We start from the raw sequence: 144,179 nt of genomic DNA, 5'->3' as shown, positions 1-144,179 counted from the left end.
CTGGTTTGATGTGGATGGGCACAAGGGGATGAGGAGGAGGAGGAGATGGAGAGTCATGCTGATGTCGACATAGATGTCTTGCCTGTTGGTACTCTGGCACACATGGCTGACTTCATGTGAGGCTGCCTTCTCATCTCTCATTCCTGTGGTGGAGGGGGCAAGTAAAATGTTGCAATACCAGAAGGTCCTTGTTGAGAAATTGCTCTAAACATTTACATCTGACAATGCAGGCGGCAGAGTCCGTACTTCCTTTGGCAACCGAGGAAGGGAGACAAGGTGAACACACAGGCATGGGATCCAGCCGGTTCTCTCCGGTTCTGCCGAACCGTTTGTTAAAATTACAGGCGGTTCGCAGGACCGGTGAGAAGCAGGGATCCCGACCCGGTCCTGCAGCTGCGCCTGCACCAGTGGCGTAGCTATAGGGGTGGGGGCGGAGCGGAAGCCGAGAGGAGAGGCCCTGTGTGACGCGCACTGTGCAGGGCAGCTGGGCAGGCGAAGTGAGGAGGGGCCGGGGGAGCGGCTTCAGTTGAGGTGCGACGCAGGACTTAGTCACGTACCTCACTGTGACCTCCTGCGGCGGATCTCGCGAGATGACGCGATGACGCGGCGCGGGAAGGCACAGTGAGCGAGGCATTGGAGACCGCCTGTACCAGGATGCCACAAGCTGTGAAGGAGAGAGAGGTAAGTATTAATTATTTCTCCTAAGCAGGTGCCTACTCCACCTTCCCCTCATCCTGACCCAATGTTTAGATTCTTTTAGCCAAACAAGAGTTATGGATGGGGTTGATGACAATATTTAAGGTGGCCACACACAGGGAAACACATCTATTTTGCCCACAGAGTAAGAGCAGCTTTTTTAAGCGGTACTCCACTATGTAATGGCCCCCTCTTTATTATTAATATAATGGCCCCCTCTTTATTATTAATGTAATGGCCCCCTCTTTATTATTAATGTAATGGCCCCCTCTTTGTTATTAATGTAATGGCCCCCTCTTTGTTATTAAAGTGGGGGCCATTATATTAATAATAAAGAGGGGGCCATTATATTAATAATAAAGAGGGGGCCATTATATTAATAATAAAGTGGGGGCCATTATATTAATAATAAAGTGGGGGCCATTATATTAATAATAAAGTGGGGGCCATTACATTAAAAATAAAGAGTGGGCCATTATAATAATAATAAAGAGGGGGCCGTTACAGTAATAACAAAGAGGGGGCCGTTACAGTAATAACAAAGAGGGGGCCGTTACAGTAATAGCAAAGAGGGGGCCATTATATTAATAAAAAAGAGGGGGTCATTATATTAATAATAAAGAGTGGGCCATTATAATAATAATAAAGAGGGGGCCATTACAGTAATAACAAAGAGGGGGCCTAAGGCTTTTTAAAAGTTGAGTGGTATGTGTGTAGTGTATATATAGTGTATTTGTGTGTAGTGTATATATGGTGTATGTAAATATGTCGTAACTGTGTTGCATATATATGGTGTATGTATATATGTGTCATGACTCGTGACGCGCTGCGTATCCACCGCTGAGTAGGGAACCTGTTGTTAAAAATTTGAATCCCACCCCTGTGAACACACATCAGTTCCAACAAACGCAGGGGAACACTGTCCAAGGCATGGGACACTTTTATGACACCTCACCAGCAACCTCACGCTGAAGCGCGGCCGAGTGGCTCACGGAGGGACAAGTTTTGGAAGATGGTGAAAGAATACATAGCAGACCGTGCAGCATCCTGAATGATCCCTAAATGCCTTACAACTACTGGGCGTCCAAGCTGGACACGTGGACCGAACTTGCGCTGTATGCCTTGGAGGTGCTGGCCTGACCTGCCGCCAGCGTATCGTCTGAGCGTGTATTTAGTGCTGCTGGTGGCATTATAACAGATAAGTGTATCCGCTTGTCCACTGGCAATGCTGACAGGTTGACTCAGATAAAAATTAACAAGTCCTGGATTGCCCCTGACTTATCCACTCTACCAGAGGAACGCTGAGCTAATGAGGAACAAACACACAATTTAAATGTATGCTTTACAATGTACTCAATCCACAAGATTTAGATGCACCCTTTTCACCTCCAAAAAATAATATATGTTTGAATCTTGTTTTCTTATCCTCCTCCTCCTGTTCCACATGGTATATATGCCCTCAGTACAATGTTTTATGGGGTTTGCTCACCTTCAGGCCCTCACCTCCAATGTTTCATACGGTCTGCTTACCTGTAGGCCCTCACTAGAATGTTTTATGGGGCTCGCTCACCTTCAGGCCCTCACCGCCAATGTTTCATACGGTCTGCTCTCCTGTAAAACATTAGGTGTGAGGACCTGCTGCTGAGCTGCCATCTAAAACATTAGGGGTGAGGGTCTGCTGCTGATCTGACCATCTAAATCATTAGGGGAAAGGGCCTGCTGCTGATCTGACCATCTACAAAATTAGGGGTGAGGGTCTGCTGCTCAGCTGACCATCTAAAAAATTAGCGGTGACGGTCTGCTGCTCAGCTGACCCTTAAATCATTAGGAGCGAGGGCAGCCTAATAAGCAAGTTGATATGATGGAGGAGGAGGATGAGAAAAGGAAGATTGAACCATATACCCTTTTTTGTGGTTGAAGGGGTGCATGGGAATACAGTGTATTCAATACACCATAAAAGCCACATTTAAAGTGCTTTTATGTTCAGCAACTTTTCTCTGGTGCAGTAGAGAAGTCAGGGGCAATCCAAGCCCTGTTCATTTTGATAAGAGTTAACCTGTCAGCATTTTCAATTGACAGGCAGATGCGCTTATCAGTTATTATGCCCCCAGCAGCACTAAATGCCCGCTCTGACAAAATGCTGGTGGCAGGGCAGGCCAGCACCTCCAAGGCGTAGAGTGCCAGTTCGTGCCACGTGTCCAGCTTGGACACCCAATAGTTGTAAGGCACAGTGGGTCTTCTACGTACTCCGTCACCATCTTCCCAAAATGTTCTCTCCTTGTGACACTAGGCCGCGCATCAGGGTGAGGGTGCTGGTGGGGTGTCATGAAACTGTCCCAGGCCTTGGAAAGTGTTGCTTTGCTTCTGTTGGAACTGCTGTGTGTTCCCCTCATCTACCCTCCTCGGTTGGCCAGGGAACTACGTGCTCTGCCGCCAGCGTTGTCAGCTGGAAATTATTGGAGCAATTTTTCCACAAGGACCTTCTGGTATTGCACCATTTTGCTAGTCCTCTCCACCACAAGAATGAGAGATGAGAAGTTATTTTTGTAGCGCTGGTCGAGAAGGTTGAACAACCAGTTATTTGTGTTATCTAAAATGCGTATAACGCGAGGGTCACAGGAAAGGCAACATAACATAAAGTAAGCCATGTGTGTCAGAAGGTCCTCATCAGGAGGATATTATAGAGTAATTCACGTCACTCAGGATTTAATGTGAATAAAGTAAACAGTTTTATTTGAAATGCCACTGGTAATTGTCAGTTATATAGGCTAACGTTTCGGTCCTCCCGGACCTTGTTCACTGCCTGTTAATTAGAATAACACCAAATCAATGTATGACAAACAATGCGTAAAAAGAAAATTAACCATATGTAGGCAAATCTATAGATATATACATATATATATATACACAATATACACAGTATACTATACTATATTGAAGTCTGCAAGTGTAGATCAATATTTATTCTGATCATGGAGTAGTCATCACAGAAATAGCTCTACAAATTACACAAACCAAAGCATGGAAGGACATTTAGTCAGGAAATAATAATCAGACATCAAAGAAAATCAAAACTTGTCAAAGATACATTGGCAAAACATGGCTTCTATACAGCAGTGGAAAACAGGAAAACATCAAATAATGGACCGTTACAGAAAACCACTATATATATATATATATATATATATATATATATATATATAAAGAATACAATGGGTTAAATCAGCCAAGATTGATAGATCTATCTATGTGCCACACTCCATATAGTATATCCATTGGCTATCGTTCCATTTAAATATAAGATATCCCAGCAATTCCAGACAATGGAGTATTAGGCACATATATAGAGAGAATCCATAAAGTACAATACATAAGAATATCAGCATTACGTACATACCTCCAAGCAGTCCTGACTATTGGCGCTGGGTGACCTGTGCACGTCCGGCATTTATGCAGAGCCTGATCTCGCGATGTTATGAAAGACATCATCAACAGGATATCCGCATGCGCAATTGAAATTACGGAAGTCCGGTTATTCGTAGCATTCAAATATATTTTCATTAAAAATCACAACATCTAAATCAAAAGATCGGAAAGTCCGAAAATCGGAAACTCCGATCAAAGAATCGGAATGTCCGATCTATGGTAGGAGAAAATTATAAATAATCGTGTAAAATATTGGTAAATCCATGTATATACTATTAGTTCAATGTAATCAAAATTAGCACGATATAATCTAAATAAACATCGTAGGTCAGGCTTCATGCAAAAATCCACAAGCAAAGTAAAGAATATTAACAAATAAATGAAAATTATGAAAATAATATTTTAAATGGTTAAGTATATTAGTATGTTAGTTTAATAAGATTATATCAGTATATTAATCCACTAGATTATCAGACATGGACAAGACACCACAATTATATAAAGAATCCTACCTGTATATAAAGTCATTTTGTCTGTAAATGCCATAAATGAAAACGAAAGAAAGCACTATTATAATGTCATTGTATATAAAACTCAAAATCACGATTCAATCCCAATGGAGACAATGTCCTTAGTTCATGTATCCAAAAGGATTAACGTTTTTGGAGTAAGAGTTTTTGATTTCCCCCTCGACGTGATAGAGGGATATGTTCAATAATTTGAAAACGTAATTGACAGATATGGTGACCGGCTTGAATAAAGTGATGGTGTATAGGGAGCTCCAACTTATTACAGCGTATATCGGATTTATGTTTGCTAATGCGGTCTCGCACACACTTTGAGGTTTCCCCAACGTATGCGAGGCCGCACGGGCACGTAATAAGATAGATGACAAACGAAGTAGCGCATGTGAAGAAACCTTTTATATTGTATAACTTGCCCATATGTGGATGTGTAAAAGTATTCCCTTTCATGACATGAGTACATTGTACGCAATTTAAGCAAGGGAAGGTACCCAAATTTTGGACTGGATAGTACAGTCTGTCTTGGTGACTTTCTCTCAGAACCAATGTCTGCTTTTATTAAGGTATCAATTAAGATTTCTTGGACGCTTATAGCACATTCTAATGGGATTATTGAATTCCTTTATATCTGGGTAAAATTTACCTAGTAACGGCTAGTTTTTTTTGTTTAATATGTTGAATCTTCGGTACAAAAGGGTGATATGTCACCACTAATGGAAGTCTAGGTACAGATTGCTGTGATCGTGACAATCTCAATTCGTGATTGCCTTGAATGGTCAGTTTAATCTCTTTTTCTAGGAGGCCTTGTGGATAACCACGCGCTTCAAACTTGTCAGACATTTCCATCAGTCGTTGATATTTCACTATAGGGTCACTTACGATTCTCGATACCCTAGCGAACTGTGACCGAGGTAATGATGTTTTTGTATTCTTAGGATGACAACTAGAATATAGAAGTAACGTATTACGATCCGTCGGTTTAGTATAGATGTCTATCTTGAGGGAACCAGTGGAATCCTTGATCACCGAGGTGTCAAAGAAATTGATTGTGGTTTCATCACTATGGGCAGTAAACTGTAGGTCTTCAATCACATGGTTGATGTGTGTATAAAAATTATGAAAAGATTCCCTATATCCTGTCCAAATACAAAAAACGTTGTCAATAAATCTACGCCATGTTAATGCATAGGCTCGAAATAATGGATGTGAGTATATATGATCCTCCTCAAACTGAGCCATGAAGAGGTTGGCATATGGGGGGGCCACATTTGCCCCCATTTCCGTACCCTTCTTCTGGATATAGTAAAGATCCCCAAGCATAAAAAAATAAATTTGTAGGACAAACTGCAGTAGTCCAATACAAAAGGCCTGTTGAGTATTAGTAAGAGTCGTGGTCACAAGTGATGTACGTACAGCCTGTATCCCCCCCATCATGAGAGATGGAGGTGTACAGGCTTTTGACATCAAGAGTGACCAAAAGTGCATCAGAGGGAATTGTGCCTAAGGAGAGAATAATCTCTAGAAAATGTGATGTATCCAATAGATATGATTTTGTTTTACGTACTAATGGAGTAAGTATTTGTTTCTAAATAAATCTATAATGGTGCCAAAAGTGAATCTGTGGATGCCACTATTGGACGTCCAGGTGGTTGTTGGAGATTCTTATGTATTTTAGGCAACACGTATATAACCGGCATAATTGGGTGATCATTGTGCAGAAATCTATATGTTGCTTTATCAATTGTACCAATCCCTAGATGGTAATCAAGGAATAACTCTATTTCTTTTTTTATACAAAAAGTGGGGTTATTATACGTAAGCTCAGAAGTATCTGTATCAGCCAGTTGTCTCTTAATTTCTTGTTTATAGTAAGATGTATCCATAACTACTATATCACCCCCTTTGTCGGCTGGTTTAATTGTAATTGTCTTGTCACTTCTAAGTGACTGTAGTGCCAGATATTCAGTATTTGGGAGATTTGAGTGAGATGGATATCGGCCCCTCTTAAAGGAGTCAATATTCGCCTGAACCTCATTATTGACCAAATTAATAAAGGCCTCAACAGCATGAGATAATTTGGGGGGCATAAAATTACTTTTATTCCTCAAACCTAAATGGGCTATGGACAAAGGATTAGACCTTAGAGGTAGCTCAGACCTATCAACACAATCATCCTTAACCGCTTCCGGACCGCCTAATGCAGGATCGCGTTCCGGAGGCGGCAGCGCTGCGCACAGTCACGCATATACGCGTCATCTCGCGAGACGCAAGATGACGCGCTTAGCCGGCCCGCGCATGCGCATCGCGGGCCGGCAAAAGTTAGAAGGGGGTCACGTCACCAGCCTGCCAGCCAATGATCGTTGCTGGCAGGCTGGCAACTTTTAAAATATCAAATCAGAAGCCAGTTAACACATCATATTAGTAAATATGATGTGTTAAATGGCTTCCCTGCTCCTCTGCTGGTCCTTTTGGTCGGTTGGTTCCAGCAGAGGAGCAGGCTTCACAGTGAGTAGCACCAAACAGTGAAAAAAGTGATCAGTGTAAACTGTCACTTTTTTTTTCCACTGGTATTGACTGTTAGGTTTTAGGGATAGTTTAGGCCCCTTGGTTAGGTAGTTTAGCGATTGGTTAGCGCCCAGCCCACCGCACCACAGTCACTTATTCGCTGATTAGCGTATTGCTAATCAGCATTTGTACTTTTATAGTATCTGTAAGTGATCAAAACTGATTACCGTCAGATCTATAATAGTATTAGTGTCACCTTAGTTCGCCCTCCACCCAAAACGCAGTGTTTGCCCGATCAGGCCTGATCGGTCGCCCACACGTGTGTTCGCCCACGCCCGCCCCGCCGCAGTGACAAAAAAATATTTTTTTTTGGATTACTGCACATTCACTTTGCAAGCGCTGCGGCGATAAAAAAATCAGTTTTGATATTTTTTATCAACCGCAGCAGCCTCCGGTACTTCGCTAGCCTCCCATTTGTAAGACAGGCTTGCTTTTTTTCTTGGGTTGTCTCTGGGAATACCCCTAAATTTAGTTGCCCAAATGTCAAACAGGGGGTATTCTTCTGAAGAGGCTTACAGGCTTCTGACCCAGTCGGATGAGGAATGGGAACCCTCATCTGACGAATCTAGCGGGTCAGAATATGAACCTGTAGAAAGCAGTGGCAGTCTGACTCAAAGTTCAAACGAGGAGGTTGAGGTCCCTGATACCACCAGGCATACCCGGCCCCGTGTTGCTAGACCACAGGTTGCGCAGGATCCGCTTCAAGGGCAGCAGAGTGGGGTTGGCGCTGTCGGATTACGTGGTGAGGCATACACCAGCAGCGCAGCCCTCCCTGGACCTAGTACCAGCACTGCCGTACAACATGGTGAAGTGGCGAGCACCAGAAGGGCAGTTGAAGCTGATACGGTGGCACGTGCATTAGTTACCCCATCGCAGCCACCGCAAAGACGGGCCCGTAGACCCCCTAGAATCCCTGAGGAGCTGGCAAATCCTGATTGGCAGCCCCCAACTTCAGCCGCACCATTAGTTCCCCCTTTCACCGCCCAGTCTGGAGTTCGGGTTGAGACAGCTCAGATCGGTTCGGCCCTGGGATTTTTTGAGTTGTTCTTGACTGCGGAGCTCTTGGACTTAGTTGTGGCAGAAACAAACCGGTATGCCACACAATTTATATCCGCCAACCCGGGAAGCTTTTATGCCCAGCCTTTCCGGTGGAAACCAGTCCAAGTTTCCAAATTAAAAAAAATTCTGGGCCTTCTCCTCAACATGGGTCTAACCAAAAATGCATGAATTGCGGTCATATTGGTCCACAAACCCAATTCATCACATGCCTATGTTCTCTGCTGCCATGTCCAGGGCACGATTTGAGGCCACCCTGCGTTTCCTGCACTTTAGTGATAACACCACCTCCCGTCCCAGAGGCCACCCAGCTTTTGACCGGTTCCACAAAATTCGGCTCCTCATAGACCACTTCAACCAGAAATTTGCAGATTTGTATACCCCTGAGCAAAACATCTGCGTAGACGAGTCCCTAATACATTTTACCGGGAGCCTTGGCTTCAAACAATACATCCCAAGCAAGCGCGCCCGGTATGGGGTCAAATTGTATAAGCTCTGTGAAAGGGCCACAGGCTATACCCACAAATTCCGGATCTATGAGGGAAAAGATCAGACCCTGGAGCCGGTCGGTTGCCCTGACTACCTGGGGAGCAGTGGGAAGACAGTCTGGGACTTGGTGTCACCCTTATTTGGCAAGGGGTACCATCTTTATGTGGACAATTTCTACACAAGTGTGGGCCTCTTCAGGCATTTGTTTCTAGAACAGATTGGCTGCTGTGGCACTGGGAGAACTAGTCGCGCGGGCTTCACCCAACGGCTCGTTACCACCCGTCTTGCAAGGGGGGAGAGGGCTGCCTTGTGTAACGAAGAACTGCTCGCTGTGAAATGGAGAGACAAGCGTGACGTTTACATGCTCTCCTCCATTCACGCAGACACGACAATCCAAATTGAGCGAGCAACCAGAGTCATTGAAAAGCCCCTCTCGGTCCACTGACTATAATTTGCTCATGGGAGGGGTGGACTTCAATGACCAGATGTTGTCTCCGTATTTAGTTTCCCGACGTACCAGACGCTGGTATAAGAAGGTGTCTGTATATTTGATTCAATTGATTCAACTGTATATTTTGATTATAATAGTTTTGTTCTCTACAGTAAGGCTGGGAGAACAGGATCCTTCCTCAAATTTCAGGAAGAGATCATCGAGAACCTCCTGTACCCAGGAGATTCCGTGGCCCCATCCACCAGTGTAGTTAGCCGTCTACACGAGTGTTGTTCCTGGTACCTCAACCCAACCGTCACCCCGAAAAAGATGTCGTGTCTGTAGCAGGAGTGGAATAAGGCATGACACCCGCTATTTCTGTCCTGACTGCCCTGACCACCCTGCCCTATGCTTTGGAGAGTGTTTCCGGAAGTACCACACACAGGTACACTTAGCATAGGGATCACATCTCACCAGGACAGGCACACAGGGCTATTAGGGCCCATTCACACACAAAGCTGCTGCAAACCTCTCCTTTCACCTGGGACAAAGTGCATAATGTACTTCGCCACATCTTTGGGCGATTTGCGCTTTGCACATTGTCCCATGGGGAAGGAGAGGTTTGTCCTATAAAGGTAAAAAAACAAAACAAAAAAAAACACCAGTAAGCAAAAAAGTTAACGTTTAGTTTCAAAAGTTAAATAAAGTTTATATGTTCTGTTCTAAAGTTATTATAAAGTTAATAAAATTTATTGCGTTGCGGCCTGGTTTTTTCTTTCTTGTTTAGTTTTTTTTACCTTCCAGGTGGACCAACCGATCGACTAGCTGCAGCATTGATGTGCATTCTGACAGAAGCATTGTGCTGCTGTCAGATTACACACAAGTCGGTGTATGCGGCGCTGCAAGACAAGATTTCTCCTCTGCTGTTAAAAGATACGTTTGCCGAGGCATATGAGCTGAGGAGGTGGCAGTGTTCATATGCTTTGGCAAACACTTTGTATATAAAAAAATATATATATAATCCCGGCAATGATTTATTCATCCACATCGATTGATGTGAATGGAGAAATCGTGTTTGCCAGGGCATATGAGCTAAGTGGGTATGGATGTTGGGCGGAGCTCCTATGTCCTGGCAGACGCCTTTCCCCTCCTTTTTTTTTTTTGGCAGAGATTTTTTCATCCACATTGATCGATGCGAATGAAGAAATCTGTGCCGTTCATTTTTTCTTTCAGCCCAGAGGCTGATCGGAAAAAAAAAAATCTCATTACCCGTATGCTCAATATAAGGAGAATAGCAGAAACTCCTAATACTGGCCATACATGTAATGATTGTGGAGACCCTCAAATGCCAGGGCAGTACAAACACCCGACAAATAACACCATTTTGGAAAGAAGACACCCCAAGGTATTCGCTGAGGGGCATATTGAGTCCATGAAAGATTGACATTTTGGTCTCAAGTTAGCGGAAAGGGAGATTTTGTGAGAAAAAACAAAAAATAATCAATTTCCGCTAACTTGTGCCAATTTCTTTTTATCCTATGAACTCGGCATGCCCCTCATTGAATACCTCGGGTGTCTTCTTTCCAAAATGGGGTCACATGTGGGGTATTTATACTGCCCTGGCTTTTTAGGGGCCCTAAAGTGTGAGAAGAAGTCTGGGATCCAAATGTCTAAAAATGCCCTCCTAAAAGGAATTTGGGCCCCTTTGCGCCCCTAGGCTTCAAAAAAGTGTCACACATGTGGTATCGCCGTACTCAGGAGAAGTTGAGGAATGTGTTTTGGGGTGTCATTTTACATATACCCATGCTGGGTGAGAGAAATATCTTGGTCAAATCCCAACTTTGTATAAAAAAATTGGAAAAGTTGACTTTTGCTGAGATATTTATCTCACCCAGCATGGGTATATGCAAAATGACACCCCAAAACACATTCCCCAACTTCTCCTGAGTACGGCGATACCACATGTGTGACACTTTTTTGCAGCCTAGGGGCGCAAAGGGGCCCACATTCCAAAGAGCACCTTTCGGATTTCACAGGGCATTTTTTACAGATTTTGATTTCAAACTACTTCTCACGCATCTGGGCCCCTAAAATGCCAGGGCAGTATAACTACTCCACAAGTGACCCCATTTTGGAAAGAAGACACCCGAAGGTATTCCGTGAGGGGCATAGCAAGTTCCTAGAATTTTTTTATTTTTTGTCACAAGTTAGCGGAAAATGATGATTTTTTTTTTTCTTACAAACTCTCAAATTCCACTAACTTGTGACAAAAAATAAAAACTTCCATGAACTCACTATGCCCATTATGAAATACCTTGGGGTGTCTTCTTTCAAAAATGGGGTCACTTGTGGGGTAGTTATACTGCCCTGGCATTTTAGGGGCCCAGATGCGTGAGAAGTAGTTTGAAATCAAAATGTGTAAAAAATGGCCTGTGAAATCAGAAAGGTGCTCTTTAGAATGTGGGCCCCTTTGCCCACCTAGGCTGCAAAAAAAGTCACACATGTGGTAAGGCCGTACTCAGGAGAAGTTGGGGAATGTGTTTTGGGGTGTCATTTTACATATACCCATGCTGGGTGAGAGAAATATCTCGGCAAAAGACAACTTTTCCCATTTTTTTATACAAAGTTGGCATTTGACCAAGATATTTCTCTCACCCAGCATGGGTATATGTAAAATGACACCCCAAAACACATTCCCCAACTTCTCCTGAGTACGGCGATACCAGATGTGTGACACTTTTTTGCAGCCTAGGTGGGCAAATGGGCCCACATTCCAAAGAGCACCTTTTGGATTTCACAGGCCATTTTTTACAGATTTTGATTTCAAACTACTTCTCACACATCTGGGCCCCTAAAATGCCAGGGCAGTATAACTACGCCACAAGTGACCCCATTTTGGAAAGAAGACACCCCAAGGTATTTCATGATGGGCGTAGTGAGTTCATGGAAGTTTTTATTTTTTGTCACAAGTTAGTGGAATATGAGAGTTTGTAAGAAAAAAAAATCATCATTTTCCGCTAACTTGTGACAAAAAATAAAAAGTTATATGAACTCACTATGCCCATCAGCGAATACCTTAGGGTATCTACTTTCCAAAATGGGGTCATTTGTGGGGTTTTTCTACTGTCTGGGCATTGTAGAACCTCAGGAAACATGACAGGTGCTCAGAAAGTCAGAGCTGCTTCAAAAAGTGGAAATTCACATTTTTGTACCATAATTTGTAAACGCTATAACTTTTACCCAAACCATTTTTTTTTGCCCAAACATTTTTTTTTATCAAAGACATGTAGAACAATAAATTTTAATTAAAATTTAATTTGGATTAATAACAAAAAAGTTAAAATGTCAGCAACAATGAAACACCACCAAATGAAAGCTCTATTAGTGAGAAGAAAAGGAAGTAAAAATCATTTGGGTGGTAAGTTGCATGACCGAGCAATAAACGGTGAAAGTAGTATAGTGTAGAAGTGTAAGGAGTGTCGTCCCCTGCGTATCCTTAAGGTCATCGTCTGGTTCTGTTGCCCCGCCGGGGAAAAAAACAATATGGTCTGCGACGTGGGGACCTGTCGCTCCCAGATGAAGAAGAGGCATAGTCCCCAAAATGGTTGATAGCTTTGTGATTCGGATTCTTGCCATTGCCAGCGATAAATACGGTTCAGTTGATAATCTTCAGTATCACAAGTAAATTTAGCCAGTTTAGTTTGCTCGATATAGTTTCTGTAGTCCTCCAGAGTTTTCTCAGTTTTCTTCTTTAAATCATTCCACTCCTGAGTGGAGGTGGTGGAAACAAGCTGTGACTCAATTGTTGTTATTTTATCACGAATGTTAGAAATGGACTTCTGTAGGTACTCAATACTCAGAACAATAATGTCCATTGAACATTTATTTAATATGGTTTCAAATTTATTGCAATATTCCTTGTTGGATGGAAACAATTTAGGGCTTAGATGTACCCTTAAACCCCTCGGTATTCTCCCAGTCTTGCAATATTCTGCCAGTGTAACACAATGCAGTTCAGATGCAATTAATCTTTTTGATTCACGTTCCCAATCGCGTGTATGAAATTCACTATAGGAGATATGGAGGAACTCACTAGGAGTAGTTATCTGTGAGACAATCCCATCAGCATCCTCATCAGGAGGATGAATCTCAATCTCCTCATCCTCTTCCTCCTCTTCAGCCCATCTACGCTGAACAGATGGAATAAACCTGCTATGGGTACTACCCTCTGTAGCGTCAACTGTCTCCTGCTCCTCCTCCTCATCATCATCATCCAAATCATGCTGAGAAGATGAACGGAGGGTGGTCTGGATATCACCCTGTGTACTATCTTCCCCCATTTCCACCTCTTTCACATGCAAAGCGTCCGCCTTGCAGTGAGCATTTTAGTAGACACAGAAGGCGGATGGTTACACTGATAATAGTCGCATCGCCGCTCACCATCTGTGTTGATTCCTTAAAGTTGCGTAAAACCTCACAGAGGTCAGACATCCATGCCCATTCTTCACTTGTGAAGAGCCGAAGCTGACTGCAAAGGCAAAGACCATGTTGCAGCTGGTATTGGAGTTCCAGTGCGTGCTCACATCGCAGAACAGTTGGTGAGCTGGCAATTGCTGGCGCTGCCGCGGCATTGCCAGACCGGTGGCAGCTGTAGATGACTTTCGGAAATGGGCACACATGCGGCGCATCTTCACCAGTAGCTCAGGCAAATTGGGGTAGGTTTTGAGAAACTGCTGAACCACTAAGTTGAACATGTGGGATAGGCATTGTATGTGTGTGAGTTGCCGGGCTCCAAAGCCACCACCAAGTTACGGCAATTATCAGACTCAACCATGCCTGGTTGTAGAGTGGCGAGATCCAAAGCTCAGTCTGGTCCCTTATACCCTGCAACAGCTCTGTGGCGGTGCGCTGTTTGTCACCTAAGCAAATAAGTTTCAGCACAGCCTGTTGCTGCTTCCCCACTGCAGTGCTACACTGCTTCCAGCTACTGACTGATGGCTGAATGGTGCTGCAAGAAGAGAATTCAGAGGTGGAAGTGGAGCAGGAGGTGGAGGAGGAGAAGGGGGGTGGCAGCCACTTATGTAGGTGGTGGCAGAAATCTTAATGGAAGTAGGGCCCACAATCCTTGGCGTCGGGATCACCTGTGATATCCCAGGGTATGACTCGCTCCAGGCATCCACAACGTTCATCCTGTGTGCCGTCAGGGAAATGTAGCGTCCCTAGCCACAAGCAATTGTCCATGTGTCAGTCATTTAGTGGACCTTCCCAATAACTGCATTGGTCAGGGCACGGGTGATGTTACGGGACACATGCTGGTGTAAGGCGGATACAGCACACTGGGAACAATAGTGGCAGCTGGGGACTGAATAATGAGGGACGGCCACCGCCATCAAGCTGCGGAAAGCCTCAGTGTCCACAAGCCTAAATGGCAACATTTCTAGGGCCAGCAATTTGGAAAGGTGTGCATTTAGTGCTATGGCCTGTGGGTGGGTGGCTGGGTATTTGAGCTTTTGTTCAAAGGCCTGGGGTATGGACATCTGTACGCTGCGCTGAGCTGGGACACAGAAATGGATGTGGTAGATGATGGTGCTTGCGAAAGTCCAGGTGCAGCATGGGAGGCATCCGGGCCTGCGTCTTGGACAGTCGATTGGCCAGCACGTAACACAGGGGAAGAGAAGGCAGTGGTGTGACCCGCATACACTGATTGTGGACCCATGCATTTTGTCCATCTATTAGGGTGCTTTGATGCAATGTGGCGGATCATACTGGTGGTGGTGAGGTTGCTAGTGTTCACACCCCGACTCATTTTGGTACAGCACAGGTTGCAAATGACAATTTTTTTATCGTCCACACTTTCCTCAAAAAGCGCCAGAAAGCGGAACACTTACCCCTTGGCAACCGTGATTGCAGCAAGGGGGTGCTCCGGAGAACAGTTGCGGACCTGTTTGGTGTGGCCCGCCTTCCCATTTTGCCACCTCACTGCTTCTTCCTACCTGTTGCGGTGCTGCGGATACCTCCCCCTCTGTGCTGCTTTCCTCGCTCAGCTTGCCACCTTCCCAGGTTGGGTCAGTGATTATATCGTCCACCACCTCCTCTTCTACTTCCTCACCCTGGTCATCCTTCTGACTTGTTGACCTAACAAGAACCTCACTTATTGACAAATGTGTCTCATCATGAACCTATTGAGACACTAATTGCGGTTGACTTATTGGCAACTGTGTCTTATCTTTATTATCCACATCGTGAAACACTTATTGCCGTTCCCCAACGTCATCTTTTTCTGACTGTGGATGCTCAAGAGTTTGGGAATCAGGGCACAAGATCTCCTCATGTCCCTCTTCAAGTGGGCTTGGCGAGAGGGCCAAATCAAGAAATGGCGATGAAAAGAGCTCCTTAGAATATCCGAGTGCGGAATCACTTGTTTGCCAAAACTATCCATGGTGGGAGGAAGGAGGTTCAGACCAGACTCTTGGCTACTGAGACTGGACTTTGTGGAAGACAGGGTGGTGCTTAACCGTCTTGAAGCATTATCTGCTGTAATCCAACTGACCACCTGGTCACACTTGTGTGACGTCGAGAGTGGTGTCCTGCGCCGCCCTGCAAACTGGAAGAAGAAGCTAGGTATCTTGGATGAGTGTGTTTCTTGTGCTCTGGCAGTAGGCACAGTTTCACCACGGCCTCTGCGTGCACCATCAGCAGCACGGCCACTTCCCCGTCCCTTACTGCTCTTCTTGCGCATACTAAATTGTATATATGCTTGCAAGTATGTCACATGTACAGTAGCGCAGATTTTGTAAGTGTATGCGCAAATAAATTAGACTAAATGTCACTGATATTGAGGAAGGGCAAAATTTATACAGAAGATGTAGCACAGGTACTATCGCTGCCATCAGCAGAAAAAAATTTGAGTGAATGTCACTGATATTTAGGATGGGCAATCATTATACAGAAGATGTAGCACAGGTAATGTTGCTGCCACCAGCAGCGAAAAAATTAGACTGAATATCACTGACATTTAGGATGGGCAAACGCTTGTCACCGCCAGTTCTGCGAGAAGCTCTGGCAGACGTTCTTCTCTACCTCTTGTATGATGTTCTTTGTTTTGGTTTCACTTTCTTATCTCCTTTCCTTCTGCCAGGTGTCACTTATTTAGACATAATAGTCTTCCTTTATATTCCCTCCCATACTGCCTCACTTTGCGGTTTATACTACTTCCTGGATGAAGTGTTCACTGCTGGAGGCTGCGTATGCTGTTTGTTTAGATAAGTCCTTTTACTTTATTGTGTTTGCTTGCTGGCTTGATTCTAGGTGACCCTAATTCCCTCCGTATTAAGTGCAGGGAGCCGGTGGTCGTGTCCCCTCACTATTATAGGGTTTTCAGGTGTCACACAGGCTTAGGTATGTGGGCATGCAATCGTCTACCATCGAGACCCTTATATGTGCATAGCAGTCAGGGAGAGCTCTTAGGGTTTTATAGGGCTCACCTATAAGCTTTTTAGTTTGGGATCAACCCAATCGCTCATTTATTTATAGGTTCCAGCTATCTGCAAATCTCATCCATGACAACGCTATACAGGAGATGTAGCACAGGTAATGTTTCTACCGGCAGCAGCTAAAAAATTACACTGAATGTCACTGATATTTTGGATCTACTAAAGTTATACTGAAGATGTAGCGCAGGTAATGTCGCTGTCATCCACTGCCAAAGAATTGCGCTGAATTTCAGCGTGGGTTGCGCTAATAATATATATGGCAGCCAGATAAAGCAATAGTCCTTAAAAGGACTTTTGGGTCTTTAATACCGTTCACCAGTAAAACCTGCCTAACAAACAAACCAATTCCTGTTCCTACACTATCTTTCCCTTCTGCTGCAGCTCTCCCTGACTGAGACTGAGCTGAACCACATGGCATCGGGTGCTATATAGCACCCGATGACCCATTCCGGCCAGCCAATCACTGTAATGCCAGTAGGGCTACATGGCCACGGCATTACAGTAAGCGGCAGTACCTCCGCTGCTATGTGCCGAGCATCGCGATGCTTGAGTAAAAACAGTGTTCTGCCTAGCATGCTTGTTCAACACTATTTGCCACTAATACATGCCACAAAAGGCTTTAGAACAGATAACTGCACACCAGAACGCAAATATATTTTTATTTTGCCACTAATACACGCCACAAAAGGCTTTCGAACATATAACTGCACCGCTGAAAGGCAAATATATTTTATTCTATTTCCACTAATACACCCCACAGAAGGCTTTAGAACAGATAATGGCACCGCTGAACGTTATACTGAAGATGTAGCGCAGGTAATGTCGCTGTCATCCACGGCCAAAGAATTGCGCTGAATTTCAGCGTGGGTTGCGCTAATAATATATATGGCAGCCAGATAAAGCAATAGTCCTTAAAAGGACTTTTGGGTCTTTAATACCGTTCACCAGTAAAACCTGCCTAACAAACAAACCAATTCCTGTTCCTACACTATCTGTCCCTTCTGCTGCAGCTCTCCCTGACTGAGGCTGAGCTGAACCACATGGCATCGGGTGCTATATAGCACCCGATGACCCATTCCGGCCAGCCAATCACTGTAATGCCAGTAGGGCTACATGGCCACGGCATTACAGTAAGCGGCAGTACCTCCGCTGCTATGTGCCGAGCATCGCGATGCTTGAGTAAAAAAAGTGTTCTGCCTAGCATGCTCGTTCAACAATATTTGCCACTAATACATGCCACAAAAGGCTTTAGAACAGATAACTGCACACCAGAACGCAAATATATTTTTATTTTGCCACTAATACACGCCACAAAAGGCTTTAGAACATATAACTGCACCGCTGAAAGGCAAATATATTTTATTCTATTTCCACTAATACACCCCACAGAAGGCTTTAGAACAGATAATGGCACCGCTGAACGGCAAATCAATTTTTTTCTTTTCCCACTAAAACACGCCACAAAAGGATTTATAATATATAACTGCACGGCTGAATGGCAAATATATTTAAATTTTGCAACTAATACATGCCACAAAAGGCTTTAGAACAGAAAACTGCACCCCTGAACGGCAAATATATATTTTTTTCTTTTTCCACAAATACACGCCACAAAAGGCTTTTTTAATATATAACTGCACGGCTGAATGGCAAATATATTTTTATTTTGCCACTAATTCACGCCACAAAAGGCTTTAGAACAGATAACTGCACCGCTGACCAGCAAATATATATATTTTTTTCCACTAATACATGCCACAAAAGGCTTTAGAGCATATAACTGCACCACTGAACGGCAAATATGTTTTTTCTTTTTCCACTACTACACTCCACAAAAGTCTTTATAACATATCACTGTACCCCTGAACGGCAAATATATTTTTATTTTTAAACTGATACATGCCACAAAAGGCTTTAGAACAGATAACTGTACTGTTGACCAGCAAATAGCATATAGCACCCGATGACGCGTTCTGGATAGCCAATCACTGTAATGCCAGTAGCCAACATGGCCACAGCATTACAGGGAGTGCCAGTACCTCCACTGCTATTGGTGTAGCAGCCAATAAACGTGCAGGGAGGAGACTCGAGCATCACGCTCAAGCACACGCGGTGTTCTCCAGAACACCGCAATGTTCCGAGCATCGCAATGCTTGAGTAAAAAAGTGTTCTGCCTAGCATGCTCGTCCAACACTATTTGCCACAAATACATGCCACAAAAGGCTTTAGAATGGATAACTGCACCCCTAAACGGCAAATATATTTTTTCTTTTTCCACAAATACATGCCACAAAAGGCTTTATAATATATAACTGCACGGCTAAATGGCAAATATATTTTTATTTTGCCACTAATACACGCCACAAAAGGCTTTAGAACAGAAAACTGCACCACTGAACTGCAAAACACTTTATCTTTTTCCACTAATACACTCAACAAAAGGCTTTATAACATATCACTGCACCCCTGAACGGCAAATATTGTTTTTTTATTTTTAAACTGATACATGCCACAAAAGACTTTAGAACAGATAACGGTACCGCTGACCAGCAAATATCTTTTTACTTTTTCTACTAATAGATGACACAAAAGGCTTTATAACATATAACTGTGCCGCTGAATGGCAAATATATTTTTATTTTGCCACTAATACACGCCACAAAAGGCTTTAGAACAGATAACTGCACCACTGAACGGCAAATATATATTTTCTTTAGCCACTAACACACGCCACAAAAGGCTTTAGAACAGAAAACTGCACCGCTGACCAGCAAATATATTTTTTCTTTTTCCACTAAGACATGCCACAAAAGGCTTTAGAGCATATAACTACACTGCTGAACGGCAAATAATTTTTTTCTTTTTCAACTAATACACACCACAAAAGGCTTTAGAACATATAACTGCACCGCTTAATGGTAAATTAACTTTTATTTTGCCACTAATACACGCCACAAAAGGCTTTAGAACAGATAACTGCACTGCTAAACGGCAAATATATATTTTTATTTTTCTACTAATATATGCCACAAAAGGGTTTATAACATATAACTGAGCCGCTGAATGGTAAATATATTTTTATTTTGCCACTAATACACTGCAGAAAAGGCTTTAGAACAGATAACTGCACCTCTGAACGGCAAATATATATTTTTCTTTTTCTACTAATACACGCAAATTTTTTATTTTAGGCCACAGAAGTACAGGCCCCAAACATTAGGCATTTACCGGACAGAAAACATCAAGTGATTACGTGGCAGGAGGTATATTAGACCGTCATTGGATATCAATTTTACTGGCCTTGTTGTTTAGAGGAGCAATAGAGGGAAAGGTGGAGATCAATTGATTACCTGCAGTGATGCATATATCTCATGTTAAAGAGAATAGGAATATTTACCTCTCACAACACTTCTGCAGATTCTGTAGTGTGGATCCGGTAACGTTTACTGACTGTAATATTGGGAAAGATGGGTGATTTTAATCATTTTTAATTTTTTATTGCTATTTTTAGTCCCATTAGGGACTAAAGGGATAACTCCTTCTATTGATTCAGGCCTGCTTTTTTTTTCCAGGCCTCTTTCCTCTCAGATATTTATGTGTTCTCTTAACTTCCTGAGGCACTTCCCCTTCCTGATTCAACAGTGACATATAATACATATATTACATGCCGAAAAAACCCTGGTGCCTGATTAACTAAAAGGAATCTGTTGCCAAATTAATTGTGTTCTCACCAGGCATAAACTGGTAACATCCCCTTAACAAAACGCTATGTCACTTTATTTTATTGTCCCAACCATTTTATTTAAATCCTGTATTGAACAGCTCCAGCATTTGCTGATGAGTCCTGACATTCATAAACTCCTGGCTCTCCCTGCCTCCTGCAGCTGATTAGTCAGTAGCTGGTGGGCAGGAAGAGATAGGAGATTATAAATATCAGGACTCATCAGCATGTGCTGGAGCTATTAGGACTTATCATTTAAGACAACATAAAACTGGTGACAGATTCCCTTTAATGGAGTCCCTCGAGTTATGCTGTGGTCTCTCTGATTTCGATCTGAGACATAGCTCTACGTGCAGCATTATACATCCCTTCAAATTGCTTCCAACACAAATATGAACACAGTTTGAATTTGTTCTATCCATCCACAATTATGACTCTGGCCATTTGATAATATATCACATTCTAATGCAGGTTTGTGAGGAAAGAATTGCTTGACCATCAAATGCCAGATTGAAAAATGTAACTACAAAGGAAGAAAGATAGATAGATAGATAGATAGATAGATAGATAGATAGATAGATAGGGATGGGGATACCTCTTACTTTTTGGTGAAGGTCAGGGATATAGAAATACTCACTGGAGCTACATTGGTGTCCTTGGATATAGTGAGTCTTTACACAAGCATTAGACATGAACTTTGCCTTAAAGCGGTCAAACAGTCCCTGTCAGAAACAGAATTTACACCAGAATGTCAGGACTTTCTTCATGCCATTTTGACAAATAACAATTTTTTATTTGGGGATGATTTCTTTTTGCAAATGTGGGGAACAGCATTGGGGTCAAATGTGGTGCCCAATTATGCCAATGTGACCATTGCCTTCCTGGAGGAGATGTATGTCTATGTGTCCCACCACTTTAGCCATGTGCTGAGGTGGTGGCGATACATAGACGACATATTCTTCATTTGGACACAGACAGAATTGGAATTATTGGAATTTTTTTTCTTTTTTAAATTCCATTGACGATGGCATCCAATTCATAATACAGTACTCAAGGAAAGAGCCAGAGTTTTTAGACACCAAAATTACCTTAAGGAATGGAGTGTTGAAAACCAATATGTGTGTTAAGCCAATGGATAGGAACACATTACTGCATTTTACAAGTGTGCATCCCAGATCCATAATTAAATCTTGAGAGAAAAATGAATTGTAAGTAATTCAGAACAACTTAATCAAACATTAGAGTGAATGAAAGGATTTTTAGAAGAACGAGGTTACCCAAGAGTAATTCTAAATGCACAAATAAACAAAATAGGGATAACCTCCTGATACCTAAAAACACTACCAAAAGAAAGATCAATAGAATCCCACTAGTAACAACATATACTCAAGATAACTACTGTGTGAGAAACATTGTTAATAAATATTGGCCTATTTTAAAATGTGGCCTAGACAAAGTAGATTAATTTAAAATCTCTCATGTCTTATAGACAATCTACTAACTTAAAAGACAAATTGGTCCACGCAGATATATGCCCACTCAAAACTTTTCTTAAACCTCCAAAGATGGAATGCTACCCATGTCGGAAGTGTATCAACTGTATATATGTTTACAAAGGTGGAGTGTTTACACATCCGGTAACGAACAAGGAATACAAAATTAAATTGTATGTGACATGCGATAATACACATGTTATATATGTGTTATGTGCCCTTGCTCGTTACTATATGTGGGACAAACTACATTAGTCTTCAAAACCCGTTTCAATCAGCACAGATGCACCATCCGCAAGAACTGGATGGATCTACCGACATCCAAACACTTTATAGGGGCAGGCCATTGAAAAAGATATCAAATGGATGATCATTGACCACATTCCGATTTCACGTAAAGGCGGCAATAGATTATCTGCCCTAAAAAAAGAGGGAAATTCATTGGATCATGAAAATCAATACACTTAAACCATGGGGACTTAACATAGACTTTAGGCCATGGAGTTGTACTTAACTCAGACTCTTCTGCGTGACACTTTTGTTTTGTTTTTTGTCATCTTGTGACTATATGTGGGGTGCAACCTTAATATTAATACATATTTTGTGATCTCTTGCGGAAAGAAATTGGGATTGAACATGAAAAGACAAAGACCAGCGTGGACCCTTGAGACATATGAGGATGTTTTGTATTATCCATCATGGATATACAGTTTGATTTACCATTGAGTCTTTTTCCTTTTCCCCTTTCCAGTAGAGTCCTACTAGTTACATATTGCATCATTATGCCAAGTGATTGGGCATCAGTATAAGATTGAACTTACATCCATCCGACAGGGATACATGGAGGTGTACCAGTGTTCCAGGTTCTGAGATACAGGACACACCATGGTAACCCTGCCAATTTAGTGGAAGGTGGTCTTTTGGGATACAGTCTGGTTGTTTCAAATTCGACTTGACACAGTGAACCTACAGTGACTATGACATGGGGATGGTTGTTTCAAATTCGACTTGACACAGTGAACCTACAGTGACTATGACATGGGGATGGGCGGGCACATTTAGATTCTGTGTCTGGGTACAGATACTGAACAACGGATGGGACACATGAACTGATGTGACCAGATGTGGATGACCCCATTCTCTCATTTATATGTATAGAAATCTGCTGCCCAAAATAGACATACTCACATTTATTAAAATGATGTATGTCAAATACATTTGAGTATATGGACTACACTGGGGGGTTAAAAGTAACAGCATTATGTGAATGCTGATATGAATAATTAGACTACTTAAAATATACAATTGATATAATAATTAAGTGGCTTTCTCTGAATGCTCCGGCTAAGTGGATATGAGGGCGGCAGATCATGTGACTTGGACATGTGTAGTCACATGAGTGCTGCGGCAGCGAACTCTGGTGAGGTGGGTCAGGTGATCATGATGTCATTGATCACATGATCCACAGACACATGGCCAGAACTTCACGTGGCGCTTCACGGGGAACGGAGATTACATCATAGATCACACATGTGCATTGGATAAATCACCACGCTGATACCTCATGTGAACCAGGGATCCCGGGTATTATTGTTCAAACAATGATATTTTATTTTTATTTTAACCTACGCCTGTGCACTTTTTATAAGTGTTTATCACCACTTGATTATGAAATTGTTTTTTTTTAGATATATTATTACAATATCCTAACATTTATTTAAATTAACAAATCATGTATTCACATTTAATACTTTGGTACATTATTTGAATCAATGATTTTTTATTGTATCATCACTTTATTTCTCTTTTTTCACATAATTATGTTTATAATTGTTTAAGATGGATCACCCTGTTTATATGCAATATGCACCCATTGTTTGTATCACTGCTTGAGAAAGGTTCCAGTGTGTGGACCGAAGCTTTGTTATTGGTGAATAAACCTACACTTTTTCTTTACTGAAAGAAGTGCTGTGGATTTTTCTGGTTTATACAATTTGAGAGAAAGGATCACTCCAACAGCTGGCACCCTGTCTCAACATAATCTGCTGTGCTGTTCACATGTCTTGGACTTTTCTATAGATGGATAGATAGACAGATAGATATACTTGATTTGTGCACATATTAGTAGACAGGCATTCTGTACTAGAAAATAAAAATAACTTTACTTTGGAGGTTTGCAGCTGGATTAGAATAGTGTACTATAAATCTCTTCCATAACGACTTAAATTTAGAAATCTTGACATATCATTCATAGTGGAAATATAATACATCACGTCCATTCTATGTGATATGACACTATAGAACTTACAAAAAAATAAAATAAATCTACAGTGAAATTGGTACTGAGCTAGCCTATGCAGCTATAGTTCTTGTTAGGAACAATATATCTTGTTTAGAAGTGCAGTGTATATACATATACTAAAATATTCTTGCAGAACTAGAATCTGGTATATCTAAGGAAATATGAGAAAAAAGGTAATGGTAAATTGTGATGAGCGGTAGGGGCTATATTCAAATTTGCAATATTTCACGAATATTTGGGCGAATATTCATCATATATTGGCGAATTTGAGATTATTTCCTTGATTGCAAAAAATCGGCAATGTAATATTGGCATTATGCGCGCAAAATAAAAGCGTGGGTCACTTTTGCTACATTTTCCAAGCTGCTAGAAGTTTCCTGAGACTGGAGTAAAACGGTTGGCACGGCAGAACATTAAAAATGGCTTTATATGCAGTTACAGTGCTCCAATATATTCGCGATTGCGCTAATCTGCAATAATGATGCTAATATTTTGGCTTAATACGTGAAATTTCACATTTTAGCAGGTCTGCATGCAGCAGAACCTATCACACTACCTAACACACTGCACTGCAACAGCTACACTATCAGGATATAACCTACATTACCTATCTGTATTATACAGTACAGACCAAAAGTTTGGACACACCTTCTCATTCAAAGAGTTTTCTTTATTTTCATGACTATGAAAATTGTAGATTCACACTGAAGGCATCAAAACTATGAATTAACACATGTGGAATTATAAACATAAAAAAGTGTGAAACAACTGGAAATATGTCATATTCTTGGTTCTTCAAAGTAGCCACCTTTTGCTTTGATTACTGCTTTGCACACTCTTGATGAGCTGTCTTCCAACAGTCTTGAAGGAGTTCCCAGAGATGCTTAGCACTTGTTGGCCCTTTTGCCTTCACTCTGCGATCCAGCTCACCCCAAACCATCACGATTGGGTTCAGGTCCGGTGACTGTGGAGGCCAGGTCATCTGGCGCAGCACCCATCACTCTCCTTCATGGTCAAATAGCCCTTACACAGCCTGGAGGTGTGTTTGGGGTCATTGTCCTGTTGAAAAATAAATGATGGTCCAACTAAACGCAAATCGGATGGAATAGCATGCTGTGGTAGCCATGCTGGTTCAGTATGCCTTCAATTTTGAATAAATCCCTAACAGTGTCACCAGCAAAGCACCCCCACACCATCACACCTCCTCCTCTATGCTTCACGGTCTGAACCAGGCATGTAGAGTCCATCCGTTCACCTTTTCTGCGTTGCACAAAGACACGGTGGTTGGAACCAAAGATCTCAGATTTGGACTCATAAGACCAAAGCACAGATTTCCACTGGTCTAATGTCCATTCCTTGTGTTCTTTAGCCCAAACAAGTCTCTTCTGCTTGTTGCCTGTCCTTAGCAGTGGTTTCCTAGCAGATATTCTACCATGAAGGCCTGATTCACACAGTCTCCTCTTAACAGTTGTTCTAGAGATGTGTCTGCTGCTAGAACTCTGTGTGGCATTGACCTGGTCTCTAATCTGAGCTGCTGTTAACCTGCAATTTCTGAGGCTGGTGACTCGGATGAACTTATCCTCAGCAGCAGAGGTGACTCTTGGTCTTCCTTTCCTGGGGCAGTCCGCATGAGAGCCAGTTTCTTTATAGCACTTGATGGTTTTTGTGACTGCACTTGGGGACACTTTCAAAGTTTTCCCAATTTTTCGGACTGACTGACCTTCATTTCTTAAAGTAATGATGGCACTCGTTTTTCTTTACTCAGCTGCTTTTTTCTTGTCATAATACAAATTCTAACAGTCTATTCAGTAGGACTATCAGCTGTGTATCTGCCTGGCTTCTCCACAACACAACTGATGGTCCCAACCCCATGTATAAGGCAAGAAATCCCACTTATTAAACCTGACAACGCACACCTGTGAAGTGAAAACCATTTCAGGTGACTACCTCTTGAAGCTCATCAAGAGAATGCCAATAGTGTGCAAAGCAGTAATCAAAGCAAAAGGTGGCTACTTTGAAGAACCTAGAATATGACATATTTTCAGTTGTTTCACACTTTTTTGTTATGTATATAATTCCATATGTGTTAATTCACAGTTTTGATGCCTTCAGTGTGAATTTACAATTTTCATAGTCATGAAAATAAAGAAAACTCTTTGAATGAGAAGGTGTGTCCAAACTTTTGGTCTGTACTGTATATATAAGCTATCTATCTATCTATCTAATGTGGTGTGGAAAGCACAGAGAACAGCAATGACACTGCTATCTCTCTCAGAACTTAAAAAAACTGTAGAAAATGGCTGCTGGGGAGGTTCTTACATAGTAAGGGGTAGGCAACTTTCGTATTGGTTGCTAGGGATGTTGCTAAGGTCAGACAAAGACATTGCAGCCTTCTCATTGGCCCACAAGCAAGAAGGCTGATTTAAATAAAATCTAGAATATTTGAAATTACGAATATATATCACTATATTCTAAATATTCACAAAGTGCCGATATTCGCAATTATTATTTGCGATTTGAATATTTGCGCCCAACACTAATGGTAAATCACATATAGCAAATTCTTGGGATTCCCTATTGAAAGATAATTAAAATGATTATCAAACACTAAGCTTTGAAAATTAATAAGTGTTACATATATAATCTCCTAATACACATACAATTATACGACGGTGATACCACGGGCATTGTCATTATGCCCACTTTATCAACAGCGGGAAGATGGCTGCAACTGTCAAGATTTAGGAATGCTTGGATCCTAACAGTTAACTCAATGCTTAATTTAGTGCTGTAATCAAACCTGATCTGGTACCTAAATGGGGGGCCTCCCTTGCAGTCATGATCACCTAATAGTTGGGGTTGACATCACTATGGGGACAATATGGAACAGACTTTTTGTACAAGCCTGTTAGGTCATATACAGTGCTGTGAAAAAGTATATGCCCCCTTGAAGATGTCCTTTGTTTTAGCACATTTGTCACACTTACTATAAATGTTTCAGATTATCAAACTAATTTGAATATCAAAGATACCAGAGTAAATACAACAAGCAGTTTTCAAATGATGATTTCATTTATTAAGGGAAAAAAGCTATCCCAAACTTCCTGGCCCTATATGAAAATAAATTCCTTTATCTGTTATTAACCATAATTTATGATGACAATTAGTAAAAAATGGACCATTAGAGGACCCTGTTTCTGTTTTTGTAATTTAGTTTTTAACTCCCTGCCTTCCCAGAACCATCATTTCTTTTTTTCCATTCGCATAGTTGTATGGAGTTTTTGTTTTTGTTTTTGTTTTTTTTTGCAGGGAAAAAAATGTATTGTATAGCAGGGAACAGGAAAACATTTCAAATGGAGTGGAATAAATAAAAAAAAAAAACGCAATTCTGCCAGTTATATGGGTTTTGTTTTAATGGTATTCCCTATACCTGTGAAATTGCCCTGCTAACTTCATTCTCCAGGTGAGTATAATTACAGTGATAACAAACATATTGTTTTTCTTGTGTTTTAATACAGAATAAAACTAAAAACATTGTAAAAAATTTATTTTTTCATTTGATCACCATATTCTAACCTTTGATCACCATATTCTATAACTTTTTCCTATTTATGTCTATGGAGCTTTGTGTAGGCTCATTTTTTGCAGGGCGAGCTGTACTTTTTAGTGATGTCACTGTGTGTGACTTTTTGAGTACTTTTTGTTTAATTGTTTTGAGGAGATAAAGTGACTAAAAAAGTTGAATTGACCATTGTGAAATTTTCTTCCGTTACAACCTTTTACCATTTGTAATAAATATTTATATTTTAATAGAATGGGTGTGTGGATGCAGTCATGCCTGTATTTTATAGTTTTTTTTTTGGTATTTTAATTTTGGGGATTGGAACTGTTTTATTTTTTTTATATTTTTTTAAACTTTTTTTAAATCACCCTAGATGACTATAACCAGCAATCATTATATTGCAATTGTATTATGTGATGGATATTAGTTATACCTATTGGGTATATGGTTATTGGAATATACCAGTGATAGGTATCGGAGCCTGCTTGAGGCTCGGGGCTATCACTGGCAAATAATAGCTTCCCCAATCTCAGCCATGGAAGGCTGTTACTTGCGAGGGAGCACCCGGCTCTCACATCTTCACCATTTAGATGCCCTAGTCTCATGTATCTGCGGCATTTGAAAGGGTTTAATGTCTGCGATCAGCTTTCCTATGTAAAGCCCCATGTCCTCCTATACAGTATAACTAAATGTTTCCATATACAGTGAAGTCCGAGTATTTAGCAAACAAGTACTATACATCTGTGTTGGTCCCATGTTCATATGAGCCTGCATTACTGAGAAAAATTATGTTTTAATATATGCAAATAAGCCTTTAGGAGCAACGTGGGTGTTACTGTTGCTTCTAGAGGTTCTGCTCTCTCTGCAACTTCTGTGCCCTTTGCACTTTGATTGACAGGGCCCGGCAATGACAATGTGATCTCGCCTGGCCCTGTCAGGGTCCATTCACATTACTGTTAGGGCTCCGTTTCCTCCCTTTTGCAGAGTCACAGAATGGAAACCCTCGGAAGTGCTTCCATAAGCTCTCGGGTAAGATAAAACATGTCCTATCATTCGCTGTATCTTGCGAATCGCTGAAGCATTCATGTCAGTGGGTCCGCACCACAAGACGGGATTCACACGGCCAGCCCTTACGTTCTGTGAATGGACCCTCAATTAGGCTGGACAGAGCACAGCAGTTGCATAGAAAGCAGAGCCTCTATAAGTAATGGCAACACCCACCTTTCTTCCATATATTAAAGCATAATTTTTCTCAGCAATGCGGACACATATGAACATGGGACAAACACAGATGCCGTCAGCTGCCAAGCGCACATGTAACAGGTCAGCCAGTGTCATAGGTACAAATCTGCTGACAGATGCCATTCAAGCACTCTATGAATGGTGATGAAAAAGTACTGTGATCATGCTGAGCACAATAATAAGCCAATCCATAGACAATGCTCAATACAGCCATGCCACATGTCACAGCATTACAGTACTATGTTTCTTCCTATTTGCTGCTGATTAGGACAAAAATGAATTGATTCTCTGTATTTGTTAAAAACCTCTCCAAAGCCTATGTATAAAGCTCACTTAGAGGCCACATTTTGAACCCAGGTCATATTTTTTCTAATACTATCTGCTAACTAAGCGATGTTGGGTGCAGAAAATTAATTTGTGCCATTCATATTGAACTTGTTCAGTTACCATTGCGTGCCATATACTGTACTACTGTAGTTCATTATAATTTTAATTGTTTATACCATACCAATTCAAGAATAATGCCCCCAAATATTGAATTCTATAGACAATATAACAGAAATAATGTTGAACATCTAACATATAATATACTATTGCTTAAAGGGAACCTGCCATCAGCTTTATGTTGCCCATACTAACGGCAGAATAAAGTAGTGACAGATGAGGTGATTTCAGCGGTCTGTCATTTATAAGTTAAAAGTAAGTGGTTGCCGAGAACCAACATCACAATCATTGCAGATTAGGCCTGGAGAAGAGTCACGACCACCTGAGAAGAGTCCTGGTTATCCATGAATTCCTGCTCTCCCTGCCACCTGCTGATGACTGACAGTCTTCTACCTAGTTTTCTCCCTTTCTCTCTAGGATAGAACTGCCAATTATCAGCATATGGGTGTGAGCAGGAGATTATGAATACCTATGACTCTTCTAGATTTGACTCTTTTCAAGGCCCGGGTTTCAATGATTATGATGCTGGTTCTCAGCAACCACTTACTTTTAGCTCACCAGTGACACACCGCTGAAATCAGCATTTCTGTCACTATTTTATACTGCCTTTCAGTGAGGTTAGCATAAAGTTGATGACAGGTTTGCTTTAATAAAATGTCAAGCATTTTATCATATAATTTTAACACATTTTGGTTATAGGGTTGTAACAAATGCTGACAAAATACACTTTGTTCCACTAAATTGAGAATAGCCATGAAAACACACTAAATCAAATTATATAATTATTTTTCTCTGTTACGTTGTTCTTTGGTGCTTTTTCTGTCCTGTACTGCGGAGTCTTCAGGAAAGTGTGTTTATTGCCATTTGGAAAAGATACTTGCCATCCTTTGTCAAAGAGATTAACAGCTTCATTAGCAAGAAGGATCATTTTGCAAAAGCCATCCCTGTTGGATACATCGATGTTTGGTTGCGTCTAAAAAGACTGTGATAGTCCAATTATTTCCGGATGCTTTTGTCTAGAATTGGGCAACGCAATCACCTTTGTATAGAAACTGATGGAAATAAACTAAGCAAAAGCAAAGCACTGAAAACGAAGAAATGAATGTAATTCTGTATATGTTTTAAATTAAGTTTACAAAGTCTACAGGCACCCACAAAAGTGCATGCAAGTCATATAACAGATGGAGAGGGCATAGAAACACAATGGAAGGCAAAAATCCGATCTTGCTGTTCAGCAATTTTGCCTTCCATTAGTCTGGATATTGTACATTAAGTAGTACAAATCAGCAATTTCTTAAGCTTAATGAGGCATTGAAAATAGCAAGCCTGCGTATAGTGATGGTTTAAACTTTCATTACTCTAGCTAGACAGATCATTACTTTTTGACATGGTCTGATGAGCATATTGCTTATCCAATATGCTTCTTTCTTTGAACCCAATCAAAAGGAGAGGACAAAGCAACAAAACAGGCTTACAGTGCTAGGGCTCACTCATTTCTGGACGATACTGTTAACTGTGCATGTTTGTGCAATATAAAAGAACACAAAAAGCTGCTTAGCTACTATAAAAGAAATACAGTCACTCAGACAGTAAATCTGATTTATTCTTATGCTACAAAATTGCCAATTATTTAATCATAAATTAATTATTTATACATACAAAATTACAAATTAAAGAAAATCATACGTCAGAGCATTGTGGCAGATGTGTACGTATCTGTTAAGCTTGCAAGGTGTGGCATGGAGCTACAAACAGTACCCAGGAGAAGTATCATACTGATCAGAATGGCTCTATGCCTCCAATGTTAACGAGTGATTTCTACAAATTAGGACGCATATTGTGACAAATAAAAACCTGCCATGCCTTTTATTTTATTTACATGGTAGCAATATCCTTCTTCTAATTGAATTCAGATGCAAATGACTCATCCCAGACTGTAGCAATAAGCTATCAGCTTATAACTTATTACTATGCCTAGACAGCTGAGTAATTGAATTTATTTTCTTTTTTTTATAGAGACACATGTGACATCTAATCTCACTCGGTGTAATGTTTCTTTTTATTTAGCTCCCCTTGTTTTATTATCACCCATAAATTCATCTATATGCATAAAAGCTTTTCATATCAGGGCAGAATCAAGTAATGTGTGAGCTTGATATACACATTTGCAGCAGCTAGAAACTGTTAAAAAAGAAACTTCCAGCTGCTAAATGTACGCCACATGGACCCAAATGCTAATTACACTAGCATTTGCTCTTTTTTCAATAGTCTGCCTTCAACAGAGATATTTAGAGTTAAATGAGATGCAACATACAATGAAAGTAATTGCATTTAATTTGGAAATATAGATGGATAACTTTGTACATGAGAACTGCATAATTTCACGTGATAAACATCACATTTCAATTATTTATTTATTGTTTTACATGAATTTACTAATTTTTCCTTAGGAAAGCATCACTATTTTTTCAGAAACCATATATGAATGCTATACATGTATGTACATAGGAATAACTATTTATAATGGGTGAAATGAATCTCAACTGAACTGTATTTGTAATTTGCTCTTTAGTATTAGTTTACTTTATTATTTGTCCTGGTACTTTCTTAATTTATTATAATTTGTTTATTCTCTACCTTCATTCTGAATATTTTCTGCCATCTGACAAAGCAGTACTGAAATATCTGTTGGTGCAAAAAGGAAATGTCCTTTTTAGAGCTCTAAAGTAAGGTAAAAAAATAAATAAAAATAGTGTGGAAGCACCCTAAGAATGATTTCATATACAGCATTTTTTGCTGCTGTTTTTGTATTTGACCCAAAGCAATAATTAGAATCAGCAATAAGTATGAGTCATTACATATTTTACATTTCCCATTCCTTTTGACTCCACTTTTGGCTTTGACTCAACAGCTGCATGACATGGCATTTGTTTCCAAAAAACAATGGAACAGATAACTAAGAATGGTGGTTCATACCAGATTAGTGGAAAATCCATTGGAGTAAGATTCACCAGATGCAGAGGTTTCTTAATGAGTTTGGCACATTTTCTAATAATCTATAAACCACAATATTAAATCTATGCCAACTAGCATAAATTATAGTGAATCGGTTTTTGACAGGCCACATCCTTCTGTCAAGCGCCACCTACTTTCCTTACAACTTTTGAAAAGTTGGGAGAAGTGTAAAAAGTTAAAATTATAGCACAAATATGGCATGCATCATAATTAGCAAATTTTTACACCGTAAAAGTAGCGTAACAACAATGATAAATCTGCCACAATATGTTTGAAAACTTCTAACAGCAGCAAATGCTCTAAAATAAGAAAAATAACTCTGCCACTGTAGTGGTCTCTGCCCATCTATTCTTACTTTTCTTGCAGTGATGCCTTACATGCACTTGACAAAATATTTACTGGATTCAGTTATATCATGTCTTACATGCAGGCATCACTGGTGAAGACAATGACTGGAATTACATACATTCATTATTTTAATATGTGCTATATCTATAATTAACACATGTTCAGTAAAGTTTATAGGTACAGAAATTAGAATTAGATTTCCTTTATTTTTATTTTTAGATTGGAAAAAAAACCACTCACTTAAAAATTGTTACTGCAAAATTTGGCAAATAGTTACAGTATGTCTCAGGCAGATGTGTAAATGATTACAAGTGTTGTAAGAATATACACTGGGTTTTTCCACAAAAGGATGTAAAAGTGCTTCCATAGCAGCTACCCTATAAAAAAATGACTCTCAGTAGCTACTATTGGTAGTGTACCTCATGGTGAGAGCTAGTTGGCTGCTAGACATGCCTCTATCATCCACTCAATGACATTTTGCCCAGTTGACAGATGTTCAGAGGGGGCACATCTTGGACTGCACTAGAAGAGTGATCCAAAGTCATTATAAGTAGATAAAACATAACTTTTAATACTGTTATAGCTAAAACAGATAACCCTTGAGATAAATCAATAATTGAAAAATAACACAAAAATATACAAAAACTTAAATGGTAGGAGCAGAGGTGCATGGTGGCACATCAGAATAAGACCATTTGTCCTACCAGTTCCTTTGTGGGTTCTGTGATTCTTCCATAGTCTCAGGACAATAAATCAACGCTGTCCCTGTGTTAGATGAAGAAATTAAGCAAATGATGGGGTGTGGGGTAAATTATCCCTAAAATCATGGATGAGGAGGTGTGATGGTGTGGGGGTGCTTTGCTGGTGACACTGTTGGGGATTTATTCAAAATTGAAGGCATACTCAACCAGCATGGCTACCACAGCATCTTGCAGCGGCATGCTATTCCATCCGGTTTGCGTTTAGTTGGACCATCATTTATTTTTCAACAGGACAATGACCCCAAACACACCTACAGGCTGTGTAAGGGCTATTTGACCATGAAGGAGAGTGATGGGGTGCTGCGCCAGATGACCTAGCCTCCACAGTCACCGGACCTGAACCTAATCGAGATGGTTTGGGGTGAGCTGGACCGCAGAGTGAAGGCAAAAGGGCCAACAAGTGCTAAGCATCTCTGGGAACTCCTTCAAGACTGTTGGAAGACCATTTCAGGTGACTACCTCTTGAAGCTCATCAAGAGAATGCCAAGAGTGTGCAAAGCAGTAATCAAAGCAATAGGTGGCTACTTTGAAGAACCTAGAATATGACATATTTTCAGTTGTTTCACATTTTTTTGTTATGTATATAATTCCACAGTGTTAATTTATAGTTTTGATGCCTTCAGTGTGAATCTACAATTTTCATAGTCATGAAAATAAAGAAAACTCTTTGAATGAGGTGTGTCCAAACTTTTGGTCTGTACTGTATATATGTGTATATACAGGTCCTTCTAAAAAAATTGGCATATTGTGATAAAGTTCATTATTTTCTGTAATGTACTGATAAACATTAGACTTTCATATATTTTAGATTCATTGCACACCAACTGAAGTAGTTCAAGTCTTTTATTGTTTTAATATTGATGATTTTGGCATACAGCTCATGAAAACCCCAAATTCCTATCTAAAAAAATTAGCATATCATGAAAAGGTTCTCTAAACGAGCTATTAACCTAATCATCTGAATCAACTAATTAACTCTAAACACCTGCAAAAGATTCCTGAGGCTTTTAAAAACTCCCAGCCTGGTTCATTACTCAAAACCGCAATCATGGGTAAGGGCTCTTTCACACTTGCGTTTTTGTCTTCCGGCATAGAGTTCCGTCGTCGGGGCTCTATGCCGGAAGAATCCTGATCAGGATTATCCTAATGCATTCTGAATGGAGTGAAATCCGTTCAGGATGCATCAGGATGTCTTCAGTTCCGGAACGGAACGTTTTTTGGCTGGAGAAAATACCGCAGCATGCTGCGCTTTTTGCTCCGGCCAAAAGTCCTGAAGACTTGCCGCAAGGCCGGATCCGGAATGAATGCCCATTGAAAGGCATTGATCCGGATCCGGCCTTAAGCTAAACGTCGTTTCGGCGCATTGCCGGATCCGACGTTTAGCTTTTTTAGAGTGGTTACCATGGCTGCCGGGACGCTAAAGTCCTGGCAGCCATGGTAAAGTGTAGCGGGGAGCGGGGGAGCAGCATACTTACCGTCCGTGCGGCTCCCGGGGCGCTCCAGAGTGATGTCAGGGCGCCCCACGCACATGGATGACGTGATCACATGGCACGTCATCCATGCGCATGGGGCACTCTGACGTCACTCTGGAGCGCCCCGGGAGCCGCGCGGACTGTAAGTATACCGCTCCCCCGCTCCCCGCTCCTACTATGGCAACCAGGACTTTAATAGCGTCCTGGGTGCCATAGTAACACTGAAAGCATTTTGAAGACGGATCCGTCTTCAAATGCTTTCAATACACTTGTGTTTTTCCGGATCCGGCGTGTAATTCTGGCAAGTGGAGTACACGCCGGATCCGGACAACGCAAGTGTGAAAGAGGCCTAAGACTGCTGACCTGACTGCTGTCCAGAAGGCCATCATTGACACCCTCAAGCAAGAGGGTAAGACACAGAAAGAAATTTCTGAACGAATAGGCTGTTCCCAGAGTGCTGTATCAAGGCACCTCAGTGGGAAGTCTGTGGGAAGGAAAAAGTGTGGCAGAAAACGCTGCACAACGAGAAGAGGTGACCGGACCCTGAGGAAGATTGTGGAGAAGGACCGATTCCAGACCTTGGGGGACCTGCGGAAGCAGTGGACTGAGTCTGAAGTAGAAACATCCAGAGCCACCTTGTACAGGCGTGTGCAGGAAATGGGCTACAGGTGCCGCATTCCCCAGGTCAAGCCACTTTTGAACCAGAAACAGCGGCAGAAGCGCCTGACCTGGGCTACAGAGAAGCAGCACTGGACTGTTGCTCAGTGGTCCAAAGTACTTTTTCGGATGAAAGCAAATTTTGCATATCATTCGGAAATCAAGGTGCCAGAGTCTGGAGGAAGACTGGGGAGAGGGAAATGCCAAAATGCCTGAAGTCCAGTGTCAAGTACCCACAGTCAGTGATGGTCTGGGTGCCATTTCAGCTGCTGGTGTTGGTCCACTGTGTTTTATCAAGGGCAGGGTCAATGCAGCTAGCTATCAGGAGATTTTGGAGCACTTCATGCTTCCATCTGCTGAAAAGCTTTATGGAGATGAAGATTTCATTTTTCAGCACGACCTGGCACCTGCTCACAGTGCCAAAACCACTAGTAAATGGTTTACTGACCATGGTATTACTGTGCTCAATTGGCCTGCCAACTCTCCTGACCTGAACCCCATAGAGAATCTGTGGGATATTGGGAAGAGAAATTTGAGAGACGCAAGACCCAACACTCTGGATGAGCTTAAGGCCGCTATCGAAGCATCCTGGGCCTCCATAACACCTCAGCAGTGCCACAGGCTGATTGCCTCCATGCCACGCCGCATTGAAGCAGTCATTTCTGCAAAAGGATTCCCGACCAAGTATTGAGTGCATAACTGAACATAATTATTTGAAGGTTGACTTTATTTGTATTAAAAACGCTTTTCTTTTATTGGTCGGATGAAATATGCTAATTTTTTTAGATAGGAAATTTGGGTTTTCATGAGCTGTATGCCAAAATCATCAATATTAAAACAATAAATGGCTTGAACTACTTCAGTTGGTGTGTAATGAATCTAAAATATATGAAAGTCTAATGTTTATCAGTACATTACAGAAAATAATGAACTTTATCACAATATGCAAATTTTTTGAGAAGGACCTGTATATATATATATATTAATTAAATATACACCCAAAAAAGCGACCACACTGCTGGCGCCATTCTATCTACAAGAAATATAGACTGTATTCCGGTCTTCCAGTCAACCTATGTGTGCTACACGATCACACCTAGGTGAATTTGGATAAGTAACCAAACATCAGTGATTCAACAAAAGAAACGTATATACCTGTATGTGTCTATGACCATGGAGAGGTCAGTGTGGTTCCCCTAAAGTGCTCAGGGTGCCACTAACCCACATTTAGTCCACAATTTGACAAGGCAATTAAAAGCAATTTAATGACTCACTTCACCAGGGAGGGGTTTTGTGGGATAAAGCTCAAGACACCAACAAAACTTCCTCCCTCGCCTGGGTCGCTTGTAGGTTCTTTGGAAGAAACAGCAGTCCCTCATACAGTACTTCTTGTTAATTCCTTTATTCAAAAGACAGGTATGGCTCAAAGCGTTTCGGGGTTGTTAAAAATCACCTTCCTCAGGTATTCAGTTTGTGGATCCATTGTAACTCTTTCCTCTTTAAAATATTAATTCTGTTACCACCCCTTCTGGTCATGGGAACATGATCTATAATATGACACTTTAGATCATTTTCAGTGTGTTTCAAATCATGAAAATGTTTGGATACGGGTAGATCAAGGAGTTTTTTACATATTGAGTAACAATGATTATTTAAACATGGAAGTCTCACCCACGTACAATAATTTACATGGGCATGAAAGTATGTAAATAACAAAAAGTGTTTACCTTTGCTTATGTAACGACAATTAACACAACACAGACTGGGAAACATCCCAGTCCAGCCTATGTTAATGTGGTTTGTCTAACATTTTTTGTGGAACCCACATCCGTCCTAACCAACTGGTCACACAAACTTTTAGATCTGCGGTATGAGAGTAATTGAGGAGATTTGAACTGGACATTGATTTGGACATTCTTAAGACAACCTCCTAGAATATTCCAATGACATTTAATGTCACAGCTTAAATCTGAGTATGTAGAAACAAATGGTATCCAAAAATCTTCCTATTAGGCTTATTACTAACTAAAGTACTATGTCTATTCATACTGGAGACTTTATCCTTGTGCGACTGTAATAACCTACGTGGATAACCCTGTTGTAAAACATTTTTTATCATCATATTCAAAGTAATATCCAGTGTAACTGGCTCAGATACTATGATATACAAGTGAATGTTTTAAGTAAAGGGCTATTCTTTTCTCCCAATGCACCTGTTAATTGGTTTGATCTGGACTGTGATTTATTTTCCTTTTTTTGTGCTGTTAAATTTAAGGTTTGGTTTTGTGACAAAACTCGGGTTGAACTACCCCAGGAGAATGATTTCACCATGGGGATGTTTAACCTATCTGCTAAAAGTAATTTCAATCCTCTAGTAAATGAACCTGCTATTGAATCCTTTGTATCTGCTGTTTATTCAGACATTGATATACTTAAGTCCACACATTCCAACTCTAGTTTTAAATATCCCAATCTCACCGTAGCTGAAGTGGAAGTGCTCAATCAGATTAAAAATGACAGCAGTCTTACGATTAAACCAACCGATAAGGGTGGAGCTGTAGTCATTATGGACACTCAGAAGTATATTGCGGAAATATTGAGGCAATTGAAGGATTCTAATATATATGGTTCTATTCATATTGATCCTAAGATCCTACATTGCCAGGGTGATTGCACAGATTGTATCTGATGCAATGGTGGCTGGAACTATTGATTCCGACCTTGCGGATTATCTTAAAGTCGCACATCCTATTACGCCTGTAATTTATGTGTTACCTAAAATTCACACATTTCTGGCATTCCATCGTATCTGGTTTGGAATCTATTCTCAGCCACATTGATTTTTTTCTTGATAGAGTGTTATGTAACTTTGCCACAGGTGGGATCTCATACATACAGGATACCTCAGATTTATTTATGTAAATTGCAGAAGATTGATTTAATGTCACTCATATTGGCTTTGTTTGATGTAACTTCTTTATATACTTCCATTGACCATGACAAGGGCATTGAGGCTGTTGCCCACATGTTGGATATGTCTTCCATCTCTCCACAGGCTTGCCAATTCATTATATCTCTTTTAAATGTGAACTTGCGACAAAATTACTTTTTATTTCAGGACAAATATTATGTACAAAACCGTGGCTATGGGGTCTAATGTGGCCCCAACTTATGCTAATATTTTTATGTGATGATTTAGGGAGACTGTCTATGTATCCCACCAATTAACACATGTTTTGAGGTGGTGGAGATACATACAGTAGATTACATTTTCCTCTTGTGGACTGGAACTGAGGTTGAATTATTTGAGTTTCACTGTTTCTTCAATAGTGTAGACAATGCACTACAGCTTACATTGGTAAACTCTACCACAAGTGTACAATTTCTTGACACTGTGGTGGTTTTTGCCAAAGGAAAATTGAGTACACAATTATATACTAAACCCTTTGACAGGAACACCTTTTATGCTACAATAGTTGTCATCTGAGAAAAATTATGAAACATCTTCCTTATTCACAATTTTTGAGGGCCAGTTGCATAGTATCTGAGCCAGTTACACTGGATATTACTTTGAATACGATGATTAATTTTTTTTTTTTTACAACGGGGTTGTTCACATAGGTTATTACAGTCACACAAGGATAAAGTCTCCAGTATGAATAGACATAGTACTTTATTTAGTAATAAGCCTAATAGGAAGATGTCTAGAATACAATTTGTTTCTACATACTCAATTAAGCTGTGACATCAGTAAAATCATTGAATGTCATTGGAATATTCTAGGGGAATGTCCCAGAGTTCAAATCTCCTCCATTACTCTCATATCGCAGATCTAACAGTTTGCGTGACCAGTTGGTTAGGGCCGATGTGGGTTCCACATTTTTTTTTTGACAAACCACATTAACACAGGCTGGACTGGGATGTTTTCCATGTCTGGGTTGTGTTAATTGTCGTTACATAAGCAAAGGCAAAAACACTTCCCTCATCCTATCTCTGGTATTTCATATAAGATACGTTTTTCATTTGACTCTAATTTTGTTATTAATGTACTTTCATGCCCATGTAAATTCTTGTACGTGGGTGAGACTTTCACGGATATAAAAACAGGTTTGAATAATCATCGTATTTGTTACTCAATACGTAAGAAAGCACTTTGATCTACCCGTCTCCAAACATTTTCAGGATTTGAAACACACTGAAAATTATCTAAAGGGTCATATTATAGATCATGTTCCCATGACCAGAAGGGGTGGTAGCAGAATTAATATTTTAAAGAGGAAAGAGTTACAATGGATCCACAAACTGAATACCTTAAATCCATTGGGTCTCAATGTTGATTACAAATTTGGAAATTTATTATGAAGGACAGACTTACCCTCTGTTTCCTTGGGGATTGATTCTTCTCATCTTTGTTTTTTAGGCAGTATATTTAGGACAAATAATTGTGATTTTTGCAAAATAAGTTTTATTTTTATTTTTTTCTGCAGAGAATATGCTGAAGAAGGAGAGGAGGAATATGAATGACTGTGATATCTACCAGATGTTTGTGCAACACCAATTTTTACATTTGTTATAGGATCTGCTATAAGTACCCGGGTTGTGTTACCATTTCTCATGGGTCTTATGTCTTTCAAAATTCTTTTTATTTTTCAAGAAAATAAACATCCACATAGTATAAAATGTTCTACAGTGACACTTAGTAGAAGAGTATACATTCACCATATTGAATTACAAGGTGTGATAACATTTGAACATTATACAGTAAGAAAGATTGCATTAGTTTAAGGGATTTGTTGTATAAGCTTGAATGATTAGGATAACGGATACTGCATAGATACCCTAAAGTTTACTGTATCGAGATGAGGGAATCCAACATTGTTCTAGACCATAATACAATATAAGTCCCTATTAAGTATGATAAGGAGGATGAGGTTAGATTAAGGAAGAGGGAATAACAGAGGGTTATGGATAACTGATGGAATGGGGGGGGAAGGGTCAGGAGTGGGGGGGGGAACAAACAATAGTTTCTCTAGACAATCATATTTGAGTTCTCAAGCAGTTAAAAACCGCTCTGGATCATAGTTTCTTGCATATTAAGTATCTTTCAGCGAGACTCCAAATTCAGGCAGGCCAGACCCTTTTCAATGTTATTTGTCGCAGGTTGGTATATGTGTTATTTGTTAATCCATGCTTATAGCCGTAAATAAGAGCATCTAAATCTATGTCTCTGACTTCCAAGGTCCCCATATTTTTTCAAATTTGGAGTGGCTTCTTAGTTCCCAGTGAGAGAGTTCCTCCAATCTGGCTATGTCATTTACTTTAGCGGACCATTGAAGTCCAGATGGGATGTCCTCGGATTTCCATTTTATTGCAATAAGTAATCTACCAGCAGCTAGTAAAATTCTTATCAAACTCTTTTCTATTTTGGACAAGGAAGTCGGTAAAAGAGAGAGTAAAGCTATTTCAGGAAGATAGGGAAGTCTTTCCTCTGGTAAATGCAAGATCTTCCTAATCTTTAAAAATATATCTTTCCAGAAATTAGTTATCTTAGGACATGACCACCAAATATGGAGGAAGTCTCCTACCTGTGTATTGCATCTCCAGCAATTATTGGAAGTAAGGGCATATATTTTGCTCAGTTTATGAGGTGTCAGGTACCATCTAGTTAGTAGCTTATAAGCATTTTCTTGTATTGTAATGCATCTTGATGTCTGTTTTGGAGCAGATAACAATATGTTAACTTCGGTGTCAGAGAATGTCCGTTTTAAATCACTTTTCCATTCTCTAATGTAATATAAAGCATTAGGTTTGTCCATCAGACTGAGGTGTCTAGTTATTTTAGCAATTATTTTAGTAGGAGATTTAGTCTGGGTTAAGAGTTTCTCATACCATGATAGATCAGAATTTGATCTAGGATGTGCGAGACAGAGCTTGGTTTGTGCCTTTAAGTATTCGTACTGCATCTCATGGGTCTTATGTCAATGCAGGTTGCTTCTTGATGAGGAGATCCCCCACTTATGGTCATTTTTTTTTTACATTTAAGACCTGTGTAAGGAGACCTACAGCAGATGCCCCACTGACATGGGGAAATCTATTTGATCGTTCCGCCTATTGGAGATGTGGAGGCGTTCTAGTAAGCATGCTTCCACTTATCCTTCAGGTCCACCTTGTCATATGCCGTAACAATATGGCCTCTGAGTGCTCCTTAATGAGTCCACGGAGAAGTATGCATTCAGCCAATAAGTAAGATGGCCGTTAGTTTTGTCCCAAGTTTTTCAGAGCATGCGCTGATATTTACCTTTACGAATATGGTGCACGGAATCATTTTGCCCTTATATGCATAAATGATGTTCCAACTAAACGCAAACCGGATGGAATAGCATGTCGCTGCAAGATGCTGTGGTCGCCATGCTGGTTCAGTATGCCTTCAATTTTGAATAAATCCCCAACAGTGTCACCCCCACACCATCACACCTCCTCCTCCATGCTTCACGGTCTGAACCAGGCATGTAGAGTCCATCCGTTCACCTTTTCTGCGTCGCGCAAAGACACGGTGGTTGGAACCAAAGATCTCAAATTTGGACTCATCAGACCAAAGCACAGATTTCCACTGATCTAATGTCCATCCCTTGTGTTCTTTAGCCCAAACAAGTCTCCTCTGCTTGTTGCTTGTCCTTAGCAGTGGTTTCCTAGCAGATATTCTACCATGAAGGCCTGATTCACACAGTCTCCTCTTAACAGTTGTTCTAGAGATGTGTCTGCTGCTAGAACTCTGTGTGGCATTGACCTGGTCTCTAATCTGAGCTGCTGTTAACCTGCGATTTCTGAGGCTGGTGACTCGGATGAACTTATCCTCTGCAGTAGAGGTGACTCTTGGTCTTACTTTCCTGGGGCGGTCCGCATGTGAGCCAGTTTCTTTGCAGCACTTGATGGTTTTTGTGACTGCACTTGGGGACGTTTTCCCAATTTTTCGGACTGACTGACCTTCATTTCTTAAAGTAATGATGGCCACTAGTTTTTCTTTACTTAGCTGCTTTTTTTCTTGCCATAATACAAATTCTAACAGTCTATTCCGTAGGACTATCAGCTGTGTATCCACCTAACTTCTCCACAATGCAACTGATGGTCCCAACCCCATTTATTAGTCAAGAAATCCCACTTATTAAACCTGACAGGGCACACCTGTAAAGTGAAAACCATTTCAGGTGACTACCTCTTGCAAAGCAGTAATCAAAGCAAAAGGTGGCTACTTTGAAGAACCTAGAATATGACATATTTTCAGTTGTTTCACACTTTTTTGTAATGTATATAATTCTATATGTGTTAATTCATAGTTTTGATGCCTTCAGTGTGAATCTACAATTTTCATAGTCATGAAAATAAAGAAAACTCTTTGAATGAGAAGGTGTGTCCAAACTTTTGGTCTGTACTGTATATATATATGAGACTTCTACTGTACTGTACTTCTACTGAGACCTATACAGTAGAAGTCTAATTTTTTTAATTTTTTTATTATTTATTTTTTTATTTTTTTATTTTTATGTTACTGGCTATGCAACCATATAGTGTAGTGGTTAAAGTTCTCAGTTGTGATGCAGAAGCTGTGAGTTCAAATCCTGTCACAACCTTTTTCAGAAACAGAGAATAAACTTAGTTATATATTTAGAATGTATAATATATTATAATATATGTAAATATATTATGGCTAAAACATCATTAGTAGTTTCCCACATATTATGCATTCATATATATATCAGAAGTATGAATATATATATATATATATATATTGTATTTACACATTTATTTTGTGCCATACATCTTTCACAATTATTAAAAACAAATATAAAATATATTAATCTAATTTAACACTGCACGATGTACCGAGCATAGCGATGCTCGAGCCAAACTAGTGCTCGGCCGAGCATGCTCGTTCAACACTACATAGCACCTGTTCTGCAGGGAGATTTTAGGGATAATTTACCCCACACCCTGTTATTTGCTTAATTTCCTCATCTAACACAGGGACAGCATTGATTTATTGTCCTGAGACTATGGAAGAATCACAGAACCCACAAAGGAACTGGTAGGACATATGCGAAAAACTGCCCCACGACTGCCATATGGACTGCCATTTTCTCCCATAATCTATCCACATTTTTGCTGTCAACTGTGTAATCTGTGAATTGTGTGATCTGCACTTCAATACATTGTGTGGTTGTCAGGCCTAGATATAGCGAAAAAAATTAAAATACAGAAAACAGTTTTTATCCCATATCTATCCCCATTTTTGCTGTCAAGAGTGTAATCCGTGAACTGTGTGCTCTGCGCTTCAATACCTTGTGTGGTTGTCAGGCCTAGATTTAGGGGAAAAAATTTAAATACAGAAAACAATTTTTCTCCCCTAATCTATCCACGTTTTTGCTGTCAACGGTGTAATCCGTGAATTGTGTGATCTGTCAGACATAGATATAGGGAAAAATATAAATATAAACTACATCAGAGAACAGTGTCTGTAGCACAGATTCCAATAATATGGGCCTAAAATAGTGTCCATATTCTGTGGTATTTTGTTACATATACAGTATGCCATCCGAAAACTGTTTATTTAGAGCAAATTCCAAAAATCTGGGCCTAATATAGTGTCCATATTCTGTGTGTTTCTGTGACATATACTGTCCTGTCTTTAGCGGACTGTAAAAAAATCTGCACCACATCTAGTGACAAAACCATTAATTTGAATAGTGATGGACGAACAACGGCCGGGACAGTTCGCGATCGAGCAAACGCGATCAAATGTTCACAAACCGCAAGTTTGCGGCTGGCCCCATTCACTTTAAAGGCAGGCGAACCTGGTCATATTTGCAGCCACCAAATACTTACTAGAAGTGCACAAATAGTCCCACAACATGGACAGTGACATACCAGATGCATTATTCGAATTTGCGATCTTCATTCATTATTTTGTTCAATGCGAAATATCGGCAATGTCATTTTTGCCTAGGAGTATGCGCAAAATATGCGCGGCCTACTACAGCAACGGGGTTTCCACCATACCGAAGTTAGATGTGATTGGAAAAGATGGTTAGCAACAATTTTTGGGACGTTGAGGAAGAATTTCTGATCACTGTAAGTAATTTGACATTAAAGCAGTGTATTTGATTACATTTCACATGCATGTTATAACAATCGCTATATATGCAGATCGAGTGTTTAAAAAAAGTGCCACCGCAAAAATCTCTAATGATGCGACTTTTTTTTTCACGGTACACACAACTTCACATTTTATAAGGTTTCATGAGATATTAGTGATTGTTGCACTAAGTATTGTTGTGAGAACTTGCCACTCCACTACAGGCCCTAAAAATTTGTCAATCGGCATTCACCTGACAGCACAAAACTTTGTAGGATTCTGTGGCTGGAGGTACATTAGGTGGTCACAGGATAAAAATGTAACTGTCGGCCAGTGCAGGCCCCAAAAATTTGCCAATATTGATTCACCTGACAGCAAAGAACTTTGGGATTCTGTGGCTGGAGGTACATTAGGCGGTCACAGGATAAATATGTAAATGTCAGCCAGTACAGGCCCCAAAAATTATCTAAATAGGCATTCACCTGAAAGCAAAGAACTTTGGATTCTGTGGCTGGAGGTGCATTAGGCATTCACAGGATAAATATGTAACTGTAGGCCAGTACAGGCTCCAATAATAAGCCAATAGGCATTCATCTGACAGCAAAGAATTTGGGATTCTGTGGCTGGAGGTACATTAGGCGGTCACAGGATAAATATGTAACTGTCGGCTAGTGCAGGCCCAGAAATGAGTGAATAGGCATTCACCTGACAGCAAAGAACTTTGGATTCTGTGGCTGGAGATACATTAGGAGGATAAGGATAAATATGTAACTGTCGGCCAGTACAGGCCCCAAAAATGAGGCATTCAACAGACATAAAAGACCTTTTATGCTGCTGTATTTACCTAAGACAGGGACCATGATTTGTTCTGGGTGGTGGTGGATATTTGTGGGCTGTCATGAGGAATTTAAATCAAACATGATCGACTCGTCACATGTTAAATTTCTCAGAGATCCATGCCTCATTCATTTTTAGAAATGTGAGGTAGTCCACCACTGTCGTGAGCTAGGTGAGTGCACTTATCGGTCACGATCCCCCTTGCTGCGCTTAACATCCTTTCGGACAGAACACTGGACGAGGGGCAAGCTAACAGTTCCATAGCAAATTGTGCAAGCTCTGGCCACAGGTCAAGACTGCACATGCAGTAGTCCAGGGGTCCATCGCTTCTCAAAGCATCCACATTGGCCGTTAACCCGATGTAGTCGGACACCTGTCGGTCTAGGCATTCCCTGAGGCTGGATCCGGAGGACGGCTGTCGATGGATTGGCTGCAAGGATGATCTCATATCCGAAGTGACAAACACATCTTCAAACTGCCCTCTTCTTCCATGCGCTGTTGATCTGGTACCCTCAACTGTTTCTCTGTGAGTGAAAATTCATCTGCTAGCGCCCGCAAAAGCAGAATGCAGCATTTTTTGAAGACAGGCCTGGAAGTGCTGTATTCTGACGGCCCTCTGTGATGGTGGTAACATTTCCACCATTTTGTTTTTTTTACCGGGGATCTAAGTACGTTGCCACCCAGTACTGGTCCTTGCCCTTTATGCTTTTTATACGGGGTCCCTCTTCAAACACTGGAGCATGAAGGCCCCCATTTTCACTGCCTCCTGCTCATCATCCAGGATAATGTTGTCCTCGTTCTCCACCCCCCATCCACGGACAACACCAAGGATCCCAGGAACATTTAAAGCATGCTCTTCTTGCTCCTCCTCTGCCCCGGCAACATCCTCCTCTGACTCCTCTTCAGACTCCTGTTGTTGACTTGTCTCAGATGCACGCTGCAGAAAGAAGGCGTAAGGTACGATGTCACTGATGGCGCCCTGGCTGCGACTGACCAGTTTGGTAATCTCATAAAATGGCCGCAGAAGTCTGCATGTGTCGCACATGAGCAGCCACTGGCACGGTGAAATAAAAAAAAAAGCTTCCCAGAACCTGTCCTGATGCAGAGTTCGTACAGGTAGTCATTAACTGCACGTTTCTGCTGGAGCAGCCTATCAAGCATATACAAGGTGAAGTTCCATCGCCCTGGGCAGTCACAAATCAGATGTATGACAGGCAGGTGTTGTCACTGCTGAATGTCAGATCTTCTAAAAAGGTCAGAGATTTTCCTGGCCTGCCGCAAGACGTCCTGGCAACAAATCGCTGCACGACTAAGATCAGGACGTGTGCCATTTTGCCCTGTTTCAGCGTACTCAGCAGATTGGCACCGTTGTCGCACACCACTTTACCAACTGTCAAATTAAGCGGAGTTAGCCACTGATCTGCCTGTGACCGAAAAGCTGAAAGGAGTGCAGGACCGGTATAGCTCTTGGCTTCCAGGCACAACAGACGCAGCACAACATGGCAACGTCTCACCTGGCACGTCGAATAGGTTCTAGAGATCTTGGGGGGGTGCAGCGGAAGAGGCGGTAGCAGCGGAAAAGGAGGAGTCAGCCGAGGAGGAGAGGGAGGATGGAGTAGGAGGAGGAGAAGAAGAGGCAGGCCTGCATGCAATCCATGGCAGTAACACCAAATCTACATGGGTGCCACGGGTTGCATGCTTGACAGCCGTCAGAAGGTTCACCCAGTGTGCCAGAGATACATTCACTTGCCGCTAAACGTGGTCATATAGCTCTGGGATGCCCTTCTTGGAGAAATATTTCCTTCCAGGGACCTTCCATTGCGGTGTTCCAATGGCCACAAATTTTCTAAAGGCCCCGAAGTCCACCAGTTTATATGGCAGTAGTGGGCAGGCTAGCAGTTCTGACAAACCAGTGGTCAGCCGTTGGGCAAAAGGGTTATCCAGCGTCATCATCTTTTTTCGCTTGAACATTTGGAGCAAGGAAGCCTGCCTTTTGCCCCATGAATGCGATGACGGCACGGTGGAAGGTGGAGTGGAGGATAACTGGGAAGAGAGAGGAGAAGGAGAAGAGGCAGGATGGTGATCGCCAGGAGTGTTGCTTCGTGGGTTCTGACGGTGTTGCTCCTACTGGGCTCGGTGATGGGAGGCCAGGTGTCTTCTTAAGGCGGTCGTCCCTAGGTGAGTGTTGGGCTTACTGCAATTTATGCGTTGACAGCACAGGCTGCAGATGGCAACACTATTGTTAGCAGCCGACACATTAGAAAAAGCCCACATTGCAGAGCCATGTTCCAGCTTCCTGGGAGCGCCAGATGTGACCACGCATGGTGGATGTTTTGTTCCAGATACATTAGCAGTCTGCTTTTTGCCTCCTGTGCACTGTAAGTTCTGCCTGCTTCTTCTCCCTATCTGCTGCTCCATCTCTCCCTCTGAATTCCCCTCCTCATCCTCTCTTGTGGGCACCCATGTGACGTCCATCGACACGTCATCATCGGATTCGTCACCTTCACCACCACTGACATTAGAGATCTCGGAGTAGGCAGCAACAGCGGGGACCACCCTCCTCGGGCTGATCTGGGTACTGTCGTCAGACTGCTGGGTGGCGACCGTTGATACCTCCTCTTCCTGATCCGATGCCAAGAATGGCTGCACATCGGCAAGGTCTTGGAATGTATGGGAGAATAATTCCTCTGACTCGAGTGGAGTGGATATGGTGGTGGTGTCTTTTGTGGTGGACACAACAGAGAGTGAAGAGGGTGCAGATAGAGAGGATGAGGAGGGTGCAGAAGCGGAAGGCTGAGCTAGCCACTCAACCAAGACTGGTGCATCCTTTGACGTAATCGCACGCACCTTCTGCAACTTCCCACTTAGGCTCCGGCCTGGTGCACCTGCCCGACCCCTACCACCCCTGAGGAATGGCCTGCCTCTTCCTCTACCTGTCAATTTCAAAATGACCCTGTGACAAAAGTCCCCATAGAAGAGCAGTATTTGTGGAATAAGGCATATCACACCTCTGCCTCAATCAGTTTTTTTGGGGCTCAACTGGTAAATCACACCAGTAGAAATTATTGGTTCCAATAGTGTTTTTCACTCAGTGTAGATGTGGTAACGCAGCAAAAACGCAGACAAATGCTGCACTACCTAAATGCACTATATAGAACGTATATTATTGGTATAAAAAAAAACCCTGCTTCAATCAGTTTTTTTGGGGGGCAACTGGTAAGGCTACTTTCACACTTGTGTTTGGAGCGGATCCGTCTGGTGTCTGCACAGATGGATCCGCTCCTATAATGCAGACGATGGGATCCGTTCAGAATGGATCCGTCTGCATTATATTTCAGAGAAAATTTGGATGCTGCGCTGGGACATGTGTTATGGACTACACTTAGTCAGACAGATCAGTCCAGACTTTACATTGAAAGTCAATGAGGGACGGATCCGTTTGAAATTGAGCCATATTGTGTCAACTTCAAACGGATCCGTCCCCATTGACTTACATTGTAAGTCTGGACGGATCCGTTTGGCTCCACATGGCCAGGCGGACACCTGAATGCTGCAAGCTGCGTTCAGGTGTCCGCCTGCTGAGAGGAACGGAGGTCAAACAATGCCAGACTGAGGCATTCTGAGTGCCTGATGGATGTGTCATGGGTCAAAGTTCTTCACAATGTAAAAGAATATGGCGGGCACAAATATTGTTATATGTTTGCATGTTCGAATCACGAACACGCAAAGTTCGCCACGAACCAACCGCCGGTGGAGCCGCAAGGCCATCTATGAAGAAGGCGAGCACTAACGGACGGGAAAGTGGGCGTCATGCTGATGGTGCACGCAGAGGCCATGGCCCTGGGTGCAATGAAACTGTGCCTGCTGCCAGTGCACCAGAAAAGGAAAATAAATCCACTGTACCCAGCTTCATGTCCAAGTCGGACCAGTGCGAACAGTTGGTCGGTTGGATTGCTGAAGATAGGGCTTCCAGTCGCTTAAGCACCACCCTCTCTTACACCAAGTCCAGTCTCTGTAGCCAAGAGTCTGGTCAACCGAATACTCTCTCTGATCATCCTTCCTCCCACCATGGAGAGGCTTGCCAAACGAGTGATCCCACACTCAGATATTACGAGCAGCTCTTTCCAGCGCCACTATTACATTTGGCTTTCATGCCCAGCTTGCTTGAAGAGGGACATGAGATATTGTGCCCTGATTCCCAACCTCATGAGCTTTCACAGTCTCAAGAAGATGACGGTGGTGAACGGCAATCATTCGCTCACGAGGTGGATGACGATGAGACACATTTACCAATCACTGAGGTTGTGGTTAGGTCAAGTCAGGAGGATGAGCAGAGTGAGGAAGTGGAAGAGGAGGTAGCTGTCGATGAGGTCACTGACCCAACATGGGAAGGTGAAAAGCAGAGCGAGGACAGCAGTACAGAGGGGAAGGGATCCGCAGCACCACAACAGGCTGAAAGAGGCAGTGGGGTTGCAAAATAAAGAAGTCAGCCCACACCAAACAGGCCCGCAACGGTTACACTGAGAACCCCCATGTGTATATCTACCTTGCCAAAGGGTAGGTATTCCGCAGTATGGTGCTTTTTTGATGAAAGTGCAGACAACAAAAGAGTGGTAGTTTGCAACCTGTGCAGTAGCAAAATGAGCCGGGGCGTGAACACTAGCAACCTCACCACCACCAGCATGATCCGCCACATGACATCCAAGCACTCTAACAAGTGGGGTGAACGCCTGGGTCCACAATCTGGGTCTGCAAGTCACACCACTGCCTCCTCTTCCCCTGTATTATGCACTGCTGGGCAATCCCCTGTCGAAGGCGCAGGCCTGGATACCACTCACCCTGCACCTGGACCTTCGCATGAACCATCAGCAACAACATCCACTTCCCTGTCCCAGCGCAGCATCCAAATGTCCATAACACATTTATTTGAACGCAAGCGCAAATACCCAGCCACCCACAGGCCATTGCACTAAATGTGCAACTTTTGAAATTACTGGCCCTTGAAATGTTGCCATTTAGGCTTGTGAACACTGAGGCCTTCCACAGCCTGATGTCGGCGGCCGTCCCTCGGTAGGCAGTTCCCAGCCGCCACTATTTTTCATGGTGTGCCGTGCCCGCCTTACACCAACATGTGTCCCAGAACATCACCCGTGCCCTGACCAATGCAGTTACTGGGAAGGTCCACTTAACCACGGACACATGGACAAGTGCTAGTGGCCAGGGACGCTACATTTCCCTGACCGCACACTGTGTGAATGTTGTAGAGGCCGGGAGTGAGTCTTACCCTGGGATGGCACAGGTGCTACCCACGTCCAGGATTGTGGGCCCTACGTCCATCAGTGTCTCCGCCAGCAGCTATGTTACTGGCTCCTACCCCCAATTCTCATCCTCCACTTCCACCTCCAGCAGCAGTCAGCCATCAGTCACTAGTTGGAAGCAGTGTAGAGCTGTGGCTGACAAACCAGGCATGGTTGTGTCTGACAATGGCCGTAATTTGGTGACAGCTTTTGAGCTCGGCAACCTGACTTACAGCCCATGCCTAGCCCACATCTTAAACTTAGTGGTTTTAGCGGTTTATAAAAACCTACCCCAATTTGCCAGAGCTATTAGTGAAGGTGCGCCGCGTGTGTGGCCATTTCCCTAAGTCGTCCACAGCTTCAGCCGGTCTGTCAACGCTGCAGCAGCACTTGCGGCTTCCAGCTCAACGACTGTTGTGCGACGTGAGCACACGCTGGAACTCTACATTCCACATGTTGGTCAGGCTTTGTGAGCAGCAGAGAGCAGTTGTGGAATACCAGCTGCAACAAGGTGGTCACCTTTTGAGTCAACTGCCACTATTTACAAGCGATGAGTGGGCATTGATGTCAGACCTCTGTGAGATTTTAAAAAACTTTGATGAATCCACACAGATGGTTAGTGACAATAATGCTATTATCAGCGTAACCATCCCACTGCTGTGTCTACTCAAACGATCGCTGTTCAGAATGAAGGACGATGCTCTGAATGTGGCCGACGATGAAATGGGGGAGGAAATTACACAGAGTGATAGCCAGCCCACCCTCAGTTTGTCTTCTCAGCGCAAATTGGACCATGAAGAGGAGGAGGAGGCGCTGGAGACAGTTGCCTCTGCTACAGAGGGTAGTACCCATTGAAATTAAATTCTATCTGTTCAGCGTGGATGGGCAGAAGAGGAGGAGGAGGATGAGTAGATGGAGAGTCATCCTGATGTCGACATCGATATCTTGCTGGTTGGTATTTTGGCACACATGGCTGACTTTATGTTAGGCTGCCTTTCCAGCGACCCTCGCGTTATCCGCATTTTAGATAACATGGATTACTGGGTGTTCACCCTTCTCGATCCCCGCTACAAAGAGAACTTCTCATCTCTCATTCCTGTGGTGGAGAGGATGAGTAAAACTGTGCAATTATAGAAGGTACTCTTTGAGAGATTGCTCCAAAACTTTCCATCTGACAACGCTGGTGGCATGGCGGCAAAGTACGTACTTCCTTAGGCAACCAAACAAGGAAGACAAGGGGAACACACAGCAGTTCAAAAAAAGGCAGGGCAACACTCTCCAAGGCATGGGACACGTTCATGACACCCCGCCAGCAACCTCACACTGAAGCGCGGCCAATGAGAGAAAAGTTTTGGAAGATGGTAAAGACCGTGTCAACATCCTAAATGATCCCTCAGTGCCTTACAACTACTTAATTTCCAAGCTGGACACGTGGCATGAATTTGCGCTCTACGCCTTGGAGGTGTTGGTCTGCCCTGCCGCCAGCATTTTGTCTGAGCGTGTATTTAGTGCTGCTGGTGGTATTATATCAGATAAGCGTATCCGCTTGTTCACTGGCAATTCTGACAGGTTGACTCAGATAAAAATGAACAAGATCTGGATTGCCCCATGACCTCATGAGGACAGCTGAGCAGATGATGAACATAAAGGCAATTTCAATCTATCATTTATAATGTACTCAATCTACTGTAGTGTATTCCCATGCACCTTTTCCACCACAAAAAAAGAGTATATGGTTGAATCTTGTTTTCTCCTCCTCCTCCTCATCCAGATTGTATATATTCCCTCCACTAATTGTTTTTTAATAGGGTAAACTCACCAGCAGGCCTTTGCCCCTAATGTTTTAGAGGGTCAGCTCAGCAGCAGGCCCTCGCCCCTAATGTTTTAGAGGGTCAGTTCAGCAGCATGCCCTCGCCCCTAATGTTTTAGAGGGTCTTTTCAGCATCAGGCCCTCATCCCTAATGTTTTAGAAAGTCAGATCAGTAGCAGGCCCTCGCCCCTAATGTTTTAGAGGGTCAGCTCAGCAGCAGGCCCTCGCCCCTAATGTTTTAGAAAATCAGTTTAGCAGCAGGCCCTCACCCCTAATGTTTTAGAGGGTCAGCTCAGCAGCAGGCCATCGCCCCTAATGTTTTAGAGGGTCAGCTCAGCAGCAGGCCCTCACCCCTAATGTTTTAGAGGGTCAGTTCAGCAGCAGGCCCTCATCCCTAATGTTTTACAGGGTCAGCTCATCAGCAGGCCCGCACCTAAAATCTTTTACTTGGTCAGATCACCTGCAGGACCACAACTCAAATCTTTTACAGGGTCAGCTCACCTGCATGCCCAAAACCTAAAATCTTTTATAGGGTCAGCTCAGCTGCAGGCCCGCAACTCAATGTGAATGAGGCCCTCCTTTATGTGATATACAGGTTGTATCGGAGTGCTTCTTCCTTGTAATTTATGGCAGCACGTGCACTTTATATACAAGTAAACATACAGGAAAGAATGCTTTCAATCAAATTTTTCTATAATTTTTTTTTATTTGGTTTTGCGCGTAAAACTTTAATTAGATTGTGGGTCTGTTGATCACTTTAAGCCATTTTAAGCTGCATTAGCATCAGCATGGTGATAAAAATGAGTGGCAAGGTGACATGGTGTGGAGATGGCAGCATGAGGAGGCCACAGAGTGGCACAGTGACTGAGTCTGGATAAAAGACTAAGGCAACATATTGTTTAGAAAGATGAAGATGGAAACAATTTGTGGAGCTGTATCACGGTCACCTGCAGATTAATGCAGACCAGGGCCGTAGCTATAGGGGAAGCATGGGAAGCTGCAGCTTTGGGGCCCTGACCCAGAAGGGGCCCAACCAGGAGGAGGAGGACTAAAGGATTTGGTCAGGGCCCCCTCAACAGTATTACACAATGAAATTATATACAGTGACAGTATAGACAGTGTATAAAACTGATGGAACAGCTGCCTGCCCTGGTCTAAGAGAGCGATCTTTACTAGCTAAAGGAATGGGGGCAGCATGAAAGGAAGGGGTTGCTAAAAAATTACTGTGGGATGGAGTCCCATTCAAAAATTTGCTGTGGGGCCCAGTCAATTCTAGCTACGCCACTGATGCAGCCCACAAAAGCAATTTAGCTTTATTGATTACAAAACCTTAATTAAATTGTGAGCCTGGTGATCAGTTTAGGGCCTTTTAAGCAGCATCAGCAGCAGCATGGTGATAAAAATGAGTGGCAAGGTGACATGGTGTGGAGATGGCAACATGAGGAGGCCACATAGTGGCACAATGACTGAGCCTGGATAAAAGACTAAGGCTACAGATTGCTTAGATAGATGCAGATGGAAACAATCTGTGGAGCTGCACGGTCACCTGCAGATTAATGCAGCCATCAAATTCTTGTTGGGTTTGTCGGTTCCACCTCAGCTCAGCAGCAGGCCCGCACCTAAAATCTTTTACTGGTTCAGCTCACCTGTAGGCCCGCAACTCGAATATTTTACTGGGTCAGCTCACATGCAGGCCCTCGCATAGAACTTTTTAGAGGTTCAGCTCAGCTGCAGGCCATTGCATAAAATGTTTTACAGAATCAGCTCACCAGCAGGCCCGAACCTAAAATCTTTTACAGGGTCAGCTCACCTTCAGGCCCGCAATCATGCTGCCTTGCTTTGAAGTAGTAGCCGTAGCCATTTATCAGGCTCCCTCTCCGAAATCGAACAATGTTTCCCCGTTACCGGTGGTCACCATGTTAGGCGCATAAAAGAACATCAAAAGTTGATAGGGAAGATATCCAAATGGATCGTGGACGTCACAGGGACATGATATCAGGCAGAAGTTATCTAGAGTCAACAAAGCGGCATCAGGGCCTTTTCTATATAACATTTCCTCATCAAAAATACCGCAGTGACATTCCCTGTAATTTTGTATTACTCATTCTAATAACAGGGCATCTTAAGAGTCCTGTATTGTTATTTATCGTCACTACCTCCCTGAGTCGGGAGTGGGTAATTGCCACGCGCCTCCTGGGTTTTTTGGAGTGCCAGTTCCTTGTAATTTTTGACAGCCCTTTCACTTAGTGCATAGGCTTTATGAGTGTAGGAGTCCCACCTACCTGAACAATTGTACCACAATGTGAATGAGGTCTTCCTTTATATGCTATACAGGCTGTTTCAGAGTGCCTCTTTTTTGTAATTTTATTACAGCACTTGCACTTTCTATACAATTAAATATACAGGAAAGAATGTTTCCTAACAATTTTTCCTGTAAAATCGATTTTTTTTTTGGGGGGGGGGGGGGGGGTTTGTGCCTATTTTTGTCAGTCTGGAAAAGTGGCGTACAACTCGAACAACATGGTTCCCAACAGCAACCTGGGTGTCCAAGATGCATCCAGACATCATCCCCATTGTGTTCCTGATCCATTTTGGTGGTGTTTCTGTCACTTTCTGACTTTATGCAATGGACCAGGCACCCTTCCCTCTTCAGAGCAGGGGGTGCCTGGTTGTCTCCCATTGACTTCCATTATACTCGGGTGCTCGGCCCAGCACACGAATATAGCAATGTGTTTGGGCCGAACACCCGAATACTTTGGTGCTCGATCATCACTAATGACGTCATCTCGGGTCTTACAAGATTTTGTGCCAGACCTTTAAGCAAGATGGCGGTGGCCGGCCAATCATGAGCAAATGGATCAGGTAAGTATTATTTTTTTTGTTTCATTTTTTCATTTTGCACTCTTATTTATATTAGATGCTGCAATAATTTACAAATGCAGCATCTGAGGGGTACAATGACATTATTAATAACATCAGTGGGTCATTGCACCGACTACTTACAAAGAAATGAGCTTCATGACGTTTGTCACAAAGCGGATTTTTTTGTAAAATCCTGCGACGCAGCCGAATCAAATTTGTTAATATTTTGCTCATTACTAATAGTCATATGAGGGCTTATTTTTATTGACCAAATTGTACTTTCTAATGGCACCACTTAATATTGCATACTATGTAGTTGGAAGTGGGGATGAATTTGGGTGGAACTGGGAAAAACTGCCATTCACATATGCAATAAATATTTTTATTTTTTAATAGTTCAGGCATTTTTGGATGCAGTGATGTCCATGATGTTGATGTTTTTATTGTCTATTTAAAAAAAAAAATTAACTCTACGGAAAGTAGTAGTAGGAAAGTAGTTCAAATATTTTTTTACTTTTTTAAACTTTTTTTAGCTCCCCTAGTAGGCTATAATATTTAATTTTCTGATTGCTTTTAGCTTACACTGTAGTTCAATAGAACTACAATTCAAACTCCAAATCCAAATTTGCTGTTATCCTATGGAACCCTGCCACCTGCAGGCCTCCATGGGAAGTACAGCTCTGATCAGAGAGCAGCGCATCAGAGAGAAAAAAAAATGCTCTCTCATTGCTGCACGGGGAGCTGTTACTGATCTGGAAGTGTGTGCTTCCGGTTTTTCCTCATTTAGATGCATTTAGACGCCTAAAGGGTTAAATGTCTGTGATTGACGTTATCTCTGATCGCAGACATTAGCCCTGGACATCTGCAGTTTGAATTCAGCAGAGACCCGGCGGCTTATTTGAAACCCCTTCTTCTGTCATACATGCACGGCGATGGGTGGAAGGGGTTAATATATAACATATATATATATTAATATATTAAAGGAGTTATCTCACTTCAGCAAATAGCATTTATCATGTAGAGAAAGTTAATACAAGCCACTTACTAATGTATTGTTATTATTCATATTGCCTCCTTTGCTGGTTGGATTCTGTTTACCATCACATTATATATTTCTTGTTTCCATGGTTACGTCCACCCTACAATCCATCAGTGGTGGCTGTGCTTGCACACTATAGGAAAAAAAACACTATTGTATGTGCGCTTCCATGGTCCCGGCCACCAGAGGGGCAGAAGGTTTTTGCTATAGTGTGGAAGCAGGACCACCATTGATGGATTGCAGGGTGGTCATAACCATGGAAATGAGCAGTGTATAATTGTGGAAAAATGAATCAAGCCAGCAAAGGAAATAATATGAGGAATCACAATAGCCTTGTAAGTGTCTTGTATTAACTTTCTCTATATGATAAATGCCACTTGCTGAAGTGAGACAACCACTTTAAGTTTTGAAAAATGTATCAGGTATTGTTTCTGCCTTTTCTAGGTAATTTGGTGGATAATGTGTGTGGATAAAATCTAAAGTAAACTTAAGGGTTTTCTGTATAAAAAGTGGAAGTAATTGAACAATGTCATTCTGCATCTCTGATTAATTGTGCAATGTGGCAAAGAAAGTATGCAAGCAGAAGATGAAAAAGTCAAATAATATTCTTCAAAGGAACTTCTGTCATTTACATGGCAGTAATAATAAGTGTGTCTCCAAGTGAATACTGCACATGATCCCAGCGTGTTTGAGTGTGCAAATTCAAGTTCTAATATACAATTACAAAAAAAAGCATTCTATGCTTTATTACTTCATTAAGGCTACTTTAACATCTGCGCTTTTCTTTCTGATTTTGAGATCCGTCAGCGGATCTAAAAACTGGAGGAAAATGCATCTGTTTGAATAATACAACTGGCTGCATCCGCTCAGAAGGGATCCAATTGTATTATATCCAACATGTCAGATCCGGCATCAAATACCAGTGTGAAAAAAATATATGGATCTGGCAACATTGACTTACATGTTTTTTTTAATGCCAGATCTGACATGTTCACAAAAATGCTGCTTGCAGTAGATTTGTGTCCAGCAGGGAAATGCAACAAAACAGAACAGAATTCATTCTGGTGTACACCGTTCCAGTTTGTTTAGTTCTGTCCCCATTGACAATGAATGGGGATAAAACTGAAGCGTTTTCCAATGGTTTTGAGATCCTCTGCCGGATCTCAAAATCGGAAAGGAAAACTCAGATGTGAAAGTAGCCTTATTTGCCGACTGCACCCTCCATCTATTTCAATAAAGGCCATGAACTTCCTCTGACTTAAAGATAGCTAGATAAGTGGAAACTGAGAAACATGTAGCTTAAATAATTGAAATATTATATCAACATACCCTAAGGTTTGGGCTAAACATTATTAAAGCATAGCATTACAACTCCAATCAAAGTGCAGTTGCAGTGCAAAGAAATACATTGGGGAAATGTATCATAGCTTGGCGGCATACACTGGTAGTGATAGACGAACATCAGACAGGACCGTTCGCGTGCGAATGCACGTTTGCAAGCAAATGTTCGCGAACAGGAAGTTTGCCGCGGGCCCCATAGACTTGAATGGCAGGCGAACTCGAAAAACCTCTAGGTCATATTTGCAGCCACAAAATACTTGCTAGATGTGCACACATAGTCCCACAACATGGACACTGACATACCAGAAGTATTAAGCGAACCTGCGATCTACAAGCATTATTTTTTATATGCGAAATTTCGGCAACGTATTAATCGCAAGAGCACATGTGCAAGGAAGGCGTGGCCTACTACAGCAACTGGTTTGCACTGACAAGAACTTACATGGATGCGATGGTTGGAAACAAGTTCAGTGACGAAGAGCAAAAACTCCGGACGACTGTAAGTAATCTTACATTAAAGTAGTGTATTTGATTAAATTTCACCTGCATGTCTGAACAATCGCTTTATATGCATAAAGTGTTATAAAAAAAATCGCCAGTGCGACCTTCTGCGATTTTATTTTTTTGCAAGTGCACACAACTTCCCATTTTATAAAGGTCTCACTAGATATGAGTGATTGTTGCAATAAGTATTCCTGTGACATCACACCCACTATGTTAGTAGCATATGTGTATGGAAAGCAGAGAAATATCTTTCACATGCACATTGCGTATCCATTGTCATGACGCACACTATATACCACACACAGACACTATATACCGCACACACAGTCTATCGATTATAATTTGTGTCCTATTGGTCAGGAATCAGGAGAAGCTTTCTTTGTCAGACCGCCAGTATTTGCTGGTTCATCTAGAGTTACCGAGGGTGCACCACGGGAAGGCGAACCAGCTGTACACCCCATACCGTACCGTCACTTCACTAGACAGGTACATCTCTGCTTAGATGGACAGTATCTGATAGCTCAGACTCCACCCACATACAGTTGTAATACAATCCCATCTTCTAACTGTAACAGTAAGGCCAGAAGCTCACGACCGTGTTTTTTCACAACTACGGACCGTAAAAACCTGGGCTTCTGTCCTGCAGAGTGGACGAGTGGACGGCGTCATTGGTTGTTATGACGCCGTGTGCTTCTTGACACCACCGCTGTACAGTAATACACTTGTATAGATCATACAAGTGTATCACAGTACAGCGCCGGTGGCCGGAAGCGCTCGTCCACTCTGCAGGATGGCCGAGTTTTTACGGTCCGTAGTTATGAAAAAACACGCCCGTGTGTAGGCGGCCTAAATCTAATATTTCAACTTCAAAGACCTAAATACTTTTTGCAGTTAACTTGAGTAAATTATTTTTAATACTATTATTTTTTTAAATTGGGATTATATGCTTGCATTTTTATCTTTTTATCTTGCAGCGGATGTTGGGATACGATCGCACCCGGTCCCACGCCGAGAAGCAGTGGATAGTGTGTGAGCTGTCATTTGAGCTCTGGCGCGAAACATGTGTCAAACACTGACGTCTGGCCATCATAAAAAAATTGTCAGATATGAAGAGCAGACACCCCCGCTTTATAAAAAGAATCCAGGATGAAAAATGCCCAGGTATCGTTTTATTTTTTTTGTTGCCTCACCATCTGGAATTAACATGGATTGTTTAAAGATTTGCATCATTTAATTTGTAGAACATGCCCACAACCTAGAACTTTTTTAAAATTTGTTAATTGTAAAGCATACAACAAATAGGACAAAATAACAGAAAAGATCAATGTGTATAACTATTAATCCCCCTAAAGTCAATACTTTGTAGAGCCACCTTTTGCAGCAATTACAGCTCCAAGTTGCTTTGAATAAGTCTCTATGAGCTTGCCACATCTTACCACTGAGATTTTTGCCCATTCCTCCTTGCAAAACTGCTCCAGCTCCTTCAAGTTGGATGTTTTACACTTGTGAACAGCAATCCTTAAGTCTGACCACAGATTTTTTTTTATTGGATTGAGATCTGGGCTTTGACTAGGCCATTCCAACACATTTACATGTTTCCCCTTAAACCAGTCAAGGTGTTGCTTTAGCAGTGTGTTTGGGGTCATTGTCCAGCTGGAAGGTGAACCTCCGTCCTAGCCTCAGATCACGCACAGAGTGGTACAGGTTTTTCTCCAGAATATCCCCGTATTTAGCATTATCTATCCCTCAACTCTGACTAGTTTCTCAGTCCCGGCTGCTGAAAAACATCCCCACAGCATGATGCTGCCACCACCATGTTTCATTGTGGTGATGGTGTTCTTTGGGTGATGTGATGTGTTGGCTTTGCACCAGATATAGCATTATCTTTGATTGTCGAAAAGTTCAATTTTAGTCTCATCAGACCAGAGTACCTTCCTCCATACATTTCTCCCACACGCCTTTTTGCAAACTCACAATGTGCCTTTTTGTTTTTAGCTGAAAGTAATGGATTTCTTCTGGCCACTCTGCCATAAAACCCAACTCTATGGAGCATACGGCTTATTGTCGTCCTACGTACAGATACTCAAGTCTCTGCTGTGGAACTCTGCTGCTCCTCCAGGGTTACCTTAGGTCTCTGTGCTGCCTCTCTGATTAATGCCCTCCTTACCCAGTTTTGGTGGGCGGCCGTATCTTGGCAGGTTTGCTGTTGTGCCATGTTCTTTCCATTTGGTTATGGTAGATTTGATGGTGCTCCTGGGGATCATCAAAGATTTGGATATTTTTTATTTATTTTTTAACCTCGCCCTGAGTTGTACTTCTCAACAACATTGTCCCTTACTTGTTTGGAAAGCTCCTTGTTCCTTATGGCAGTGTTTGGTTGGTGATGCCTCTTGCTTAGGTGTTGCAGCCTCTGGGGCCTTTCAAAATAGGTGTGTATATATAATTACAGATCATGTGACACTTAGATTGCACACAGGTGGACATCATTTCACTAATTATGTGACTTCTGAAAGTAATAGGTATAGGTAGCACCAGAGCTGTTTATGGGCTTCCGAACAAAGGGGTTGAACACATACGCACATGACAATTTTTGGTTTCCACAGACACTAGGTTTCTATGCCTCCCTGTGTCTTGTTCCTCAGTGAGGTGTAGAAACCTAGTGTCTGTGGACGATAGATTCAAAGTCATCAATTTATCTTCCTATCAAATCAATGAGAATGAAGTGGCACAAATTTTTCAAAATACAAGATAGGGAAAAATGTGAGGCATTGAAAATAGATGCTAGTGATCTGACAGCAACAAGAACACTGGTGGGATTGATGGAGGAGGGGGAAAGGGACAGAGCAGAGGGCCCCTTTACCACACTAAAACTCAGAACTACACAAATGCCTCCCCCTCTCCCGGATTCACACACATCTATTTTCCACAAGTTAGTTACCAGAGATTTAGAACATATCAGTCCAAGGATAAAAGGTGTTAATAATTTAAGCAGGGAGGAATATCTATCTCTCCAAAAATTAGAAAAGGACAGAAATGTGGTCATAAAGCCCTCAGACAAAGGAGGCAATGTGGTCCTAATGGACCACGTGGTGTATAAAAGAATATGTCTAGACATTAACAGTCATACACGATGTTACAAAATGACCCAGGTCCATCTTTCAACATTGAGTTAAAAAATATCCTGGATGATGGACTAAAACGCAAACTGATTGATCAATCAGAATATGATTTCCTCCTGCCAAGAAACCCCATTCTCCTCCCTACATTTTACTCCTTGCCAAAGATACACAAGGGGACAACACCATTGAAGGGTTGTCCCATTGTGTCAGGGGTAGGGGGACTTGGACAAAATGATGGTATCTATGTGGATAAATTGATCACACCATTTGTGGAGATTTTCCCGTCGTACATCCGATCTGCTCCTCCAAATCAATGGTATATGTATCGATGAGACAATGATTTTTGCCTCCATAGATGTGGAAGCTCTTTACAGCTCAATTCAACATCATCTAGGCCTGAGAGCTGTAGAGAGCTACCTGTCCACTAGCGACAAAAGGCTGTCCCCACACAACACCTTTTTACTGGATCTCCTACAATTCTGTTTAACCAGGAACTATTTTACTTTCAATAACCACTACTACCACCAGCTCAGCGGTACCGCGATGGGAAGTCCCTGTGCGCCATCTTACGCAAATTTACTCCTGGGCTGGTGGGAGGCTAATATCATATGGTCTGAGTCATTAATTCAGTGGCATAAAAGTATAGCTCCATGGTATAGATTCATAGATGATGTGTTCGTACTCTGGAGAGGCACAGAGCGGTCATTCATGGAGTTTGTGAAAATCATTAACATAAATGATTTAGGACTGAAATTCACCTCCGTGTAGGACCGAACGTCACTTCCATTTCTCGATGTTTTGATCGAGAGGGGCCCAGATAATAACATTAGGACATCAGTTTTCCGAAAAACAACCGCGACGAATAGCCTACTCCGTTGGGAGAGTGCACATCCCTACTCCCTACGTAAAGGTATACCAAAGGGTCAATACCTTAGGCTACGTCGCAATTGTTCTAGCATGAAGAAATTCTAACTGCAAGCCAATGATTTAAGAACAAGGTTCAGGGACAGGGGATACCCTGATGGTATCCTCAGGTCTGCGTTTGAATCAGCATGCAGAGCAAAAAGAGAGTCGCTTCTGGTCCCCAAGAAAACAGCAGAGATAGAACAGTCATCAAATAGACAGATCAGAGTCATCGGGACGTATGATAACGCACACGCAGAAATCAGACAGATACTAACCAAATATTGGGACATCCTATGCGTGGATCCAGACCTGAAAGAGGTGATTGGAACATATCCACAGATCACCTTTAGAAAAGGAAGGAGTCTAGGAGACAGGCTGGTTAACAGCCACTTCCAACCCCCACAACCAACGGGGAATTGGCTGTCAAGAAGACCACTGGGCATGTTTAAATGTGGTAAATGTGCGTCCTGTAGCCAAGTTAATTCCATAAAAAAATTTAGGAGCTCACACACAGGAATCGAGTATGACATCCGGGATTTCATAAATTGTGTGACAGTAGGAGTAGTTTACTTGGCACAGTGCACATGCCCTCTAGATTACGTGGGCAAGACCAAAAGGGAGTTTAGACGCTGTATGAGGGATCATTATGATGACATTGCCAAAGAAACAGATAGGACGGTGGCGAGGCACATAAATAAAGTACACAGAGGGGATGCATCATGCCTTAAATTTGTGGGCATCAAACATATCCCCCAACCTAGAAGTGGGGGGATTGGGATAATAAAATCTTGAAGGCAGAATCCAAATGGATTTTCAAGCTAAAAACGGTAACGCCGAATGGCTTCAATGAATATCTCTCCTTCAAGCCATTCCTTCAATGACAACCTTTTTAGCCTGACCACTATGTATGGGAGGGACTCAGTCCTGTCTGGAGTGTCATCTGTAGATAAATCCCCACAAACTAATTCATGGGCTATATTATCCCAGAATATATCAATTCCTGCCTCCACTGTGCAAGGATAATGTCAGCCACATAATAATACCGTTCATAGGCTGGCACATACACATATGTGACATCAACAGCTGTCATTATATATGTTGGTAATTATCGGATCCCTCAGACTGGATCCTTCATACTGATTTCTAGAATTATATATGTTGGTAATTATCAGATCCCTCAGACTGGATCCCTCATACTGATTTGTAGAATTGCTATACAAAAGGGTTCATTTGATTAGACTAAGCCAAAAATAACCTTTCAGTATGACTGGATCCCTCAGACTGGATCTCTCATACTGATTTGCAGAATTGCTATACAAAGGGGTACATCTGACTAGAGTAAGCCAGCAATAACCTTTCAATATGATTGCATGGATGGATAATATTTGTGGGGCAGTTGCATATACTAATCCCACTTAAACATGGATTGTGAGACTACAACATATAGGTTGACTACCTTGAATCACTAGATGAGCTTGAATATGACCGGTGCTGACAGTCCTCTGACAGCGCTGATGTAAATAGGAAGTGGGCGGTAAGGAGAATGATCAGTTGAGCTATATACACAGGATAATCATATACTAAGATCAACTGTTTAGAGCCACTGGATGAGTCCGATCGTCACTAGCGCTGTCACTGCTTTGACAGCGCTGATAAAAACAGGAAGTGAGCTGCAAGTGATTCTGCCCGGGGAAGCGTAGTAAGATCCCCATGGAAACAAGGCCGCCCCTGGTTAAGCATCAATCCCAGTAGGCGGAGCTGGGCTGGTCAGGACGGTTTAGAACTGCCCATTGGCCCTCCTCTGCCTCGCAGGGATTGGCTGAGCGCTGCCTGAGGGGCAGGGCTAGAACTACAAAAGGAGACAGAATCCTTTAGCAAGCTGCCATTGCCATTTTATGTGAAGAAGCTCTGCCACTGCACTGATCGCTCCCTGATGAACCATTGTATTATGAGGAAACACGTCGGATAGAACTTGAAGTCAGCTATTAGAGGAAGGGATATACAGATCAAGCTCAAGATTCCAGTGGCTGGGGGTTCCAGCGGTCCCCCACTAGGGCAATAGACCTGACACCCCTTCTTTCAGCAAAGAGCCATAAGCACAAAAGTGTGTGTGCAAGAATTTTAGTAACACTGTCTCACTCATTTTAAAAGAGATTAATAAAAGCTATGTATTATTTTATCTCACATGGTACACTCAGTTCACGATATAACGTTTATTTGAGACTACTGAGCTAACAGATAGTCTGTCAAGAAAAGACAGTCTATCCTACATCAGATATTTTCTAAATTACATCAAACATCTCAACCTAGCTGTGGTTGTATTGTATATATATATATATTTAAACACACAGCGCAATAGAGATTTTGAATGTAACCAGCTGATTTCGTACAAGTGACGGACTGAACCATCACTGGGTCTGCAGTAGAAGTCTGAGGGCTAGCCTCCTTCTTACGGACTATGGACCCAGGACTATCAAGACCACCACTCTGACCTATTTGCGCTAGAGGGAACTATAAACCATGATTTTTTGGGTTGAGTTTATAGGGCTACATCTTTTTCTATTCCCCATTAAAGTTGCATGGTGTGAATCCATAAACACAATAAGGGTTAACTGTGCACTGAGACTCCCAATGAATGTGTTAGTTTATTTGTCCCTTTGTTCTATTGTGTTAGTGATGGAATTAAGAAGTAGCCGACTCTGGTGTAGAGAAGTAGATCATCCTATGATACACTCAGGAGATAATCCCATCACATGGGTCTCCTTTCTCCCTATTGTTTCATCAAGACACTGTGGAGGGGATTTCTATTTGTATGCTGTTCATTTTTGATTGAGTTATGTGGCATAACGCTGGCAGCCACTGCAATTATATATAGATCCCTCCATATTGGAATTTCTTGATATTTAAAGTTGTTAAGATTTCAGAGTTGTTTCTCTAAAATCTGAACATTCTGTGCTTACAGAAATTCCTATTCCCTCCATTCGGAGAAGGCCATCGGTGGAGGGCGTGGAGGTGGTGGAGGTTGAGGAGGAAGAGGAGGAGGAAGCCGGACCCTCCCAGCCTATTGAGCCACCCCCACAAGATGTGGGAGAAGTTAAAGAGGTGGAGGTGGAAAGTGCTTGACCCTCCAGCACTGCCGCATCTCAGGAGGAGGAAGAGGAGGAGATCACCAGCCCCCGCCAGGAGGGTAAATATGTGTACATAGCAATATGATTATGTTTCCATAACATGTACATAAACATTTAAAGGGAAAAAAATGAGGGGACAACATACACTACAGTAATACAAAAAAAAGTAACACTGGACAATAACTCTTTAATCTACATAAAAACCATTAACTTAACAAATAAATAATATTACAATCTATTGAACTATCACTAACTAACAAACAAAATAAAATGATACTACAGTGAAATATCACTAATTAATAAACTATATAATCATCATAAATATCATTAACTAACATATTGAGATTTAAATCGTCAATGTGTATAAATACGTTAAAAAAAGGTAAAAAATAGAAAAACAGACAAATATTTTGTACTGCCGTGTCCATAACGACCCTCTCTATAAAAATATCATATGACCTAACCCCTCAGGTGAATACTGTAAAAAAAAAAGGCATATGCCCTTTAAAATAGTACCAATCTGTCATTTTGTTTGGCCAAAAATGAGCCCCTACCATTAGACAATCGCCAAATAAAAAAAATTATATGGCTCTCAAACTATGGAGACACTAAAACATGAATTGTTTTTGTTTCAACAATGCTTTTATTGTGTAAAACGGAAATAACTAAAAAATAAGGAAACATATTAGGTCTTGCCGCATCTGTAACAACCAGCTGTATAAAAATATCACACGAAGTAACCCCTCAGGTGGACACCTTTCAAAACAAAAAATAAAAACTCTCAAAAAAGGCATTTTTTTGACAACTTTTATCACAAAAAGGTGTAATAGCAAGTAGGGATGAGCGAACCCGAACTGTATAGGTTTTGGGGTGTCCGTGACACGGACCCGAACCCGGACATTTTAGTAAAAGTCCGGGTTCGGGTTCGGTGTTCGTCGCTTTCTTGGCGCTTTTTGAAAGGCTGCAAAGCAGCCAATCAACAAGCGTCGTACTACTTGCCCCAAGAGACCGTCACAGCCATGCCTTCTATTGGCATGGCTGTGATTGGCAAGAGCACCATGTGACCCAGCCTCTATTTAAGCTGGAGTCACGTAGTGCCGCACGTCACTCTGCTCTGATCAGCATAGGGAGAGGTTGCAGCCGCGACGTTAGGGCGAGATTAGGCAGTGATTAACTCCTCCAAAAGACTTCATTCAGAGATCAATCTGCAGCTGTGGATGATTGAACTGCTGCTATTTAATTGCTCACTGTTTTTAGGCTGCCCAGAGCGTTTTTCAGTCACTTTTTTCTGGGGTGATCGGCGGCCATTTTGTGTCTTGTGGTGCGCCAGCACAAGCTGCCACCAAGTGCATTTAACCCTCAATGGTGTGGTTGTTTTTTGGCTAAATCCTACATCAGGGTTAAGCTGTCACACCAAGTGCATTTAACCAGCAATAGTGTGGTTATTTTTTGGCCATATACTATATCAGGGGCAAGCTGAGCCTGTCACCAAGTGCATTTAACCCTCAATGGTGTGGTTGTTTTTTGGCTAAATCCTACATCAGGGTCAAGCTGTCACACCAAGTGCATTTAACCATCAATAGTCTGGTTATTTTTTGGCCATATACTACATCAGGGGCAAGCTGTCACCAAGTGCATTTAACCCTCAATGGTGTGGTTGTTTTTTGGCTAAATCCAACAACAGGGTCAAGCTGTCACACCAAGTGCATTTAACCATCAATAGTCTGGTTATTTTTTGGCCATATACTACATCAGGGGCAAGCTGAGCCTGTCACCAAGTGCATTTAACCCTCAATAGTGTGGTTGGTAAAGCTGTCACACCAAGTGCATTTAACCATCAATAGTGTGGTTCTTTTTTGGCCATATCCCAGTCTAATTCTGTCAGTAAACGTATACCTGTCACACAGCCCCTAAATATTAGGCCTCAAAATTATATCCAGCTAAATCTGTTGTTACTGCTGTGGCTGGTCAAGTTATTTAGTGTCCGTCAAAGCACTGTTCAGGGTTGAAATACAATTCCCAATTTAGCAAATTCCTAATTTAGTGGTTTCTGCTGTATCAGGCCTTCTTTAAATTTATCCCTAAAAGGGTATATTAGATTCAAGGTGCAGATAGGGTAATTCTCAATAACTTCACACACACGCTACTGTGCATATCCCAGTCTAATTCTGTCAGTAAACCTTTACCTGTCACCCAGCACCTAAATACTAGGCCTCAAATTTATATCCAGCTAAATCTGTCGTTACTGCTGTGGCTGGTCAAGTTATTTAGTGTCCGTCAAAGCACATTTTTTGTTCTGGGTTGAAATACAATTCCCAATTTAGCAATTTCTTAATTTAGTGGTTTCTGCTGTATCAGAGCTATTTTAAATCTATCCCTAAAAGGGTATATCAGATTCAAGGTGCACATAGGGTCATTCTGAATAACTTCACACACACACTACTGTACATTTCCAAGTCTAATTCTGTCAGTAAACCTATACCTGTCACCCAGCTCCTAATTACTAGGCCTCAAATTTATATCCAGCTAAATCTGTCGTTACTGCTGTGGCTGGTCAAGTTATTTAGTGTCCGTCAAAGCACATTTTTTGTTCTGGGTTGAAATACAATTCCCAATTTAGCAATTTCCTAATTTAGTGGTTTCTGCTGTATCAGAGCTATTTTAAATCTATCCCTAAAAGGGTATATCAGATTCAAGGTGCACATAGGGTCATTCTGAATAACTTCACACACACACTACTGTGCATTTCCAAGTCTAATTCTGTCAGTAAACCTATAACTGTCACCCAGCGCCTAAATACTAGGCCTCAAAATTGTATCCAGCTAAATCTGTCGTTACTGCTGTGGCTGGTCAAGTTATTTAGTGTCCGTCAAAGCACATTTTTTGTTCTGGGTTGAAATACAATTCCCAATTTAGCAATTTCCTAATTTAGTGGTTTCTGCTGTATCAGGCCTACTTTAAATTTATCCCTAAAAGGGTATATTAGATTCAAGGTGCAGATAGGGTCATTCTCAATAACTTCACACACACGCTACTGTGCATATCCCAGTCTAATTCTGTCAGTAAACCTATACCTGTCACCCAGCGCCTAAATACTAGGCCTCAAATTTATATCCAGCTATATCTGTCGTTACTGCTGTGGCTGGTCAAGTTATTTAGTGTCCGTCAAAGCACAGTTTTTGTTCTGGGTTGAAATACAATTCCCAATTTAGCAATTTCCTAATTTAGTGGTTTCCGCTGTATCAGAGCTATTTTAAATCTATCCCTAAAAGGGTATATCAGATTCAAGGTGCACATTGGGTCATTCTGAATAACTTCACACACACGCTACTGTGCATTTCCAAGTCTAATTCTGTCAGTAAACCTATACCTGTCACCCAGCGCCTAAATACTAGGCCTCAAATTTATATCCAGCTAAATCTGTCGTTACTGCTGTGGCTGGTCAAGTTATTTAGTGTCCGTCAAAGCACAGTTTTTGTTCTGGGTTGAAATACAATTCCCAATTTAGCAATTTCCTAATTTAGTGGTTTCTGCTGTATCAGGCCTACTTTAAATTTATCCCTAAAAGGGTATATTAGATTCAAGGTGCAGATAGGGTCATTCTCAATAACTTCACACACACGCTACTGTGCATATCCCAGTCTAATTCTGTCAGTAAACCTATACCTGTCACCCAGCGCCTAAATACTAGGCCTCAAATTTATATCCAGCTAAATCTGTCATTACTGCTGTGGCTGGTCAAGTTATTTAGTGTCCGTCAAAGCACAGTTTTTGTTCTTGGTTGAAATACAATTCCCAATTTAGCAATTTCCTAATTTAGTGGTTTCTGCTGTATCAGAGCTATTTTAAATCTATCCCTAAAAGGGTATATCAGATTCAAGGTGCACATTGGGTAATTCTGAATAACTTCACACACACGCTACTGTGCATTTCCAAGTCTAATTCTGTCACTAAACCTATACCTGTCACCCAGCGCCTAAATACTAGGCCTCAAATTTATATCCAGCTAAATCTGTCGTTACTGCTGTGGCTGGTCAAGTTATTTAGTGTCCGTCAAAGCACATTTTTTGTTCTGGGTTGAAATACAATTGCCAATTTAGCAATTTCCTAATTTACTGGTTTCTGCTGTATCAGAGCTATTTTAAATCTATCCCTAAAAGGGTATATCAGATTCAAGGTGCACATTGGGTCATTCTGAATAACTTCACACACACGCTACTGTGCATTTCCAAGTCTAATTCTGTCAGTAAACCTATACCTGTCACCCAGCGCCTAAATACTAGGCCTCAAATTTATATCCAGCTAAATCTGTCGTTACTGCTGTGGCTGGTCAAGTTATTTAGTGTCCGTCAAAGCACATTTTTTGTTCTGGGTTGAAATACAATTGCCAATTTAGCAATTTCCTAATTTAGTGGTTTCTGCTGTATCAGAGCTATTTTAAATCTATCCCTAAAAGGGTATATCAGATTCAAGGTGCACATTGGGTCATTCTGAATAACTTCACGCACACGCTACTGTGCATTTCCAAGTCTAATTCTGTCAGTAAACCTATACCTGTCACCCAGCGCCTAAATAATAGGCCTCAAATCTATAGTCAACTAAATCTGTGGTTACTGCTGTGCCTGTATTAGTGTTATACGGTACCTAAATAGATAGCCAGATAGTGTTAGTTGTCTTTAAAAAAAGGCCCGAATTTGAATTCAATACATTGGGTCAAATAATATTTTTGTTGTTGTGGGGAACGATAACAATGAGGAAAACATCTAGTAAAGGACGCGGACGCGGACATGGTCGTGGTGGTGTTAGTCGACCCTCTGGTGCTGGGAGAGGACGTGGCCATTCTGCCACAGCCACACGTCCTAGTGTACCAACTACCTCAGGTCCCAGTAGCCGCCATAATTTACAGCGATATTTGGTGGGGCCCAATGCCGTTCTAAGGATGGTAAGGCCTGAGCAGGTACAGGCATTAGTCAATTGGGTGGCCGACAGTGGATCCAGCACGTTCACATTATCTCCCACCCAGTCTTCTGCAGAAAGCGCACAGATGGCGCCTGAAAACCAAGCCCATCAGTCTGTCACATCACACCCATGCATACCAGGGAAACTGTCTGAGCCTCAAGTTATGCAGCAGTCTCTTATGCTGTTTGAAGACTCCGCTGGCAGGGTTTCCCAAGGGCATCAACCCAGCCCTTCCCCAGCGGTGGAAGACATAGAATGCACTGATGCACAACCACTTATGTTTCCTGAGGATGAGGACATGGGAATACCACCTCAGCATGTCTCTGATGATGACTAAACACAGGTGCCAACTGCTGCGTCTTTCTGCAGTGTGCAGACTGAACAGGAGGTCAGGGATCAAGACTGGATGGAAGACGATGCAGGGGACGATGAGGTCCTAGACCCCACATGGAATGAAGGTCGTGCCACTGACTTTCACAGTTCGGAGGAAGAGGCAGTGGTGAGACCGAGCCAACAGCGTAGCAAAAGAGGGAGCAGTGGGCAAAAGCAGAACACTTGCCGCCAAGAGACTCCGTCTGCTACTGACCGCCGCCATCTGGGACCGAGCACCCCAAAGGCAGCTTCAAGGAGTTCCCTGGCATGGCACTTCTTCAAACAATGTGCTGACGACAAGACCCGAGTGGTTTGCACGCTGTGCCATCAGAGCCAGAAGCGAGGCATTAACGTTCTGAACCTTAGCACAACCTGCATGACCAGGCACCTGCATGCAAAGCATGAACTGCAGTGGAGTAAACACCTTAAAAACAAGGAAGTCACTCAGGCTCCCCCTGCTACCTCTTCTGCTGCTGCCGCCTCGGCCTCTTCTGCTGCTGCCGCCTCGGCCTCTTCCTCCGCCTCTGGAGGAACGTTGGCACCTGCCGCCCAGCAAACAGGGGATGTACCACCAACACCACCACCTCCGTCACCAAGCACCTCAACCATGTCACACGTGACAGAAAGCGTAAATTCCCACCTTGCCACTCTCGATCCCTGGCCCTGAATGCCAGCATTTCTAAACTACTGGCCTATGAAATGCTGTCATTCAGGCTGGTGGACACAAACAGCTTCAAACAGCTCATGTCGCTTGCTGTCCCACAGTATGTTGTTCCCAGCCGGCACTACTTCTCCAAGAGAGCCGTGCCTTCCCTGCACAACCAAGTATCCGATAAAATCAAGTGTGCACTGCGCAACGCCATCTGTGGCAAGGTCCACCTAACCACAGATACGTGGACCAGTAAGCACGGCCAGGGACGCTATATCTCCCTAACTGCACACTGGGTAAATGTAGTGGCAGCTGGGCCCCAGACGGAGAGCTGTTTGGCGCACGTCCTTCCGCCGCCAAGGATCGCAGGGCAACATTCTTTGCCTCCTGTTGCCACCTCCTCCTACTCAGCTTCCTCCTCCTCTTCTTCCACCTGCTCATCCAGACAGCCACACACCTTCACCACCAACTTCAGCACAGCCCGGGGTAAACGTCAGCAGGCCATTCTGAAACTTATATGTTTGGGGGACAGGCCCCACACCGCACAGGAGTTGTGGCGGGGTATAGAACAACAGACCGACGAGTGGTTGCTGCCGGTGAGCCTCAAGCCCGGCCTGGTGGTGTGCGATAATGGGCGAAATCTCGTTGCAGCTCTGGGACTAGCCGGTTTGACGCACATCCCTTGCTTGTCGCATGTGCTGAATTTGGTGGTGCAGAAGTTCATTCACAACTACCCCGACATGTCAGAGCTGCTGCATAAAGTGCGGGCCGTCTGTTTGCGCTTCCGGCGTTCACATCCTGCCGCTGCTCGCCTGTCTGCGCTACAGCGTAACTTCGGCCTTCCCGCTCACCGCCTCATATGCGACGTGCCCACCAGGTGGAACTCCACCTTGCACAAGCTGGACAGACTGTGCGAGCAGCAGCAGGCCATAGTGGAGTTTCATCTGCAGCACGCACGGGTCAGTCGCACTACGGAACAGCACCACTTCACCACCAATGACTGGGCCTCCATGCGAGACCTGTGTGCCCTGTTGCGCTGTTTCGAGTACTCCACCAACATGGCCAGTGGCGATGACGCCGTTATCAGCGTTACAATACCACTTCTATGTCTCCTTGAGAAAACACTTAGGGCGATGATGGAAGATGAGGTGGCCCAGGAGGAGGAGGAGGAAGAGGGGTCATTTTTAGCACTTTCAGGCCAGTCTCTTCGAAGTGACTCAGAGGGAGGTTTTTTGCAACAGCAGAGGCCAGGTACAAATGTGGCCAGCCAGGGCCCACTACTGGAGGACGAGGAGGACGAGGATGAGGAGGAGGTGGAGGAGGATGAGGATGAAGCATGGTCACAGCGGGGTGGCACCCAACGCAGCTCGGGCCCATCACTGGTGCGTGACTGGTGCGTGACTGGTGCGTGGCAGCTTGTCCTTACCCCTGGGCAGCCTGGCACACATGAGCGACTACATGCTGCAGTGCCTGCGCAACGACAGCAGAGTTGCCCACATTTTAACGTGTGCGGACTACTGGGTTGCCACCCTGCTGGATCCACGCTACAAAGACAATGTGCCCACCTTACTTCCTTCACTGGACCGTGATAGGAAGATGCGCGAGTACAAGCGCACATTGGTAGACGCGCTACTGAGAGCATTCCCAAATGTCACAGGGGAACAAGTGGAAGCCCAAGGGCAAGGCAGTGGAGGAGCAAGAGGTCGCCAAGGCAGCTGTGTCACGGCCAGCTCCTCTGAGGGCAGGGTTAGCATGGCAGAGATGTGGAAAAGTTTTGTCAACACGCCACAGCTAACTGCACCACCACCTGATACGCAACGTGTTAGCAGGAGGCAACATTTCACTAACATGGTGGAACAGTACGTGTGCACACCCCTCCACGTACTGACTGATGGTTCGGCCCCATTCAACTTCTGGGTCTCTAAATTGTCCACGTGGCCAGAGCTAGCCTTTTATGCCTTTGAGGTGCTGGCCTGCCCGGCGGCCAGCGTTTTGTCTGAACGCGTATTCAGCACGGCAGGAGGCGTCATTACAGACAAACGCAGCCGCCTGTCTACAGCCAATGTGGACAAGCTGACGTTCATAAAAATGAACCAGGCATGGATCCCACAGGACCTGTCCATCCCTTGTGCAGATTAGACATTAACTACCTCCCCTTAACCATATATTATTGTACTCCAGGGCACTTCCTCATTCAATCCTCTTTTTATTTTCATTTTACCATTATATTGCGGGGCAACCCAAAGTTGAATGAACATCTCCTCTGTCTGGGTGCCGGGGCCTAAATATATGCCAATGGACTGTTCCAATGTTGGCTGACGTGAAGCCTGATTCTCTGCTATGACATGCAGACTGATTCTCTGCTGACATGAAGCCAGATTCTCTCTTACGGGACCTCTCTCCTCTGGCTGGGTGCCTGGGCCTAAATATATGCCAATGGACTGTTCCAATGTTGGGTGACGTGAAGCCTGATTCTCTGCTATGACATGCAGACTGATTCTCTGCTGACATGAAGCCAGATTCTCTGTTACTGGACCTCTCTCCTCTGCCTGGGTGCTGGGCCTAAATATATGACAATGGACTGTTGCAGTGGTGGCTGACGTGAAGCCTGATTCTCTGCTATGACATGCAGACTGATTCTCTGCTGACATGAAGCCAGATCCTCTGTTACGGGACCTCTCTCCTCTGCCTGGGTGCTGGGCCTAAATATATGACAATGGACTGTTCCAATGTTGGCTGACGTGAAGCCTGATTCTCTGCTATGACATGCAGACTGATTCTCTGCTGACATGAAGCCAGATTCTCTGTTACGGGACCTCTCTCCTCTGCCTGGGTGCTGGGCCTAAATATATGACAATGGACTGTTACAGTGGTGGCTGACGTGAAGCCTGATTCTCTGCTATGACATGCAGACTGATTCTCTGCTGACATGAAGTCAGATTCTCTGTTACGGGACCTCTTTCCTCTGCCTGGGTGCCTGGGCCTAAATATATGCCAATGGACTGTTGCAGTGGTGGCTGACGTGAAGCCTGATTCTCTGCTATAGGACCTCTCTCCAATTTATATTGGTTAATTTTTATTTATTTTATTTTAATTTTTATTCATTTCCCTATCCACATTTGTTTGCAGGGGATTTACCTACATATTGCTGCCTTTTGCAGCCTTCTAGCTCTTTCCTGGGCTGTTTTACAGCCTTTTTAGTGACAAAAAGTTCGGGTCCCCATTGACTTCAATGGGGTTCGGGTTCGGGACGAAGTTCGGATCGGGTTCGGATCCCGAACCCGAACATTTCCGGGAAGTTCATCCGAACTTCTCGAACCCGAACATCCAGGTGTCCGCTCAACTCTAATAGCAAGCGATCAAAAAGTCATATGCACCACAAAATACCACAAATCAAAATGTCATCTCATCCAGACCAAAAATGAGCCCCTACATAAGACAGTGGCCCCCCAAAAAAAATATGGCTTTCAGAGTATGGAGACATACTTGTTTATGTAAAACTGAACCAAACAACCTAAAAAGTAGCCATATTTTTTATTGTCACCTCCGTAACAACCTGCTCTATAAAAATAGTCCATCATCTAACCTTAATGACGTTTCGACTTAAGAAAGTCTTTATCAAGCAGTACAATAGTGTATGTTATCATCCTTAAATCCCTTAACGCCCAGCGCCATACATTCCCAGCGCAACTGGACGTAACTTAACGCCCAGCGCCGTACATGTAGGAGGCATTAATATCTATTATAAAAGTAGAGACATTGAAATTTGGAAATTTGGACATTTTTCAAAATTTTGGGTTAATTTGGTATTTGTTTATAAATATATATGAAATATTTTGACTCAATTTTACCGTTGTCATGAAGTACAATATGTAGCAAGAAAACAATGTCATAATGGCCAACAGTAATGAAGATATTAAAGGCCACTGTGGCAAAAATGCTGAACGAGCACCTCCAGGATATGCAGGCCATTCAGGAGCGGATGAAGACCATGGAGGAGAGGCACCGCCAGGCCATGGAGTTTGCAGGAGATGCTCCTGCTATTGGAAATGTTGCCTTAAAAGTTTTTTAGTTTTTTTCTAATATGTTATATAAAAAGTTTATACAGTTATACCGTGTATTTTGTATTTTGTAATATTGCTGTTTTATTGTAACGGGGTAGTATAAGTCCTACACATAGCTCGGCTAAATCTGCCAGAACTGAGAGCAGCCGGTAAATACATATCAAATACATATGTTTAATGATCCATTCACACATCCGTTATGGTTTTTCGGATCCGCAAATTGTGGATCCGAAAAACACGGACAACACCCATGTGCGTTCCGCATTTTGTGGACCGTACATGGCCACAACCATAATATAAATGCCTATTGTTAGTTAATGTTCTATTTTTTGCCAGAGCCACGGTGCGGACCCATTCATTTTCAAATTTCAGCAAAATTGCTGAATGGAGGCGGACCCATTTTACGGACGTGTGAATGAAATTCACACATCTGTAAAATGGGTCCGCCTCCGTTCCGCAATTTAGCGGAACGGTTGCAGACCAATTAATTTTCAATTACAGTCAGCAAAATTAGGCCTTCACAGGATAAATATGTGTCGGCCAGTACAGGCCCCAAAAATTAGCCAATAGGTGTCCACCTGACAGCAAAGAACTATGTATTCTGTGGCTGGAGGTACATTAGACGTTCACAGGATAAATATGTAAGTGTCCGTCAGTGCAGGCCCCAAAAATTAGCCAATAGGCGTTCACCTGACAGAAAAGAACTTTGTATTCTGTGGCTGGAGGTACATTAGCCGTTCACAGGATAAATATGTAAGTGTCAGTGAGTAAAGGCCCCAAAAATTAGCCAATAGGCATTCACCGGACAGCAAAGAACTTTGTATTCTGTGGCTGGAGGTACATTAGACGTTCACAGGATAAATATGTAAGTGTTGGCCAGTACAGGGCCCAAATATTAGCCAATAGGCGTTCACCTGACAGCAAAGAACTTTGTATTCTGTGTCTGGAGGTATATTAGCCATTCACAGGATAAATATGTAAGTGTCGGCCAGTACAGGCCCCAAAAATTAGCCAGCAGATGTTCACCTGACAGCAAAGAACTTTGTATTCTGTGGCTGGAAGTACATTAGCCGTTCACAGGATAAATATAAATGTGTCGGCTAGTACAGGCCCCAAAAATTAGGCATTCAACGGACATAAAAGGCCTTTTATGGCACTTTATTTACCTAAGACAGGGACCATGATTTGTTCTGGGTGGTGGCGGATATTTGTGGACTGTCATGAGGAATTTCAATCAAACATGGTCGACTCGTCACATGTGTTGAATTCCTCCGAGATCCGTGCCTAATTCATTTTTTGAAATGTAAGGTAGTCCACACTGTCGTGAGCTAGGCGAGTGCGCTTATCGGTCACGATCCCCCCTGCTGCACTGAACGTCCTTTCGGACAGGACACTGGACGAGGGGCAAGCCAACAGTTTGATGGCAAATTGTGCCAGCTCTGACCACAGGTCAAGCCTGCCCACCCTGTAGTCCAGGGGTTCATCGCTTCTCAGAACGTTCACATCAGCCGTTAACCCAATGTAGTCGGAAACCTGTCGGTCTAGGCGTGCCCTGAGGCTGGATCTGGAGGACAGCTGTCGATGGGTTAGCTGCAAGAATAATCTCATATCCGAAGTGACCAACACATCTTCAAACCGCCCTCTTCTTCCGTGCGCTGTTGATTGGTACCCACAACTGTTTCTCTGTGAGTGGAAATTCCTTTGCCAGCGCCGGCAAAAGCAGAATGCAGCATTTCTCGAAGACAGTCCTGGAAGTGCTGTATTCTGACAGCCCTCTGTGATGGTGGTAACATTTCCGCCATTTTTTGTTTGTACCGGGGGTCTAAGTACGTTGCCACCCAGTAGTGGTCCTTGCCCTTTATAATTTTTATACGGGGGTCCCTCTTAAAAAACTGGAGCATGAAGGCCCCCATTTGCACTAATCTGGAAGCGGTGTAGTGGCCTGGCTCCTGCTCATCATCCAGGATAATGTCGTTCTTGTTCTCCTCTCCCCATCCACGGAGAACACCAAGGATCCAAGAAAGGTTTAAAGCATGCTCTTTTTGTTCCCCCCCCCCCCACATCATCCTCCTCTGACTCCTCTCCAGACTCCTGTTGTTGACTTGTCTCAGATGGAGTAGCCCCCCCCCCCCCCGGGAATTCATCCAGCATTGCGACTTCCTTATCTTCCAGCTCCTGCTCCCCGACGGCTTGATCAATGACACGACGCAATGCACGCTCCAGAAAGAAGACGTAAGGTACGATGTCACTGATGGCGCCCTGGCTGCGACTGACCAGTTTGGTGATCATAAGTCTGCATGTGTCGCACATGAGCAGCCACTGGCGCGGTGGAAAAAAAACAAGCTCCCCAGAACCTGTCCTGCTGCAGAGTTCGTACAGGTAGTCATTAACTGCACGGTTCTGCTGGAGCAGCCTATAAAGAATATACAAGGTGGAGTTCCATCGCGTCGGGCAGTCACAAATCAGACATTTGACGGGCAGGTTGTTTCGCCGCTGAATAAAGGCGAGCCATGGACGTGTAAGATCTTCTGAAATGGCCAGAGATTTTCCTGGCCTGCCGCAAGCCGTCCTGGACCCTGGGGTATTTGGCAATAAAACGCTGCATGACTAATTTCAGGACGTGTGCCATGCACGGCACGTGTGTCATTTTGCCCTGTTTCAGCACGCTCAACAGATTGGCACCGTTGTCGCACACCACTTTACCAACTGTCAAATTGAGCGGGGTTAGCCACTGATCTGCCTGTGAACGCAAAGATGAAAGGAGTGCAGGACCTGTGTGGCTCCTGGCTTCCAGAACACAACAGACGCAGCACAGCATGGCAACGTCTCACCTGGCATGTCAAATAGGTTCTGGGGAATTGGATCTTGGGGGAACCAGCGAAAGATACGGTAGCAGCGGAAAAGGAGGAGTCAGCCGAGTAGGAAAGGGAGGATGGAGTAGGAGGAGGAGAAGAAGAGGCAGGCCTGCATGCAATCCATGGCGGTAACACCAAATCTACACGGGTGGCACGGGTTGAATGCTTGACGGCCATCAGAAGGTACACCCAGTGGGCAGTAAATGTTATGAACATTTCCTGCCCGTGTTTGTAGACCACGTGTCTGTGGTCAGATGTTTCTTGGCACCAACACTGTGTGCCAGAGATACATTCACTTGCCGCTGAACGTGGCCATATATCTCTGGGATGCCCTTCTGAGAGAAATATTTCCTTCCTGGGACCTTCCATTGCGCTGTTCCATTGGCCACAAATTTTCTAAAGGCCTCCGAGTCCACCAATTTATATGGCAGTAGTTGGCGGACTAGCAGTTCCGACAAGCCAGCGGTCAGCCGTTGGGAAAGAGGGTTATCCGGCATCATCTTTTTACGCTTGAACATTTGGGCCATGGAAGCCTGCCTTTTTCTAGATAAACGCGAGGACAGCACAGTGGAAGGTGGAGTGGAGGACAATTGGGAGGAGAAGGAGAAGAGGCTGGACGGTGAGCGCATGGAGTGTGGCTTTGTGGGTTCTGACAGCGTTGCTCCCACTGGGCTGGGTGATGGGAGGCCTGGTGCCTTCTTAGGGCAGTCGTCCCTAGGTGAGTGTTTGGCAGTGGACACATTTAAAAAAGCCAACACTGCGGAGCCATGATACATTTGCAATCTGTTTTTTTCCTCCTGTGCAATGTAAGTTCTGCCTGCTTCTCCTCCCTATCTGCTGCTCCCTCTCTCCCTCTGAACTCCACTCCTCTTTCTCTCTTGTGGGCACCCACCTGACGTCCATCAACACGTCATCATCGACGTCACCTTCCCCACCACTAACATTAGAGATCTCGGAGTAGGCAGCAACAACGGGGACCAACCTCCTTGGGCTGATCTAGGTACTGTCGTCAGACTGCTGAGTGGTGGCCATTGATACCTCCTCTTCCTGATCTGATGCCAAGAATGGCTGCACATCGGAAATGTCTTGGAATGGATCGGAAAATAATTTCTGTGACTCGAGTGGAGGGGATATGATGGTGGTGGTGTCTTTGGGGGTGCACACAGCAGAGTGAAGAGGGTGCAGATAGAGAAGATGAGGAGGGTGCAGAAGCAGAAGGCTGAGTGAGCCATTCAACCAAGTCTGGTGCGTCCTTTGAAGTAATCGCACACACCTTCTGTAACTTCCCACTTAGGCTCTGGCCTGGTGCTCCTGCCAGACCCTACGACCCCTGCTGAAGGGCCTGCCTTTTCCTCTGCCTGTCATTTTTTAAATGACCCTGTGACAAAAGTCTCTATAGAAGAGCAGTATTTGTGGAAGAAGGTATATAACACCCCGCTTCAATCAGCTGTTTTGGGGGGCGACTGGTTTATCACACCAGAAATGCTGCAGTACCCAAATACACTAAAAAAAAATATATTGGTATATAACACGCCGCTTCAATCAGCTGTTTTGGGGGGCGACTGGTATATCACGCCAGTTATAATAAAAATGTTTCCAGTACCGCTTGTCACTGTGTGTAGCAGAGGGAACGTAGCAAAACAGCAAACAAATGCTGCAGTACTCAAATACACTATAAAGAAAGTATATTATTGGTATATAACACCCCACTTCTATCATTTTTTTGGTGGGCCAACTGGTATATCACACCAGTTATAATTTTTATTTTTTTTATTGCGTTTGTCACTCTGTGTAGCTGCAGAATCGCTGCAGAACCGCTCACCACTGCTGCACAATACAAAGCCACTATAATATGCTTTCTATGTTACTAAGTACTCACCTGTTTTCTTTCCTGTTTCTTTCACAGCCCTGGTCCTCCTGCTGATGACATCAGCTTGGTTGCAGCATTGATGTTCCATGCACAGGTCACCACGGCAGACAATCACTGGCCTCATGTGTGCACAGGGTGTATCTGATGAGGCCAGTGATTGGCTGCAGCAGTGACCTGTGTGCACAGAACGTCAGAGCAGTAGTGAGGACCAGAGCGCATTGCAGGAAGTAGCAGAGAATAAAATGGGGGGGGGGGGGGTACACATTTATTTCTTATTTTAGGCAGTTCAAAGTGGTTGCCCAAATTTTTATTTATATTTATATTTTAACAACACCAAAAAAACTGTCATCAATTATTTGAAATTAATGTTCGTATTATTATTTTTTTATTATAGTTCACTCCCAATATTAGGCTGTCAACATTTGGTGATTACCATGTTAGTAGTTCAAAAATATGCACATTGATGCCTTTCAATGACAATCATGGTCACTTATTCATGGAAGTCCTCTTTTACTAGATTTTCACTTGCAAAGAACATGATCCTTGGGCATCAGTTCCTTTTACAGATACAGTATATGACCCCAACAGATTAACCCCTCCACTCCATTGATGTTCAGGCATACCCTCACACAACCCTATTTTCTATTGTTTGTGCTGGTTCTTCTGTGCTGCTTTGACACATCTCTTCCTGTTTTCTTTATAATTGTGTAAAGTTGAAACATAATTTTTTATTTAAAAACTCTTAATATTATTTGATCTGGTATTGGCATATAAATAATGAAATTTATAATAAAACATTTTTATTTGCTTTCACCACTATATAGCATGCTATTACTGTAATTGCATTTTATACTGTACCCTTGCAGTAGCAGCCCATGAGATTATTATTATTTTTTTCATAAACCATCACCATATTAATTTATTTTATTATTCACATGCATAGCAATAAGAACAGCACTGCTTGCATGAATAATCATATATGCAATTTTACCTTGTTACTTCAAGGGAAAAAACTTTGTAAATTACTCAATGCCAAATTAAAGGCTCATTCTTTTAAGAATAAGGTGCAGCTTCAACAGTAAAAAAAAAGGCGATTTAAATGAGATTTCACGGACTTCAATTCCCACAGGGGTTTCAAGCCATCAAATTTGATGACCATTAACAGTCTTTAAAAACGTCCAATGTAAAAATATCCTTTGAGTTTTAAAAGCAGAGAGAATCAATTTTATAGAAGACATTTTGATGTGAGTTGGAGTTGTTTCAAATCAATTTTCCACCAAGCAATGAAACTCATAGCGCTTCATTTGCATATTCTGAATTTCTCTTTTTTTCCGAAACCCATCAATTGTGACATTTTTCAACATTAACATAAAAGAAATTAAACTGCTACTTGAATAGTTTTTTCTTAATAAAATGAAAGCCCTATAGAACTACAGGAAGAGGATGGTTAAGCTACAAATTAGCCTGAAAAGAAAGTGTCTTAGAACAAAACCTTTAAAATCTCCTTAAAAGTCTCAAACACAACTTACAGTTTCTTTCCAGTGTAATCTATGTTCACTATAAAACACATGAGCACAGGTTTGCAATAGCAAATAAACAGTTAACACTGGGGATACATAGTATTCTGGATATATAAAAAGTTTACAATAAACACAAAGAAACTGAAAAAATAGTAACAATGGCTGTGGATGCATGAAGAATTTGAATGATCCAGCCCTACTGAAGTTACAGACAAAAATACAAAAAATAGGGCTGAAATGCCCATGGCTTTGATAAAGTAGCCATTGGGTCAGTTATTTGGTCACTTTTTTAAATCAGTTATTGTGAGCCAAAACCAATATTGCCTACCCAGAGATAAGGTACAATAGAAAGATCTTCACTAGAGTTGAGCGAACACCTGGATGTTCGGGTTCGAGAAGTTCGGCCGAACATCCCGGAAATGTTCGGGTTCGGGATCCGAACCCGATCCGAACTTCGTCCCGAACCCGAACCCCATTGAAGTCAATGGGGACCCGAACTTTTCGGCACTAAAAAGGCTGTAAAACAGCCCAGGAAAGAGCTAGAGGGCTGCAAAAGGCAGCAACATGTAGGTAAATCCCCTGCAAACAAATGTGGATAGGGAAATGAATTAAATTAAAAATTAAATAAATAAAAATTAACCAAAATCAATTGGAGAGAGGTTCCATAGCAGAGAATCTGGCTTCCCGTCACCCACCACTGGAACAGTCCATTCTCAGATATTTAGGCCCCGGCACCCAGGCAGAGGAGAGAGGTCCCGTAACAGAGAATCTGTCTTCATGTCAGCAGAGAATTAGTCTGCATGTCATAGCAGAGAATGAGGCTTCACGTCAGCCACCACTGCAACAGTCCATTGGCATATATTTAGGCCCAGCACCCAGGCAGAGGAGGGAGGTCCCGTAACAGAGAATCTGTCTTCATGTCAGCAGAGAATTAGTCTGCATGTCATAGCAGAGAATGAGGCTTCACGTCACCCACCACTGCAACAGTCCATTGGCATATATTTAGGCCTAGCACACAGGCAGAGCAGAGAGGTCCCGTAACAGACAATCTGGCTTCATGACAGCAGAGAATCAGTCTGCATGTCATAGCAGAGAATGAGGCTTCACGTCACCCACCACTGCAACAGTCCATTGGCATATATTTAGGCCTAGCACACAGGCAGAGCAGAGAGGTCCCGTAACAGACGATCTGGCTTCATGTCAGCAGAGAATCAGTCTGCATGTCATAGCAGAGAATGAGGCTTCACGTCAGCCACCACTGCAACAGTCCATTGGCATATATTTAGGCCCAGCACCCAGGCAGAGGAGGGAGGTCCCGTAACAGAGAATCTGTCTTCATGTCAGCAGAGAATTAGTCTGCATGTCATAGCAGAGAATGAGGCTTCACGTCAGCCACCACTGCAACAGTCCATTGACATATATTTAGGCCCAGCACACACACAGGCAGAGGAGAGAGGTCCCGTAACAGAGAATCTGTCTTCATGTCAGCAGAGAATTAGTCTGCATGTCATAGCAGAGAATCAGGCTTCACGTCACCCACCACTGCAACAGTCCATTGGCATATATTTAGGCCCAGCACCCAGGCAGAGGAGGGAGGTCCCGTAACAGAGAATCTGTCTTCATGTCAGCAGAGAATTAGTCTGCATGTCATAGCAGAGAATGAGGCTTCACGTCACCCACCACTGCAACAGTCCATTGGCATATATTTAGGCCCAGCACCCAGGCAGAGGAGGGAGGTCCCGTAACAGAGAATCTGTCTTCATGTCAGCAGAGAATTAGTCTGCATGTCATAGCAGAGAATGAGGCTTCACGTCAGCCACCACTGCAACAGTCCATTGGCATATATTTAGGCCCAGCACACACACAGGCAGAGGAGAGAGGTCCCGTAACAGAGGATCTGGCTTCATGTCAGCAGAGAATCAGTCTGCATGTCATAGCAGAGAATCAGGCTTCACGTCAGCCACCACTGCAACAGTCCATTGGCATATATTTAGGCCTAGCACACAGGCAGAGGAGAGAGGTCCCGTAACAGACAATCTGGCTTCATGTCAGCAGAGAATCAGTCTGCATGTCATAGCAGAGAATGAGGCTTCACGTCAGCCACCACTGCAACAGTCCATTGTCATAAATTTAGGCCCAGCACCCAGGCAGAGGAGAGAGGTCCCGTAACAGACAATCTGGCTTCATGTCAGCAGAGAATTAGTCTGCATGTCATAGCAGAGAATCAGGCTTCATGTCAGCCACCACTGCAACAGTCCATTGGCATATATTTAGGCCTAGCACACAGGCAGAGGAGAGGTTCATTCAACTTTGGGTAGCATCGCAATATAATGGTAAAATGAAAATAAAAATAGGATTGAATGAGGAAGTGCCCTGGAGTCCAATAATATATGGTTATGGGGAGGTAGTTAATGTCTAATCTGGACAAGGGACGGACAGGTCCTGTGGGATCCATGCCTGGTTCATTTTTATGAACGTCAGCTTGTCCACATTGGCTGTAGACAGGCGGCTGCGTTTGTCTGTAATGACGCCCCCTGCCGTGCTGAATACACGTTCAGACAAAACGCTGGCTGCCGGGCAGGCCAGCACCTCCAAGGCATAAAAGGCTAGCTCTGGCCACGTGGACAATTTAGAGACCCAGAAGTTGAATGGGGCCGAACCATCAGTCAGTACGTGGAGGGGTGTGCACACGTACTGTTCCACCATGTTAGTGAAATGTTGCCTCCTGCTAACACGTTGCGTATCAGGTGGTGGTGCAGTTAGCTGTGGCGTGTTGACAAAAGTTTTCCACATCTCTGCCATGCTAACCCTGCCCTCAGAGGAGCTGGCCGTGACACAGCTGCCTTGGCGACCTCTTGCTCCTCCTCTGCCTTGGCCTTGGGCTTCCACTTGTTCCCCTGTGACATTTGGGAATGCTCTCAGTAGCGCGTCTACCAACGTGCGCTTGTACTCGCGCATCTTCCTATCACGCTCCAGTGCAGGAAGTAAGGTGGGCACATTGTCTTTGTAGCGTGGATCCAGCAGGGTGGCAACCCAGTAGTCCGCACAGGTTAAAATGTGGGCAACTCTGCTGTCGTTGCGCAGGCACTGCAGCATGTAGTCGCTCATGTGTGCCAGGCTGCCCAGGGATAAGGACAAGCTGTCCTCTGTGGGAGGCGTATCGTCATCGTCCTGCCTTTCCCCCCAGCCACGCACCAGTGATGGACCCGAGCTGCGTTGGGTGCCACCCCGCTGTGACCATGCTTCATCCTCATCCTCCTCCACCTCCTCCTCATCCTCGTCCTCCTCGTCCTCCAGTAGTGGGCCCTGGCTGGCCACATTTGTACCTGGCCTCTGCTGTTGCCAAAAACCTCCCTCTGAGTCACTTCGAAGAGACTGGCCTGAAAGTGCTAAAAATGACCCCTCTTCCTCCTCCTCCTCCTCCTCCTCCTGGGCCACATCCTCTTCCATCATCGCCCTAAGTGTTTTCTCAAGGAGACATAGAAGTGGTATTGTAACGCTGATAACGGTGTCATCGCCACTGGCCATGTTGGTGGAGTACTCGAAACAGCGCAACAGGGCACACAGGTCTCGCATGGAGGCCCAGTCATTGGTGGTGAAGTGGTGCTGTTCTGTAGTGCGACTGACCCGTGCGTGCTGCAGCTGAAACTCCACTATGGCCTGCTGCTGCTCGCACAGTCTGTCCAGCATGTGCAAGGTGGAGTTCCACCTGGTGGGCACGTCGCATATGAGGCGGTGAGCGGGAAGGCCGAAGTTACGCTGTAGCGCAGACAGGCGAGCAGCAGCAGGATGTGAACGCCGGAAGCGCGAACAGACGGCCCGCACTTTATGCAGCAGCTCTGACATGTCGGGGTAGTTGTGAATGAACTTCTGCACCACCAAATTCAGCACATGCGCCAAGCAAGGGATGTGCGTCAAATTGGCTAGTCCCAGAGCTGCAACGAGATTTCGCCCATTATCACACACCACCAGGCCGGGCTTGAGGCTCACCGGCAGCAACCACTCGTCGGTCTGTTGTTCTATACCCCGCCACAACTCCTGTGCGGTGTGGGGCCTGTCCCCCAAACATATGAGTTTCAGAATGGCCTGCTGACGTTTACCCCGGGCTGTGCTGAAGTTGGTGGTGAAGGTGTGTGGCTGACTGGATGAGCAGGTGGAAGAAGAGGAGGAGGAAGCCGAGAAGGAGGAGGTAGGCAACAGGAGGCAAAGAATGTTGCCCTGCGATCCTTGGCGGCGGAACGGACGTGCGCCAAACAGCTCTCCGCCTGGGGCCCAGCTGCCACTACATTTACCCAGTGTGCAGTTAGGGAGATATAGCGTCCCTGGCCATGCTTACTGGTCCACGTATCTGTGGTTAGGTGGACCTTGCCACAGATGGCGTTGCGCAGTGCACACTTGATTTTATCGGATACTTGGTTGTGCAGGGAAGGCACGGCTCTCTTGGAGAAGTAGTGCCGGCTGGGAACAACATACTGTGGGACAGCAAGCGACATGAGCTGTTTGAAGCTGTCTGTGTCCACCAGCCTAAATGACAGCATTTCATAGGCCAGTAGTTTAGAAATGCTGGCATTCAGGGCCAGGGATCGAGGGTGGCTAGGTGGGAATTTACGCTTTCTATCAAATGTTTGTGAGATGGAGAGCTGAACGCTGGCGTGTGACATGGTTGAGACGCTTGGTGACGGAGGTGGTGGTGGTGGTGTTGGTGGTACATCCCCTGTTTGCTAGGGCGGCAGGTGCCAACGTTCCTCCAGAGGCGGAGGAAGAGGCCGAGGCGGCAGCAGCAGAATAGGCCGAGGCGGCAGCAGCAGAAGAGGTAGCAGGGGGAGCCTGAGTGACTTCCTTGGTTTTAAGGTGTTTACTCCACTGCAGTTCATGCTTTGCATGCAGGTGCCTGGTCATGCAGGTTGTGCTCAGGTTCAGAACGTTAATGCCTCGCTTCAGGCTCTGATGGCACAGCGTGCAAACCACTCGGGTCTTGTCGTCAGCACATTGTTTGAAGAAGTGCCATGCCAGGGAACTCCTTGAAGCTGCCTTTGGGGTGCTCGGTCCCAGATGGCGGCGGTCAGTAGCAGGCGGAGTCTCTTGGCGGCGGGTGTTCTGCTTTTGCCCACTGCTCCCTCTTTTGCTACGCTGTTGGCTCGGTCTCACCACTGCCTCTTCCTCCGAACTGTGAAAGTCAGTGGCACGACCTTCATTCCATGTGGGGTCTAGGACCTCATCGTCCCCTGCATCGTCTTCCACCCAGTCTTGATCCCTGACCTCCTGTTCAGTCTGCACACTGCAGAAAGACGCAGCAGTTGGCACCTGTGTTTCGTCATCATCAGAGACATGCTGAGGTGGTATTCCCATGTCCTCATCATCAGGAAACATAAGTGGTTGTGCGTCAGTGCATTCTATGTCTTTCACCGCTGGGGAAGGGCTAGGTGGATGCCCTTGGGAAACCCTGCCAGCGGAGTCTTCAAACAGCATAAGAGACTGCTGCATAACTTGAGGCTGAGACAGTTTCCCTGGTATGCATGGGGGTGATGTGACAGACTGATGGGGTTGGTTTTCAGGCGCCATCTGTGCGCTTTCTGCAGAAGACTGGGTGGGAGATAATGTGAACGTGCTGGATCCACTGTCGGCCACCCAATTGACTAATGCCTGTACCTGCTCAGGCCTTACCATCCTTAGAACGGCATTGGGCCCCACCATATATCGCTGTAAATTCTGGCGGCTACTGGGACCTGAGGTAGTTGGTACACTAGGACGTGTGGATGTGGCAGAACGGCCACGTCCTCTCCCAGCACCAGAGGGTCCACTAACACCACCACGACCATGTCCACGTCCGCGTCCCTTACTAGATGTTTTTCTCATTGTTATGGTTCACCACAACAACAAATATATTATTTGGCCCAATGTATTGTATTCAAATTCAGCGGGATATAAATTTGAGGCCTAGTATTTAGGCGCTGGGTGACCGGTATGGATTTAGTGACAGAATTAGACTTGGAAATGCACAGAAGCGTGTGTGTGAAGTTATTCTGAATGACCCTATGTGCACCTTCAATATGATCTACCCTTTTAGGGATAGATTTCAAATAGCTCTGATATAGCAGAAACGACTAAATTATGAAATTGCTAAATTGGGAATTGTATTTCAACCCAGAACAAAAAATGTGCTTTGACGGACACTAAATAACTTTCCCAGCCACAACAGGACAGCGGTAACGAGAGATTTAGCGGGATATAAATTTGAGGCCTAGTATTTAGGCGCTGGGTGACAGGTATGGGTTTAGTGACAGAATTAGATTTGGAAATGCACAGTAGCGGGTGTGTGAAGTTATTCTGAATGACCCTATGTGCACCTTGAATATTATATACCCTTTTAGGGATAGATTTCAAATAGCTCTGATATAGCAGAAACCACTAAATTATGAAATTGCTAAATTGGGAATTGTATTTCAACCCAGAACAAGAAATGTGCTTGAACGGACACTAAATAACTCGCCCAGCTACAGCACTAGGGACAGATTTAGCTGGATATAAATTTGAGGCCTAGTATTTAGGCGCTGGGTTACCGGTATGGATTTAGTGACAGAATTAGACTTGGAAATGCACAGAAGCGTGTGTGTGAAGTTATTCTGAATGACCCTATGTGCACCTTGAATATTATATACCCTTTTAGGGATAGATTTCAAATAGCTCTGATATAGCAGAAACCACTAAATTATGAAATTGCTAAATTGGGAATTGTATTTCAACCCAGAACAAGAAATGTGCTTGAACGGACACTAAATAACTCGCCCAGCTACAGCACTAAGGACAGATTTAGCGGGATATAAATTTGAGGCCTAGTATTTAGGCGCTGGGTGACAGGTATGGGTTTAGTGCCAGAATTAGACTTGGAAATACACAGTAGCGGGTGTGTGTGAAGTTATTCTGAATGACCCAATGTGCACCTTGAATATTATATACCCTTTTAGGGATAGATTTCAAATAGCTCTGATATAGCAGAAACCACTAAATTATGAAATTGCTAAATTGGGAATTGTATTTCAACCCAGAACAAGAAATGTGCTTGAACGGACACTAAATAACTCGCCCAGCTACAGCACTAAGGACAGATTTAGCGGGATATAAATTTGAGGCCTAGTATTTAGGCGCTGGGTGACAGGTATGGGTTTAGTGCCAGAATTAGACTTGGAAATACACAGTAGCGGGTGTGTGTGAAGTTATTCTGAATGACCCAATGTGCACCTTGAATATTATATACCCTTTTAGGGATAGATTTCAAATAGCTCTGATATAGCAGAAACCACTAAATTATGAAATTGCTAAATTGGGAATTGTATTTCAACCCAGAACAAGAAATGTGCTTGAACGGACACTAAATAACTCGCCCAGCTACAGCACTAAGGACAGATTTAGCGGGATATAAATTTGAGGCCTAGTATTTAGGCGCTGGGTGACAGGTATGGGTTTAGTGCCAGAATTAGACTTGGAAATACACAGTAGCGGGTGTGTGTGAAGTTATTCTGAATGACCCAATGTGCACCTTGAATATTATATACCCTTTTAGGGATAGATTTCAAATAGCTCTGATATAGCAGAAACCACTAAATTATGAAATTGCTAAATTGGGAATTGTATTTCAACCCAGAACAAGAAATGTGCTTGAACGGACACTAAATAACTCGCCCAGCTACAGCACTAAGGACAGATTTAGCGGGATATAAATTTGAGGCCTAGTATTTAGGCGCTGGGTGACAGGTATGGGTTTAGTGCCAGAATTAGACTTGGAAATACACAGTAGCGGGTGTGTGTGAAGTTATTCTGAATGACCCAATGTGCACCTTGAATATTATATACCCTTTTAGGGATAGATTTCAAATAGCTCTGATATAGCAGAAACCACTAAATTATGAAATTGCTAAATTGGGAATTGTATTTCAACCCAGAACAAGAAATGTGCTTGAACGGACACTAAATAACTCGCCCAGCTACAGCACTAGGGACAGATTTAGCTGGATATAAATTTGAGGCCTAGTATTTAGGCGCTGCGTGACAGGTATGGGTTTAGTGACAGAATTAGACTTGGAAATACACAGTAGCGGGTGTGTGTGAAGTTATTCTGAATGACCCAATGTGCACCTTGAATATTATATACCCTTTTAGGGATAGATTTCAAATAGCTCTGATATAGCAGAAACCACTAAATTATGAAATTGCTAAATTGGGAATTGTATTTCAACCCAGAACAAGAAATGTGCTTGAACGGACACTAAATAACTCGCCCAGCTACAGCACTAGGGACAGATTTAGCTGGATATAAATTTGAGGCCTAGTATTTAGGCGCTGGGTGACCGGTATGGATTTAGTGACAGAATTAGACTGGGATATGGCCAAAAAATAAACAGACTATTGCTGGTTAAATGCACTTGGTGTGACAGCTTCACCCTGATGTAGGCTTTAGCCAAAAAACAACCACACCATTGAGGGTTAAATGCACTTGGTCGCAGCTTGTGCTGGCGCACCACAAGACACAAAATGGCCGCCGATCACCCCAGAAAAATGTGACTGACAAACGGTCTGTGCAGCCTAAAAACAGTGAGCAATTGAGGATCAGCAGCTCAATGATCCACAGCTGCAGATCGATCAGTTAATCAAGTCCTTTGGAGGAGTTAATCTGCCTAATCTCGCCCTACTGTCGCAGCCGCAACCTCTCCCTACGCTAATCAGAGCAGAGTGACGGGCGGCGCTATGTGACTCCAGCTTAAATAGAGGCTGGGTCACATGGTGCTCTGGCCAATCACAGCCATGCCAATAGTAGGCATGGCTGTGATGGCCTCTTGGGGCAAGTAGTATGACGCTTGTTGATTGGCTGCTTTGCAGCCTTTCAAAAAGCGCCAAGAAAGCGTCACAAAAGCGCGAAGAAAGCGACGAACACCGAACCCGAACCCGGACTTTTACGAAAATGTCCGGGTTCGGGTCCGTGTCACGGACACCCCAAAATTCGGTACGAACCCGAACTATACAGTTCGAGTTCGCTCATCCCTAATCTTCACCTGTTCTGTGTTTTTGACCTGCACCTGGTTTTGGCTCACAATAACTGACCAAATAACTGAAGTGAGAACTCAGCCTTAGGCCTTCTGCACACTACCATTCCGTTTTTTGCGGTCCACAAACCGCAGATCTGCAAAAAACGGAAGCCGCCCGTAACGGGCGGCCCATTGTAGAGTTGCCTATTGTTGTCCACAAAACGGACAAGAATAGGACATGCTATAATTTTTTGCAGGGCCACGGAACGGAGCAACTGATGCGGAAGTGAATGGGTCCGCACCCGAGTCGCAAAAAAAATGCGGCTCGGATGCGGACCACAACAACATTTGTATGCATTAAGCCTTAGGGCTATGTCCATATTGCGGCACAATTGAATGGGTCTGTAATCCGCAAGATACAGAGCGGTGCAGAGCAGAGGCATGGACCCCATGGAAGCACTACAGTCTGCAGCATGGACACAGGGCGCACACGTTCATGTGCATGAGCCCTTAGCCTCTTGGATAAAAACTCCTGATATTTGGTTATTCAATTCAGTTAAATTTTGGAGGAGAGAGAAAGAGAGGGGGAGAGAGAGATTACAACAAAGTTCAAGGGGACCTCAGAGTGTCATATGTAAATATCATACATAGACATAAATATAAAAAGGTTAGTGGGGTCAGAATATGGTGATGCAAAGCAAAAAAATATATTTTTTATTAAAGTATTAAAATAAAATAAAAACGATTACAGCTGTAACCCTACTAACCTGTACAATGAACGGAACAGTTCAGTTTTACTATTTAGGAAATATCATAAAAACAAAACCTATAAAACTATGGTGGAATTAAACATTTTTTTCTAATTGTACTCCATTTGGAATTTTTACATCTTCCCACTACATTGTGTGAAAAATTAAATGATGCAATTAAAAAGTACAACTTATTCTGTGTAGGAAGGCGCAGGGGTCTGTCATTGATGGAAGGTACGTGTCACCGAGGTTCTTGGCCTCAATGAGATAAGAACTGGTAATTTTGTGTGTCAGCGGCAGCTAGTGCTCGCTGACACTGTTCTACTTAGTATGGCTGTAAAGCCAATCCGGGCCGGTTCTTATTGGGAGCAGCCAAAGAGCAGGGTGGGTGGCTGTTCCCCACGTCCAGGCCAGGTTTTGGGCTGGGGTTTAAAAACCCAGCCAGCAGCTCAGCTGGGTGTGGTGTGATTCTCCAACTGATACTGGAGCTGTGGAATCTCTGTGTTTTGGGAGCTGAGGACACCCGCCGAGCTACCAGGCTGAGAGCGGCATGAGAGCATCCTGCTGTGGACTGCCAGGTGATTTGTGGAATCTTGCTGTGTGACTTAACACCAAAACCCTGTAAACTGTTGTTTTTCCTTTTCTGCTTGTTTTGGTGTGAATAAACACTGACATTTTGTTTTTAAACCGTGGTCTTGCCTCTGTGTTGCGTCCGCTTACCCTGCCTACCAGAGCAAATCCCTACAATTGGTGGAGGATAGGGGCAAGCGCAGTGAGGCTGGCGTGAACGCTGCAGTATTTTTGGTTTGCATTTTTGGGCACGGTTGTATGTCATTTATTAAACCAGTTAAATTCAAATCTGTGGGGGGGGCGCATGCGCGCGGCTCACGAGGAGGTCATGCTTCAGTGAGCTCCGCTCCGCACTTCGAGATTACCCTACTTTTAGCGCCTATTAACGGGCTCCATCACGCCTGAAATCTGATGCAGGGGTCCCCGAAGATGACCCGCACAAAGGGGAAAGCAAGAATCCCGGGCACCCCGGTCCCGTCGCAGACCTTGCCGGAGATCTTCCGACAGACCAGGCAGACTGTCATGGCGGACGTGCCAGCGACTCCCGCCAGCCCAGCTTCATCAGATGGCGGTGATCCGCCCCAAGAAACCACAGATACTCGGGTGGGTTCAGATGACTTATACAAGAACATTGCAGCACTTTTTAAAACCGAGTTGTCCCAAGCAGTCTCGGACTTTACGCGCCAAATACAGGACCTCAGTAACAGAGTCTCGGACTTAGAGACAAGAACAGACGACCTGTCTGACGCTCTGGGCCGCGATCGAGAGGACATTGATTCCCACGACAATCAACTGGCAGAGTTGGAGCTTAAAATCGAGGATCTCGAAAACAGGTCCCGGAGGGGAAATCTAAGAGTTAGAGGTCTGCCAGAATCGTTCACCGATTTATCATCCACTCTGTCTGCCCTGTTCACGGCCCTGCTTCCTCAAGCAGAACCACATTTTCTTAAGATGGACCGTGTACCCAGGACCCCGGATATCCCCAGAGATGTAATCCTGAAATTCCACCATCCCGATACTAGGGACAAAGTTCTTGCTGCAGCAAGGGACAATCCGGACCTACCTGGACTCCCGCAGTCAGTCCACCTCTATGCTGACCTAGCGCCCTCCACGCTCCGTAGGCGCAGAGAAATGAGGCCGGTCACACAGGCCTTGCAGAAGGCCAACGTTAGATACAGGTGGGGATTTCCCTTCAACCTATCGTTTCAGCTGAATTCGCGCCCTCATACTATCCGGTCTGTGGCAGAGGGCCTGGAGGCACTGAAGCGGGCTGGGATCCAGTTTGACCATCAGGACTTACCGTCTGCATCACCGAAGCCACAGAGGCCGGCAAGGGTCTGGACAACTGTTCCGTCAGCCTCCGGGGGCCCGACCAGGCTGAGAAATACCTGACTTTTCACCTTTCCTCGACTGGAGAGCGGTAACAGTACTGTTTGTCTACACGGGTCTACTTCGGGGCCTCTGGTTCTATCCCCGTAACCGATGTGTCGGGCCAGTTTTATTATTATAGGGCCTCGAATATGCGGACTTTCATGTTGTCCCTGACATGGGAGGTTGTGAGAGAGGGCTGCTAGCCGTTACTGGGCTATGCTCTCTTTCCTATTTCCCGCCACTCTTTTTCCATAGGTTGGGGCTATGTAGTCCCACTTTCTGTTGCCTGTTCATTCAGGCTGTTATTATGTTCTGTTGTATTGATGTTGTGCTCTTGGGGAATGCTACTAGGATAATCAATGTATGTCTGGAGGTGATTAGGGGGGCCAGGGTGGGGGTGCTTTGGGGTGCAGGCGACGGCTGGCGGCACTACTATAAGGAGTTTGTCATATACCGCCATGATGTGTAAGCTACTAACTTATAATGTGCGGGGTTTCAATTCCCCTAGAAAAAGAAAGACCGCCTTTGCAATTTATCTCAAACACACTCCTGACGTCATCTTTCTTCAGGAGACGCATTTTACACCGTCGTCGCACCCGAAGTACTTTCACCCACAATACTCCAGCTTCCACTCCTCCACTTTTGCATCTAAGTGTAGGGGGGTTGTGACGTTGCTAAGAAATTCATTTTCTTATACTATAACTCAGTCATGTATAGACCATAACGGGAGGTATTTGATTTTAGTTGGAACCCACCAAGAGGAAACTCTCTGTATTGTCAACTCATATGCGCCCACAGATAACCCCACCAGATTTTTTGAAGCGGTCAGTAAAATAATTGAGAAGCTCGCGTTTCAGAAATTAATATGGTGCGGGGACTTTAATTTTACGGTTCATCCAGTTCTGGATCGTTCTGTCCCTCCCACAACACCACGCCCGGCAACTCAGGCAAAACTGATCACTCAGGTTATGCAATCATTGGCGATTGCTGACACGTGGAGGGAACACAATGGCCCCCAAAGGGGGTATACATACTTCTCGCCAGCCCACCAGACCTACACACGCATTGACATGATTTTGGCTTCCACCTCTCTTCTGCCATATATGTCCTACTCCAGACATGTGGTGTCATGGTCGGACCATGATTTGGTTATTGCAGAATTTATGACTCCACATCGTAATGCTACACCCTACCATTGGAGGTTAAATGAATCTCTTCTGACTAACCCAACCATCTTTTCGCAGTTGCAGGAAGACCTTTCAAACTTCTTCTCTGATAATGAGACTTCTGATGTTAACCCTATGATGCTATGGCTGACCCACAAGGCCTTTATGAGGGGTAGGTTGATAAGAGTTGCCTCCAGGAGGAAAAGGGAAAGGACTCAGGCTCAGACAGGATTAGAGGCCAAACTGAACAGATTAGTCTGGGCACACCAAAGGGCCCCCTCCCTATACCTTCTTAGAGCAATAAAGGAAGTTAAACAACAACTGAATATAGTCCTCTCAAACAATACGGAGAAAGCGCTTCGGTGGACTAACTCCTTTTATTATAGGTATGCAAACAAGCCAGACAAGTTGCTGGCTAGCCAGCTTAGAGCCAAACAAAGGACCAATCAGGTTTTCCAAATACGTACGAGGACGGGTCAGACCACCTCAAATCCGGACACCATATATGCGACCTTCCAAAGATTCTATAAATCCCTTTATTCTGCCCCTGTAGGTGACCCCAGCACCAAAATCGATAGTTTCCTGGCTTCCATACGACTCCCTTCACTGACTTCTGAAGCTCAATTGGAGCTTAGTAATCCTATCACCAATGAAGAAGTGACATTTGCCATTAACTCCCTGAAATTGGGTAAGGCTCCAGGCCCAGACGGGTACTCTGCATTGTATTATAAAAAATTTAGCACTGCCATTATTCCCCACATAACAAACTACTGTAACTTTCTAATGCAAGGGGCTGCTCCCCCAGAGGAGTTCCTGAGAGTGTCCATCACGGTTATTCCCAAACCCAATAGAGACCCGTTGCTCCCGTCCAATTACCGGCCAATCTCCCTTCTAAACCTCGACAACAAAATTTTCACCTCCATATTGGCAAATAGACTCAAAAACTTTCTCCCGTCACTGGTCCACAAAGATCAAGTCGGGTTTATACCAAATAGGGAAGCCCCTGATAATATTAGAAAAATTTTAAATATTATACAATCCTCTAACAAATTGAAGACCCCATTAGCACTTCTGGCCTTGGACATTGAAAAGGCCTTTGATACTGTCACCTGGTCCTATCTTTATAAGGTTCTCTCTAAGATGGGTATTAATGGCCCTTTCCTGGCAGCTATCCAAGCCCTCTACTCTAGGCCGGAGGCCTCCCTTAAGCTTCCCACCACGAAGCCCCTCCCCATTGCCATTGAAAGGGGTACTAGGCAAGGTTGTCCCCTTTCCCCAGCTTTATTTGCCCTAGCCATGGAGCCACTGGCTACTCATATCAGGGCCCACCCTGATGTCACGGGTTATACGATTGGGGGATCAGAATGCAAGTTGAGCCTATTTGCGGACGACCTGTTATTAACTATCACTAACCCCATTGTTTCTTTTCCCTCCCTACTGAAGCTCCTGGACACTTTCACCAAAGCCTCAGGCCTGGCGATCAACCAAACCAAATCTGAGCTACTCTTATGCAACACACCTGCCTCCACTAAATCAACATTGCTGGATAGTTTCCCCTTCCAGCACAGACCTCAGCACGTCTCTTATTTGGGGGTCCAGATGCCGAACAGCCTAGACTCTGTCTACAAATTCAATTTCTTACCTATTTACCGTAAGATCCGTCAGGATTTAACGTCGTGGCAGTCTTTACAGACGTCTTGGATAGGCAGAATAAACATTATTAAAATGGTGGTTCTCCCTCGGCTCCTATACCTATTCAGGACCCTACCAATACCAGTCCCTATAGGGGATCTGAGATCCTTACAGAGAGATGTGCTGAGGTTTATTTGGGCAAACAAGCGTCACCGCATATCTAGAGTAACGATGTGTAGACACAGATCGCAGGGGGGCTTATCCGTACCTGACTTTGTAAAATATTATAGGGCAGCGAGATTGGCCCAGATGTTTTTGACACATCTTGATCCGAACATGCATCCTCTTTGGATTGGGATGGAGCTGAACAGTTTTAAACCCTTCAAATGGAAGGCACTGATATGGTCAACCTCTCCCGTCCCTCAGGCTTTACGCAACGCCTCCATATTGTCATATTACTCAATACTGCTGTGGAGGTCGGTCAGATTTAAGTCCGCTCTGCAGAGTAAGCCCTCGCCAATAGAATACCTTGTGGGTAACCCTGCTTTCTTGCCGGGCATTCAATCTTGCAATATGGATTGGTGGGCGAGCAATAATTTGTGTTCACTGCTTAAGTTCCTGTCTAAAGGCAAACTGATTTCCATTACGGATTTTAAGGAACGATTCTCCCCTCCCATTAGAGAATACCTCACCATGAACCAGATTTTTTCCTTTTTTAGGGCGGTTCTTCCATCTGACCGACCTGTAGAGCTTACGCCATTTGAACGTACAATAAACTTCTCGCTATGTAGACAGGGGTTATTATCCAGAATATATGGGGCACTCAACTCGGTACCTCCTGATCATAAACTGCCTTACATGAGAGCTTGGGAGGCGGATATGAGTCGGGAAATTACACCCTCCAAATGGTCAGATTGCTCAATTGTTCTCACGAAGGGTTCATGGCAAATCACATTAGCCGAAACTGCTATAAAAGTGCTTCATAGAACTTACCTGGTTCCTGCACGCCTACACGATATATACCCAGAAGTCTCTCCACTTTGTTTTAGAGGCTGTGGCGAGATGGGTTCTATGATTCACACATGGTGGTCATGCCATGTAGTAAAGAGATTCTGGGATAGGGTGATTCATTTGATTTCCTCAGTCTTAGACTGTAATTGCCCCAAGACAGTGCCCTTCTGTCTGTTGGGTGACAAGCCGCACAAGCTTCCTTATGCCAAATTCAAGCTTGCCCAATTCATTCTTCTGGCGGCGAGGATTAACATTGCCTTTAAATGGCGTTCTGACTCGTTATCCTTCCCGGCTGTCGTAGATAGGGTCAATAAAATATTAATATTCGAAAAGCTGTCGGCTATTCGCACCGATGTGTATGCTGCTTTTGAGAGGGTGTGGGAACCCTGGCTAGCTTCTCCTCATTCTCCAGACCTCAGATATAGTATTTCCCTATAATCTAAGCTTCTGTATGTCAGATTGATATATTCTTACATGTTCTGTCATAACATGCATTGCTTACTGCGCTATGCTCTATGTATAAACCCAAGAGACGTACTTGTAATATGTCACCTGTTATGTGAACTTTTTCATGTAATTGCCTTCCTTTTTTTTTTTATTGTGTAAAAAAACCAGAATAAATGGTTTTTGAAACTAAATTCAAATCTGTGGCTCACGACAAAATGGAGGCTGTTGTGGGGAACCCATGGACACGAACTATGGCTTCCGTCAATTATTGTATGCCAGGAAACTGTGTGCCATGGGTGCTCCGGAGACTCTGAACCACCTGTGCCAGGTGGAGGTGGGGGACACTCCAGTGGAAGCTCTGTTGGACTCAGGGAGTCCAGTGACCCTGGTAAGGGCTTCCCTGGTACATTCCGCTGAGTACACCGGCCGTAAGGTCGTAGTCATGTGGATATACATGGAGACTTAAAAGACTACCCCACTGCTATGGTGTCTCTGTCCACGGTTTCCGGCTGGTGGACCCACGAGGTGGCTATCGCAACCAACCTTCACTATGAACTCATAATAGGGAGAGACTTCCCGGGCTTCCTGGCATTGTGGCCGGCTACGAGAGTGACTGATACCCATGTGACAGGAGTAATCCTAGAAGAGTGGCCCGGCTAAGGGGAGAGACCCAAACCCTGGGAACCTGAGTCCGAAGAGCCAGCGGTAGGAGTGACCGTCACTTCGGTGTAAGAGGGGGAAACAACCCCGCTAAGTGTAATGGTGGGAGACATGGAGGACTTGCTGCCGGGGCCTGAGCTGGCAGACCTCAATGTCTCCGGGGATCATTTTGGTACTGCACAACACCAGGATCCAACCTTATCCCGAGCCTGGGAAAATGTACTAATAATAGATGGTGAACCACAACAACCAGGGGCCAGAGTCAGTGTTCCCCCGTTTTGTGGTTCATCAGGATAGGTTGTATCGGGTAAATCCGCTGTGAGGTGAATCTATTGGTGCCCCAGGCTTATCGCAAACTCGTGTTAGAGTTAGCCCACCAGCATGTTCTCGGGGGTCATCTGGGAATGCAGAAAACACAGGATCGGCTATTACAACGGTTTTACTGGCCCAGTATGTTTAAAGAGGTGGATGAGTTCTGCAAGTCTTGCCGACCTACCAGGCAACTAGCCCCCAGCACCTTTTTTGCAGTCCCCTGGTCCCTTCTCCCGATCATCAAGGTACCGTTTGAGAAAATCGCTATAGACCTAGTAGGCCCAGTACCGAAGTCTGCTAGGGGACACCAACACATCTTGGTTGTCCTTGATTACGCCACTCGGTACCCAAAGGCAGTGCCACTGCGCCATACATCGGCGAGACTTATAGCTAAAGAGCTAATGAAAATGTTCTCCCGAGTGGGGCTACCTAAAGAGGTCCTGACTGACAAGGGAACCCCTTTTATGTCCAAGGTCATGAGGAAACTCTGTAAGTTACTGCGTATTAAACCGTTATGGACGTCCGTGTACCATCCACAAACTGATGGACTGGTTGAAAGGTTTAACAAAACTCTAAAAACCATGGTAAAAAGGGTGGCATCCAAAGATGGAAAGGATTGAGACCTTCTTCTGCCCTATCTCATCTTCTCAGTGCGAGAGGTTCCCCAGGCCTCTACTGGCTTCTCACCCTTCGAATTTCTATATGGCAGACATCCTCGTGGTTTGTTGGACGTAGCCAAAGAGGTGTGGGAACAACAACCCACTCCGCATAAAAGCTTCCTTGAATATGTTACCAAGATGCAACAGCGGATAGAGACAATTTTGCCTCTTGTCAGGGAGCATATGGAGGCCGCTCAGCGAGCCCAGAGTCGTATCTATAATAGTCAGGCCCGTGTCTGGATCTTTAACCCGGGTGATCGGGTTTTGGTTCTGGTGCCGACCGTGGACAGTAAGTTCCTAGCCAGGTGGCAGGGGCCCTACGAGGTACGTGAAAAAATAGGAGACGTAAATTGCAAGGTACACCAGCCGGGGAGGCGAAAGCCGGAGCAGGTTTAACATGTTAATTTACTAAAACCTTGGAAGGATAGGGAAACCTGTACAGAAGACAGCTCGCGACCAGGTTTTCTAGGGGAAGAGGTTCCGGCTCCTCTGTCTGATGCAAGGGCAGCGGTTGCCACAATAAAAATTGCTGACAGCCTCTCCTCTAAACAGGTTCAGGAGACCAGGGAGTTTGTAAGTCGGAACACGGATGTGTTTTTGGACCTCCCTGGACGCACTTCCGTAATCCAACATGACATTGTCACTGAGCCTCAGGCAAAAGTCCGCTTAAAGCCATACTCGGTGAAAAGCCATCTTGGAGGAAGTGCAGCTCATGTAAAGTCATTCCTGTGAATGGTGGGCTATTATATGAGGTTTGTCTCCCATTTTGCCACTTTAGCAGCTCTGTTGACAGGGACAGAAGTCCGTGATAGTCCGCTGGAATGACCAGGCGGAAGGGGCTTTCTCCAATTTGAAGTCGGCCCTGTGTGGGTCCCCGGTTTTGGTGACACCCGACTTCAAGAGGGAATTTGTGGTACAGACCAATGCCTCCGAAGTAGGTCTCGGTACGGTATTGTCTCAGGAAGTCAACAGGGAGGAGCATCCCGTTGTCTTCCTCAGCCGTAAGCTCACTCCAGCGGAGACCTGGTACAGTATGTTGGAGAAAAAGTGCCTGGCCATCAAGTGGGCACTGGAGTCTCACCGCTTAACTGTTGGGGAGGAAGTTCCGTCTAGTGACTGACCACTCCCCTCTCAAGTGGATGAGCCAGGCCAAGGAGAGGAATGCTTGGGTCACCAGGTGGTTCTTGTCTCTGCAAAACTTTAAGTTCACAGTAGAACACAGGGCAGGGCGGTTACAGGGAAACGCGGATGCCCTGTTCCGAGTACACTGTCTGGCGTGTGTTCACCCCATCTCGGTGAGATAAGAACCGGTAATTATGTGTGTCAACGGCAGCTAGTGCTTGCTGACACTGTTGTATTTAGTATAGCTGTAAAGCCAAATCCAGGGCCGGTGCTTTTTGGGAGCAGACAAAGAGCAGGGTGGGTAGCGGTTCCCCACGTCCAGGCCAGGTTTTGGGCTGGGGTTTAAAAACCCAGCCAGCAGCTCAGCTGGGTGTGGTGTGATTCTCAAAGTGATACTGGAGCTGTGGAATCTCAGTGTTTTGGGAGCAGAGAAGACCCGCCACGCTACCAGGCTGAGAGCTGCATGAGAGCAGCCTGCTGTGGACTACCAGGTGATTTGTGGAATCTTGCAGTGTGAATAAACACCAAGACCCTGTAAAGTGTTGTTTTTCCTTTTCTGCTTGTTTTGGTGTGAATAAACACTGAACTTTTGTTTTTCAACCATGGTCTTGCCTCTGTGTTGCGTCTGCTTACCCTGCCTACCAGAGCAAATCCCTACACCTGCAAAAAGCAAGCACTAATAAGGCTATGTGAATGAGAAAAAAATGTTGTGGTTTTGAGAAGGCCAGGAGTAGGGATGAGCAAAGTTTTGAAAAATTCCACTTGGCAACTTTTCCAAAGTTAGCCAAGAAATTTGATTTGTTCCAAATGAATTTGTCACAAATCACTATAAATCAGGTATACCCAGGCCACTCTGCCTTAGGCCTCTTTCACACGAAGGTGGGCGCTCCGGATCCGCAATACACGGACGCCATTCCGTGGGCATTCCGCATCACGAATGCGGAACCATTCACTGGATGTTCGGATTCGACGGGTTAGGCCGAAGTTTACAAAAAAGTTTGGGTTCAGGACCCGAACTTGACCCGAACTTAAACCCCGAACCTCATTGAAGTCAATAGGAGGCGGTGGATGTGGTGGTGTAGGTGGAAGCAGCGTAGGAGGATGAGGAGGTAGCCAACACTGGTTTTTGGTTTTAATTTATTATTATTATTATTTTTGTTTAAATTAGAGTACAGTCCAAAACATTGAGAAATATAACCTGTGATAACCCCCTCCAGCCGTGCTAAACAAACATTTAGACAATACACTGTCTGCAGGGCAGGCCAGCACCTCCAAGGCGTAAAGGGCAAGCTCAGGCCATATGCCCAATTTGTAGACCCAGAAGTTGAAGGGGGCAGACCCATCAGTCAGTACATGTAGGAGTGTGCACACATACTGCTCCACCATGTTGCACGTCTGTGTGATGTCCACGATCCAATTGGATATCTGCTCTATCAACTTTCAATGTTCTTTTCTGCGCCTACAATGTTGATCACGGTTAGCGGCGAATCAGGGTTCCACGCGGAGAGGGAGCGTGAGAAAGGGATACCACCACATCCAAGGGAGGTCAATGGCTGCCATGTGATCGAGCTGAAATGTTAGACAAATTATTAAAGTGGAAGGATCAAATGAAAGGGCCAATTAGAGACAAATTTTACAAATTTAAGTTCCTGTCACCTACAGTATGAAGAGCAGGGATTTTTTTATCGGCAAAAATGGGTTAATGTCACCCACCAATGGAACAGAGGATTTTTAAAAATGTCATGCCCTGTCAACTATGCAGAGAAGGGGTTTATTCACGGCAAAACTGTGTTCATGTCACCCACCAATTGAACAGAGCAATTTTAGAAAAATTAGGTCCCTGTCACCTATGCAGAGCAGGGGTTTGTATACGGCAAAATTGGTAAAATGTCACCTGACATTGTAACAGACGACTTTTTGAAATTTAGGTCCCTGTTACCTATGCAGAGCAGGGCTTTATTCACGGCAAAAATGGTAAAATGTCAGATGAACTTAACAGACTCTTTTGCACGCTGCTCCCTCTTTTGCTGTGCAGGTGCCTCTGTGCGACCACCGCCTCTTCCTCTGAACTAGACAGGTCACTCGCATGACCTTGATTCCGTGTGGGGTATAGTATCTTATCATCCTCCAAATCATCTTCCATCCACTCTTTACCCCTGTCCTCCTTGGCTTTCTGCATACTGCAGAAAGCCACAGCAGTTGGCACATGTGTTTTGTCATCATCAGAGAAGTGCTGCGGTGGTTTTCCAATGTCCTCATCCTGAAACATAAGTGGTTGGCCATCAGTGCACTCAATCTCTTCCACTTCTAGGGCAGGGATATAGGTATGGCCCTGGAAAACCCTACTAGCAGAGTCATCAAAAAGCAGAAGAGACTGCTACATGACTTGGGGCTCAGACTGCTTGGCTGATTTGCAAGGGGGTGAGGTGAATGACTGATGGACATAAGGCTGCAGGTGCCAACTCTGATCTTTCAGCAGGAGACTGGGTAGGAGACAATGCGAAGGAACTGGAGGCACTGTCAGCCACCCAATCTACTATCGCCTGTACTTGTTCTGGCCTCACCATTCGTAGAGCCGCATTTTGGCCCTACCTAATAAAACTGAAGGTTCTGTTGCCTACTTGCACCTGAGGAAGGTGTTTCACTTGTGCATGTAGCTGGCACAGATCGACCACGTCCCCTCCCTGCAACACGAGCTCCACCAGCAGCACCACAACAGGGCCACATCCTTTATTTGACGCTCTCATCATTCTTTGCATTTACCCACCAAACTAACTGATGGTTTCTGTCAGGCGACAATGTAACCGCCAATAGTCAACAATAGGGATGAGCGAACTCGAACTGTATAGTTCGGGTTCGTACCGAATTTTGGGGTGTCCGTGACACGGACCCGAACCCGGACATTTTCGTAAAAGTCCGGGTTCGGGTTCGGTGTTCGTCGCTTTCTTCGCGCTTTTGTGACGCTTTCTTGGCGCTTTTTGAAAGGCTGCAAAGCAGCCAATCAACAAGCGTCATACTACTTGCCCCAAGAGGCCATCACAGCCATGCCTACTATTGGCATGGCTGTGATTGGCCAGAGCACCATGTGACCCAGCCTCTATTTAAGCTGGAGTCACATAGCGCCGCCCGTCACTCTGCTCTGATTAGCGTAGGGAGAGGTTGCGGCTGCGACAGTAGGGCGAGATTAGGCAGATTAACTCCTCCAAAGGACTTGATTAACTGATCGATCTGCAGCTGTGGATCATTGAGCTGCTGATCCTCAATTGCTCACTGTTTTTAGGCTGCCCAGACCGTTTGTCAGTCACATTTTTCTGGGGTGATCGGCGGCCATTTTGTGTCTTGTGGTGCGCCAGCACAAGCTGCGACCAAGTGCATTTAACCCTCAATGGTGTGGTTGTTTTTTGGCTAAAGCCTACATCAGGGTGAAGCTGTCACACCAAGTGCATTTAACCAGCAATAGTCTGTTTATTTTTTGGCCATATACTACATCAGGGGCAAGCTGCGCCTGTCACCAAGTGCATTTAACCCTCAATGGTGCGTTTGTTTTTTGGCTAAAGCCTACATCAGGGTGAAGCTGTCACACCAAGTGCATTTAACCAGCAATAGTCTGTTTATTTTTTGGCCATATACTACATCAGGGGCAAGCTGCGCCCGTCACCAAGTGCATTTAACCCTCAGTAGTGTGGTTGGTCAAGCTATCACACCAAGTGCATTTAACCAGCAATAGTCTGTTCATTTTTTGGCCATATACTAAATCAGGGGCAAGCTGCGCCCGTCACCAAGTGCATTTAACCAGCAATAGTCTGTTCATTTTTTGGCCATATACTACATCAGGGGCAAGCTGCGCCCGTCACCAAGTGCATTTAACCCTCAGTAGTGTGGTTGGTCAAGCTGTGACACCAAGTGCATTTAACCAGCAATAGTCTGTTCATTTTTTGGCCATATACTACATCAGGGGCAAGCTGCGCCCATCACCAAGTGCATTTAACCAGCAATAGTGTGGTTATTTTTTGGCCATATCCCAGTCTAATTCTGTCACTAAATCCATACCGGTCACCCAGCGCCTAAATACTAGGCCTCAAATTTATATCCCGCTAAATCTCTCGTTACCGCTGTCCTGTTGTGGCTGGGAAAGTTATTTAGTGTCCGTCAAAGCACATTTTTTGTTCTGGGTTGAAATACAATTCCCAATTTAGCAATTTAAAAATTTAGTGGTTTCTGCTGTATCATAGCTATTTGAAATCTATCCCTAAAAGGGTATATAATATTCAAGGTGCACATAGGGTCATTCAGAATAACTTCACACACCCGCTACTGTGCATTTCCAAGTCTAATTCTGTCACTAAACCCATACCTGTCACCCAGCGCCTAAATACTAGGCCTCAAATTCATATCCAGCTAAATCTGTCGTTAGTGCTGTAGCTGGGCGAGTTATTTAGTGTCCGTTCAAGCACATTTCTTGTTCTGGGTTGAAATACAATTCCCAATTTAGCAATTTCATAATTTAGTGGTTTCTGCTATATCAGAGCTATTTGAAATCTATCCCTAAAAGGGTAGATCATATTGAAGGTGCACATAGGGACATTCAGAATAACTTCACACACCCGCTACTGTGCATTTCCAAGTCTAATTCTGTCACTAAACCCATACCTGTCACCCAGCGCCTAAATACTAGGCCTCAAATTTATATCCAGCTAAATCTGTCCTTAGTGCTGTAGCTGGGCGAGTTATTTAGTGTCCGTTCAAGCACATTTCTTGTTCTGGGTTGAAATACAATTCCCAATTTAGCAATTTCATAATTTAGTGGTTTCTGCTATATCAGAGCTATTTGAAATCTATCCCTAAAAGGGTATATAATATTCAAGGTGCACATTGGGTCATTCAGAATAACTTCACACACACCCGCTACTGTGTATTTCCAAGTCTAATTCTGTCACTAAACCCATACCTGTCACCCAGCGCCTAAATACTAGGCCTCAAATTCATATCCAGCTAAATCTGTCGTTAGTGCTGTAGCTGGGCGAGTTATTTAGTGTCCGTTCAAGCACATTTCTTGTTCTGGGTTGAAATACAATTCCCAATTTAGCAATTTCATAATTTAGTGGTTTCTGCTATATCAGAGCTATTTGAAATCTATCCCTAAAAGGGTAGATCATATTGAAGGTGCAGATAGGGACATTCAGAATAACTTCACACACCCGCTACTGTGCATTTCCAAGTCTAATTCTGTCACTAAACCCATACCTGTCACCCAGCGCCTAAATACTAGGCCTCAAATTTATATCCAGCTAAATCTGTCCTTAGTGCTGTAGCTGGGCGAGTTATTTAGTGTCCGTTCAAGCACATTTCTTGTTCTGGGTTGAAATACAATTCCCAATTTAGCAATTTCATAATTTAGTGGTTTCTGCTATATCAGAGCTATTTGAAATCTATCCCTAAAAGGGTAGATCATATTGAAGGTGCACATAGGGACATTCAGAATAACTTCACACACCCGCTACTGTGCATTTCCAAGTCTAATTCTGTCACTAAACCCATACCTGTCACCCAGCGCCTAAATACTAGGCCTCAAATTTATATCCAGCTAAATCTGTCCTTAGTGCTGTAGCTGGGCGAGTTATTTAGTGTCCGTTCAAGCACATTTCTTGTTCTGGGTTGAAATACAATTCCCAATTTAGCAATTTCATAATTTAGTGGTTTCTGCTATATCAGAGCTATTTGAAATCTATCCCTAAAAGGGTATATAATATTCAAGGTGCACATTGGGTCATTCAGAATAACTTCACACACACCCGCTACTGTGTATTTCCAAGTCTAATTCTGTCACTAAACCCATACCTGTCACCCAGCGCCTAAATACTAGGCCTCAAATTCATATCCAGCTAAATCTGTCGTTAGTGCTGTAGCTGGGCGAGTTATTTAGTGTCCGTTCAAGCACATTTCTTGTTCTGGGTTGAAATACAATTCCCAATTTAGCAATTTCATAATTTAGTGGTTTCTGCTATATCAGAGCTATTTGAAATCTATCCCTAAAAGGGTAGATCATATTGAAGGTGCAGATAGGGACATTCAGAATAACTTCACACACCCGCTACTGTGCATTTCCAAGTCTAATTCTGTCACTAAACCCATACCTGTCACCCAGCGCCTAAATACTAGGCCTCAAATTTATATCCAGCTAAATCTGTCCTTAGTGCTGTAGCTGGGCGAGTTATTTAGTGTCCGTTCAAGCACATTTCTTGTTCTGGGTTGAAATACAATTCCCAATTTAGCAATTTCATAATTTAGTGGTTTCTGCTATATCAGAGCTATTTGAAATCTATCCCTAAAAGGGTATATAATATTCAAGGTGCACATTGGGTCATTCAGAATAACTTCACACACACCCGCTACTGTGTATTTCTAAGTCTAATTCTGTCACTAAACCCATACCTGTCACCCAGCGCCTAAATACTAGGCCTCAAATTTATATCCTGCTAAATCTCTCGTTAACGCTGTCCTGTTGTGGCTGGGAAGTTATTTAGTGTCCGTCAAAGCACATTTTTTGTTCTGGGTTGAAATACAATTCCCAATTTAGCAATTTCATAATTTAGTGGTTTCTGCTATATCAGAGCTATTTGAAATCTATCCCTAAAAGGGTATATAATATTCAAGGTGCACATTGGGTCATTCAGAATAACTTCACACACACCCGCTACTGTGTATTTCTAAGTCTAATTCTGTCACTAAACCCATACCTGTCACCCAGCGCCTAAATACTAGGCCTCAAATTTATATCCTGCTAAATCTCTCGTTAACGCTGTCCTGTTGTGGCTGGGAAAGTTATTTAGTGTCCGTCAAAGCACATTTTTTGTTCTGGGTTGAAATACAATTCCCAATTTAGCAATTTCATAATTTAGTGGTTTCTGCTATATCAGAGCTATTTGAAATCTATCCCTAAAAGGGTATATAATATTCAAGGTGCACATTGGGTCATTCAGAATAACTTCACACACACCCGCTACTGTGTATTTCTAAGTCTAATTCTGTCACTAAACCCATACCTGTCACCCAGCGCCTAAATACTAGGCCTCAAATTTATATCCAGCTAAATCTGTCCTTAGTGCTGTAGCTGGGCGAGTTATTTAGTGTCCGTTCAAGCACATTTCTTGTTCTGGGTTGAAATACAATTCCCAATTTAGCAATTTCATAATTTAGTGGTTTCTGCTATATCAGAGCTATTTGAAATCTATCCCTAAAAGGGTATATAATATTCAAGGTGCACATTGGGTCATTCAGAATAACTTCACACACACCCGCTACTGTGTATTTCCAAGTCTAATTCTGTCACTAAACCCATACCTGTCACCCAGCGCCTAAATACTAGGCCTCAAATTTATATCCTGCTAAATCTCGTCGTTACGTGCTGTAGCTGGGCGAAGTTATTTAGTGTCCGTCAAAGCACATTTCTTGTTCTGGGTTGAAATACAATTCCCAATTTAGCAATTTCATAATTTAGTGGTTTCTGCTATATCAGAGCTATTTGAAATCTATCCCTAAAAGGGTATATAATATTCAAGGTGCACATAGGGTCATTCAGAATAACTTCACACACACCCGCTACTGTGCATTTCCAAGTCTAATTCTGTCACTAAACCCATACCTGTCACCCAGCGCCTAAATACTAGGCCTCAAATTTATATCCTAGCTAAATCTGCTCGTTAACGCTGTCTGTTAGGCTGGGCGAAGTTATTTAGTGTCCGTCAAAGCACATTTTTGTTCTGGGTTGAAATACAATTCCCAATTTAGCAATTTCATAATTTAGTGGTTTCTGCTATATCAGAGCTATTTGAAATCTATCCCTAAAAGGGTAGATCATATTGAAGGTGCACATAGGGACATTCAGAATAACTTCACACACCCGCTACTGTGCATTTCCAAGTCTAATTCTGTCACTAAACCCATACCTGTCACCCAGCGCCTAAATACTAGGCCTCAAATTTATATCCAGCTAAATCTGTCCTTAGTGCTGTAGCTGGGCGAGTTATTTAGTGTCCGTTCAAGCACATTTCTTGTTCTGGGTTGAAATACAATTCCCAATTTAGCAATTTCATAATTTAGTGGTTTCTGCTATATCAGAGCTATTTGAAATCTATCCCTAAAAGGGTATATAATATTCAAGGTGCACATTGGGTCATTCAGAATAACTTCACACACACCGCTACTGTGTATTTCCAAGTCTAATTCTGTCACTAAACCCATACCTGTCACCCAGCGCCTAAATACTAGGCCTCAAATTCATATCCAGCTAAATCTGTCGTTAGTGCTGTAGCTGGGCGAGTTATTTAGTGTCCGTTCAAGCACATTTCTTGTTCTGGGTTGAAATACAATTCCCAATTTAGCAATTTCATAATTTAGTGGTTTCTGCTATATCAGAGCTATTTGAAATCTATCCCTAAAAGGGTAGATAATATTCAAGGTGCAGATAGGGACATTCAGAATAACTTCACACACACCGCTACTGTGCATTTCCAAGTCTAATTCTGTCACTAAACCCATACCTGTCACCCAGCGCCTAAATACTAGGCCTCAAATTTATATCCAGCTAAATCTGTCCTTAGTGCTGTAGCTGGGCGAGTTATTTAGTGTCCGTTCAAGCACATTTCTTGTTCTGGGTTGAAATACAATTCCCAATTTAGCAATTTCATAATTTAGTGGTTTCTGCTATATCAGAGCTATTTGAAATCTATCCCTAAAAGGGTATATAATATTCAAGGTGCACATTGGGTCATTCAGAATAACTTCACACACACCCGCTACTGTGTATTTCTAAGTCTAATTCTGTCACTAAACCCATACCTGTCACCCAGCGCCTAAATACTAGGCCTCAAATTTATATCCTGCTAAATCTCTCGTTAACGCTGTCCTGTTGTGGCTGGGAAAGTTATTTAGTGTCCGTCAAAGCACATTTTTTGTTCTGGGTTGAAATACAATTCCCAATTTAGCAATTTCATAATTTAGTGGTTTCTGCTATATCAGAGCTATTTGAAATCTATCCCTAAAAGGGTATATAATATTCAAGGTGCACATTGGGTCATTCAGAATAACTTCACACACACCCGCTACTGTGTATTTCTAAGTCTAATTCTGTCACTAAACCCATACCTGTCACCCAGCGCCTAAATACTAGGCCTCAAATTTATATCCTGCTAAATCTCTCGTTAACGCTGTCCTGTTGTGGCTGGGAAAGTTATTTAGTGTCCGTCAAAGCACATTTTTTGTTCTGGGTTGAAATACAATTCCCAATTTAGCAATTTCATAATTTAGTGGTTTCTGCTATATCAGAGCTATTTGAAATCTATCCCTAAAAGGGTATATAATATTCAAGGTGCACATTGGGTCATTCAGAATAACTTCACACACACCCGCTACTGTGTATTTCTAAGTCTAATTCTGTCACTAAACCCATACCTGTCACCCAGCGCCTAAATACTAGGCCTCAAATTTATATCCAGCTAAATCTGTCCTTAGTGCTGTAGCTGGGCGAGTTATTTAGTGTCCGTTCAAGCACATTTCTTGTTCTGGGTTGAAATACAATTCCCAATTTAGCAATTTCATAATTTAGTGGTTTCTGCTATATCAGAGCTATTTGAAATCTATCCCTAAAAGGGTATATAATATTCAAGGTGCACATTGGGTCATTCAGAATAACTTCACACACACCCGCTACTGTGTATTTCCAAGTCTAATTCTGTCACTAAACCCATACCTGTCACCCAGCGCCTAAATACTAGGCCTCAAATTCATATCCAGCTAAATCTGTCGTTAGTGCTGTAGCTGGGCGAGTTATTTAGTGTCCGTTCAAGCACATTTCTTGTTCTGGGTTGAAATACAATTCCCAATTTAGCAATTTCATAATTTAGTGGTTTCTGCTATATCAGAGCTATTTGAAATCTATCCCTAAAAGGGTAGATCATATTGAAGGTGCAGATAGGGACATTCAGAATAACTTCACACACCCGCTACTGTGCATTTCCAAGTCTAATTCTGTCACTAAACCCATACCTGTCACCCAGCGCCTAAATACTAGGCCTCAAATTTATATCCAGCTAAATCTGTCCTTAGTGCTGTAGCTGGGCGAGTTATTTAGTGTCCGTTCAAGCACATTTCTTGTTCTGGGTTGAAATACAATTCCCAATTTAGCAATTTCATAATTTAGTGGTTTCTGCTATATCAGAGCTATTTGAAATCTATCCCTAAAAGGGTAGATCATATTGAAGGTGCACATAGGGACATTCAGAATAACTTCACACAACCCGCTACTGTGCATTTCCAAGTCTAATTCTGTCACTAAACCCATACCTGTCACCCAGCGCCTAAATACTAGGCCTCAAATTTATATCCAGCTAAATCTGTCCTTAGTGCTGTAGCTGGGCGAGTTATTTAGTGTCCGTTCAAGCACATTTCTTGTTCTGGGTTGAAATACAATTCCCAATTTAGCAATTTCATAATTTAGTGGTTTCTGCTATATCAGAGCTATTTGAAATCTATCCCTAAAAGGGTAGATCATATTGAAGGTGCACATAGGGACATTCAGAATAACTTCACACACCCGCTACTGTGCATTTCCAAGTCTAATTCTGTCACTAAACCCATACCTGTCACCCAGCGCCTAAATACTAGGCCTCAAATTTATATCCAGCTAAATCTGTCCTTAGTGCTGTAGCTGGGCGAGTTATTTAGTGTCCGTTCAAGCACATTTCTTGTTCTGGGTTGAAATACAATTCCCAATTTAGCAATTTCATAATTTAGTGGTTTTCTGCTATATCAGAGCTATTTGAAATCTATCCCTAAAAGGGTAGATCATATTGAAGGTGCAGATAGGGACATTCAGAATAACTTCACACACCCGATACTGTGCATTTCCAAGTCATTCTGTTTCACTAAACCCATACCTGTCACCCAGCGCCTAAATACTAGGCCTCAAATTTATATCCAGCTAAATCTGTCCTTAGTGCTGTAGCTGGGCGAGTTATTTAGTGTCCGTTCAAGCACATTTCTTGTTCTGGGTTGAAATACAATTCCCAATTTAGCAATTTCATAATTTAGTGGTTTCTGCTATATCAGAGCTATTTGAAATCTATCCCTAAAAGGGTATATAATATTCAAGGTGCACATTGGGTCATTCAGAATAACTTCACACACACCCGCTACTGTGTATTTCTAAGTCTAATTCTGTCACTAAACCCATACCTGTCACCCAGCGCCTAAATACTAGGCCTCAAATTTATATCCTGCTAAATCTCTCGTTAACGCTGTCCTGTTGTGGCTGGGAAAGTTATTTAGTGTCCGTCAAAGCACATTTTTGTTCTGGGTTGAAATACAATTCCCAATTTAGCAATTTCATAATTTAGTGGTTTCTGCTATATCAGAGCTATTTGAAATCTATCCCTAAAAGGGTATATAATATTCAAGGTGCACATTGGGTCATTCAGAATAACTTCACACACACCCGCTACTGTGTATTTCTAAGTCTAATTCTGTCACTAAACCCATACCTGTCACCCAGCGCCTAAATACTAGGCCTCAAATTTATATCCTGCTAAATCTCTCGTTAACGCTGTCCTGTTGTGGCTGGGAAAGTTATTTAGTGTCCGTCAAAGCACATTTTTTGTTCTGGGTTGAAATACAATTCCCAATTTAGCAATTTCATAATTTAGTGGTTTCTGCTATATCAGAGCTATTTGAAATCTATCCCTAAAAGGGTATATAATATTCAAGGTGCACATTGGGTCATTCAGAATAACTTCACACACACCCGCTACTGTGTATTTCTAAGTCTAATTCTGTCACTAACCCATACCTGTCACCCAGCGCCTAAATACTAGGCCTCAAATTTATATCCAGCTAAATCTGTCCTTAGTGCTGTAGCTGGGGCGAGTTATTTAGTGTCCGTTCAAGCACATTTCTTGTTCTGGGTTGAAATACAATTCCCAATTTAGCAATTTCATAATTTAGTGGTTTCTGCTATATCAGAGCTATTTGAAATCTATCCCTAAAAGGGTATATAATATTCAAGGTGCACATTGGGTCATTCAGAATAACTTCACACACCCGCTACTGTGTATTTCCAAGTCTAATTCTGTCACTAAACCCATACCTGTCACCCAGCGCCTAAATACTAGGCCTCAAATTCATATCCAGCTAAATCTGTCGTTAGTGCTGTAGCTGGGCGAGTTATTTAGTGTCCGTTCAAGCACATTTCTTGTTCTGGGTTGAAATACAATTCCCAATTTAGCAATTTCATAATTTAGTGGTTTCTGCTATATCAGAGCTATTTGAAATCTATCCCTAAAAGGGTAGATCATATTGAAGGTGCAGATAGGGACATTCAGAATAACTTCACACACCCGCTACTGTGCATTTCCAAGTCTAATTCTGTCACTAAACCCATACCTGTCACCCAGCGCCTAAATACTAGGCCTCAAATTTATATCCAGCTAAATCTGTCCTTAGTGCTGTAGCTGGGCGAGTTATTTAGTGTCCGTTCAAGCACATTTCTTGTTCTGGGTTGAAATACAATTCCCAATTTAGCAATTTCATAATTTAGTGGTTTCTGCTATATCAGAGCTATTTGAAATCTATCCCTAAAAGGGTAGATCATATTGAAGGTGCACATAGGGACATTCAGAATAACTTCACACAACCCGCTACTGTGCATTTCCAAGTCTAATTCTGTCACTAAACCCATACCTGTCACCCAGCGCCTAAATACTAGGCCTCAAATTTATATCCAGCTAAATCTGTCCTTAGTGCTGTAGCTGGGCGAGTTATTTAGTGTCCGTTCAAGCACATTTCTTGTTCTGGGTTGAAATACAATTCCCAATTTAGCAATTTCATAATTTAGTGGTTTCTGCTATATCAGAGCTATTGAAATCTATCCCTAAAAGGGTAGATCATATTGAAGGTGCACATAGGGACATTCAGAATAACTTCACACACCCGCTACTGTGCATTTCCAAGTCTAATTCTGTCACTAAACCCATACCTGTCACCCAGCGCCTAAATACTAGGCCTCAAATTTATATCCAGCTAAATCTGTCCTTAGTGCTGTAGCTGGGCGAGTTATTTAGTGTCCGTTCAAGCACATTTCTTGTTCTGGGTTGAAATACAATTCCCAATTTAGCAATTTCATAATTTAGTGGTTTCTGCTATATCAGAGCTATTTGAAATCTATCCCTAAAAGGGTATATAATATTCAAGGTGCACATTGGGTCATTCAGAATAACTTCACACACACCCGCTACTGTGTATTTCCAAGTCTAATTCTGTCACTAAACCCATACCTGTCACCCAGCGCCTAAATACTAGGCCTCAAATTCATATCCAGCTAAATCTGTCGTTAGTGCTGTAGCTGGGCGAGTTATTTAGTGTCCGTTCAAGCACATTTCTTGTTCTGGGTTGAAATACAATTCCCAATTTAGCAATTTCATAATTTAGTGGTTTCTGCTATATCAGAGCTATTTGAAATCTATCCCTAAAAGGGTAGATCATATTGAAGGTGCAGATAGGGACATTCAGAATAACTTCACACACCCGCTACTGTGCATTTCCAAGTCTAATTCTGTCACTAAACCCATACCTGTCACCCAGCGCCTAAATACTAGGCCTCAAATTTATATCCAGCTAAATCTGTCCTTAGTGCTGTAGCTGGGCGAGTTATTTAGTGTCCGTTCAAGCACATTTCTTGTTCTGGGTTGAAATACAATTCCCAATTTAGCAATTTCATAATTTAGTGGTTTCTGCTATATCAGAGCTATTTGAAATCTATCCCTAAAAGGGTATATAATATTCAAGGTGCACATTGGGTCATTCAGAATAACTTCACACACACCCGCTACTGTGTATTTCTAAGTCTAATTCTGTCACTAAACCCATACCTGTCACCCAGCGCCTAAATACTAGGCCTCAAATTTATATCCTGCTAAATCTCTCGTTAACGCTGTCCTGTTGTGGCTGGGAAAGTTATTTAGTGTCCGTCAAAGCACATTTTTTGTTCTGGGTTGAAATACAATTCCCAATTTAGCAATTTCATAATTTAGTGGTTTCTGCTATATCAGAGCTATTTGAAATCTATCCCTAAAAGGGTATATAATATTCAAGGTGCACATTGGGTCATTCAGAATAACTTCACACACACCCGCTACTGTGTATTTCTAAGTCTAATTCTGTCACTAAACCCATACCTGTCACCCAGCGCCTAAATACTAGGCCTCAAATTTATATCCTGCTAAATCTCTCGTTAACGCTGTCCTGTTGTGGCTGGGAAAGTTATTTAGTGTCCGTCAAAGCACATTTTTTGTTCTGGGTTGAAATACAATTCCCAATTTAGCAATTTCATAATTTAGTGGTTTCTGCTATATCAGAGCTATTTGAAATCTATCCCTAAAAGGGTATATAATATTCAAGGTGCACATTGGGTCATTCAGAATAACTTCACACACACCCGCTACTGTGTATTTCTAAGTCTAATTCTGTCACTAAACCCATACCTGTCACCCAGCGCCTAAATACTAGGCCTCAAATTTATATCCTGCTAAATCTCTCATTAACGCTGTCCTGTTGTGGCTGGGAAAGTTATTTAGTGTCCGTCAAAGCACATTTTTTGTTCTGGGTTGAAATACAATTCCCAATTTAGCAATTTCATAATTTAGTGGTTTCTGCTATATCAGAGCTATTTGAAATCTATCCCTAAAAGGGTATATAATATTCAAGGTGCACATTGGGTCATTCAGAATAACTTCACACACACCCGCTACTGTGTATTTTCTAAGTCTAATTCTGTCACTAAACCCATACCTGTCACCCAGCGCCTAAATACTAGGCCTCAAATTTATATCCTGCTAAATCTCTCGTTAACGCTGTCCTGTTGTGGCTGGGAAAGTTATTTAGTGTCCGTCAAAGCACATTTTTTGTTCTGGGTTGAAATACAATTCCCAATTTAGCAATTTCATAATTTAGTGGTTTCTGCTATATCAGAGCTATTTGAAATCTATCCCTAAAAGGGTATATAATATTCAAGGTGCACATTGGGTCATTCAGAATAACTTCACACACACCCGCTACTGTGTATTTCTAAGTCTAATTCTGTCACTAAACCCATACCTGTCACCCAGCGCCTAAATACTAGGCCTCAAATTTATATCCTGCTAAATCTCTCATTAACGCTGTCCTGTTGTGGCTGGGAAAGTTATTTAGTGTCCGTCAAAGCACATTTTTTGTTCTGGGTTGAAATACAATTCCCAATTTAGCAATTTCATAATTTAGTGGTTTCTGCTATATCAGAGCTATTTGAAATCTATCCCTAAAAGGGTATATAATATTCAAGGTGCACATTGGGTCATTCAGAATAACTTCACACACACCCGCTACTGTGTATTTCTAAGTCTAATTCTGTCACTAAACCCATACCTGTCACCCAGCGCCTAAATACTAGGCCTCAAATTTATATCCTGCTAAATCTCTCGTTAACGCTGTCCTGTTGTGGCTGGGAAAGTTATTTAGTGTCCGTCAAAGCACATTTTTTGTTCTGGGTTGAAATACAATTCCCAATTTAGCAATTTCATAATTTAGTGGTTTCTGCTATATCAGAGCTATTTGAAATCTATCCCTAAAAGGGTATATAATATTCAAGGTGCACATTGGGTCATTCAGAATAACTTCACACACACCCGCTACTGTGTATTTCTAAGTCTAATTCTGTCACTAAACCCATACCTGTCACCCAGCGCCTAAATACTAGGCCTCAAATTTATATCCTGCTAAATCTCTCATTAACGCTGTCCTGTTGTGGCTGGGAAAGTTATTTAGTGTCCGTCAAAGCACATTTTTTGTTCTGGGTTGAAATACAATTCCCAATTTAGCAATTTCATAATTTAGTGGTTTCTGCTATATCAGAGCTATTTGAAATCTATCCCTAAAAGGGTATATAATATTCAAGGTGCACATTGGGTCATTCAGAATAACTTCACACACACCCGCTACTGTGTATTTCTAAGTCTAATTCTGTCACTAAACCCATACCTGTCACCCAGCGCCTAAATACTAGGCCTCAAATTTATATCCTGCTAAATCTCTCGTTAACGCTGTCCTGTTGTGGCTGGGAAAGTTATTTAGTGTCCGTCAAAGCACATTTTTTGTTCTGGGTTGAAATACAATTCCCAATTTAGCAATTTCATAATTTAGTGGTTTCTGCTATATCAGAGCTATTTGAAATCTATCCCTATAAGGGTATATAATATTCAAGGTGCACATTGGGTCATTCAGAATAACTTCACACACACACGCTTCTGTGCATTTCCAAGTCTAATTCTGTCACTAAATCCATACCGGTCACCCAGCGCCTAAATACTAGGCCTCAAATTTATATCCTGCTAAATCTCTCGTTAACGCTGTCCTGTTGTTGCTGGGCAAGATATTTAGTGTCCGTCAAAGCACATTTTTTGTTCTGGGTTGAAATACAATTCCCAATTTAGCAATTTCATAATTTAGTGGTTTCTGCTATATCAGAGCTATTTGAAATCTATCCCTAAAAGGGTATATAATATTCAAGGTGCACATTGGGTCATTCAGAATAACTTCACACACACACGCTTCTGTGCATTTCCAAGTCTAATTCTGTCACTAAATCCATACCGGTCACCCAGCGCCTAAATACTAGGCCTCAAATTTATATCCTGCTAAATCTCTCGTTAACGCTGTCCTGTTGTGGCTGGGAAAGTTATTTAGTGTCCGTCAAAGCACATTTTTTGTTCTGGGTTGAAATACAATTCCCAATTTAGCAATTTCATAATTTAGTGGTTTCTGCTATATCAGAGCTATTTGAAATCTATCCCTAAAAGGGTATATAATATTCAAGGTGCACATTGGGTCATTCAGAATAACTTCACACACACACGCTTCTGTGCATTTCCAAGTCTAATTCTGTCACTAAATCCATACCGGTCACCCAGCGCCTAAATACTAGGCCTCAAATTTATATCCTGCTAAATCTCTCGTTAACGCTGTCCTGTTGTGGCTGGGAAAGTTATTTAGTGTCCGTCAAAGCACATTTTTTGTTCTGGGTTGAAATACAATTCCCAATTTAGCAATTTCATAATTTAGTGGTTTCTGCTATATCAGAGCTATTTGAAATCTATCCCTAAAAGGGTATATAATATTCAAGGTGCACATTGGGTCATTCAGAATAACTTCACACACACACGCTTCTGTGCATTTCCAAGTCTAATTCTGTCACTAAATCCATACCGGTCACCCAGCGCCTAAATACTAGGCCTCAAATTTATATCCCGCTGAATTTGAATACAATACATTGGGCCAAATAATATATTTGTTGTTGTGGTGAACCATAACAATGAGAAAAACATCTAGTAAGGGACGCGGACGTGGACATGGTCGTGGTGGTGTTAGTGGACCCTCTGGTGCTGGGAGAGGACGTGGCCGTTCTGCCACATCCACACGTCCTAGTGTACCAACTACCTCAGGTCCCAGTAGCCGCCAGAATTTACAGCGATATATGGTGGGGCCCAATGCCGTTCTAAGGATGGTAAGGCCTGAGCAGGTACAGGCATTAGTCAATTGGGTGGCCGACAGTGGATCCAGCACGTTCACATTATCTCCCACCCAGTCTTCTGCAGAAAGCGCACAGATGGCGCCTGAAAACCAACCCCATCAGTCTGTCACATCACCCCCATGCATACCAGGGAAACTGTCTCAGCCTCAAGTTATGCAGCAGTCTCTTATGCTGTTTGAAGACTCCGCTGGCAGGGTTTCCCAAGGGCATCCACCTAGCCCTTCCCCAGCGGTGAAAGACATAGAATGCACTGACGCACAACCACTTATGTTTCCTGATGATGAGGACATGGGAATACCACCTCAGCATGTCTCTGATGATGACGAAACACAGGTGCCAACTGCTGCGTCTTTCTGCAGTGTGCAGACTGAACAGGAGGTCAGGGATCAAGACTGGGTGGAAGACGATGCAGGGGACGATGAGGTCCTAGACCCCACATGGAATGAAGGTCGTGCCACTGACTTTCACAGTTCGGAGGAAGAGGCAGTGGTGAGACCGAGCCAACAGCGTAGCAAAAGAGGGAGCAGTGGGCAAAAGCAGAACACCCGCCGCCAAGAGACTCCGCCTGCTACTGACCGCCGCCATCTGGGACCGAGCACCCCAAAGGCAGCTTCAAGGAGTTCCCTGGCATGGCACTTCTTCAAACAATGTGCTGACGACAAGACCCGAGTGGTTTGCACGCTGTGCCATCAGAGCCTGAAGCGAGGCATTAACGTTCTGAACCTGAGCACAACCTGCATGACCAGGCACCTGCATGCAAAGCATGAACTGCAGTGGAGTAAACACCTTAAAACCAAGGAAGTCACTCAGGCTCCCCCTGCTACCTCTTCTGCTGCTGCCGCCTCGGCCTATTCTGCTGCTGCCGCCTCGGCCTCTTCCTCCGCCTCTGGAGGAACGTTGGCACCTGCCGCCCAGCAAACAGGGGATGTACCACCAACACCACCACCACCACCTCCGTCACCAAGCGTCTCAACCATGTCACACGCCAGCGTTCAGCTCTCCATCTCACAAACATTTGATAGAAAGCGTAAATTCCCACCTAGCCACCCTCGATCCCTGGCCCTGAATGCCAGCATTTCTAAACTACTGGCCTATGAAATGCTGTCATTTAGGCTGGTGGACACAGACAGCTTCAAACAGCTCATGTCGCTTGCTGTCCCACAGTATGTTGTTCCCAGCCGGCACTACTTCTCCAAGAGAGCCGTGCCTTCCCTGCACAACCAAGTATCCGATAAAATCAAGTGTGCACTGCGCAACGCCATCTGTAGCAAGGTCCACCTAACCACAGATACGTGGACCAGTAAGCACGGCCAGGGACACTATATCTCCCTAACTGCACACTGGGTAAATGTAGTGGCAGCTGGGCCCCAGGCGGAGAGCTGTTTGGCGCACGTCCTTCCGCCGCCAAGGATCGCAGGGCAACATTCTTTGCCTCCTGTTGCCACCTCCTCCTTCTCGGCTTCCTCCTCCTCTTCTTCCACCTGCTCATCCAGTCAGCCACACACCTTCACCACCAACTTCAGCACAGCCCGGGGTAAACGTCAGCAGGCCATTCTGAAACTCATATGTTTGGGGGACAGGCCCCACACCGCACAGGAGTTGTGGCGGGGTATTGAACAACAGACCGACGAGTGGTTGCTGCCGGTGAGCCTCAAGCCCGGCCTGGTGGTGTGTGATAATGGGCGAAATCTCGTTGCAGCTCTGGGACTAGCCAATTTGACGCACATCCCTTGCTTGGCGCATGTGCTGAATTTGGTGGTGCAGAAGTTCATTCACAACTACCCCGACATGTCAGAGCTGCTGCATAAAGTGCGGGCCGTCTGTTCGCGCTTCTGGCGTTCACATCTTGCTGCTGCTCGCCTGTCTGCGATACAGCGTAACTTCGGCCTTCCCGCTCACCGCCTCATATGCGACGTGCCCACCAGGTGGAACTCCACCTTGCACATGCTGGACAGACTGTGCGAGCAGCAGCAGGCCATAGTGGAGTTTCAGCTGCAGCACGCACGGGTCAGTCGCACTACAGAACAGCACCACTTCACCACCAATGACTGGGCCTCCATGCGAGACCTGTGTGCCCTGTTGCGCTGTTTCGAGTACTCCACCAACATGGCCAGTGGCGATGACACCGTTATCAGCGTTACAATACCACTTCTATGTCTCCTTGAGAAAACACTTAGGGCGATGATGGAAGAGGAGGTGGCCCAGGAGGAGGAGGAGGAGGAGGAGGAAGAGGGGTCATTTTTAGCACTTTCAGGCCAGTCTCTTCGAAGTGACTCAGAGGGAGGTTTTTGGCAACAGCAGAGGCCAGGTACAAATGTGGCCAGCCAGGGCCCACTACTGGAGGACGAGGAGGACGAGGATGAGGAGGAGGTGGAGGAGGATGAGGATGAAGCATGGTCACAGCGGGGTGGCACCCAACGCAGCTCGGGTCCATCACTGGTGCGTGGCTGGGGGGAAAGGCAGGACGATGACGATACGCCTCCCACAGAGGACAGCTTGTCCTTATCCCTGGGCAGCCTGGCACACATGAGCGACTACATGCTGCAGTGCCTGCGCAACGACAGCAGAGTTGCCCACATTTTAACCTGTGCGGACTACTGGGTTGCCACCCTGCTGGATCCACGCTTCAAAGACAATGTGCCCACCTTACTTCCTGCACTGGAGCGTGATAGGAAGATGCGCGAGTACAAGCGCACGTTGGTAGACGCGCTACTGAGAGCATTCCCAAATGTCACAGGGGAACAAGTGGAAGCCCAAGGCCAAGGCAGAGGAGGAGCAAGAGGTCGCCAAGGCAGCTGTGTCACGGCCAGCTCCTCTGAGGGCAGGGTTAGCATGGCAGAGATGTGGAAAACTTTTGTCAACACGCCACAGCTAACTGCACCACCACCTGATACGCAACGTGTTAGCAGGAGGCAACATTTCACTAACATGGTGGAACAGTACGTGTGCACACCCCTCCACGTACTGACTGATGGTTCGGCCCCATTCAACTTCTGGGTCTCTAAATTGTCCACGTGGCCAGAGCTAGCCTTTTATGCCTTGGAGGTGCTGGCCTGCCCGGCAGCCAGCGTTTTGTCTGAACGTGTATTCAGCACGGCAGGGGGCGTCATTACAGACAAACGCAGCCGCCTGTCTACAGCCAATGTGGACAAGCTGACGTTCATAAAAATGAACCAGGCATGGATCCCACAGGACCTGTCCGTCCCTTGTCCAGATTAGACATTAACTACCTCCCCATAACCATATATTATTGGACTCCAGGGCACTTCCTCATTCAATCCTATTTTTATTTTCATTTTACCAATATATTGCGAGGCTACCCAAAGTTGAATGAACCTCTCCTCTGCCTGTGTGCTAGGCCTAAATATATGCCAATGGACTGTTGCAGTGGTGGCTGACATGAAGCCTGATTCTCTGCTATGACATGCAGACTAATTCTCTGCTGACATGAAGCCAGATTGTCTGTTACGGGACCTCTCTCCTCTGCCTGGGTGCTGGGCCTAAATTTATGACAATGGACTGTTGCAGTGGTGGCTGACGTGAAGCCTGATTCTCTGCTATGACATGCAGACTGATTCTCTGCTGACATGAAGCCAGATTCTCTGTTACGGGACCTCTCTCCTCTGCCTGTGTGTGTGCTGGGCCTAAATATATGCCAATGGACTGTTGCAGTGGTGGGTGACGTGAAGCCTCATTCTCTGCTATGACATGCAGACTGATTCTCTGCTGACATGAAGCCAGATCGTCTGTTACGGGACCTCTCTGCTCTGCCTGTGTGCTAGGCCTAAATATATGCCAATGGACTGTTGCAGTGGTGGGTGACGTGAAGCCTCATTCTCTGCTATGACATGCAGACTGATTCTCTGCTGTCATGAAGCCAGATTGTCTGTTACGGGACCTCTCTGCTCTGCCTGTGTGCTAGGCCTAAATATATGCCAATGGACTGTTGCAGTGGTGGGTGACGTGAAGCCTCATTCTCTGCTATGACATGCAGACTGATTCTCTGCTGACATGAAGCCAGATTGTCTGTTACGGGACCTCTCTCCTCTGCCTGTGTGCTAGGCCTAAATATATGCCAATGGACTGTTGCAGTGGTGGCTGACGTGAAGCCTCATTCTCTGCTATGACATGCAGACTAATTCTCTGCTGACATGAAGCCAGATTGTCTGTTACGGGACCTCTCTCCTCTGCCTGGGTGCTGGGCCTAAATTTATGACAATGGACTGTTGCAGTGGTGGCTGACGTGAAGCCTGATTCTCTGCTATGACATGCAGACTGATTCTCTGCTGACATGAAGCCAGATCCTCTGTTACGGGACCTCTCTCCTCTGCCTGGGTGCTGGGCCTAAATTTATGACAATGGACTGTTGCAGTGGTGGCTGACGTGAAGCCTGATTCTCTGCTATGACATGCAGACTGATTCTCTGCTGTCATGAAGCCAGATTGTCTGTTACGGGACCTCTCTGCTCTGCCTGTGTGCTAGGCCTAAATATATGCCAATGGACTGTTGCAGTGGTGGCTGACGTGAAGCCTCATTCTCTGCTATGACATGCAGACTGATTCTCTGCTGACATGAAGCCAGATTGTCTGTTACGGGACCTCTCTCCTCTGCCTGTGTGCTAGGCCTAAATATATGCCAATGGACTGTTGCAGTGGTGGCTGACGTGAAGCCTCATTCTCTGCTATGACATGCAGACTAATTCTCTGCTGACATGAAGCCAGATTGTCTGTTACGGGACCTCTCTCCTCTGCCTGGGTGCTGGGCCTAAATTTATGACAATGGACTGTTGCAGTGGTGGCTGACGTGAAGCCTGATTCTCTGCTATGACATGCAGACTGATTCTCTGCTGACATGAAGCCAGATCCTCTGTTACGGGACCTCTCTCCTCTGCCTGTGTGTGTGCTGGGCCTAAATATATGCCAATGGACTGTTGCAGTGGTGGCTGACGTGAAGCCTCATTCTCTGCTATGACATGCAGACTGATTCTCTGCTGACATGAAGCCAGATTCTCTGTTACGGGACCTCTCTCCTCTGCCTGTGTGTGTGCTGGGCCTAAATATATGCCAATGGACTGTTGCAGTGGTGGCTGACGTGAAGCCTCATTCTCTGCTATGACATGCAGACTAATTCTCTGCTGACATGAAGACAGATTCTCTGTTACGGGACCTCCCTCCTCTGCCTGGGTGCTGGGCCTAAATATATGCCAATGGACTGTTGCAGTGGTGGCTGACGTGAAGCCTCATTCTCTGCTATGACATGCAGACTAATTCTCTGCTGACATGAAGACAGATTCTCTGTTACGGGACCTCCCTCCTCTGCCTGGGTGCTGGGCCTAAATATATGCCAATGGACTGTTGCAGTGGTGGCTGACGTGAAGCCTCATTCTCTGCTATGACATGCAGACTGATTCTCTGCTGACATGAAGACAGATTCTCTGTTACGGGACCTCTCTCCTCTGCCTGTGTGTGTGCTGGGCCTAAATATATGCCAATGGACTGTTGCAGTGGTGGCTGACGTGAAGCCTCATTCTCTGCTATGACATGCAGACTGATTCTCTGCTGACATGAAGCCAGATTCTCTGTTACGGGACCTCTCTCCTCTGCCTGTGTGTGTGCTGGGCCTAAATATATGCCAATGGACTGTTGCAGTGGTGGCTGACGTGAAGCCTCATTCTCTGCTATGACATGCAGACTGATTCTCTGCTGACATGAAGCCAGATTCTCTGTTACGGGACCTCTCTCCTCTGCCTGTGTGTGTGCTGGGCCTAAATATATGCCAATGGACTGTTGCAGTGGTGGCTGACGTGAAGCCTCATTCTCTGCTATGACATGCAGACTAATTCTCTGCTGACATGAAGACAGATTCTCTGTTACGGGACCTCTCTCCTCTGCCTGTGTGTGTGCTGGGCCTAAATATATGCCAATGGACTGTTGCAGTGGTGGCTGACGTGAAGCCTCATTCTCTGCTATGACATGCAGACTGATTCTCTGCTGACATGAAGCCAGATTCTCTGTTACGGGACCTCTCTCCTCTGCCTGTGTGTGTGCTGGGCCTAAATATATGCCAATGGACTGTTGCAGTGGTGGCTGACGTGAAGCCTCATTCTCTGCTATGACATGCAGACTGATTCTCTGCTGACATGAAGCCAGATTCTCTGTTACGGGACCTCTCTCCTCTGCCTGTGTGTGTGCTGGGCCTAAATATATGCCAATGGACTGTTGCAGTGGTGGCTGACGTGAAGCCTCATTCTCTGCTATGACATGCAGACTAATTCTCTGCTGACATGAAGACAGATTCTCTGTTACGGGACCTCCCTCCTCTGCCTGGGTGCTGGGCCTAAATATATGCCAATGGACTGTTGCAGTGGTGGCTGACGTGAAGCCTCATTCTCTGCTATGACATGCAGACTAATTCTCTGCTGACATGAAGACAGATTCTCTGTTACGGGACCTCTCTCCTCTGCCTGGGTGCCGGGGCCTAAATATCTGAGAATGGACTGTTCCAGTGGTGGGTGACGGGAAGCCAGATTCTCTGCTATGGAACCTCTCTCCAATTGATTTTGGTTAATTTTTATTTATTTAATTTTTATTTTAATTCATTTCCCTATCCACATTTGTTTGCAGGGGATTTACCTACATGTTGCTGCCTTTTGCAGCCCTCTAGCTCTTTCCTGGGCTGTTTTACAGCCTTTTTAGTGCCGAAAAGTTTGGGTCCCCATTGACTTCAATGGGGTTCGGGTTCGGGACGAAGTTCGGATCGGGTTCGGATCCCGAACCCGAACATTTCCGGGATGTTCGGCCGAACTTCTCGAACCCGAACATCCAGGTGTTCGCTCAACTCTAGTCAACAATTAAGTTCACTGAGAGAAAGGCAGTGCTGGTGTTATAAAGATGAAAAATGTCTTGAGGTCACACAACAGTGTGACAGGCAAATTTTATACAATTACTACATGGTCCCCAAAAATGTTAATTTGTCAACCAACAATGTAACTGCAGTAACAACTGGTTGTATTTGACTGTGACAAATACAACAAAGGCCTCAGATGTAGGTATTCAGTAGGGTTTTGCAAAAGGTTGGTGTTTTTTTTTAAACCAAGAATATAACAGCAGTATTTAAATTTAGTATTTGACTGTCACAAATGCAACAAAGGCCACAAATGTATTATCTTGCCCAAAATGGGTGTTGTTGTTTTTTTATACTAGAATATAACAGCACTATCTAACGCTTGTATTTCACTGTCAGAAATGCAGCAAAGGCCCCACATGTAGGGTATTGCAAAAAATGTGTTTGTTTTTTTTAAACCAGAATATAACTGCAGTATTTCAAGCTTGTATTTCACTGTGACAAGTGCAGCTAAGGCCCCAGATATGGGTATTGCAAAAATGGGTGTTTTGTTTTGCTATATTTTTTTTTAATTGTTTTATTATATCAATGTGTCACCGCCAGGTCTCTGAGAAGTTCTGATAGACGTTCTTCAGTACCTCCTGCATGATGTTCTTTTGTTTTGGTTTCGCTTTGACATCTCTTCTCCCTCTTCCAGCTGTCATCTATTAGCAGTGATTGCCTCTCTTTATATCCGCTCCCATACTGCCTCACTTTGCGGTTTATACTACTTCCTGGATTGTGCTCACTGCTAGAAGTTTGCTACTGCTGGTTTCTCAGATAAGTCTATCCCTTTATTTGTTTTTTCCTGTTGGCTTGATTCTAGGTGACCCTGACTCCCTCCGTTATTAAGTTCAGGGAGACGGTGGTTGTGTCCCCTCACTATTATAGGGTTTTCAGGTGTCACTCAGTCCAGGTACGTGGACATGCAACTTTCTATCACAGAGATCTTTGCATGGGCTGAGCAGTCGGGTAGAGCTATAGGGCTTTAATAGGGCTCACCCTTTTGTTCCTTATTTTGGGATCAAGTCAGTCGGATCTTTATTTGTTACTTCTTGTTTTCTGCAACACCATCCGTGACACAATGCAATGCCAGTTTTGTTGATAATGCATCTTATCAAGAGAGACATTTTACAATTAAAGTAGTAATAGTTTAAGTGTGAAACAGGCATGTCATAGACACATTGCATGGATAACTTGTACAGTAAAACAAGTAAAAATTAGGTAAATCGAACATAAGAACACAGGAATGTAAATTATGTGTACAGTTTGTTAGTTAAATTGTCTATAGGTTTTCCAAAGAGACCAGATGTAGATGAAGGTAATTTTAGTTTTAAGTTCCCAGTGGGAGAGTTCCTCCAAGCGGTAGAATAGATCAACTTTCTTGATCCATTGGTCTATGATAGGGGTCTCAGATGATCTCCACAACGTGGGAATCAAAATGCGAGCGGCAGATATCAGAAAGGAGTGAGCGTCCTCTCCGCGAATACCAAAGGATAAAAGAGCAATCTCAGGAGTACAGGGAAATCTGGATCTGCACACATCGTTGCTTAGGCGGAAAATGGTTTTACACCAGGAGAGTATCAGGGGGCAACTCCACTATATAAGAAAGAATAGGCCTCTGCCTTTTCCACATTTCCCACATTGGTCTGAGATATTAGGATAACAAAGTGATATCATTTCTGGAGTTCTATACCATCTAGAAAGCACCTTATATCCGTTTTCCTGCACCCTGACACAATGTGAAAGTTTATGAGGAATGGTAAAGAGCGTAATCCGTTTTCCTGCACCTGGACACAACGTGAAAGTTTATGAGGAATGGTAAAGAGCTTAGTAATTTCTTGCTGAGAGAATTGTCTTTCCAGGTCTTTCTCCCATAGTCCTATTACTGCTGGTTTGACATCCACAGAGGGGAGGATTAGTTTTTTATACAAGGTGGAGATCAATTTGGAAGGGTATTTAGTGCTAGATAGCAAATTCTCAAACCACTGTAGGGGGATCCGATATTCAATGTTTTAACCCAAAGAGCAATCTATTTTTTTAAGGAAATTAAGGAATACAGCATGTGGGCTGTGGATATTAAGACTATCTCTTAATAAGAGTTTTGGGAGAATGCAACCGTTAGTATCCAATAACTCAGTTATTAATAAAGGGGATGATTTGACTCAAGGGGGACAGGAGTTTCTCACTTCCTTAGGGGCGAGGGATATGATGTCCCTGACTTAAAGTAGGGGCGAGGGTAGGGTCAGGGCTCGATGGTTGGAGGAGAACCACCCTGTCACGGGGTAGCATCACGGGTATAAAGGATAGAGGTGCACCCCCTGAGCTGCCACCCGGTCCCTGCCTACTTGCACCACCCGCCCTAAGTGACGGGGCGCAACTGGGCAACAGTCCCTGACCTGAGTCAGTGCAAGCAGAGAGATAGAGACAGCAGGGAAGCGGACAGACAATGAGAGGTAGCACTCGAGCGGACAGAGAGGTGGAACAAGCAAGATACCACCAAAAACGGAAGGGCGAGGCGGGTCAACTAGCCAGGGTTAGTCCAGGAAGTCACGACAGTACGAGGGAGGAGACAGAGACAGATCCGAGAGCAGACTGAGGTCAAAATCCAGGAGGTCACATCAGTATAAGAGAAGAGGCAAAGACAAAATCCAAAAGCAAGCCGAGGTCAAAATCCGAGAGGTAACATCAAGGTTCAGGGAGCAGGCAGAAGAGGTGTCAGGAAGCAGATCAAGGGTCAAATCCAAAGGTAAGCTAAATAACAATAGTAATACACAGCCTAAGGGACCAAAATCACAGGCAACCTGTAGCCAGCAGGTTGCCTGTATTTATAGTGGGGAGTGAGGGTCATGTGACGTGGCCAGCGTCACATGACCGCCAGACAGACAAGTCGAGCACCGAGTGATCAGCTCGGCGCTCAAGGCAGACCTAGGAGCAGGGAGCCTCCCAGCTAGCAAAGCCGCCCTGGGAACGAGGCCGAACACAGATCCTCACTCCCGAAGCTAAGCAGCAGGTCTGCAGCTGATAGGAGACAGAGTGTGCCTTTGGCACCCCGTTACACACCCCCACACTTTTGAAGTAGTGCGTATAATAGGGATTGGGATAGATGATATGGTGGGGGGTGACTTGTCTGCCAACAAAAGGGCCCTGAAGGTAGAAGGGGAAATACATTTTCCATTGAAAGCCACTGTTTGTGGATAGAGGGTCTGAGCCAATCAACTACTCTACATAAGTGAATAGCTTTCATATATAATTCAGGATCCGGGAGGCCTATTCCACCTAGTGTTCTGGGTTTAGTTAATGTTGAGAAAGAAAATCTGGGTTCCTTTTTCTGCGAAATGAAGTGGGAATTTAAAAATCTAAAGAAAAATCTCAGTATGGCAATTTGGAGAACTTGGAGAAGATAAGTGAGTCTAGGGATAACTAGGGACATCACCAAATTCTTTCTACCAAACCAAGGAAGATCCAGGGAGTCCAACTGAGCAACGATGGCCGCCAAGAGGGGAGTGTAGTTGAGGTGGAATAATTCTGGGAGGTGAGAGGTTAAATTGATGCCCAAATAGATTAGATGACGAGATGACCAATTGAATGGGGAATTTAGTTGAATATCTGATATAAGGTTAGTGGTGAGGCCTAAGTGAAGGATCTGGGATTTTTGTGGGTTTACTTTAAAGTTGGAAAGGGAACCAAATCTTTGCAAGAGGGAGACTATTATGGGCATAGATTTGTTGTGGTTTGTGGTAAGGATCAAAAGATCGTCAGCAAAGGCTGCTAACTTGTATCCCTGTGACTCTATCTTAAGTCTGACAATGCCCTCCTCTTGCCTCAAGGCTTGTAATAAAGTTTCCATTACAAGGATAAATATTAAGGGGGAGAGGGGGTAACCCTGATGTGTTCCATTTTTTATAGAAAAGCGATCTAAAATTAGATTGTTTACTAAAACAGAAGTGGAAGAGTTTGCATACATCGCAAACACTGCTTGAATATATGGAGCAGAGAAGTGAAACATATGCAGAGTATGCTTAATAAAGGACCAGTCTATACGGTTGAATGCTTTTTCGGCATCAGTGCCGAGTAATACAAAAGGTAGTTTTTTGTATGAGGCGAAGAAGAGGGCATCTAGGATCTTGGTAGTCTTATATTTACCTTCGCGACCTTTTCAAATCCTACCTGGTCAGAGTGGATCAAGTTAGGAAGGAAAAATTGAAGTCTAATGGCCAACATTTTAGCAAGAATTTTTAAATCTATATTTAATAAGGATATGGGGCGGTAGTTTGCGCATGATGTAGGATCTTTACCATATTTGGGGATTATTGTAATTAGTGCGTTGGGTATATCAGATGATAAGGGCTGGTTATGTAATGCAAGGTTACAGACAAAGTTAGTGAGGGAGCAGGGAGTCTTGGAAAGAGGGAAAGAGATATAATATATAGTTAGGAAGCCGTCAGGGCCAGGGCACTTGTCTTTGGGGGTAGAGTTGGGAGCATTTTTAAGTTCTGTGAGTGAAAACAGTTTTGCCAAAACATCTTGTTGGGTGTTGGATAGGGTTGGGAGATTTAAATGCGTTAACGCCAGAATCTATAGGTTATCTTCATCTCTTTTCGTTTGTGATCAGTTATACAGGGCTTCATAGAAGAGTCTAAACTGTTCGGCAATAGCTTCCGAGGAAAAGAGTTGATGACCTTGAGGGGATTTAATGGAAGTTATATGTCTCGCGAGTTTTCTACGTCTTATGCGTTGCATCATAAATTTTTATGCTTTATTGACGTGAGCAAAGAATTTATGTTTGGAGGATAAATTCTATTTGGCTGCTTTTGCATTTAAGAGGTTCTTGAGTTCTGTCCTAAGGGCGTAAGATTAGACAAATGTTGGGCTGCTAGGGATCTATTATGAAGGGTTTCTAAAGTGTGGATCTGGTCTAATAAGGAGGAGAGGTGTTTGTCTGATTGTTTCTTTAAGAAGGAGCATTTGCTAATGAAATGACCCCTAATGAACACTTTATGGGCATCCCATAAAATTTGAGGGGAGATGTCTGGTTTGTTGTTGGTGACGAAATATTCATCTAGAAGAGATGAGAAGTGTTTCTTGTGGTCCTCGTTGCTCAGTATGGACTTGTTTTAGTCTCCAAATTGGAGGCTTACCTGGTTCAGATGGTGACCGTAGGGTGCAAAAAATCGGAGAGTGGTCCGAAATAGTAATATTTCCGATCTTCGCCTTAGCACATAGGTGTATTTGGTCTTTGGGAGTAAAAATGTAGTTAATCCTACTATAGGAGTTCCCTGGAGCAGAATAAAAGGAGTAGTCAATGCGAGTGGGATTAAGACATCTACATATGTCAACAAGACCTAAATCATAAAGTCTAGAATTAAGTTTTTCAGATTTCTGGCTGAAAAAGATGATTTTTTGGAGGAAGTGTCAACTAGAGGTTGTAGAGCGACATTAAAGTCGCCTGCTAAGACAAGTGTTCCCTCCTGCATGGATTCTACCAAAGTTAAGACGGATAGTAGCCAGGTAATCTGATTGTTATTTGGAGCATAAATGTTGACAAAGGTATACATCTTATGTCTAATGCGGCCTTTTAAAATAATATATCTGCCCTGCGGGTCTTGTGTATGTGTGGAATACAAAAATGGAACATCTTTCCTAAATCCTACACTCACTCCCCTAGAGGCCGCGCCGTCCTTCACAATGATACCAGTTAGGAAACTTAGAGAAAGATAAGTCTGGGTATTTCCTGTGTTTATAATGGGTTTCTTGGAGAAAAATTATTGAGCATTTTTCTGTCCACAAGAGGGAAATCATTTGTGATCTTTAAGATGGGGATCTATGTCCCTTTACATTGTATGATGTTAATTTGAGATCTGTGGATTTGACCGTATCTGTGGGAAAGGAGTCTTTGTCTGGAATAGTGGAGCATTGTAGCAACCTCCAGGAGAGAGAATGACTGGGCTGCATCTAGCCAATTCATGGAAAAGTGGTACACATGTGTTCCGTAACTAAAGAACCATAAAAAATACATAAAACAAGTTACAATACAGTAGTATAACCTTAATGAAGCAGGTAGCAACATTATTAACATTATGAAGCGTGTAGGCTTCTTATTAGGGGGGTAATTATGGGTTTGACCCTAGGTAAGAGGTCTTGCTAGTTTTGGGACAGGAGAGGATAGGAGAGATAGACTTCAGGAGGGGAATAGTAGAGAGAGGGAGGAGAAAGGAAGTAGCAGGGACATATTAAAGGAGAGACACAGGCATCTTCGAACTATTCTTGACTACTAGAGAAAGGAAATGAATAGATGGTCCCTGTTATCCTTCTAGGAGTCAGGTTGCCGCTGCAATGCTTTGTACGTTGTCTATTCAGAGTGGTTGATTTCTCCCATGGGGTCATCTTAGGGAGATCCGGCAAGGTGGCGATTTCAGACACAGCGTCCCAATCCACAGGGCCGTCTTTAATATTGATTGGACCCTGGCAGGGCCGGTGCTACCATAAGGCAGACCAAGCGGCTGCCTTAGGGCGCACCCTGGGGGAGGGCGGAAAAATGTGACATGGAGGGGGAGAAATGTGACATGGAGGGCTGATTTGACATAGGGGGTGATTTGACATGGAGGGGGAGAAATGTGACATGGGGCATGATGGCTGACATAGGGGCATGAAGGCTTACATGGGGGCATGATGGCTGACATGGGGGGCTGATGGCTGACATGTGGGCTAATGGCTCGCATGATGGTTGACATGGGGGGCTGATGGCTGACATGGGGGTCTGATCTGAGGTCTGATTAACATTGGGGGTCTGATTGGGGCTGTGAGCTGAGGTCTGATTAACATTGGGGGTCTGATTGCTGGTCTGACCTGAGGTGGGCACCCCCCCTCGCAGGTGAGCTGCGAGGGGGGGCGCCAAAATGTAGCTTCGCTTGTGTTGGCAAATATCCTTGCACCGGCCCTGGACCCTGGGCAAAAATTTACTTGGGCCCCCTGGATCCCGCCTTCCCACACCTTAGCAGGCAATCACGCCCTCCACCACAACACACAGAAAAAATCCACACATCTGGTAGAGTACAGTGAATGACTGTAAATACTTCCAGTTCTGAAGACTCCAGCGGCTCAGGATCAGTGCTCTGGGCAGCTGGGCTTAGGCTGGAAGTGGGCACCGCTCTGCAGGAAGGAGACCAGGGCTCAGCTCACCCTAATGTTACAGTGCACCCCAGCATCCCACAGTATGCAGTATAGCACCCTATAGTATACAGCACCACACAGTATGCAGTATAGCACCCCACACTATACAGTACCCCACAGTATATAGTAGAGCAGTATAGCAGCCCACAGTATACAACACCTCACTGTATACAGCACCCCAAACTATACACGATACAGCCCCCCACACTATACAGTACAGCAGTATAGCACTCCACACTATACCGCACCCACAGTATACAGACCCCCACAGTATACAGTACAGCAGTATAGCACTCCACAATATACAGCCCCCACACTATACAGCCCTCCCACACTATACAACCCCCCCACACTATACAGCCCCCCAAACTATACAGGCCCCCCCACACTATACAGGCCCCCCCCACACAGTATACAGCCACCCACAGTATACAGGCCCCCACAGTATACAGTCCCCCACACAGTATACAGCCCCCACACAGTATACAGCCCCCACACAGTATACAGGCCCCCACACAGTATACAGGCCCCCCACACAGTATACAGGCCCCCACACAGTATACAGCCCCCCCCCCACAGTATACAGGCCCCCACATAGTATACAGGCCCCCACACAGTATACAGCCCCCACACAATATACAGACCCCCCCACATAGTATACATCCCCCCCACACAGTATACAGACCACCACACAGTATACAGCCCACCACACAGTATAAGGCCCTCCACAGTATACAGGCCCCCCCACAGTATACAGCCCACCACACAGTATACAGCCCACCACACAGTATACAGGCCCCCACACAGTATACAGCCTCCTCACACAGTATACAGCCCACCACACAGTATACAGCCCACCACACAGTATAAGGCCCTCCACAGTATACAGGTCCTCACAAAGTATACAGCCCACCACACAGTATACAGCCCCCACAGTATACAGGCCCCCCACAGTATACAGCCCCAGACAGTATACAGCCCACCACACAGTATAGAGTCCCACACAATATACAGCCCCCCACAGTATACAGGCCCCGACACAGTATACAGCACCCCACTATACAGTAGTTTACAGTATATTAACATAACAGCCCCTGTCACCTTTTTCTGATTAAATCTTCACACAAAAAAGCTCCACAGTTAACTTCTGCAACACTCCTGCTAGGACCTGTGATGACCTCATTAGAGTTGAGCGAACACCTGGATGTTCGGGTTCGAGAAGTTCGGCCGAACATCCCGGAAATGTTCGGGTTCGGGATCCGAACCCGATCCGAACTTCGTCCCGAACCCGAACCCCATTGAAGTCAATGGGGACCCGAACTTTTCGGCACTAAAACGGCTGTAAAACAGCCCAGGAAAGGGCTAGAGGGCTGCAAAAGGCAGCAACATGTAGGTAAATCCCCTGCAAACAAATGTGGATAGGGAAATTAATTAAAATAAAAATTAAATAAATAAAAATTAACCAAAATCAATTGGAGAGAGGTTCCATAGCAGAGAATCTGGCTTCCCGTCACCCACCACTGGAACAGTCCATTCTCAGATATTTAGGCCCCGGCACCCAGGCAGAGGAGAGAGGTCCCATAACAGACAATCTGGCTTCATGTCAGCAGAGAATCAGTCTTCATGTCATAGCAGAGAATCAGGCTTCACGTCACCCACCACTGTAAGAGTCCATTTTCATAAATTTAGGCCCAGCACCCAGGCAGAGGAGAGAGGTCCCGTAACAGAGGATCTGGCTTCATGTCAGCAGAGAATCAGTCTGCATGTCATAGCAGAGAATCAGGCTTCACGTCACCCACCACTGCAACAGTCCATTGGCATATATTTAGGCCTAGCACACAGGCAGAGCAGAGAGGTCCCGTAACAGACAATCTGGCTTCATGACAGCAGAGAATCAGTCTGCATGTCATAGCAGAGAATGAGGCTTCACGTCACCCACCACTGCAACAGTCCATTGGCATATATTTAGGCCTAGCACACAGGCAGAGCAGAGAGGTCCCGTAACAGACAATCTGGCTTCATGTCAGCAGAGAATCAGTCTGCATGTCATAGCAGAGAATGAGGCTTCACGTCACCCACCACTGCAACAGTCCATTGGCATATATTTAGGCCTAGCACACAGGCAGAGCAGAGAGGTCCCGTAACAGACGATCTGGCTTCATGTCAGCAGAGAATCAGTCTGCATGTCATAGCAGAGAATCAGGCTTCACGTCACCCACCACTGCAACAGTCCATTGGCATATATTTAGGCCTAGCACACAGGCAGAGCAGAGAGGTCCCGTAACAGACAATCTGGCTTCATGACAGCAGAGAATCAGTCTGCATGTCATAGCAGAGAATGAGGCTTCACGTCACCCACCACTGCAACAGTCCATTGGCATATATTTAGGCCTAGCACACAGGCAGAGCAGAGAGGTCCCGTAACAGACAATCTGGCTTCATGTCAGCAGAGAATCAGTCTGCATGTCATAGCAGAGAATGAGGCTTCACGTCACCCACCACTGCAACAGTCCATTGGCATATATTTAGGCCTAGCACACAGGCAGAGCAGAGAGGTCCCGTAACAGACGATCTGGCTTCATGTCAGCAGAGAATCAGTCTGCATGTCATAGCAGAGAATGAGGCTTCACATCACCCACCACTGCAACAGTCCATTGGCATATATTTAGGCCTAGCACACAGGCAGAGCAGAGAGGTCCCGTAACAGACAATCTGGCTTCATGTCAGCAGAGAATCAGTCTGCATGTCATAGCAGAGAATGAGGCTTCACGTCACCCACCACTGCAACAGTCCATTGGCATATATTTAGGCCTAGCACACAGGCAGAGCAGAGAGGTCCCGTAACAGACGATCTGGCTTCATGTCAGCAGAGAATCAGTCTGCATGTCATAGCAGAGAATGAGGCTTCACGTCACCCACCACTGCAACAGTCCATTGGCATATATTTAGGCCTAGCACACAGGCAGAGCAGAGAGGTCCCGTAACAGACAATCTGGCTTCATGTCAGCAGAGAATCAGTCTGCATGTCATAGCAGAGAATCAGGCTTCACGTCAGCCACCACTGCAACAGTCCATTGTCATAAATTTAGGCCCAGCACCCAGGCAGAGGAGAGAGGTCCCGTAACAGACAATCTGGCTTCATGTCAGCAGAGAATTAGTCTGCATGTCATAGCAGAGAATCAGGCTTCATGTCAGCCACCACTGCAACAGTCCATTGTCATAAATTTAGGCCCAGCACCCAGGCAGAGGAGAGAGGTCCCGTAACAGACAATCTGGCTTCATGTCAGCAGAGAATTAGTCTGCATGTCATAGCAGAGAATCAGGCTTCATGTCAGCCACCACTGCAACAGTCCATTGGCATATATTTAGGCCTAGCACACAGGCAGAGGAGAGGTTCATTCAACTTTGGGTAGCCTCGCAATATAATGGTAAAATGAAAATAAAAATAGGATTGAATGAGGAAGTGCCCTGGAGTCCAATAATATATGGTTATGGGGAGGTAGTTAATGTCTAATCTGGACAAGGGACGGACAGGTCCTGTGGGATCCATGCCTGGTTCATTTTTATGAACGTCAGCTTGTCCACATTGGCTGTAGACAGGCGGCTGCGTTTGTCTGTAATGACGCCCCCTGCCATGCTGAATACACGTTCAGACAAAACGCTGGCTGCCGGGCAGGCCAGCACCTCCAAGGCATAAAAGGCTAGCTCTGGCCACGTGGACAATTTAGAGACCCAGAAGTTGAATGGGGCCGAACCATCAGTCAGTACGTGGAGGGGTGTGCACACGTACTGTTCCACCATGTTAGTGAAATGTTGCCTCCTGCTAACACGTTGCGTATCAGGTGGTGGTGCAGTTAGCTGTGGCGTGTTGACAAAAGTTTTCCACATCTCTGCCATGCTAACCCTGCCCTCAGAGGAGCTGGCCGTGACACAGCTGCCTTGGCGACCTCTTGCTCCTCCTCTGCCTTGGCCTTGGGCTTCCACTTGTTCCCCTGTGACATTTGGGAATGCTCTCAGTAGCGCGTCTACCAACGTGCGCTTGTACTCGCGCATCTTCCTATCACGCTCCAGTGCAGGAAGTAAGGTGGGCACATTGTCTTTGTAGCGTGGATCCAGCAGGGTGGCAACCCAGTAGTCCGCACAGGTTAAAATGTGGGCAACTCTGCTGTCGTTGCGCAGGCACTGCAGCATGTAGTCGCTCATGTGTGCCAGGCTGCCCAGGGGTAAGGACAAGCTGTCCTCTGTGGGAGGCGTATCGTCATCGTCCTGCCTTTCCCCCCAGCCACGCACCAGTGATGGACCCGAGCTGCGTTGGGTGCCACCCCGCTGTGACCATGCTTCATCCTCATCCTCCTCCACCTCCTCCTCATCCTCGTCCTCCTCGTCCTCCAGTAGTGGGCCCTGGCTGGCCACATTTGTACCTGGCCTCTGCTGTTGCCAAAAACCTCCCTCTGAGTCACTTCGAAGAGACTGGCCTGAAAGTGCTAAAAATGATCCCTCTTCCTCCTCCTCCTCCTCCTCCTCCTGGGCCACCTCCTCTTCCATCATCGCCCTAAGTGTTTTCTCAAGGAGACATAGAAGTGGTATTGTAACGCTGATAACGGTGTCATCGCCACTGGCCATGTTGGTGGAGTACTCGAAACAGCGCAACAGGGCACACAGGTCTCGCATGGAGGCCCAGTCATTGGTGGTGAAGTGGTGCTGTTCTGTAGTGCGACTGACCCGTGCGTGCTGCAGCTGAAACTCCACTATGGCCTGCTGCTGCTCGCACAGTCTGTCCAGCATGTGCAAGGTGGAGTTCCACCTGGTGGGCACGTCGCATATGAGGCGGTGAGCGGGAAGGCCGAAGTTACGCTGTAGCGCAGACAGGCGAGCAGCAGCAGGATGTGAACGCCGGAAGCGCGAACAGACGGCCCGCACTTTATGCAGCAGCTCTGACATGTCGGGGTAGTTGTGAATGAACTTCTGCACCACCAAATTCAGCACATGCGCCAAGCAAGGGATGTGCGTCAAATTGGCTAGTCCCAGAGCTGCAACGAGATTTCGCCCATTATCACACACCACCAGGCCGGGCTTGAGGCTCACCGGCAGCAACCACTCGTCGGTCTGTTGTTCAATACCCCGCCACAACTCCTGTGCGGTGTGGGGCCTGTCCCCCAAACATATGAGTTTCAGAATGGCCTGCTGACGTTTACCCCGGGCTGTGCTGAAGTTGGTGGTGAAGGTGTGTGGCTGACTGGATGAGCAGGTGGAAGAAGAGGAGGAGGAAGCCGAGAAGGAGGAGGTGGCAACAGGAGGCAAAGAATGTTGCCCTGCGATCCTTGGCGGCGGAAGGACGTGCGCCAAACAGCTCTCCGCCTGGGGCCCAGCTGCCACTACATTTACCCAGTGTGCAGTTAGGGAGATATAGCGTCCCTGGCCGTGCTTACTGGTCCACGTATCTGTGGTTAGGTGGACCTTGCTACAGATGGCGTTGCGCAGTGCACACTTGATTTTATCGGATACTTGGTTGTGCAGGGAAGGCACGGCTCTCTTGGAGAAGTAGTGCCGGCTGGGAACAACATACTGTGGGACAGCAAGCGACATGAGCTGTTTGAAGCTGTCTGTGTCCACCAGCCTAAATGACAGCATTTCATAGGCCAGTAGTTTAGAAATGCTGGCATTCAGGGCCAGGGATCGAGGGTGGCTAGGTGGGAATTTACGCTTTCTATCAAATGTTTGTGAGATGGAGAGCTGAACGCTGGCGTGTGACATGGTTGAGACGCTTGGTGACGGAGGTGGTGGTGGTGGTGTTGGTGATACATCCCCTGTTTGCTGGGCGGCAGGTGCCAACGTTCCTCCAGAGGCGGAGGAAGAGGCCGAGGCGGCAGCAGCAGAATAGGCCGAGGCGGCAGCAGCAGAAGAGGTAGCAGGGGGAGCCTGAGTGACTTCCTTGGTTTTAAGGTGTTTACTCCACTGCAGTTCATGCTTTGCATGCAGGTGCCTGGTCATGCAGGTTGTGCTCAGGTTCAGAACGTTAATGCCTCGCTTCAGGCTCTGATGGCACAGCGTGCAAACCACTCGGGTCTTGTCGTCAGCACATTGTTTGAAGAAGTGCCATGCCAGGGAACTCCTTGAAGCTGCCTTTGGGGTGCTCGGTCCCAGATGGCGGCGGTCAGTAGCAGGCGGAGTCTCTTGGCGGCGGGTGTTCTGCTTTTGCCCACTGCTCCCTCTTTTGCTACGCTGTTGGCTCGGTCTCACCACTGCCTCTTCCTCCGAACTGTGAAAGTCAGTGGCACGACCTTCATTCCATGTGGGGTCTAGGACCTCATCGTCCCCTGCATCGTCTTCCACCCAGTCTTGATCCCTGACCTCCTGTTCAGTCTGCACACTGCAGAAAGACGCAGCAGTTGGCACCTGTGTTTCGTCATCATCAGAGACATGCTGAGGTGGTATTCCCATGTCCTCATCATCAGGAAACATAAGTGGTTGTGCGTCAGTGCATTCTATGTCTTTCACCGCTGGGGAAGGGCTAGGTGGATGCCCTTAGGAAACCCTGCCAGCGGAGTCTTCAAACAGCATAAGAGACTGCTGCATAACTTGAGGCTGAGACAGTTTCCCTGGTATGCATGGGGGTGATGTGACAGACTGATGGGGTTGGTTTTCAGGCGCCATCTGTGCGCTTTCTGCAGAAGACTGGGTGGGAGATAATGTGAACGTGCTGGATCCACTGTCGGCCACCCAATTGACTAATGCCTGTACCTGCTCAGGCCTTACCATCCTTAGAACGGCATTGGGCCCCACCATATATCGCTGTAAATTCTGGCGGCTACTGGGACCTGAGGTAGTTGGTACACTAGGACGTGTGGATGTGGCAGAACGGCCACGTCCTCTCCCAGCACCAGAGGGTCCACTAACACCACCACGACCATGTCCACGTCCGCGTCCCTTACTAGATGTTTTTCTCATTGTTATGGTTCACCACAACAACAAATATATTATTTGGCCCAATGTATTGTATTCAAATTCAGCGGGATATAAATTTGAGGCCTAGTATTTAGGCGCTGGGTGACCGGTATGGATTTAGTGACAGAATTAGACTTGGAAATGCACAGAAGCGTGTGTGTTAAGTTATTCTGAATGACCCAATGTGCACCTTGAATATTATATACCCTTTTAGGGATAGATTTCAAATAGCTCTGATATAGCAGAAACCACTAAATTATGAAATTGTTAAATTGGGAATTGTATTTAAACCCAGAACAAAAAATGTGCTTTGACGGACACTAAATAACTTTCCCAGCCACAACAGGACAGCGTTAACGAGAGATTTAGCAGGATATAAATTTGAGGCCTAGTATTTAGGCGCTGGGTGACAGGTATGGGTTTAGTGACAGAATTAGACTTGGAAATACACAGTAGCGGGTGTGTGTGAAGTTATTCTGAATGACCCAATGTGCACCTTGAATATTATATACCCTTTTAGGGATAGATTTCAAATAGCTCTGATATAGCAGAAACCACTAAATTATGAAATTGTTAAATTGGGAATTGTATTTAAACCCAGAACAAAAAATGTGCTTTGACGGACACTAAATAACTTTCCCAGCCACAACAGGACAGCGTTAACGAGAGATTTAGCAGGATATAAATTTGAGGCCTAGTATTTAGGCGCTGGGTGACAGGTATGGGTTTAGTGACAGAATTAGACTTGGAAATACACAGTAGCGGGTGTGTGTGAAGTTATTCTGAATGACCCAATGTGCACCTTGAATATTATATACCCTTTTAGGGATAGATTTCAAATAGCTCTGATATAGCAGAAACCACTAAATTATGAAATTGTTAAATTGGGAATTGTATTTAAACCCAGAACAAAAAATGTGCTTTGACGGACACTAAATAACTTTCCCAGCCACAACAGGACAGCGTTAATGAGAGATTTAGCAGGATATAAATTTGAGGCCTAGTATTTAGGCGCTGGGTGACAGGTATGGGTTTAGTGACAGAATTAGACTTAGAAATACACAGTAGCGGGTGTGTGTGAAGTTATTCTGAATGACCCAATGTGCACCTTGAATATTATATACCCTTTTAGGGATAGATTTCAAATAGCTCTGATATAGCAGAAACCACTAAATTATGAAATTGCTAAATTGGGAATTGTATTTCAACCCAGAACAAAAAATGTGCTTTGACGGACACTAAATAACTTTCCCAGCCACAACAGGACAGCGTTAACGAGAGATTTAGCAGGATATAAATTTGAGGCCTAGTATTTAGGCGCTGGGTGACAGGTATGGGTTTAGTGACAGAATTAGATTTGGAAATACACAGTAGCGGGTGTGTGTGAAGTTATTCTGAATGACCCAATGTGCACCTTGAATATTATATACCCTTTTAGGGATAGATTTCAAATAGCTCTGATATAGCAGAAACCACTAAATTATGAAATTGCTAAATTGGGAATTGTATTTCAACCCAGAACAAAAAATGTGCTTTGACGGACACTAAATAACTTTCCCAGCCACAACAGGACAGCGGTAACGAGAGATTTAGCAGGATATAAATTTGAGGCCTAGTATTTAGGCGCTGGGTGACAGGTATGGGTTTAGTGACAGAATTAGACTTGGAAATACACAGTAGCGGGTGTGTGTGAAGTTATTCTGAATGACCCAATGTGCACCTTGAATATTATATACCCTTTTAGGGATAGATTTCAAATAGCTCTGATATAGCAGAAACCACTAAATTATGAAATTGTTAAATTGGGAATTGTATTTAAACCCAGAACAAAAAATGTGCTTTGACGGACACTAAATAACTTTCCCAGCCACAACAGGACAGCGTTAACGAGAGATTTAGCAGGATATAAATTTGAGGCCTAGTATTTAGGCGCTGGGTGACAGGTATGGGTTTAGTGACAGAATTAGACTTAGAAATACACAGTAGCGGGTGTGTGTGAAGTTATTCTGAATGACCCAATGTGCACCTTGAATATTATATACCCTTTTAGGGATAGATTTCAAATAGCTCTGATATAGCAGAAACCACTAAATTATGAAATTGCTAAATTGGGAATTGTATTTCAACCCAGAACAAAAAATGTGCTTTGACGGACACTAAATAACTTTCCCAGCCACAACAGGACAGCGGTAACGAGAGATTTAGCAGGATATAAATTTGAGGCCTAGTATTTAGGCGCTGGGTGACAGGTATGGGTTTAGTGACAGAATTAGACTTGGAAATACACAGTAGCGGGTGTGTGTGAAGTTATTCTGAATGACCCAATGTGCACCTTGAATATTATATACCCTTTTAGGGATAGATTTCAAATAGCTCTGATATAGCAGAAACCACTAAATTATGAAATTGTTAAATTGGGAATTGTATTTAAACCCAGAACAAAAAATGTGCTTTGACGGACACTAAATAACTTTCCCAGCCACAACAGGACAGCGTTAACGAGAGATTTAGCAGGATATAAATTTGAGGCCTAGTATTTAGGCGCTGGGTGACAGGTATGGGTTTAGTGACAGAATTAGACTTAGAAATACACAGTAGCGGGTGTGTGTGAAGTTATTCTGAATGACCCAATGTGCACCTTGAATATTATATACCCTTTTAGGGATAGATTTCAAATAGCTCTGATATAGCAGAAACCACTAAATTATGAAATTGCTAAATTGGGAATTGTATTTCAACCCAGAACAAAAAATGTGCTTTGACGGACACTAAATAACTTTCCCAGCCACAACAGGACAGCGTTAACGAGAGATTTAGCAGGATATAAATTTGAGGCCTAGTATTTAGGCGCTGGGTGACAGGTATGGGTTTAGTGACAGAATTAGACTTGGAAATACACAGTAGCGGGTGTGTGTGAAGTTATTCTGAATGACCCAATGTGCACCTTGAATATTATATACCCTTTTAGGGATAGATTTCAAATAGCTCTGATATAGCAGGAACCACTAAATTATGAAATTGCTAAATTGGGAATTGTACTTCAACCCAGAACAAAAAATGTGCTTTGACGGACACTAAATAACTTTCCCAGCCACAACAGGACAGCGGTAACGAGAGATTTAGCGGGATATAAATTTGAGGCCTAGTATTTAGGCGCTGGGTGACCGGTATGGATTTAGTGACAGAATTAGACTGGGATATGGCCAAAAAATAACCACACTATTGCTGGTTAAATGCACTTGGTGACGGGCGCAGCTTGCCCCTGATTTAGTATATGGCCAAAAAATGAACAGACTATTGCTGGTTAAATGCACTTGGTGTCACAGCTTGACGCACCACACTACTGAGGGTTAAATGCACTTGGTGACGGGCGCAGCTTGCCCCTGATGTAGTATATGGCCAAAAAATAAACAGACTATTGCTGGTTAAATGCACTTGGTGTGACAGCTTCACCCTGATGTAGGCTTTAGCCAAAAAACAACCACACCATTGAGGGTTAAATGCACTTGGTGACAGGCGCAGCTTGCCCCTGATTTAGTATATGGCCAAAAAAATGAACAGACTATTGCTGGTTAAATGCACTTGGTGTGACAGCTTCACCCTGATGTAGGCTTTAGCCAAAAAACAACCACACCATTGAGGGTTAAATGCACTTGGTCGCAGCTTGGATGCACTTGGTCGCAGCACCGCACAAGACACAAAATGGCCGCCGATCACCCCAGAAAAAAGTGACTGACAAACGGTCTGGGCAGCCTAAAAACAGTGAGTGAGCATTTGAATTTCAGCAGCTCAATGATGCACAGCTGCAGATCGATCGATTAATCAAGTGAAGTCCTTTGGAGGAGTTAATCTGCCTAATCTCGCCCTACTGTCGCATCCGCAACCTCTCCCTACGCTAATCAGAGCAGAGTGACGGGCGGCGCTATGTGACTCCAGCTTAAATAGAGGCTGGGTCACATGGTGCTCTGGCCAATCACAGCCATGCCAATAGTAGGCATGGCTGTGACGGCCTCTTGGGGCAAGTAGTATGACGCTTGTTGATTGGCTGCTTTGCAGCCTTTCAAAAAGCGCCAAGAAAGCGTCACAAAAGCGCCAAGAAAGCGACGAACACCGAACCCGAACCCGGACTTTTACGAAAATGTCCGGGTTCGGGTCCGTGTCACGGACACCCCAAAATTCGGTACGAACCCGAACTATACAGTTCGAGTTCGCTCATCCCTAGACCTCATAGCCATGTGACCAGTAATTGCTAGGTTACTGGTCACATGGTGATGATGTCATCTAAGGTCCTAGATCACAACTTTAACACAGACAGCTTGACACCCGGGGCAGTAGCTAGCAGGGCTCAAGAGGCAGCTGCCTTGTCCCCCCAGGAGCAACTGGGCCCGGGGCAGCTGCCCCTTTTGCCCCTTGGTAAAGACGGCCCTGCCAATTCACAATGTCCAATGGAGAAATGTCCATGATGGAGAATGCTTCTTGTAGATCGGTATAGGAGGCAATCTTAATCTGTTTACCAGAGTATTTGAAGGTTAGACCAAAAGGAAAGGTCCATCTGTAGGGGATTTGTTTGTTGCAGAGATGGTCTGTAAGAGGTTTTAGATTTCTCCTCTTTCTCCGAGCAATAGGAGAGAGATCTTGCTATATAGAAATAGGAGTTTTGCCAAAGATGATGTTGTTTGAAGCTCTAGCTGCATTGAGAATATTTTCTTTATCTGCATAATTCAGGAATCAACAGATTATATCTCTGGGTGGTTCGGTGTCTTTGGCTTCAGTCTGAGAGCTCTATGAGCCCTTTCTATGATCATCTGGGAGGATTCATTGTTGCTCAGGAGAGACTCAGCAATCTGTATAATAGTGTCCTTAAGATCTCTATTAGACACCAATTGAGGTA

This window comes from Bufo gargarizans, chromosome 2 (assembly GCF_014858855.1).
Source record: "Bufo gargarizans isolate SCDJY-AF-19 chromosome 2, ASM1485885v1, whole genome shotgun sequence".
In the NCBI taxonomy this organism is placed as follows: Eukaryota; Metazoa; Chordata; class Amphibia; order Anura; family Bufonidae; genus Bufo; species Bufo gargarizans.
Note: the sequence above shows the minus strand (reverse complement) of the source record.